General features: G+C 37.9%; 3 protein-coding genes across 8 annotated transcripts; all 3 read left to right on the top strand.

The window, feature by feature from the left end:
- The first annotated feature begins 1,419 nt into the window (after positions 1–1,419).
- LOC141401003 (uncharacterized) lies at positions 1,420–11,766 on the top strand. The gene is made up of 7 exons (XM_073980777.1): positions 1,420–1,558; positions 1,877–1,925; positions 1,995–2,265; positions 2,342–2,682; positions 2,747–3,119; positions 3,191–3,279; positions 11,292–11,766. Exons 1-3 carry the CDS (start codon positions 1,491–1,493, stop codon positions 2,193–2,195), a joined length of 318 nt encoding a protein of 105 aa, XP_073836878.1. The 5' UTR covers positions 1,420–1,490; the 3' UTR covers positions 2,196–2,265; positions 2,342–2,682; positions 2,747–3,119; positions 3,191–3,279; positions 11,292–11,766.
- A 22,549-nt stretch (positions 11,767–34,315) lies between these two features.
- Positions 34,316–46,278, top strand: ClpX (Caseinolytic protease chaperone subunit). 2 transcript variants are annotated; one of them, XM_073980763.1, is made up of 7 exons: positions 34,471–35,088; positions 40,538–41,076; positions 41,215–41,492; positions 41,557–41,833; positions 41,909–42,058; positions 42,129–42,350; positions 45,331–46,278. In XM_073980763.1, exons 1-7 carry the CDS (start codon positions 35,016–35,018, stop codon positions 45,520–45,522), a joined length of 1,731 nt encoding a protein of 576 aa, XP_073836864.1. In that variant the 5' UTR covers positions 34,471–35,015; the 3' UTR covers positions 45,523–46,278. The 2 variants fall into 2 exon arrangements, with proteins under 2 accessions (XP_073836855.1, XP_073836864.1); XM_073980754.1 differs by having other exon boundaries at positions 34,316–35,088; positions 40,538–41,492.
- Positions 46,279–53,336: 7,058 nt separating this feature from the next.
- LOC141400953 (uncharacterized) lies at positions 53,337–140,568 on the top strand. Of its 5 annotated transcripts, none has more exons than XM_073980668.1 (9): positions 53,337–53,518; positions 79,082–81,577; positions 81,647–81,783; positions 133,316–133,407; positions 133,476–133,709; positions 133,781–134,051; positions 134,121–134,570; positions 138,913–139,071; positions 140,394–140,568. In XM_073980668.1, exons 2-9 carry the CDS (start codon positions 79,501–79,503, stop codon positions 140,457–140,459), a joined length of 3,486 nt encoding a protein of 1,161 aa, XP_073836769.1. In that variant the 5' UTR covers positions 53,337–53,518; positions 79,082–79,500; the 3' UTR covers positions 140,460–140,568. The 5 variants fall into 5 exon arrangements, with proteins under 5 accessions (XP_073836769.1, XP_073836795.1, XP_073836780.1 ...); XM_073980694.1 differs by having other exon boundaries at positions 53,391–53,528; XM_073980679.1 differs by having other exon boundaries at positions 53,392–53,950.
- Positions 140,569–144,179: the final 3,611 nt, after the last annotated feature.

Raw genomic sequence — 144,179 nt, 5'->3', positions numbered from 1 at the left:
GTTTAAATAGCCACAAAGGGGCGTTACACTTCACTATATCTCACTCTAGCTTTTCCTTAGGAAATAGAAAAATTTAATCAAAAGAATTTACTGGCGTTAAAATTTCCTTACAATATCTATTTTATGGACAAACACAGACAACACAAAACATATAATATATAATTTGTCTTATTTTGTCTAATTTATAGTTTTCTTTTCTTGTTTAGAGGTTACTTATTTTTGGTCACAAGACCTACAATCGCATCTTTATGACACGTAGATCAATTTATATTAATTTTAGTTTTAGTTAATAATTTCTTTTTTGCTTCAAAATCAAATAATAATTTTTTTTTTTTGCTTTCTTCCAGTTACCGCTTGGACTTTTTTTCGAGGCAAATAAAATTCAATACATCTACAGGTTACCTTGCTGGGTTTATTTTATTGGGAGGCAAATGTGTGGCCACTTCTTGGCGTCATTACCAATCTGGATGCCATCCGCATATACCAACGTTTTAAAAGTAGCACGGAAGGTTCCACGTCTTCCCAACGGATAAATTTTGCACACTCCAAAACCACAACAAAATCTGCACTTATGATGGCTATAACCAAATAGATGCTACTCAACACAAAGGAATCCTGCTGACTGTGACTTATAAAGACTGGTGTCATCCAAAAAATATACTGGCCCCCTCAACTCTTCTGGAGGCCAGGAATGGTCGATAATTTGTGGAAACCCTAATATTAAAACATTTCATTAGACACCACTTTTGTTATTCACCAAAAACTTTACACTCACTTATTGTTTATGTTTCCTCCAATAAAGAAAACAACCAAAAGACGTTACACACTGTTATTTTATTTTCACAGTATTTTGGTATAAAGGAAAATAGCCTCTTTCGCCAAGGCGGTAATTGAACGACTATCATCCAGAAATTTCCCGTTTTCGTCTTTTATACCACTGGCAATTTCCCCCATTTTCCTAAATATTTCCAATATTTGCAAAAAAAATCATTCAATGGCGCTGTGGTAATCATCAAATGGCCGTTCGCCCAGTGTTGATGTTTTTGGTAACTCTACACTCGCTAACCAACTCTACAATTTCCTACCAGGTGGCAAAGCTACCCGTTTCCTTCTGCTCAGTCTAAAAAAGATTCGCACGATGCGCTGTTACATCCAATTAATTCTATTCAAAAGGAATTAACAAAAAATATTTCGTTGGTTGGCGGTAACTACTTTTCCTTGTGTAGTTACAAGAAAAATGGTAAGTTTTGTTTCTCATACGAAATTGTAATCTCTGTGACAAAAATATAATTGATAAAACATTGCAGGTAGCAAGCCGCCATACCAATTAATAAAACCGCCGCCATACCAATTAATAAAACCGCCGCCTCCATTCATCTTGTTCTCTTAACCCACGCAACAAAACTTCGGCCATTGCTAAGCAATTTTTCCGCAAGGGCCGATGTGCGTGTGGTTAACCCCAGCAACAAAACTTCGGCCATTGCTGAGTAATGTGGATTACGTGGGGAACTCCCACTCCCTGTGGAGTCTCAAAGCCGGGCCATATCTTTAATTTCGGGTAAGTGCATCATTGTTCGTACCATGTGATTATTTCCCCCCAAACGGTACATTGGTGGCGTCGCTGGGTAGTTGGAGTTCACAAACGCTTATTACGCTAACCGCTGCAGTTCGTATCAACGCCGACGGCGGCTGCGACTTTTCTTGCAGCACTATTCTCATATGGCAATATTACTAGTGATCACTTAATCACTGTAAAAACGCTGAATGGCATCTCTTTCATTCATCGTTGAAAAGGAAGAAGAAGAAGCATATTGACATAGTATTATTTTCATCCTCTTTGTGTTTACATTTTTTTATCAATCATTTTCTATTTCAGGCAAAATCACCTTCGCCCGCAAATTTATATGCACACTTTTGGATTGCTGGTAAGTAAACTTTTTACTTTATTATTTTTTGAAACAAATCCCTAAGTATTTTTCTTCTTTTTTTCACAGCTCATTATGTTTTGCCACCAACTACACACCTCCACGTTTGGGATAGCCTGTGTTCAATTTTTCGTAAACAGCTCCATTCACTTAAAGTTGAAAGAGAGGCAGAAACAATTAGAAAGCCACATCAGGCAAAGTAAAAACATGAATGCAATGCGAAAATGCCAGTATAAACGTTTAGTTGTTCATATTGGATTACCCATATAAACATTGTCTGCCGATCATCCAACTTAAAAACGTTTTGTTCTCTTGTCTCAAAATTCTGCAATATAAATCGGTAAGTACACCTGTGTGTTCTTTGTTTACTTTGGCTGAAATAAATCAACTATTTATTCTGTTTTCTTTTTCCACAGCTCATCCCTGCTTGGCCACCAAATACACCCCACTAGATTTGGCTCTGCCGGAACACAATTTGTTGTACAAAGTTTCATTCATAATGGTTTCGCCTGTCACTGATTGTGATTAGTTTAGTTTTAAATTCTGCAAACCATTTCAAGTGAGCGGAAAAACTGAAACATTGAGAGGGCATATACTCAGATGTGCGAAATGCCTAGGCGAAAGCAGGAGAAAGCAATTTTAGTTGTTCATCTTGCATTACACGGTTTATGTCTGCAGCTACCACAACTTGAAAATTTTTTTGTGCGACGAAAACGTAATTTTTTTTTTTGGAGAAGAAAATTTGCCAGCTTTGTTGGTAAGTGAACATCTGTGTTCCTTTAGTTATTTTTTTCTCATTTGTAAACCTTTCTTGTTTACAGGTAATGTATCCATTTACTCAGGTGAAGTGATATAAAGAAATGTGTGTTTTGCTAAGAACTGCGGCTATATGCCAATGTTTATTTTCTCGGTGTTGATCAGCTGACCATCCCATCATATTTTGGCTCACCTTGCCAATTAACAAATATTTTAGTGGAGCAGATTCTTGTTATAAACTATGGATACTGTCTTTTGAAACGGGCTTTGTATTTATACCATTCCTTTTGGAATTTGATTATTTGTGTTGCATGGAGTTTATTTTCTGCTCGCCGTACATCATTGCGGCGTACCAAACGACGTTTACTACTGGTTTTATTACCATATCAATTACCAGCGAGTGCACCCGAAAAAAAATCCTATTGAGAAAGTGTTTTTGTTAGTACTATTTGTTCGCATCTACGACTTTCATAAAAGTTTTATTAACATATGACTTCCTTTCTTTTTAGGAATCTATACCTTTTTGTGGTGTCGTTCTCTGCTGCAGTATATCTACAACTCTTTGACATTTGGATGGTGTGGACAAGTGATAATCCAGGTATGCTATATTATTTGACAACATTCCTCGAGTATGTTGAACTGCTGCATAATTCTATTGATCTATGCAGGGTTGTGAACGATTGTAGTATTTGTGTTTACTTTATTGAGTTTGTGACTACCTTATTAATGAGTCAGAAGGCCTTTCAGTTTGGTTTGTAAAACGCAATTTCTGGAATACGGACGTATTTTCGCGACATTTCCTAGCAAAAATGCCGCCTTAAGTTTTGTGTAGGCAAACTATTGGGACTAAAGTACTTTACTGTGAACACTGCGTCTAGATTTTACTAAACGTGCTGACGAAAGCTGGCAAATATAATCCTCCATAACGGGAAGAAGAAGAACGGTAGAGTTAGTACGTGAACATTTCTTGGGCCCTGGAAAGACATGAAATATTGTCGCTTCAACCTACTGAACAACAAAGCTCCTATTAGGTTTATTTATCATCTTGTTGACCATAAAAAAAACGAAAACTGCATGACCCACATATGCACCAACTGGGAATATGTTTGGACATTTTAAAGTTGCCGAACGCGAAAACATTGTGTATATATAAGGTGTATATTATAACACCTCACAATTTTACAAAATATTTAGTATGTCAACGGAAATATTGAATACTCAGGTGGATCAAATAATGTTCTTAGGAAAACAAGCAATTTTTTTGGAAATTTTTCTAACTGAAAAGGATTTAAATCAAAATGTGATTACAAAGCATCTAGAACTGTTGTAGGTTCTTGTTATTGTCCATTTTGTTTGAGACGCCTCCTTTACTGGAGATAAATTATGAATTTATAAATTTAATGGGCAGGTCCTCCCACTCTCGAAACAATGTTTGTACGAAAGAATAAATAAACGACAGCTGTTTGTTACCACCACCATGTGTATGGAATATACCATAAAAACTGTTCGGGGAATAAATATAAAGATTTCCAGTTAAATCAACCTATAGACTTTTATCATACTCTCAGACATAAGGTGATTCATGATTTTTTTAACATCGTTTTTAAGGCAACACTTACTAAAACATATGTGAAAATTTGCAACCTTTGAAGCATTCCTGGGAGTTTTTGTAGATGTTGACAATTGGGGTTTTATAAAAAGGTAATCTGATCATGACGATGGTATAGGTAAAGAAGAAAAACATTTTTATCCGTTGACATTACGGAAGAAGGATGATGTTATTGGGCATGGATTTGAGATTAAGGGGTCGATTATGGATACGTAGACCAGAATCATATTAGGGGTTAAATTAATTGTATGTTCCTGCTGGCCTGGTGACCATATTCGTAAGTATAAACAAATAACTGCATATAAATTGCATTGTATAAATATGTTGAAGTATTTGAGACCGAACTACTTTACACATTAAATCTGACTTCTTATTGATCCGATATACTATTTATGCTGGAATAAAAAAAGGAATTGTCTACCACCACATGTTTTAGAAAAAAAAAATTATCATGTCTAAAAATCTGCTCTATTGGTGGTAGACTCACATTCATTGTATTCTCGGGTGTTCATGTCACATATGAAATTGAAATTGTTTAAAGTATTTAAGGGCACTTCGTCTTCGTTAATGGTACCAGTCGAAACTATGATGTGGTTAGAAACTGACTTTTGTATCTCGCTGCAATGGTTTAAATTCCCTGAGTTGGCGATGGCACCGGTTCCAACCTGCGACTTTGATGGGAACCATGTATGTGGTGTAGATTTCGCTACACGGTCCTTGGCCGTAGCTTTGTTGGTAATTCATAATCACTTCTAATGTTTTGACTTTGCCTTAATAAGACTCCAGCTATCCCAACAAATACTACATTTTCAAGTCTTTTACATGACACCACTCTCGCCCTTTGGTTGTATCGCTTTGCACTTCGCTCATACGCCTCGTGTAGATTTTTAGATATTTTATCCCGAATAATTTCCAATCGATCTTTACGATTTATATCTTCTATTTTGTGGTCATACAAGGACTTCAATTGCCGGGCTAATTTATAGTCACTACCGTGTGAGTACATTTCATATCCAAACAGCGCGAAGAAAGGTGTCACACCAGTGGCTGTATGTACCGACGACCTCAACGCACATTCAATCTCCGTCAAGTATACATCCCATTCTCGATGGTCTTCCCCCAAGTATGCCCGGATTGCCGCCAAGACGGATTGGTTGACCCTTTCCGAGGCATTTGATTGGGGGGAATAGGGCGCTGTTTGGATATGGTTGATTTTATACAGTTCAACCATTTCTTTAAAACTTTTAGAGATAAATTGGGCCCCGTTGTCTGTATGCACAGTCTCAGGTACACCAAATTTCCTAAATATTTCTTCCACTAAGAATTGTATCACATTAGATGTTGTGGCCTCTTTCATTGCCTTTAGAAATACGAATTTAGAAAAGTGGTCGACAACTATGAAGATGTACGTGTTGCCGTTTTTGGACCTTGGGTACTTTCCTAAGAAATCCATATATAATTTCTGAAATGGTCTTTCTGTTATTACTTCACATCCTATGGTGGTTTGTGTGTTATGATTCACAGGCTTCGTTTCTTTGCATGTCTTACAATTTCGAACGTATTGCTTAACTTGAGATGCCATTTTTGGCCAATAATAAAATTTTTGAAGACGATGCAATGTTTTTGCTGTGCCACCATGGGCTGACGTTGCTTCATTGTGAGCCTTTTCTATTAGAAGATGTGTTAGACTTTCGGGTATCCATAATTTCCATATCATTTCATCCAATTCGATGTCCATTTCAGTCCTGGTTCTTTTGAAAATCAACCCATTTTCAATTTTTAAATCAGGCAATTTTGATTTGTTGCCCTCGATTTGACTTATAAGTTCCTTATATTCCTGACTTTCAAATTCCGTCGTTTCAAAATCAAAAAGGTCGTCTACAATTTCCTGCTCCTCAACAACTTCCAGGCGGGATAGCATGTCTGCCACCACATTATCCTTGCCCTTCCGATGTTCTATGTCTAAGTTATATCCCTGTAACTGCAGAGACCAGCGGGCTAATCTTCCACTCAAGTCCTTCACTCCCATTAGCCATTTGAGGCTGGCATGGTCCGTTATGACTGTAAATTTCATCATTTCGACGTATGGTCTGAATCTTTTCACAGCCATAACGGCCGCCAAGCACTCCTTTTCGGTTACACTATAATTTCTTTGGCAATTATTCAATTTTTGGGAGTAGAAGGCTATCGGGAATTCTTCTTCGTTGCGTCCCTTTTGAAATAAGACGGCCCCTATCCCGTACTCTGACGCGTCGCATTGGATATAAAATTGCTTCGAAAAGTCCGGATGTTTCAGGACTGGTGCTGTGGTTAACGCAACTTTGAGCTCTTCAAATGCTTCTATCGCTTTTGAGTTCATTGCAAATTTTGGCCCTTTCTTTAAAGTGTCCGTTAACGGAGCTGATATGCTGGCAAAATTTTTAATGAACCTGCGGTACCAGCCCGCGGTTCCCAGAAAGCTCCTCACCTCTCTCGGACTCTTTGGAATCCTAAGCTTTTTAATGGCCTCAACTTTTTCCGGGTCGGTCTTTAGAACCCCACCGCCAATAATAAAGCCTAAGTACTTCAGTTCCTTAAAACAAAACATACTCTTTTTTAAACCAATCGTCAGATTGGCCTGTCTTAGACAGTCCGCAACTTGCTCAAGGATTTTTAGGTGCGTCTCGAAATCTTCTGAAATGACGAGTAGATCGTCCAAATAAATAAAGACGTTAGTTTTAAGACGGGCCGGTATCACTTTGTCCATAAGACGACAGAGACGTTGCGCCGCGTTGCATAATCCAAATGGCATCATGCGAAATTGGTAGAGTGGACGTCCTGGCACTGTAAAGGCTGTGTAGGGCCTTGACGCCTCGTCCAACTCTATTTGCCAAAAGGCGTGTTTCAAATCCACACTACTAATAAAAACAGTTTGGTCTATCCTACTGAGGATGCCATCAATGTTTTGTAGTGGGTAAGCATCTTTTATGGTGACGGCATTCAGCTTCCGGGCGTCTAAACAAAATCTATTTTTGCCCGGTTTTCTAACGATTGTGGTTCTATTGTTCCACGCACTGTTGCTTTCCTCAATTACTTTCAAATCTAACATTTTGTCTATTTCCTCGTAAACTATTTCCTGTACTGCTGGAGAGATAGGATAATGTTTGTCTTTTATAGGGTTCGTTCCCTCTACCAATTGAATTGTGTGTTTTTCGATAGTTGTATGACCTAAACCAAGTTTCTCGAAGGATGGAAACGAATCTACGACTTTATTCAACCTTTCCCTTTGGTCGTCATTTAGACAGTGCATTTCTTTTTCATATTCCTTGTCATTTGCAAATTGTGCCTGAATCTTTTCCATATCGATTTCGCTTACTTTTATGACATCGGGAGCCAGTTGGAAGGCTTTCCAAAAGTCTACTCCCAGATATAAGGGCTGTTCCAGGTCGGGGCACAGATAGAAACATATTTCTTTTTCAATTTCTTTATACTTCACTTTCAACCTAATTTTTCCAAGGATTCTATGCAACTGACCTGAAGCTGTCCTCACGTTGGTGTAGTAAGACTCTGGTCCTAATTCCAATTCCTCCATTAACTCTCGACATCCTTTTCCCAATACTGAAACCGTAGCTCCTGAATCTAATAGTCCTTTCAATTCTTTTTCTGATATTTTTATTGTGGCGTAAGGTCTAGGATCTGTAGTTTCATTATATTTTCTAACAGATTCTAGTAACATTTTTCTGTTTAGCCTATTTTCTTTACTTCTCTGTCGAAGTTTCATTATCCTTTCAAGTTTTTTTGGATTATGGTGTCTTTTTGGGACTACAATCTCTTCTGTTCCTTCTTCGTTATGGCATTTCATGTCTATACTATTATCTCCATCCCCAAATATCCTTTTCTTGACAATATCATAATTTACTTCTCTGATCTGTAATGGAAGATAGTGACGTATGGACGAGTAGTTGGTGTTGTCTACTTTTGTTGCGGTTGATTTGACATGGCGGGTGTGTTCATCGAACAAGACCTCCCCGCCGAAATCATGTTCCTTTTCGAGTTTCCCGAGTGGCACTTTGGACACAAGGGTGCCGTTGTATTTGGATATCCACATCGGTAACAAAATAGATTACGCTGTGTAGACAGACAGTCGATAAATCGATGGCCAGGCTTACGACAATTCCAACAAATTTGGGCTGCGTTGATCTCTGATACATCATTTATCGGGTCTATCTCTTGGTGATTTCCCTCATAAATTCCATCGTCTATCTCATGCACTCTCATATTATAGTTTTGGGGTTGTGGCATGTTTCTGGTGTCCCTTTTGGCACACGTCTTTTCCGCCATAATACATTCTATTCGTAATTCCTCCATAGAAGAGATCATCATCGGATAAATCATCCGGAACATTTCTCCTTTGAGGTTTCTCTTCACTATGTGTATGAGCTCTCTATCTGATATAGGCTGTGAAAGCTTAGACCTTAATACATTGATGCACTGAAAGTAGCTATCAATACTCTCCCCTGGTTTAAATTTGCGGTCTACTATCTCACTCATTACGTCATAGTTTGAACGAGTTGTGCTATACCTAAGGTACAAGGCGTCTCTCAGCGATGTCCAATCCTTAACCACTCCAGTCTTAATTTGGAGCCAAAACCATTCGTAGGCCCCGCCTGCGAGTAATGTTTGAAACTCCGCGTATACTTCTTCCCATGATACATTATATTGGGTTTTCAGATATTCCAGCCTGAAAACAAAATCTTCCACTGACATGCCAGACACGCTACCATCAAACTTTAATTTGAACTTTTCTATTTTACTTGGTCTGTCACCATTGACACACGGTGTATTAGTCATTATATTTGGTGGTGGTGTATTGAAATTAAATGGGACATTGTTTTGTGCCGAACTTGTCGGATTTGTTGGGGGATTGCTAACTGATAGATTTTTCACTAGATTACCTAATTGGCCTATGGCTTCGTAAACCATCCTCATTTCTTCACTAATACATTCTTTTACCAGAGGCCTCAAATCTACTCGAACGTTCCCATTATTTTGATTTTGTGTGGGTGGCGGTAATTGATTTGATTGTTGGTTGTTAGCCATAACATTTGGAAGGGAGTTACCATTTCCATTTATGGAGTGTGACATATCAATGATGGCAGGGTCCATCGCTGCGGGTGGGTTGACCATTCTCCCCTTTCCAGTTTTCTTCCGGTATTTAGGCAGACTTTGGACTGATATTCTACTTGCATCAAATGATACAGTGCGATTTCTCTTGCTTCTGCGTATAGTTTCAGAGCAATTCTCTTCTGACATGGGCCTATTCTTTTGCCAAGTGAAATTAGCAATATCGATTTAGAAGCAATTCCAATCAAATTTACGTATGTATGTTAGAAAAAATAGATTTTTACAACCAATATCGTTGAACTTCAAATTACGTAGACAATACTAAACATAAATTTCAAGACTTCACAAACAATTTTATAACGAGGTCTTCCTTTAGGTGGGTATATTGAGGTGTGTGTTTTTCTTTTAATTAATTTCATTATTATTATTATTTTTTTGAAAAATGCCCTTTCGGTTATCATAGTCGGTCTGAACGGAAAACTAACACAAAAAAATTTGACATTAAACCCGAATTTTCGATTTTTGCTCTGTGGCAATTTTTCTTCAAACGTAAAAAAATAGATCTCACAGATAAGGATATGCAACTAGCACCAGACTAACACAAACAGTGATGAATATTGCACTTTCCCTGACATCGAAAATATAACTATTGCATGTACTTTAATTTTACACAAAACACATAAAGACTGGTCATTCACAATACATACTTTGTTACACACTAGACGAACAAGCTATTGTACTGACCTATTGTATGTGGAAATGACTATCCTAAATACCTAATCCTATCCTAAACTAATATTGCACGCAAACATGTTTTCAAAAGAAAACACGGACCAATATCAATCAGGTTGAAAGGTATTGCGATAACATTTTTTTTCTATTTTTTTCCTATGGTCTATGTTACTAAGTGCCTAGCTTTTATTGCACTTAAATTTTGGTTTTTTCTTTAGTTTTATTATTTTCCTTGGGCGCCATTCTGTTACAAAACCCTGTAGGCGGCACTAAATGGGACCTTCCGGCTTGCTCTGCGGTCTCTGGGTCAGGTTCTCAACCGTCCACCATTTAGCCCATCAGGGCGAACACAAATTTGAACTCTATCACAACACTAAACATTCTACCAACACAACAAGTACCGACTTAGATAAAGGAGTATTGATGGTATTACTCCTGCACTTGCCCACCCTTCCATGGTTTCCTAGGTTCCTCTAGAATTTCGTAGAAAACCCCACATACACACAACTCACCTCTTCACCTGTTAGGAAGCCCCTCGTTTACCAACAATTAAAACATATTAAATTTCAATTTTCACAAAATCAACACATAATTACATTTATTGATAATTTTTGAAAGTAAAAAAAGTTAAAGGTAAAATATATTCTTCGTCTTTTATCAAATTAAATTGGAGTATCTAACACCAGAATATGTAATTAAAAAATATGATAATAAAAAAGATAAATTTCTCTTAAGAGAATCCTAGAGTTGTAGGCTTTCTAAATTCAAAGCCAAATTCCTATTATAAACACCTACTATAAAGGAGCTCGCTTATATAGGTTTAAATAGCCACAAAGGGGCGTTACACTTCACTATATCTCACTCTAGCTTTTCCTTAGGAAATAGAAAAATTTAATCAAAAGAATTTACTGGCGTTAAAATTTCCTTACAATATCTATTTTATGGACAAACACAGACAACACAAAACATATAATATATAATTTGTCTTATTTTGTCTAATTTATAGTTTTCTTTTCTTGTTTAGAGGTTACTTATTTTTGGTCACAAGACCTACAATCGCATCTTTATGACACGTAGATCAATTTATATTAATTTTAGTTTTAGTTAATAATTTCTTTTTTGCTTCAAAATCAAATAATAATTTTTTTCTTTTTGCTTTCTTCCAGTTACCGCTTGGACTTTTTTTCGAGGCAAATAAAATTCAATACATCTACAGGTTACCTTGCTGGGTTTATTTTATTGGGAGGCAAATGTGTGGCCACTTCTTGGCGTCATTACCAATCTGGATGCCATCCGCATATACCAACGTTTTAAAAGTAGCACGGAAGGTTCCACGTCTTCCCAACGGATAAATTTTGCACACTCCAAAACCACAACAAAATCTGCACTTATGATGGCTATAACCAAATAGATGCTACTCAACACAAAGGAATCCTGCTGACTGTGACTTATAAAGACTGGTGTCATCCAAAAAATATACTGGCCCCCTCAACTCTTCTGGAGGCCAGGAATGGTCGATAATTTGTGGAAACCCTAATATTAAAACATTTCATTAGACACCACTTTTGTTATTCACCAAAAACTTTACACTCACTTATTGTTTATGTTTCCTCCAATAAAGAAAACAACCAAAAGACGTTACACACTGTTATTTTATTTTCACAGTATTTTGGTATAAAGGAAAATAGCCTCTTTCGCCAAGGCGGTAATTGAACGACTATCATCCAGAAATTTCCCGTTTTCGTCTTTTATACCACTGGCAATTTCCCCCATTTTCCTAAATATTTCCAATATTTGCAAAAAAAATCATTCAATGGCGCTGTGGTAATCATCAAATGGCCGTTCGCCCAGTGTTGATGTTTTTGGTAACTCTACACTCGCTAACCAACTCTACAATTTCCTACCAGGTGGCAAAGCTACCCGTTTCCTTCTGCTCAGTCTAAAAAAGATTCGCACGATGCGCTGTTACATCCAATTAATTCTATTCAAAAGGAATTAACAAAAAATATTTCGTTGGTTGGCGGTAACTACTTTTCCTTGTGTAGTTACAAGAAAAATGGTAAGTTTTGTTTCTCATACGAAATTGTAATCTCTGTGACAAAAATATAATTGATAAAACATTGCAGGTAGCAAGCCGCCATACCAATTAATAAAACCGCCGCCTCCATTCATCTTGTTCTCTTAACCCACGCAACAAATTAGGGATCTGTTTTTAGCACATTTAGGTCAACCTCTCCTTTTATTTGTTGTCCACAGAACAACTAGATGACCTCTTAGGGAAGAGCTTTTAATAACAAGTAATAAAGTCAAATTGTGTGCCCTTTTTTGAACATTTAAACTTACCGACGAAAATGTGGATTAGGTTTAAAACAAAAGTATTGCGGATGAGGTACTAGAAGCAATGAATCGACATAGTCCATCGCGCCTACCAGTCGTTTCAGTTGGTAACTACAAGGACTACAAGGATTAGCATCGGTATAAATATCCAAAGGATCTTCAAACAGATCATGAACTGCACTTCAACAAAAAAGTAGAACTTTTGTGGGGTAGTTACCCTAAGGAGAAGACCAATATGGGCCATTTTAGAAGCTAACTCAATTTAAACAGAATATTATCCATAATTTAGACCAAATTGTGTTTTTTTTTTGGACCAAACCGGTTGATTAGTTCGAGAGTTTGCGTACGCTACAGACAGACGGACATTGCTAAATCGACTCCAAATTGTCTGAAACGAATTTCGTCCAAACATACTTGGGGTCTATGAGGCACATTTTGCCCTTATGAATGTGTATATACCTTGGTCTAATGGCTGAGGGTATAAAACAGCGGAAGTCTATGGATGACTTCCGATACATCAGTTGATTTGTAAATCTCTTAAGCATCCAGGTCCACACTAGAGTGATTTCATGAAATTATGCGTCGCTAGATCGAGTTTCATAGTAGAGTAAAATCATGAAATTGCTGTAGTGAGGAACTCGAACTAGGGACGCATAATTTCATTTTGACCGGGACATAACGTCCATGTTGTGCATTTGAAACGCATAATGGATAGATTTTGCAACGTCAATAAAGTGTAACGTGAACCTCATGTTTAGTACCACCATAAAATGTGCACAGAACAACTAGATGACCTCTTAGGGAAGAGCTTTTAATAACAAGTAATAAAGTCAAATTGTGTGCCCTTTTTTGAACATTTAAACTTACCGACGAAAATGTGGATTAGGTTTAAAACAAAAGTATTGCGGAGGAGGTACTAGAAGCAATGAATCGACATAGTCCATCGCGCCTACCAGTCGTTTCAGTTGGTAACTACAAGGACTACAAGGATTAGCATCGGTATAAATATCCAAAGGATCTTCAAACAGATCATGAACTGCACTTCAACAAAAAAGTAGAACTTTTGTGGGGTAGTTACCCTAAGGAGAAGACCAATATGGGCCATTTTAGAAGCTAACTCAATTTAAACAGAATATTATCCATAATTTAGACCAAATTGTGTTTTTTTTTTGGACCAAACCGGTTGATTAGTTCGAGAGTTTGCGTACGCTACAGACAGACGGTCATTGCTAAATCGACTCCAAATTGTCTGAAACGAATTTCGTCCAAACATACTTGGGGTCTATGAGGCACATTTTGCCCTTATGAATGTGTATATACCTTGGTCTAATGGCTGAGGGTATAAAACAGCGGAAGTCTATGGATGACTTCCGATACATCAGTTGCTTTGTAAATCTCTTAAGCATCCAGGTCCACACTAGAGTGATTTCATGAAATTATGCGTCGCTAGATCGAGTTTCATAGTAGAGTAAAATCATGAAATTGCTGTAGTGAGGAACTCGAACTAGGGACGCATAATTTCATTTTGACCGGGACATAACGTCCATGTTGTGCATTTGAAACGCATAATGGATAGATTTTGCAACGTCAATAAAGTGTAACGTGAACCTCATGTTTAGTACCACCATAAAATGTGCATATATGTAAATAAGTTTGAAGTTTTAGATGTTTTATTTTTGTAAAAATAATACATACTTATATGTTGGTTTACTAGATAATATCGTCACAATAAATGCCCGCAGAACCTAAATTTTACAGGGGAAGCAAAAACGTTATAAAATTAAATATTAATCTTATGAAGGCGAGTATATGGGATGTTGTCGTTCATATACGAAGTGGAATAAACACAGCGATTATGAATCTTCACGTAGGGAGCTACTCACAAGTGAGTTGCAGTTCACTTTCACCTGCTCGAGCTATTATGATTGAGCAGGGAGGAGCACAAAAAGTGAACAAGGGTTGACAAGTCGGAAAATGGAAAATAATGGCGCGACTTGTGAACCCTTGAAATAATAATTTGTGTTGCCATACCGTCATTTTTTGCACAAATAACTTTGAGATTAATTAATTCTTATTTTTTGTATAAAAAATAAATAAATTTTCAAATTAATAAACATTTCTAGCAAGAAAAATGTCAGTTATTAACAATCCACTGTAAAAGAACATGGATATTGGTAAAAGAAAATACAACATTAAAACAACATGGCAACATCTGTAACAGCTGTTCTTTTGTTTTGGCAGATATGTGAAAATTGTTTATTTACCCTGAAGAATTCGTGAAATTTATTGGAAAATCGTAAAAAAGTGAACAAATGTCGTTTAAAAACGTCATTAAATGGCTACAATAAGTAAATGTTTAATGTTGCATTTTGGGTGATAACAGAAATGGCAAATTCTGAGGAATACCAAGGAAATGAAGTGGAAGTTGTGTTTAGCACCATCTCCCATTCTTTCCAAGACTGCGACCCCAAAAGATCCAAATCGTGTGCATTACTCTCTCTAGGAATAACAATTGCAGACATGGGTTGCTCCTGATTGGGTCCTTGTATAGTTGTGAGCCGCTTTATGCAGAATGTACCTTTTTGATCTGTCCATACCTGAAAACTCGATTTAGGCCTTCCTTCACTAATACATACCACGGGCAACGTTTTAGTTACAGTACTTGCTCGGGCATTACCGTGAGATAGGGATGGCTCTCACGGTAATGCCCGAGCAAGTACTGTAACTAAAACGTTGGGTGGGTTGGCCCGACACACTAGGTCCATCAAGAATGATCTTCACGTTCTAGAGAGGGAAGCCCAACCATACTGGATAGAATCCCTTGCTCAACAAGCATTTCAAGTAGTTTTGAATAGCTTTCACATAGTCGCAGGTTCTAATGTAAACAAATATAGTGTGAATAATGGGCCGATTCCGTACAGCGAGGCGAGTCGTGTCGCGTTGCGAAATGCAATTTTTCGATTCCGTATGGCAATATCGCCTGACGTCGTCAAATTTTGTCGCCGAAATGTTCATTTTCCGGCGACAACAAATTAGCTGTCGCCGTACATTTTTACTAACGAATAAAAATAAAATAAAAAAAAAATAAAAATAACTTGTTGTCGACGATTATTTTCTATCGCTGTACGTAGTGCATTTTTTAAATTTTGTCACAGAGACGATAGACGACGCGACATGACTCGCCTCGCTGTACGGAATCGGCCCATAAAGTCCATAACAAACCAGAGTAGTTTTTGCTCAACTATACTTGGGATATTGCAGTCGTCTAAATTCTTAGGCAAATATTGATAGCACCATGCACAGGACTCTGTGTCTTTTAATGGTGCGATGCCAAACCTAGTCATATAACTCCAGTGGATAGTTACATGCCATTCTTGGAACTGAAGGTAGACCCAATTTTGTACCAAATTCTGAAAGAATTCAGAGATTCAGACCGAATTCGTAAAGAACTCTGAAAAAATGTTAGCGGTCAATGTCCTAAGCTTTAAAAAACAAGAACATTCGTTTTATGCAACTATAAACATTATGGTAGAAATTTATAATAATGATATTTCTTTCTTTTTATAAGAATAAAAACAAAAACGCCCATTTGTTTTTAAATTTTTAAGTTGACCTCAAGCCAAATTAAAACCAAAGAAAATAGCGTCCAAAGGTCAACAATAACCTCACAACATAAAAAATCTCTTATTATTTTTTGTTACTTTCAACCTAAAATACAATTAATTATCATTACAGATACAAAATATTCGTATTTTTTAAAATAAATGTTCACACTTAAATTTTTTTGTTCAACTCACTTTGATTTCGGTAGTGAGAAATTTCAGCAGAAATTTGCCTCTTTTTCTCACTTTTTTTACATTTGTAATAGCTGATTTTTTCACGAACGTGAGTTTTGCTCACCCTCTTGTTTATAATAAGGGAACAGTGAGAACATAACATCACTCACGGCGATATGATGTTTATAATAGGGGAGGAGGCGAGAAAGAGAAAACTCACGGTGAGAGGCCGTTCATAATTGGGCTGAAATAGTGAATCCAAAACCGCTGAATTGCTTAGTTTTGAGACCCTCATTACAACAAAATCTGCAATATTATCCCATTTTGCGGAATGCCATTTCTTGAATAGGATCGTTGATTTTGAACGTAGAAGCTTGCAATTTTGCTAGAGCATCGATTTTAGCTTTATGTATCTGTTTACGTTTATGTCGGTTACGTCTTCGGGCATTTATGGTGACGATATATGTATGTATGTTGTAAAGAGATGCACAACATATGTTATATTTTAAATATATATTATAAAAATGTCCAACAACTTGTAGCTTTAAAAGAATACAATATTCTCACAAAGTTATGAATCATTAAGATCTCTCCTGATGTTCATAGTCATTAGGCTCTGATCGGGATCAATTTTTTTTTTCACAGGTGTGATCGTCACCCTGATCACAAATATATGTAACATTTATTGCGGAAGTCCATACTTCCCGAGATATGGGCCTCTGAAGTTCCGAAAATTCCTTTGTATGTAACTTCGCATTTTTGAACGGGTAATGGATACTATTGAAAAGCTTAAGAAATATCCATTTTATTATTCTGCCGGGGATTTCAGACTTTTTCTATGGACAGGTGCAAATCTAGGGAACGGGAACAAAAGTTTCTTTAAAATCACAAAATTTTCTTCATATAGCCGGCCTTCGGCCTGGGATTTAAGGCTTTTACCCATGGACAGCTGCAAATCTAGGGAACGGGAACAAAATTTCATTTAAAATCATACATTTCTGTCTATATATATTTATCAGGGTGACGAGACCTACCTGTGAAAAAAATTGGTTCCGATCCGAGCTGAATGAAAACTTTCAACTTAGCCCTTTATTCCAACTTTTACCCATTGTTTTGGTGTGGCTAGTGGTCGGAATCAGAACACCATGTTCACTGGGACTTCATTTCAACGTGACCGTGGATTTAGCGTTGGATATTTTCATATTCCTCAAATGATTATGTGTATGTTTTCGCACCAATTGTACAATATTGTTGGATATCGATGTCGGGGCGAATTGGAATCTTGAACACTGGTGGAAAGTGAATTATCTTTCTTTGATTTGTACATTGTTCTTCTTCTTGCGTTGGCTGGACTCAGTAACAATATAACATTCCTTTTATGGTATATTTCACGATTTCCTTTGGTGTCGTAGGGACGAATTTTCACAGGTCAATTTACATACATATTTTAACCAAAATTACGAAAATATGTTACTCTACAGCCGCAGAAACGTCCTCCATGAACCAAAAGACCACCAAAAACGAAAACTTTCACATATTCTCCCGAAATATAAAAAATATTTAATATTTGTTCCAAAAAATATACGTAAATGAAACGTAAACAAACAATATTTTGTTATTGTTGTCATTGATATACAATAACAACAACTTTCATATTGTTTAGAAAGCATGGTTGTATTTGGCAGCTCAAGGACGGTTTTTTCAAATGAGATTACCTTCTTATTCTGCCATGATATACATGTTTTAAACACATATTATTTTACTAGGCGTTTACACCAGACAATTTGTCTTCGAATACAACTCTGATTTACTAACACATACATACATTTGTCGGCTGTCTCCCAGTTGTCCATCATTTTTTCACAGACAGTCTGGTTAACAAATTTTTGAAATTTTTGTCAAAGACATAAATACAACAAGATAAGACATTTCTTTTGCTATCATTCTTCAGTGAATGGCTTTTGAATTTAACATAATGTTAGCTTCGTTCCCGTACTTTTTAATGGTAAAAATCGTAAAAGAGAGTACTGCAAAAAATTTGTTGTCACACACAAGTTTCTTGAAATAGTTCGGGAACGGAAAAATGGAAAATACGTCAAAAAAACTGGAACAAATGTCAAAGTCGGCGTATCAGCCAATCAGACGCCGGCAATCATGTTACTATTTTTTTACTCGCCCAAATTTGTCGTGTAAAAAGTTTTTAAAGAGAGCGTCATTCAGCGCCATTTTTGTTTAAAGAGAAGTGAAAATTTTACAACTTTTTTGTGTACGGGAACGCTTTTTCGAGTAAAATGTGTAAAAGTCGTAAAAATTGTAAAAACTTTTTAGTTCTGGAACACAGCTGTTATGTTACGATATGGTGATATAACATTTTTTTCTTTTATACATTTTTACGTATTTAACCGAATTTACCGATCCAATTGACATGGAATTATTCTTGAACATATCCTTGAATTCATAAATTTCGTTTCTGATACCATTACATGAAATGTTCCTCCTTGGTTGCGATTTTGAATTAACTGCAACCTGTTAAGGGTAATGTTTCTATACATAGTTTCGTAAACATTTTTTTGTTGCATGCATTTTGTCAGGTCTTTATTACTTTATGTCTTTGTTTTTGTGAAAAAGAAGTGAGATGATAATTCAAATGTGTTGAAAACAAAGGAATATGTACAAAAACAGTATATTTGAACGGAAAACGAAAAGAAATCAATGATTTTCATTCATAATTTTACCACTGTTTTTGCAGTTGTCTGGACGCCTACGTCACACAGGCAAGTTTTGGTTTTTGACAATCAATACATGAACTCAACTGTCCTGTCATGTGTAAACGCAGGGTTAACTGAAAACTTTGGACAATAAATATGCCTTAAACTACAACACACAGCTGATCGACATTTTGTTCCGTGTGCACGCGTTTTTTTCTGTGAAGAATAAATTAAATAATTTTTTCGTCAATTTATTGGTATTCGTGCTTACTGTTAAACTAATTTTTTGTAAGCACAATTGTGCTGTGAAGCTTTTAATCTTTACCACAGAGTTTTTTAATATTTTCAATAATTTTGTTTTAACGTCATACATAACCTCTGAGAGGCGTGTGTATTGTTGTGGCCATTAGTAATGGCCGATATAGACGGGACTGATGGCACAATGGTGCCGAATTCCCTCATAGTTTGTCGCGTAGACAGTGACAAACCGGAAGAGCAGATGAGAAAGACTGTTAGAAGGAAGCCGAGAGTGAAGAATGTGGAGACTGAAGGTGGAAATATGACAAACGCTTGTGAAAGCAGTGCTGCAGGAGGTGAGGCCATGGAGTTAGGGGAGCAGGAGAGCGGCAGTGTTAAAGGTATCAGAAGAGACAGAGAGCCTGGTGAAAACAATTTGCTAAATCAGAAGAAAAGAAAATTCAATGAAGAGATTGTTCTATATAATGATGATCATGCAGGTGAGATTCATGTCCTTGTGGACACGTCTGGCGCTGAGAATGTTAAAAATAAGAGGGTGAAAAATGGTCTTTATTTTATTGAAAAAATTAAAGGCTTGAAGTCAGATGAGTTTGAGAAGATCAAGAAGATTGTGGCGATAGGGGTCACCCTTTATAAAATCTCGTTTGATGATATTAAGTCTGCTAATGACTTTGTGTGCAACGAAGAGTTGAGGAAGAGGAAGTTGAGGGCATTCATCCCAAGAAACTTTATTGAGACGTTTGGTGTCATCAGGGACGTTCCTGTATGTTGGTCAGAAGAGGAGATTTTGAGAGATATTGTGTCGAGTAAGAAGGTGGCATCCGTCAAGCGTTTTTCCAAGAAAGATCCAAATAACCCGGACAATTATATTCCAATGGAAACAGTTAAAATTGGGTTTTATGGAACTGATCATCCCGATTGGGTGCTCCTTCATAAAGCGGTGTTAGTGGTTGACACTTACTATCCAGCGGTAAGGCAGTGCCATAAGTGTGGGAGGTTAGGCCACACTAGGCTTGGATGTAGATCACAGGAAAGATGTTTGCGATGTGGAAAAGAGGATGACACTTGCAAAGGTCAGTGTAATGAAAATAAATGCATTCTTTGTGGCAAGGTTGGACATATTTCGGTTGACAAAAAACTTTGTCCTAAATGGAAGAAGGAAATGGAAACCAACAAAATAATGACACAAAAAAAGATGTCGAAAATGGAAGTCATTATGGAATATGGAAAAAGGAACAGATTTGATCTGCTTGTTGATGACGAAACATTTCCCCAATTGCCATCAAACAACAAGGAGGGTAAAGCCAGAAATAACAACAAGGATGAAGTAGTTAATGCGATTATGACTCCTTACACCTTTAATTCGGTAGCTAAGCTCCCTAGGAAAAAGTACGTTCATCCCTCAGGAGTCAAAATGGCGGAAAGAATGTTTCAGCCGCCGTCTCCATCAGCTCCGGTCTTTCCGAGAGAAGACCAGCGGATTTCAGAGCTGGAAAGGATAACTTCTGAGCTTTTGAAGTTTGTTCATGACGTTTTTTCAATGAGTGGTAACACTACGGCTCTAGATGCCATTAATCACTTTTCTGCGAGGATTCAAAAATGTGGGGTAGCTCACAATAGCTCCCACTCTAACATAACTGTTCCCATTTACAATCATGACTCTTAGAATTCTTCAGTATAACATCCAGTCATTTCAATCAAATAAGCAATACATAGATTTTTTCTGCAACAATTATAACATTGACATTGCGGTTTTCTCCGAAATATTTACGGAGAACAATAAAAAACCAAATAAAATGATTAACTACAATTTAATCCAGAAATTTAGGGGTGATGGTTATGGAGGCGTAGCCATTGCCTTTAAAAAACATATACGCTTCTGCAAGGTTAAGTTTGACACAGAATATGATATCATCATTGCGAAAACCACCAATCAATCTCCCAATTTGCATATTGTCTCTGTTTATTTTCCTCCTTCCCTGCCAGCAGATGCCTTCACTGGAGAGATGGAGAGACTTCTTAACTTCTTGGAAGACAAGGGTGACGTTGTGTTGCTTGGCGATTTTAATGCTAGAAACGAGATTTGGGGTGATTCTGTGTCAACAAGGAAAGGCAAGGATTTGGAGAATCTGTTTCTGAGCTCGGATTTAAGGTGCATCAATAGTGGCAAAGTTACCTTCAAGAGGAATATTGACTCCGACGGATCGGTGTTAGATCTAGCATTTGTGAGTAGTGGTGTGTCTGCAGATTGGATGGTTACTGAGAACTATCTAGGTGGAAGTAGACATTTCCCGATTATTGTTCAGGTTCATAACTCCAGGATAAGCTCCAAAAAATTCCTGTCGAGGAACAAGTTATATGAATCTTTGGGAAAAGTTGAATTAGAACCTGATTTTGAAAGTATAGAAAGTACCCTTAGGCAAGAAATTGATTGTGCTACCCACGTGCTTAATCCCAATAGAACACCTAAATATTGGTGGAATAGTAATTTGCTCGCACTCTACAGAAGACAAGCAGCTGCTACTAAGAAAGCTAGAAGATATCCATCATACCGCAACTTGGAAAATGCCAGAATTGAAATTGAAAACTGGAAGAAAGAGGTAGAAAGGGCCAAGAGAGAAAGCTTTCTCTCAAAGATCGAAGAAGTTAATCGAATGCATAACACTAGGAAAACCTGGCAATTTATAAACAATGTTAGAGGAAGACAAAACCCAGTAAGTTCGCAATGGAATGAAGAAAACAACCAGCAGTATTTAGAACTCCTTAAAGAACAGGTTCCGGAAGGATTCAGCACTGATGAACTTGACTGGGAGGAAGACTATTACGACAACTTTGCTCCTTTTGAATTTGAGGAGTTTGAGAAGTGTTTAGAGAATAAAAGAGCGAACTCGGCAGGAGGGGCTGATGGAGTTACATACTCAATGATCAAAGCTCTACCAGAGATATCCAAACGAGCCGTACTTACAGCTATTAATAATGCAGTGGAGAATAATAACATCCGTGATAGTTGGAGAACTATCAAGATAGTTCCTTTACCCAAGCCAAATAAGGATCATGACCAAATATGCAACTTTAGACCTATCTCCTTGATTCCCGTGCTGTTAAAGTGCTGTAACTTGATGATAAAAGAGAGAATACAGAGGCTGTTGGATGAGTGTAATTCTCTTCCTGTAAGGTCCTATGCATACCGGAAAAATATGTCGACATCCACATGCATCAACGAACTATTGCATAGATTGGCTCTTCTGATAGAAAACGGATACAAGGTTCTGATCCTATCTTTAGATATCAGCAACGCGTATAATTGCGTAAGAAATGACATACTAGTTAACCAGCTCTGGCATATGGGGGTAGATTGTTTCTTCTGTCGGTGGATTAAAAACTTTCTCTCTGAAAGAGTGTTGACCATGGGAAATGCTAAGGTGACGGTTAAAGATGGCCTCCCCCAGGGGAGCTGCCTTTCTCCGCTTCTTTTTAACATTTATACAGCAGGGTTACACGCTATTGAAGATCATAGTACCTTGGTGTACCAATACGCAGATGACTTTGTCATCATGTCATTCCACAAAGACTTTGATTTGGCTGCACAAAATCTACGTCGTAAAACAGCAATTTTTAGGCGGCACTGTGCCGATCTCAACCTTTCTTTCAATCCCGCTAAATCGTTTACTATGTACTTTGCCAAAAACAGCATAAAGGAAATTAATCTTGTTGTTGATGGTCTAGCTGTCCCGCAAACACGAAAATTAAGATTTCTTGGGAGAATAATTACCAATTCCCTTACGGTTAAGGACCACTATGAGACGGTGGCGCCAGAAGCGCGTCATAGATCGAATATGCTTAAATGCCTAACTTCAATTAAAGGAGGTCTCCATCCAAAAACAGCCTTAAACATCTATAAGGGTGTGGTCAGGTCCAAGCTTGAATACGCCAGGACCTCAACGGCTAATTCTCCAAACTACATCAATAAAAGGATTGAGATCCTACAAAATGATCTACTCAGGAGATGTCTTGGTCTGACTAAGTCCACGCCAGTACATGTCATTTATGCTCTCGCTGGGGAAGTTCCTCCTTCGTTTAGAGCAAAATGGCTTACATCTAAAGAAATTATCAATATCAAATTAAATAACACTGCTCTGTATGACATCATTTCGGATAACCCAGTAGTTAAATCCAGCTACAGCTACATATACAATCAATTTAAGCAGATTTTTGACTCTATCTCGAACGTTCCTGATTATACACTACAAACAAGTCTTCAGCTAAAACTCAACCTGTTGCCAGATTCCAAACACAACATGGCTCTCGACGCTGTCAATGCAATAGTCAGAAGAGAATTATCGTACTATGCAAATATGAACTTTACTATCTTTGCCACTGATTCCTCTGTGTCTTCTAGCTCAACGGGATGTGGAGTTTTTAACTACTCACAAGATCACAGATTTTACTTCAGGATTGGTCATAAAGCGTCTTCGATGTTTGGGGAGCTTTGGGCCATACTTAAAGCACTGGAAATAGCTATTGAGGACGATTATAAAAGGGTTGTGATTTTCACTGATAGCCTTTTGGCATGCAAAGCGCTTATCAGACCGAACAGCGACAATTATACAGTTGGCCTTTTTCACAACTTATTGGCCAATTCTGGAATTGAAACGTGTCACATCGTATGGATACCCAGCCACTGTGGAATTGGGATCAATGAAGAAGCTGATTCCATTGCTAAGATGGCTTCGGTATATGGAGCACCACTAAATGTCAAGCTCACTCCTAATGAAGCTTTAAGAATGATCAAAGAACAAATACACGAGGAATGGAATGATGATTTCACCTTAAAATCTCAATCTAAAGGTCGAAGATTTGCGGCCATCGTTGACAACGTTTTTGAAAAACCTTGGTATCTGAATACAAATTTGAGTGCCAAAGACATTAAAATAATCAACCGTCTATTGACGGGTCACACTTTTGACAAAGACTACTTACATCGCATCGGTGTAATTCAGTCCCCTAACTGTGAGATATGTCATGTACCTGATACTGCACAGCACAGCATATTTGTGTGCAGTAAATTCGCTTCACTAAGATACAAATATAAGATATTCAATGAATTCAACAATATCGAACTGGTCTTAAAGTCCAAGTCAATTTCTCATTATAAATCGCTGGTCGATTTTATTAATGAGGCCGATATTAAAATTTAAAACACATTTACAATTGATCAAATGTTCGTTTGATCGTGATCTCAACTGGAACCTTCTGTGATATTAGAAGATACAAATTTTATTAATTATTATTGCATGAATTATACGCTATTGTTTTACCTATGAAAACCCTTTACTTATTATACTCTCTGCTCCCCTTCCCCGATTTTCCTGTTTCGTTTACTCCTATGCTCCACAGCTGTTCATCTATATCAACAACGTGCTGAATCGTCGTTTATATTCGTCATTAGTCTGCAGTGTTTATTGTTTGCTGTCGTTTTATATGTATCTACAACTAGTGTTTATCTCATTTGGATTGCTGAAACCTTCATTGTTTTGCTGATTACGTCTGCTGTCGATTTACGAATCAGTACTTGGGTTGCTGATTGTCGAACCAACCTGGCTATTGGTGTTTACACCGCTAAGTCTTTAAACAAAACCCAAAAAAAAAAACTACAACACAGCTTTATCAATTTTATTTGAAAAAGAAATAAAATTTTTTGTTTCCATATTTTCTTCCATTTCTTCTCATATGTATTTGCAGTTATGCAGCACGTAAGGAATTGCGGTGAACAAATCTTCATTATACATTATAAAAGGCGGTACACTTTTGGCCATCAATGATTTCATTTATCGGTCTAATCTCAAAAGATTTGGATTGAACTCTATTGGGAGTGTACTCATAATCGTAGAAATGAAGTACAGAAGTGAAGTATTGTTTTTGTTATTTATTAAAATTCAGAATTTGAGAGGTTTCATTTGAGTCTTTTTTTTAAGGCGTTTAAGGCGTTTTGCACATTGTTTTTTTTTCTTCTGTGCCCTCATATCCCTTTGTTTGTCTTTTCTTTTTAAATAGGAAGGCACCCTCTTTAGATGGTAATATAAAGAGTCCTTTGATACCTTAAATTTGCTGGCAATGTGCAAAATCGGTTTCCCAAATAGGTTTATGGATTCTTTCACTGCCATTTTTAAAACGTCGATGGTGAACTTCTTTGATTTTAATTTTGTCCTTCCAAAGCACTGGTCTATTTCCTCGTCTAGGTCTAAATCATTCTGTCTCTTCAAAGTTTTGTGCTGCTGCTGATATTTTCGACTAAGTAATCTTCGCGATGTTGTTGTACGTTGTCCAATAGCTCTGCAAGTGGGACATGGTAGTATTCTGCAGCAGCTTTAATATCCTGGCCATAACCCACGCATGCTTCAATTGCTCGCTCCATTTGAACGACTTGGTTGCTACCGTCGCCACCAGCATCAAAGGACCTCGATAAAAGCAGCAGGATCATTAGACAGGACCTCCTTGGGAAAAACACCATCATTAGGAAGGACCTCTCCGAAACCATCACCATCATTAGAAAGGAACTCTTCGGAAAAAACAGCATCATTAAAAAGGAACTCTTCGGAAAAAACAGCATCATTAGAAAGGAACTCTTCGGAAAAAACAGCATCATTAGAAAGGTCCTCTCCGAAACGATCACCATCATTAGGAAGGACCTCTCCGAAACCATCACCATCATTAGAAAGGTCCTCTCCGAAACGATCACCATCATTAGAAAGGTCCTCTTCGGAAAAAACAGCATCATTAGAAAGGTCCTCTCCGAAACGATCACCATCATTAGAAAGGTCCTCTTCGGAAAAAAACAGCATCATTAGAAAGGAACTCTTCGGAAAAAACAGCATCATTAGAAAGGTCCTCTCCGAAACGATCACCATCATTAGGAAGGACCTCTCCGAAACAATCACCATCATTAGGAAGGACCTCCTCCTCGGAAAAAACGGCATTATTAGAAAGGTCATCAACACCGGAATCGTTATAATCGTTGTAAATATACACTGCATGTGCATTTATTGTTAATGTCATTCCGCCAGCGCCAGCATGAAAAGTGATATTCTTATTTTTCCTGAAATTATAATAAAGTTGTACCAATGATATTTTTGAAAATTGTATAATAATTCTTATCTATTCTCTATTTTATTAAATAAAAATATTATTAAAATAACAAAATATATATATATATATATATATATATATATATTTATAATAATATATATAAATACGTCGAGCGTATACTTTTTGTAATTTGAAAAAAAAAAATACTTTGGCAGAACGTTATTGTTTGTATGTGTGTGTTTTGTATTTTAAAAACAAAAGCCCAACAAAACATGAAATACAAAGGAAGTTTTACGAGTGAAAACATAAGTTTCGGTTGTGTTTTAAATGTGATGTGATTTGAGACTCAACGTATTTGGGTAATACGGACGCTCAAAGAGCGTTGTTTTGGTAGGTTGGTGAAATATTTGTGTACGTCCCGTCGTTATTTAGGTTTAGCAGTTACAACAAAATAAATTTTTTATAAAAGGATTTGACAGTTGTTGTGATACAACTACGAACGACGGATAAAAGCAAGCCAAGTGTTATAAAACAAAAAATCTCTGTTTTTTCGAATCCGAAATCGTTGTACGGTATAAAGTCAATATTTAAAAAAATGACAAACAGGCAAATCATTAACTTCCGCTTGTCGTCGGGACGTGCCAGGGCGCCATATAACGACGAGGAAATTGAAATGTTGGCGCGGAAGGCCTTACTATCCCGGACCGCGTTTGAGGAGGAGAAAGTTTTTTTAAATGCTGTGACACCATCTCTTGAATACGTAGAGGGCACAATATACCCACAGTGCCAAATGGGATTCTTAGAATCCACAAAAACAAAACTTGCTGACTTCTTTCGGCATAAGTCAGCCGAAGAAGAGCTGTGCGTCCTCAGTTTTGATGCCATTAAGGTGTTACGTGACACTGTATCCACACAATACGGCTTCCTATTGTCTGGACTGGGAGGTGATTGGGAACTATTAATCGGCACTTTGACGCGAGACACATATACAGCGGAAGACATACAAAGATGTTTGCGAATTATATATGCCGCAGCGGACAGCATTGGTATTCGAATTGTACTAACTGTGTGCGATGGAGCTCATATTCACGTCCAATTACTTTCCCAATATGAACTTCCCACTGCGCCGTATAACATGGTGCGTGGACCTGGCGCATATTTTCTGCGGCATTATTCGTGTACTCAAGAATGTAAATATAACATATGAAGGTGAATTGATGAGTACACGACAACTCCCAGCACGTATAAACGCCATACAAACTAGTTATTCATACGAATCATTTAACATTCAAACATTCGCGGAGATTTTTAACGCAAATGTTCTTCGAAAACTGCGCCGTCGTGAACAACGACAACTACGTCTACGACGACAACAACAAGAGGAACAAGAAGAAGAGGAACAAGAAGTAGAGGAACAAGAAGAAGAGGGACAGCAACAAGAGGAACAACAACAAGATGAACAAGAAGAAGAACAAGAGGAAGAAGAAGAGGAAGAACAGGAGGAAGAAGAAGAGGACGCAACCCTGCGGCCTACTCGAAAATTAGTGGAAGCGATGATACTGTTCCTCCAAGTATTCGCTGAAGATGACCATTCTTCTTGGGAGGTGAGGAAGGCAAGAGTAAATATATTATACGGCTATTTAAACCTTTTCCAATGGCCAGGTAAAGATACACATTTAAAAAGCATACAAGGTTTAAGGGTTGTACTAAGAACGTATAACACCACAGTCATGAAGTTGACATGCCATGGTAATATTGAAAAATTCTTCAAGAGAATTCGGAACAGGTGCGAAGGAACCCCAACCATCCGGACATTAGAATATGCAAACACCAGATCTGATGCCATAATTGAATTCGCTGATATGAACAGTGAATTATTTTGTGAACAAAGATGAAAAGCAAAAATGGGATTCGGAATTTCGTGAACTAAGTTTTTATTTAATTGAATCCTAAGTTTGTTTTGATTTTCATCAAATTTGTAAAAATAATGAAACGGATGTATTTCGTTTTTGGAATGCAATATTTTATTTGAAACGTGTTGATGTTTCATATGTTTTTCCTATAATAACTAAATTTGTACGGAAGATAATGAGGAGTGGCCCATTCCTCAGCTAATGTTGTGCGTGTTTTCAGCCTAGTAAATCTTAATAAAACAAATTCCCTCAATAAGGATTCAATGGAGGGTGTACTTTATACCAAAGATTATTTGAAACTTTACAAAACAAATTGTTATGACACATTAATTAAAACCGACTTGTTGAAAATGATAAACTCAAGCTCTGTTCCTTTACGTGCAAGAATCTTCAATCTTCTGACACCATACAATTCATAGAGAGCAGTTCACAACTTTTGCTACTTTTGCCGGTTTTACCATTTTCAAAAGTAAAGGAACAGACCATTAAATATTTATTTACAAAATGAATCATGGTTTAATAAGAAAGGTTAGCCAAAGCTTTATGTCAATTTAAATTTTTTCATTCGAGTATGCCTAAAACTTCAAAACAATATAAACAAACTGTGTATGTGTGTGTGGTGTTTGAATAATATGCCAAACACTTTTAAAAACAATCGAATTCAATGATTTTTGAATTTATTTTTAGACCATTTGTATGGAAGAAATTGGTGAGATTTACATTGAAACAATCAGTTTATGATGTTCACAACTCGATTATGTGGAGAAAACTTAACTCTTCATTCATTTTTCGCGTTTTTTATAAAATGCTCAAAAATGCATTGTAAACAAACCCACTTGTTGATTTTATTTTGAAGTTTTAGGAATTCAAGAAAAACAAGGGTTCTATAGATTTTTTTCATTTAAATCTACCTCTTTACTTATACCATGAAATGAATGATTTAATAATATTTAAATATATATAGATATATCTAAATGTGCGTATTTTAATTTTATAAAATAAAAATCGTAATTTTGACGATTTTCCATAAAAATAATCTGGCAGGCCTGTTTACAATTTCATAAAATTATTACCGCTTTACATTAGGCGAGTTTACTTAGGCGATTTTTCTCGTTCCTTTTTAAGGCCATGTTTATATTATAGCCTTTTGCAGGTTAACCTCCTTATACTATAAACTTGCCTATTGCGTTTAGTCCAAATTTATATTGTCAGTTTAATGGCGAGAGAGGTGAGGCATATGGTGACCCTTTGCCTCTCAACATCTCTATCACCGACAATCTGATAATTGCCGCAAGAAAATTGCCTAATGTATACATATACATATAAATGGCATTTCTGTTCCGACTAGTTTTGTTTTCAAAACAATAACCCCCTGTTTTTGTAAAAAAATATTGTTCTCACACGAATTGTCAAATTTTGTAGATCGATTTACTCGCCTTAGCGCAAATGTGGAATGCTGATTTTTGAATGAGGAATTCTTTACTCTATTTAGAACGTGTCTACGAAGAATTAGGTCTGTATGTCATCTAGGGGCTGAGCTATGGATGCCCAAATTATTACGAATATATGGTGTGTTCCAGTACTGCAAGAATCTACTAATTTTTACTATTTTTTCCGATAACATAAAGGAAAAAATGTTATCGTAGTAAAAAATAGTAGCTTCTTGCAGGTTCTGGAACAAAGTAATAGACGAACGAACAAAAAATAGTTACAAAAACAGGGGGTAAGTCCCAATTTACTTTAGGCGAGTTTACTTGGTCCGTGTTTAGACACACAAACTTCTCGGGAAAATAAATTCAGTTTTTAGGCAATAGGGGTTAGGAAAGAGTATTGAGGAGCTCTTTCCTCTCCGCTCTCTCCCAAAAAACTCAATTTACTTTCCCGAGAAATTTGTGTGTCTAAACACAGACTTGCGGCAATTTTTCTCGTTCCCTTTTAAATTTGCCTCTTGCATTTATACAAAGCAATTCTGTTCCGACAACTTTTGTTTTCAAAACAATGAAAATAATGTCAAATACGAAAAATATAAAAGGAATTGCCTGAAAATTGCCGGTACGAGCAATTTTTTCCATTTCCATTCCCCATATGTGTCTCTCCTACAAACAGAGACTTGCCGCAAGTAAACTCGCCTTATGTAAATTGGGACTAAAAATAATGTCAAATACGAAAAATATAAAAGGAATTGCCGGTCCCTACAAATAGGGACTTGCCGCAAGTAAACTTGCCTACTTTAATATGGAACTCGATCTAAGAACGCCTAATTTCATTAAATTATTTAATTGAAATCTCTCTAGTATGGCCCGGAACTTATGTTACTCGAAAGCCACAGGTTGAAACTTTCATAGCTTGATGAAGGAGCTCCTTCATTGCAAAAATTTCATAAAATTATGCGTCCCTATATCGAGTTCCGTTGTTAAGTCCCGGTCCGCACTAGAATGAATTTCATTAAAAAATTTCATGAAATTATGCGTTCTTAGGTCGAATTCCCTACAACAGCAATGATATGATTTTACTCTACTATGGAATTCGATCTAGAGACGCATAATTTCATGCCAAAATTTCAGTGAAATTACTCTAGTGTGGCCTGGGACTAACTCTAAAGCTACACGCTGAAACTTTCATACGAAACTTTCCCATTTATTTGGCGTTTATAGATCGAGTTCCATACTAATGTGATTGACGAAATTACTGTATTGGTGAACTCGACCTAAGAACGCCAAAATATTGGGAAAGTTTCAGCGTGTCGCTTTAGAGTAAGTAACTCTTATGTTACACGCTAAAACTTTCGTACGAAACTTTACCATTATTTTGGCGTTCTTAGGTCGAGTTCCCCATTACAGTAATTTCATATGTAATTTTTCATTATGTTACACGCTAAAACTTTCATACGAAACTTTCCCATTATTTTGGCGTTCATATATCGAGTTCCATACAAAAGTAATTTTATGAAATTACCCAGTAGTCACACGCCCAAAATTTGGCGTTCACAGATCGAGTTCCATACTAAAGTAATTTTATGTAAATGCTGTATTGGGGAACTCGATCTATGAACGCCAAAATAATGGGAAAGTTTCGTATGAAAGTTTTGGCGTGTGGCTTTGGAGGAAGTTACTGTATTGGGAAACTCGACCTAAGAACGCCAAAATAATGGGAAAGTTTCGTATGAAAGTTTCAGCGTGTGGCTTTAGAGTAATTTCATGAACTTTTTCAATGAAATCGCTCTCTAGTTTGGACCGGGACGATGAAAATGTGTTTTTGCAGAACAGGGGCTCAATTCTGTTTCTATGAAAATGTGAAATGAAAACCTTTATAAAGGAAAAACTGTCAAATGAAAAAAAATATAAAGTCACGGTCCATACTAGAGTGATTTCATTGAAAAAATTGCATGACATTATGCGTCTCTAGATCGACTTCCATAGTAGAGTAAAATCATAAAATTGCTGTAGTGGGGAATTCGATTTAAGAACGCCCAATTTCATGAAATTTTTTAATGAGATTCATGATAGTGTGGACCGGGACAAATGAAATATTTTTCATGTCAAATTTTCATAAAACAAACGGTTGGACAGTTATCGATAATTGCAAAAAATCGTCATTCAAAACTGACAATATCTCTGTTCCTTTACGTGCAAGAATCTTCAAGTTTTACAACTTTTTACTCGAAAAGCGTTCCTTTACTTCAGACACCATACAATTAATATGGAAGCAGATTACAACTTTTGCCACTTTTGCCGGTTTTACCACTTTCAAAAGTAAAGGAACAGACCAAATGTGTACTGCCCTTTATGTACAGTACACTTTGTCAGTTTTGAATGACGATTTTTTGCAATTATCGATAACTGTCCAACCGTCCAGCAACCACAAAATATTTTGTGGTTGAATGATGAATGACAAAAATGAACGGCCACACTGGCAAGCACCAACAAAGCTGTCATTCAAAACTGACAATGTGTACCCAGCTTTAGAATTGAACATAATTCGAATTTTCATTCATGACTTTCAAATTTATGTAACCAAATTTAAAAATATTTTTTTTTTTTTTGCAATTAAAATAATTTATTGACACTTTTTATGTTTTGTCTACGAATACCAGTGACACTGTATTACTTGCAAAAACAAATTTCTTTGTGGTTGTTGTTACGTTTGTTGTACAACAACACTTGCCTCTACCTGTAAAATAATTGTACCATGGAGCCGTCCGAAGACGAACTTACAAGGCATAAAGCTGCCCAGCAAAAAAGTTTGGAAGTAGTGCAATGCAGAGTTATGATTTCAATACACTTTCGATGCAGTCCACACGGAGTTTTTTTTATTATTTTATTAATAGATGATAGATATACATTGTATGATGATTTACATTATTACATGTGAAATTCAATTGTATCTTACATATATTTTTGGCATAGCTTTTTAGCTGTTAGCCATATTGTGAATATACTATTAATTTTATACAATATTAGAATCAACAGTTTAAAAACTATATTCGTTAATTATAAGTTTCCTGTATTTAATACAAGCCATTATATATTTGTATAAAGATTCAAAATTTGTACCATTTAAAGCATCCAATACTTCATTTTCTTCCAATATATACACGGAGTTATGAAAAATGCACACCGCTCGATACATTTTAGAAGCACTCGCTTATAGATCCCTAGCCAAGCAAGCCAATTTTTTTATCCCTACAGTCGCAGTCTTTTTTTCTGAACACAAGAAAGAGTGTCTAAAATTATAAGAATTTGTTTAAAAAAATAAAGATATACAAACTAAAGATGCTGTAATTCACGAGACGCAAATTATTTTTGAAGTGGAGTTAGTTTTTTTGGAAATCTGAAGTAGAGTTGGAGGAAAAATGAAAAACCATTTAGATGATGCAATATCAGTTGCGGTGTCACAAAAAGCAGAGCAGAGGAAGTGAACTCAGTTATGATCAAATTTAATGGAGAGTTTTTATAATTTGTATTAGTGTAATAAATGCTCTGTTCCAGAACTTGCAAGAAGCTACTAATTTTTACTACGATAACAATTTTCCCTTTATGTTATCGAAGAAAATATTAAAAATTAGTAGATTCTTGCAGTTCTGGAACAGACCAAAAGTTAATATTCTTGTTTACAGGAATAAGCAATGTATTTTGGGATATTTGCAATGGCTTGCATATTATAGCATCTTTAGACTGCATTTAAATTCAATCCAAAACACTACATCAAAGGCTGTGATTTGGATCGAAAATGGAGTGCATCCTATCTGTGTGCCGTGGAAGCAAAATGGAGTGCATCTTAGCTGCGCGTTCTCTTGTAAAATTCATAGGTGAATTCATAGGAATAGATCTACTCCAGCGGCAATTGTTCTAGTGATTTAACTGCATCCGCGGATGCAAACTTTTTGCTGGGTGTGAACACATCCAACGTTTGAGTAAAGTTTGTGTCATCTGGTAGATGAATAAAAGACAAACTGCTGCCAAGCTTAAATTTTTCTTTATTCTTATTCTACCAGGAATGACAATGACTCAAACGTTGGATGTGTTTAGGGCTTAATGCTACGTTAATATTTACGAAATCCACTCGATTTCAACTGTCAAATACATTGCTTAAACGTCAAATGAAATCCAATTGATTTCAGATGAGTTTTTATTTGACGTATACGCAAAGGAATTGACAGTTGAAATCGAGTGGATTTCGTAAATGTAAACAAAGCATAAGGCCTGTTCGATAACTTTGCAAGTAAAAAGTATTTGCAAGTACTTGCAACAAGTTCGATCAGCTGGTTTGATGCATCCACCTTGTTAATTGTGCCATGGCCAATTTCATTTTTTCCTTATTTATGACTAACGATTTTTCTGTTCCAGTACTGCAAGAATCTACTAATTTTTTTACTATTTTTTTCGATAACATAAAGGAGAAATTTGGTCCGTTCCAGAACCTGCAAGAAACTACTACTTTTTACTACGATAACATTTTTTCTTTTCTGTTATCGAAAATAATAGTAAAAATTAGTAGATTCTTGCAGTACTGGAACAAACCAATTGTTATCGTAGTAAAAAATAGGCTCTGGAACAGAGCAGATATTTGTTAAATAATTCATCAAACATTGGCAATCCTGTAATTTGATTATTGACAAAGTTTTCCGGAGTTTTCAAAATTCATTTAAAATTCAAAATTTTGAGTAAATTTCTTCCAAAAAAATCATTGATTGACCACTGTTCTACAAACAGCGCTGCCACTTTCTTGACATTTTGGATTTGTCAAAAGCCACCGTAGCCACTGAACATACCCCACGTATACCAAACGTCAAATTCCTGTTGGACACAAAAACAAATCAATCGTCAGTCTTCGGTAAAAGAAAAACAACAGCAGAGCAGAAAAAACGAAAAGAAATATAATTAAAGCACATTAAAAACAGAAAAACAGAAAACAATCGGGAGGAAAATTGCGTCTTTATATTTATGAGGGCTAACCTGTGAAAAATAGGACGGTAAACTATTTTCAATCGAATTGGAAAAATAATCCAATTCCAAATTGTTGTGCGTAGTGTGTTGGTGATATGTTGTTGGTGAAGACAAAGAAGACGTGTTGAAAAATAAAAAGATCACAAAGAAAGGAATATAAAAAAAAAAAAACAAAATATTGATTATAAATACTATTCGAAAATTACAAAGTAATAAAGTCGTTTAGTGGATTATCTATCTTCCCGTTCGTCTACATTCAACAAACAAATATTATTCGGAGATAACAGCGTCACACATTATAAAACACCTACAAGAAAGCAGCTCAAAAAACTCCCGACAATTTTACAATTCCCACACAGCTTGATTATGAGTGTGGCCCGACACATAGTATTATTATCCCAGCTACCGAAAGCTGGTGTCCATCATTGTTGGTTAAGAGGTAAGTTGGGATTGATCACCACAAAAGGCAAAAGGGGTTTCATAATCATCTTCAAACATTGATAGTCGTTTTTCGTCTGTTTTTGATGTATGGATGGGTTAGTGAACTCTCGACATGACTAAGTTAAAAACCTGTCCTGCCAAAAACAAATTCCCACAAATAAGAAATGTTTGCATCAAAACAAAGTTGATTGATTTTTGTTAACTCGCATTTTGTTGTCTTTGTTCTAAAAATAATTTTATGCAAAAATATTCACAAAATACGACACCAGCAGCAAGTGCATTGAGCTTTTCGAAAAAAAAAATTAACAAAAAAATCCCAATCTTTATTGGTGTTTGTTGGGAGGCTTTATTTTCCATGTAAATCAGCTGATTTGTTTTTAATTTTCTTATGCTCCTTGCCCCAAGTAATGCAGAGTAGCTCGCTCCCCCTTCTTGCAATTTGTCTTTCCTTGGCGTTTATTATTTATTTGTGTTATCAAATCAAGGTCATTAAAATGCCTTTACGTAGAAACATTTATTTTTCTTCAATTAATTGCATTGTAGTATTTTGTTTGTATATTTTCCTGATTTTTCATTTATTTCGCTTTCTGCGCGCCTCTCTTTCGCATCCCTTACTCCCACTCTTCTATTACTGGGTGCATATTGTTTGTGCTCTGTTATTATTGTCTTCTCTAAGATGATAGGGTATGTTCAAAGTGAGTCTGTGTGTTGTTTGTCTTAACAAGATTTGACGTGTTTTCATTTGTCATTAGACTGGTTAGTTTATTTAGTTATCTTTAAATCATGATTAAAAATAAAAATGATTTCCTATAAATTAACCGGTTTCTAGGTCTAGAATAAACACGTTTTAAACTCTCCATCAATGCATTCGTAAATTCAATTTCCATATGCATTCTCCATTTGAGAGTTCAACCTTTCAATCTGTCTGTTGGTGGTCACTTTGACGTTGGTAGTGAAGACATCAGAAGTTCGCTAGCCGTAATGTATGGCCTTACTTGATTTTATTAAGTCAAGTTTGGGAATATATGAGTTTCAACATTTAACTATTTATGAGTTTCAGTGTCGTTATGCCGACCGACCCGTTCCCCCTTCACACGTGAATTACCTACACAACTAGTGACCATAACTTCCTCAACGATTTCCTCATTGTTTGATGAAGCAACATACATATGTATGTCGTATAACCTCGACGTCTGAAGACATTAAAAAGTGTCAACAAACAAAATTCATTGCATGGCGAGGGCATGATGATGTTGATGAGGGGGAAGTTAACGACCGGGTAAGGAATTTATAATGAGCATGCGTGCCATTTGAACACAACATTTTTCATTATGCATTTTCATTTTCCTCGGGATTTTCTCTTTGTAGGTAACTTATTTGTTGTTTCGTTTGTATGCATAAAGTAAACAAATACCTTTTTGGAACTTTTCTTATCTTTGCCATGCAAACAAAAACAGAAGTTAGAGATAGATATCTACACGAAATGGGCAGCTTGACAAATCTTGTTTGAATGGAGAAATGGATATTCTTTTGGCTACTAATACTTATGAGGGAATTGTACTGTAAACTCAAAAGTATAGCTGTGTTGAGTAGATAAAGCTGAAAGAAACCCGAAAGGTACTGTGTTGCTGTTGCCCTTAATTAGTACCTTAGACCGCAACACTCCAAAAAGGTTGGTTGTCTTATTGACATAAGCGGCTTACTATTTCAGAATCTAGGCTTGAATATTAAGCTTAAGACGCTGCGATTTATAAGCCATATAGTGGAATAGGAGTTTGACGTTTTCACCACAATCGAATATACGCTCTGGAATGCCTCAAGTCCCATTCGACCAGTGGTTATCAATTCGCCGGTAGCTGTATCAACCAAACATTTTCCCTGCTTTACTCCCTATTGTCCTTATACGTGCTGGTAGTGGGAAAAACTCAGTTTCCGATATTTGGCTTTATTGTCACATAGGGAGATGCTAAAGTATAACCACACACCGTGACAACACTTAATTTTTTTCCATCCATATATATCGCAGCTGGAAAATTCAATTCCAATTGGAGAAGGGTTGCTGCGACTAGACCAAATTCTTATTAAATGACAGAAGGTGTTAACATTGAAGAAGGTCGTCCTACAAAAGAAAATGTAGATGACTAGAAGTTCTTCCTATAAAATATGAGTCTCTCTATAGAATACCAAACCTTCAATAAACGTTCCTTCCATCGAAGACCACAAGATCATTATGTACATAGTAGACGTCTATAGGGAGAACAGTAGCCCTTCCTATAGATGAGCAAATGTTCTTCCTATAAATGAGGGAAAGTCTTCCTATATAAGATAATCTTTCAATGGGATATGCTTAAGTAGAACGGAACGTCTTCATATAGAGGAGCAGCATTCTGCTCTTTATAACTAACTCTTATAGAACATCAAACGTTCTTCCTATAGCTAAGGGAAGGTGTTCCTACAAAAGACTAGATTTTCCATCTTCACATCGAGGTGTATAATGTCCTCCTATAGAAGATCAAAAGTTCCTCCAATAAATGTAGAAAGGCTTTTCTACAGAAGACCAATCAGACCAATAAGTTTCCTCATAGAAGACCAGAATGTCTGACAGACAGGAATATCTACCATAAAAGAAGATATCTAGGGCTCCCATAGAATTCAGTAGGTCTTCTCATAGGATACTGATAGGACTTCCCATAGAAGACAAGTAGGCCTTACCATAGAAGCCCAATGGGGTTTCCTAAAAAAGACCAGTAGGTCTTCCCACAGAAGACCAGTAGGTTTTCCCACAGAAGACTAGCAGGATTTCTGACAAACTACCAGTAGACCTTGCGATAGAAGACCAGTAGGTCTTCCCATAAAAGTACGCCTTTCCACAGAAGTAGCACCATTTACATTGGAAGGTTCTATGGAAGCACCCTTTTCATTGAAAGGGACTATAGAAGCACACTTTTAATTGGAAAGGGTCTTTAGTAGCACAGTTCCATTGGAAAGCGTCTATAGGAGCACCATTTCCATTGGAAAGAGTCGATAGGAGCACCCTTCCATTAAAAGGGTCTATAGAAACACCCTTTCTATTGGAAGGGGTCTATAGAAGCATCCTTACCATTGGAAAGGGTTTATAGAAGCATCCTTACGATTGGAAAGGGTCTATAGAAGCATCCTTTTTATTGAAAGGGTTTATAGAAGCAGTCTTTTCATTTGAAAGGGTCTACAGAAGCACCCCTTACTGTGGAAAGGGTCAGAAGAAGCCTCTTTCATCTGGAAAGGGTTTATAGAAGCCCCCTTTCCTTTGGAAAGTGTTTATAGAAGCACACTTCCTTCTGGAAGGGTCTATAGAAGCACCCTTTCCTCTGGAAGGAACTATAGAAGCACCTTTTGCTGTGGAAAGGTTCTGGAAATGTTGAATTGAAGCATCCTTTCCTCTGGAAAGTGCCCATAGAAGCACTATTTCCTCTGGAAAGGTCCAAAGAAGGAACATTTTCTGTTGAAAAGAATGCAAAGAAGAACCCTTTCCTACTGAAAAGGGTCCAAAGAAGGAACATTTCCTGTTGAAAAGAGTGCAAAGAAGATCCCTATCCTACCGAAAAGGATGAAAAGAAGAATCCTTTCCTCTGGAAAGGGAACATAGAATAACCCTTTTCTGTGGAAAGTGCCCATAGAATCACCTTTTTCCTGTGGTAAAGGTCCATAGAAGCACCCTTTCCTCTGAATATGTTTTATAGAAGGGCCCTTTCATCTGGAAAGGTTCTATAGAAGCACCCTTTCCTCTGGAACGGGTCTATAGAATCACTCTTTCCTCTGGAAAGGGTCCAAAGAAGAAACCTTTTTTATTGAAAAGAGTGCAAAGGAGATGCCTTTCCTATTGAAAAGAGTGCAAAGAAGAACCCTTTCCTATTGAAAAAAGTCAAAGGAAGAATCCTTTCCTCTGGAAAGGGCACAAAGTCTATAAAAGCACCCTTTCCATTGGAAAGGGTCTATAAAAGCACCCTTTCCATTGGAAAGGGTCTATAAAAGCACCCTTTCCATTGGAAAGGGTCTATAAAAGCACCCTTTCCATTGGAAAGGGTCTATAAAAGCACCCTTTCCATTGGAAAGGGTCTATAAAAGCACCCTTTCCATTGGAAAGGGTCTATAAAAGCACCCTTTCCATTGGAAAGGGTCTATAAAAGCACCCTTTCCATTGGAAAGGGTCTATAAAAGCACCCTTTCCATTGGAAAGGGTCTATAAAAGCACCCTTTCCATTGGAAAGGGTCTATAAAAGCACCCTTTCCATTGGAAAGGGTCTATAAAAGCACCCTTTCCATTGGAAAGGGTCTATAAAAGCACCCTTTCCATTGGAAAGGGTCTATAAAAGCACCCTTTCATTGGAAAGGGTCTATAAAAGCACCCTTCCATTGGAAAGGGTCTACAAAAGCACCCTTTCCATTGGAAAGGGTCTACAAAAGCACCCTTTCCATTGGAAAGGTTCTATAAAAGCACCCTTTCCATTGGAAAGGTTCTATAAAAGCACCCTTTCCATTGGAAATGGTCTATAAAAGAAGAAGCCTTTCCATTGGATCTATAGAAGCACCATTTTCATGGGAAGGGTCTACGGAAGCACCCTTTCCATTGGAAAGGGTCTATGGAAGGACCCTTTCCGTTGGAAAGGTCTATAGAAGCACCCTTTCCGTTGGAAAGGTCTATAGAAGCACCCTTCCCATTGGAAAGGCCTATAGAAGCACCCTTTCCATTGGAAAGGATGTACAGAAGCACCCTTTCCATTGGAAATGGTCTATAAAAGCACCCTTTCCATTGGAAATGGTCTATAAAAGAAGAATCCTATCCATTGGATCTATAGAAGCACCCTTTTCATGGGAAGGGTCTACAGAAGCCACCCTTTCCATTGGAAAGGGTCTATGGAAGCACCCTTTCCGTTGGAAAGGTCTATAGAAGCACCCTTCCCATTGAAAAGGTCTATAGAAGCACCCTTTCCCCTGAAAAGAGTCGAAAGAAGAATCCTTTCCTCTGGGAAAGCGTACAAAGAAGAACCCTTCCCTGTGGAAAGTCTTCATAGAAGCACCACTTCCTGTGGTAAAGGTCCATAGAAGCACCTTTCCTCTGGAAAGGATCCAAAGAAGAATCCTTTCCTGTGGAAAGTGTACAAAAGAAGAACCCTGTGGAAAGCCTCCATAGATTCACCCTCTTCTGTGGTAAAGGTCCAAAAAAGCACCTTTCTTCTAGAACGGGTCCATAGAAGCATGTTTAGGGGTTTTCTAGGACGTTATGTTCGTATTGTAGAAAACACAAAGGCCTTCCCCTGCTATATCACCTTTCTAAAAATCAGTTCCTGCTCAAAATTAATTGGAAAATAGGTTTCCACTAGTATTGGGAACTTAGGGTTTTGACACCACTTCAAAATATCTCCATATTTTTATTGATCCAACATTTTTCTCCACTTCCATTATTGCAGGTGTTTATTGTCCCACACACAGTGCACAAATACGATGTTTATCAGAATTGGCGGCAGCACGTTGTCTTCACATCGCCACAAATCCGCGAATTGACATAACCTTAGCACATGCAGCCGGCGCTGGTAGTGGTGGCATTGGCACAGGTGCAGGTGGTACTGTAGGTGGTGGTAATTCTTCCTCATCCTCAGCTTCTGGTGGTGGTTCCAACAGTGGTTCCAGTTCCGGAGAACCCCCAAATGATAAGAATTTCCTACAATGTCCAAAATGTGGCAGTCCTTGCACCCAGGTGGAAACATTTGTCAGCTCTACACGTTTTGTCAAATGTGCCAAGTGTAATCATTTCTTTGTTGTACTCTCTGAAGTCGATACAAAACGCAACATCAAAGAGGAGACAAAAAATCAAAGAAAACCACCACCTCCACCGCAGAAAATTATGGAATATTTGGATAAACATGTTGTTGGTCAAGAATTCGCCAAGAAAGTCCTTTCGGTTGCCGTTTATAATCACTACAAACGTATTCATCACAATTTGCCACAGGTGAGTCCACAACAACAACAAATGTCACAAAACGGTGGCATGATGAATGATCCAATGGGTACGAGAACCGATTTGTTACACATTACTGGTATTGGTCATACAATTGCTTCATCGGGTACTGAATTACCACCCAAACAGGCAGGCCAAAGTTCAGCAGGTGGGCATGGACATCATAGCGGTCATGATTCGGGCTCGGAGATTTTGGATAAACAAAACTATGAAATCAAATTGGAGAAGAGTAACATCATAATGTTGGGACCCACCGGCTCGGGTAAGACACTGATAGCCCAAACCATAGCCAAATGTTTGGATGTACCGTTTGCCATCTGTGATTGTACCACATTGACACAGGCCGGTTATGTGGGCGAGGATATTGAGAGTGTTATATCAAAGCTGCTGCAGGATGCTAATTACAAGTAGGTCGTCTTAAAATTAAAAAATCTCAAAGGCTATTAAAAATATTTTCGTTTTTCGTTTTAGTGTGGAACGTGCTCAAACAGGTATTGTGTTTTTGGATGAAGTAGATAAAATTGGTGCCGTCCCTGGTATTCATCAATTGCGTGATGTTGGCGGTGAGGGTGTACAACAGGGCATGTTGAAAATGTTAGAGGGTACAATTGTCAATGTACCCGAACGCAATTCCCCACGCAAACTAAGAGGTGAAACCGTGCAGGTGGATACCACAAATATTCTATTTGTTGCCTCTGGAGCCTATACCGGTTTGGATCGTCTCATTGCCCGAAGGCTTAATGAAAAGGTCTGTTAGAAATATCTTACCTATTTTTTTTTTGTTTGCTAAACACATTGTTTTTGCTTTTCTTTTGTTTTAAAGTATTTGGGTTTTGGTGCTCCCACTTCGGGCTCTTCTGGTCGCCGTGCTGCCCAATCGGCAGCCAGTCCCATGGACGATGATCAAGAGGAACGTGATAGATGTTTGACAAAAGTACAAGCTCGTGATCTCGTGGAATTTGGTATGATACCGGTAAGTCGGGGAAATGAGGGCAGGTTATTTGTTTCATTTTCTAATTCTTTATTTTTTTACTTACCTTTAGGAATTCGTTGGCCGTTTTCCCGTTATTGTGCCGTTCCACAGCCTTAATGTTAATATGTTGGTTCGAATTTTAACTGAACCCAAAAATGCTTTAATCCCTCAATATAAGGCTTTAATTGGTTTGGATCATGTCGATTTAACATTTACAGAGAACTCAATTAAAGCCATTGCCGCCTTGGCTATGGAACGTCAAACCGGCGCCAGAGGTTTACGTTCAATAATGGTAAGATATTGACAAGAAAAATATGAAAGTTTTCATTTCGGAAAAGATTTTTAGATGTTTGTCTTGAATACAGATTTTTTTCTCCTTATTAGAACAACTTTAATACTTAAACAGGAAAACGTTACAGTCATCTATAGGATGACAGTGCGGCCTTCTTCTTGTCTTATATAAGAAGACCTGGTAGTTTTCTAAAGGAAGTACTGGTGGTCTTCTATAAGAAGATCTGGGGGTTTTTTATAAGATGACCTGGTGGTCTTCTATAAGAAGACCTGCTGGTCTCCTGTAAGAAGAACTGGTAGTTTTCCAAAGGAAGACCTGGTGGTCTGTTATAAAAAGAACTGGTGGTCTTCTATAAGAAGAACTGGTGGTCTCCTATTAGAAGACCTTATGTTTTTATATAAGAAGACCTAGCGGTATTCAATAAGAAGACCTATTAGTTTTTCCATAAGAAGACGTAGCGGTCTTCTATAAAAATATCTGGTGGTCTTCTATAAGAAGACCTGCTGGTTTTCAATGCGAAGACCTGGTGGTATAAAATAAGAACACTGCGTGGTCTTCTTTCCTCTAAAAAGGATCTATAGAAGCACCCTTACCCCTAAAAAGGATCTGCAGAATCACCCTTTCCTCTAAAAATGATCTAAAGAATCACCCTTTCCTTTAAAAAGGATCTAAAGAATCATCCTATCCTACAAAATGGATCTAAAGAATCACAATTTCCACTGCGTGCTCTTCTTTCCTCTAAAAAGGATCTAAAGAAGCAACCTTACCCCTAAAAAGGATATGAAGAATCACCCTTTCCTCTAAAAATGATCTAAAGAATCACCTTTTCCTTTAAAAAGGATCTACAGAATCTAAAGAATCACAATTTCCTCTAAAAAGATCTAAAAATCACACTTTGCTCTAAAAAGGATCTAAAGAAGCACCCTTTCTTCTAAAAAAGATCTATAGAAACACCCTTTCCTCTGGAAAGTGTCTTAAGAAGCAACATTTCCTCTGGAAAGGGTCTTAAGAAGCACCCTTTCCTCTTGAAATTGTCTTAAGAAGCAACCTTTCCTCTGGAAAAGGTCTTAAGAAGCACCCTTTCCTCTGGAAAGGGTCTTAAGAAGGACCCTGTCCTCTGGAAAGGGTCTTAAGAAGCACCATTTCCTCTAGAAAGGGTCTTAAGAAGCACCCTGTCCTCTGGAAAGGGTCATAAAAAGCACTCTTTCCTAAAATGCAACCTTTCCTCTGGAAAGGGTCTTAAGAAGCACCCAGTCCTCTGCAAAGGGTCCTAAGAAGCACCCTGCCCTCTGGAAAGAGTCTTAAGAAGTGCCCTGTCCTCTGCAAATGGTCCTAAGAAGCACCCTGTCCTCTGGAAAGGGTCTTAAGAAGCACCCTGTCCTCTGGAAAGGGTCTTAAGAAGCACTCTGTCCTCTGCAAAGGGTCCTAAGAAGCACACTGTCCTCTGGAAAGGGTCTTAAGAAGCACCCTGTTCTCTGGAAAGGGTCTTAAGAAGCACCCTTTCGTCTGGAAAGGGTCTTAAGAAGCTCTCCTTCCTCTGGAAATTGTCTTAAGAAGCACCCTTTCCCCTGGAAATGGTCTTAAGAAGCACCCTGTCCTCTTTTCCTCTTGAAAACGGTTTTAAGAAGCACCCTTTCGTCTGGAAAGGGTCTTAAGAAGCACCCTTTCCTCTGGAAAGGGTCTTAAGAAGCACCCTTTCCTCTTCAAATGGTTTTAAGAAGCACCCTTTCCTCTTCAAATGGTTTTAAGAAGCACCCTTTCCTCTTGAAATGGTTTTAAGAAGCACCCTTTCCTCTTGAAATGGTTTTAAGAAGCACCCTTTCCTCTTGAAATGGTTTTAAGAAGCACCCTTTCCTCTTGAAATGGTTTTAAGAAGCACCCTTTCCTCTTGAAATGGTTTTAAGAAGCACCCTTTCCTCTTGAAATGGTTTTAAGAAGCACCCTTTCCTCTTGAAATGGTTTTAAGAAGCACCCTTTCCTCAGGAAAGGGTCTTAAGAAGCGCCCATTTTTCTGGATAGGGTTTATAGAAGCTCCCTTTCCTCTGTATAGGGTTTATAGAAGCTCCCTTTCCTCTGGATAGGGTCTATAGTAGCACCCATTACTCTGGACAAGGTCCATAGGAGCACCCATTTCTCTGAAAAGGGTCTATAGAAGCACCGATTCTTCTGGACAAGGTCCATAGAAGCACCCATTCCTCTGTATAGGGCCTATAGAAGCACCCATTCGTCTGCATAGAAGCACCCATTCCTCTATAGAAGCACCCATTCGTCTGCATAGAAGCACCCATTCCTCTATAGAAGCACCCATTCCTCTGAATAGGATCTATAGAAGCACCCATTCCTCTGGATAGGGTTTATAGGATCGCCCATTTCTCTAGATATGGTCTATAGAAGTACCCATTGCTCTGGATAGGGCCTATAGAAGCACCCACTGCTCTGGATAGGGTCTATAGAAGCACCAATTCCCCTGGATAGGATCCTTCCTCTGGATAGGGTATATAGAAGCACCCATTTCTCTAGATAGGGTCTATAGAAGCATCCATTCCTCTGGACAGAGTATGTAGAAGCACCCATTCCTTTGGAAAGGGTCTATGGAAGCACCATTTCTTCGGGAAAGGTTCTATAGACGCACTCTTTCATCGGGGTAAGGTCTAAAGAAGGTCTTCTATGAGAAGATCTAGGGGTCATCTATAAGGAGAATAAGTTGTATTGTATAAAAAGACCTGGTGGTCTTCTTTAAGGGGATTCAAGAGAAATGTCGGGTTGCCATCGAACATCCGGTCCTTATGAACATAACGGACTCACCTGTGGTCTTCGAAAAATATAAGCAAAATGTTCATTGATATCCATTTCTGGTTTTCTAAAGTTGAAATTTTGTTCTTCTATGGAAAGAACTTCTGACCGCTCATAAGAAGTGTTTTTCGCAATTATAATCCTTAAGAGTATTTATGCCAATTATTTTTATTTTTTAATCTTTCAGGAACAACTTTTACTCGATCCCATGTTTGAAGTTCCCGGCTCTGATATTAAGACTGTACATATAACATCGGAATGTGTTAAGGGTCAATCGCCACCCATCTATATACGTAAGGATGAAAATGTCAGTAGTACTGAAAGTACCACAGACGACAGTGAAGATAGTGAAACGACAAAAGTGCGTGCAACACAATAATCGAATTCCGATGCGTTAAAATATTGGGCCACAGTTCCAAGCAACCAACCAATTAATTGTTAAAAGTTTTTTCTTCTTTCTTCCAAACCAATTCTCACACACCCAAATACACTTTTCTTTCCTACTTAGTAGAGAGTAGAGTTAAGTTTTCATTGTGCCGAAAACGACGATTTAAATAAATAAATATGCGCCTGTATTTATAAATTAAAAAAAAAAACAACATTTGTACTCCCCATAATCTTAAGAAGTTTCTGTTTTCTTTCTTTCTTGTTAAAAAAAACCGAAGGTCTCCTTTAAAAAATACACAAATTTTGCTTTATTCCTGATTTTGTTTGTTGTTAAGAAGAAGGAACAAAATCTCTCTCCAACATATTTTATGTCCCTACCTCCCTCTAACCAATCCCCTCCTTTACCTTGTTTTAGGAATTAGGAAAATATAAAAAAGAAAACTATATTTTAATGAGTTTAGGTAATACGAAAAATGAAAAAAAAAAAAACAAAAACAACTATTTGTAATTATACAATTTTGTTAGAACAAAAATATCAGTATAATGAAAAATAAGTTTTAAATAGATCCACAAAAAATTAAATAAAACTTAAAAAATAATAGCAATGTTCTTTTATATTACCATTTAATGATTAAAAAGCAAAATACATTGTATGCATACATTTATAAAATAATGTATCCTTTTTTTTAGTTATGTAATAAATAAATTTTTCGAAATAAAAAAAAAAAACAAAAATTAAAAAAAAAAACATATCGACATACATATAAGAAAATATTTAAAATATTAGCGATAGCTCATGATTTAGATAATTTTAATGTAGAATGGGGTACTGGGTAGAGTCATAAGACCCACAATAAGATATTCGAAATTGCTGGAGTAGCTTTTTAAGTCTTTGTCCACTTAGTGGACTCCACTAACGGTAAAAAATTACAAAAGCACAAAATTTTCAATTCAAACAAAATAGTATTAAATATATTTTCTACATTATCGAGAGTTGACAAGTCGGTTCATATGTTCATCTGAGGACCATTTTGTTATTTTATAAGAAGGCCGTTTCCTTCTTTCTGTTCTTCCCTAGAGGACTTATGGAAAATATTTCAGCATTTTGTATGAATAACTTCCGATCTTCTGTAGGTAAACCCTTGGGTTTTTAGAAAGGACGTTCTTCGCTAGGAAGATCGGTCTAGTCTCCTGTAGGCCTTGTTGTCATTTTAGGAAAACCTTTGGCTGCAGGATCTATGGGGGGGGGGGGGGGGGGGGCTGTAAGGGAGATACATTCTCAAGGATACCAAACAGCCTGTTGTCTTTTAACTGTCAGTCTAGGACACCGGCAGACCGATTTTTTTTCAGTCTCTTCAACATCTTCACATAGCCTGCAGTACTAAATGTTGTTGTCTTTCCACTTGCTTGTCACAGGTCTAATACTGTAGTGACCAGTAATGACCCCAACAGCGAATCTAACCTGTGATTTACGTAGTGAGGGAATGGACACAGTTGTACGCCATTGACTTCGATACCTTACAACCAGGTCCCCCCCCCCCCCAAATCTTTACGGTTTACGAAGAAGAAGCAAAACTGTGGCTTGACACAGTCCTCCACCCGAAGGTCAGAGGGCTGGGAGTCTCGTTTTGTCAGTGCTCTATTACCTAAGATAGACCCACAACTCTGAACAGTCTTAGATTTAATAGTGAATGATCCTAACGCCTTTAGATCAGCCCGGCTATCCACGTACACCGTGACTATCCTATCAGCAAAATCTGTCATTCTCATTATTTGTTCTAAATTTCTACCTTAATGTTCAGTTCTTCAAAATACACAAGGCAAGGGAGCTACTTGCCTTCTTTCATATTCGACCCGTCAGTGTTCTGCTTCCGGATCACCTTCAACACTTCTGTCACATCCGAATCAGGGAATGGACACAGTTGTACGCCATTGACTTCGATACCTTACAACCAGGTCCCCCCCCCCCCCCAAATCTTTACGGTTTACGAAGAAGAAGCAAAACTGTGGCTTGACACAGTCCTCCACCCGAAGGTCAGAGGGCTGGGAGTCTCGTTTTGTCAGTGCTCTATTACCTAAGATAGACCCACAACTCTGAACAGTCTTAGATTTAATAGTGAATGATCCTAACGCCTTTAGATCAGCCCGGCTATCCACGTACACCGTGACTATCCTTCGATACCTTACAACCAGGTCCCCCCCCCCAAATCTTTACGGTTTACGAAGAAGAAGCAAAACTGTGGCTTGACACAGTCCTCCACCCGAAGGTCAGAGGGCTGGGAGTCTCGTTTTGTCAGTGCTCTATTACCTAAGATAGACCCACAACTCTGAACAGTCTTAGATTTAATAGTGAATGATCCTAACGCCTTTAGATCAGCCCGGCTATCCACGTACACCGTGACTATCCTATCAGCAAAATCTGTCATTCTCATTATTTGTTCTAAATTTCTACCTTAATGTTCAGTTCTTCAAAATACACAAGGCAAGAGAGCTACTTGCCTTCTTTCATATTCGACCCGTCAGTGTTCTGCTTCCGGATCACCTTCAACACTTCTGTCACATCCCAATCAGGGGGTGGTGCCCATCTTGTGGCTGTAAAGGGTGAGTACATAAGCTGCCTTGCCTGCTTACCTTGCTTTCTTGCTTCATTTTTGACATAATAAAAATAAAAGAATAAAGAAGGCCGAGGAAATTTCGAACTGGGTTGCCCTTTTCTTTTTTATTCTTTTATCAGAAGTAAGCAAGGCTCTGCCTCATTGCCTTGCTTTCCTGCTTCATTTTTGACATAATAAAAATAAAAGAATAAAGAAGGCCGAGGAAATTTTGAACTGGGTTGCCCTTTTCTTTTTTATTCTTTTATCAGAAGTAAGCAAGGTAAGCAGGCAAGGCAGCTTATGTACTCACCCCTTAACTCTGTAAGGTATTTCGGTAGAAGAGCCATTTGCTGTCTGGATAAAGAAATCTATCAATATCTTATCCTGATAATGACTTTGACATCCGTGAAAATCGCTGCCCTGACATCCCGCCGGTCATTCACATTGTCAGAAGTTATGACCTTCTTCAGATGACTTTCCACCAGCAGCCAATGATCTTCACTGATTCTGCCCTCAGTATCGGGCTTATCAATGATTGCTACAAGAAGAACATCTGGGGCGATCATTCTCGCAGTTCTGGGTGGCTCATGTGGCTTCTCACCAGAAGATGTTTTGCCCTGGCTACCTTTGCAGGCCTTCCTAGGTTGGACTCCTTAACTGTCTAACGAGCGTCCGGCTCAGCTTCAACAACTCTGGCTTCAACAGTTCGACGTATTTTCGTTGTAAAGCCATTTATTGTCTGAATAAGGAAATCTTTATCCTGACAATGACTTTGACACCAGTGAGAATCGCTGCTCTGCTTGCCATCCTTCCTTCATACACATCGCCAAAAGTTATGACCATCCTCAGACGACGTACCACCAGCACCCGATGATCTTCATTGATTCTAACTTCAGTATCAGACTTATCAATAATTTCTACCAGAAGAAAATCTGGGGCAATCATTCTTGCAGTTCCGGGTGGCTCATGTGGCTTCTCACCAGAAGTTTTTTTGCGGTTTTTGCCCTGGACTATCTGTCTGGGGAGTGTCCACCTCGTCGTATGTCAGCATCCTCTTAGCACCTGTCTGTGGCTCCTCAGAAGACCGCACTCTCATCACACACGCCAGTTGTGAAGTTGTTGCCTTAGGGCTTCTAGCCTGTTTTGAGGTTGATGGACCGTCAGCCGTATCAGCCAACTGACATTCCGCCGCACCGTTCATCCTCAACTTGAGGGTATATCCTCTCGAAGTGAAGCTTCAACCTCATCTCCCGGAATTCTGTCTGCGAAACATTTTCTGGGGATTTGTCCACGAACTTAAAACATAGCACTGCTCTCTTAGGGACTTGCTTGTCCTTTCCCGGGCCTTACAACACCCTCATCCGTCAAAGTGTCCTGCCTAGGAAGGACAGGTCTGTTGTAATTCAATTCCCTGAGAGAGCTGCTCACTGATCGCCTGGGTTGGTGCTCCCTAGAGGGACTGAGAAGGATGCCTGTCTGTTCGATTGAAATTGGATGACTCTCACTCTCCGCACTCTCTTCACACACGCCTCTTGGGAAATGGTTGTATTCGGACCATCAGTCTGTTTTTAGGTTGATGGACCGTCAGTCGTATCAGCCACATAACTTTCCGCTGCACAATCCTTTCTCCTTCTACCGTCTCCGAACTTGTTTGTTGCCTCTTAGTTTGCAGACCATTGCAGCTCCTATTTCTCCTAGCAGCAACCAAAGGCAGAGCTGTTACACGAGCTGAGGCGTTATGTGACTGCTTCTTTTGCGTCTTCCCCTTCGACTTCGGAGCGAGAGACACCTTGGTGAAGTACAATTGTGTCGTTGGGTCCGAGGTAGTCATGCTGAATGACCGGAACCGGACTGCTTAAAACCACAGGTTTTACGGACTTGACTGGATCCGGTGTATCTTTATTTGTTGGGGTGTTTTTTATACCCTCAGCATTTATGCTAACGAGGGTATATACACTTTCATACGGGCAAAATGTGCCTCATCGAAATAATGGTTTTAGACCCCAAGTATGTTTGGACGAAATGTGTTTCAGACAATTTGGAGTCGATTTAGCAATGTCCGTCCGTCTGTCTGTCTGTCCGTCTGACTGGCTGGTGCGCACGATAACTCTCGAATGGATGAACCGATGAAAAGTTGGCTATCGCAATATTTTGTCCAAACTTAGTTTAAGTTCGAAGATGGGTCATATCGGTCCACTCCTTCCGGTACCTCCCCCACAAAAGTTCGAAAATGTTCGGAAAATTTGTGCGTACGATAACTCTTGAAGGGAATAACCGACTTGGTCCATACTTTGCACATCGTGATATTTCTACCAAACTTAGATGAGGTTCCAATATGGACTCAATCGGTCCACGCCTTCGGGTACCTCCCACACAAAATTTAGGAAAAGTTCAGTTTAGGTCCTGCTCTCAAATCGCTTTGATTTTTGTTGCAGCAACTTGTATTCACTGCCCCCATACGACGACCACACTTCCTGAGAAAATAGCCTAAAAGTTGCAAAGAGCCCTAAGACACCGTGTGTAGTGGTTGCAGCGCAAGATAACTCTCGAACGGATCTGCAGATTCGGTCCAAAATCTGCCCTTCGTAATATTTTGTACAAACATAGTTTAAATTCGAAGATAAGCCATATCGGCCCACTCCTTCAGATACCTCCCCCACAAAAGTTGAAAAATGTTCGGAAAAATTGTGCGCACGATAATTTTTGAAGGGAGTGACCGATGTAGTCCGTACTTTGCACATCCTAATATATCTACCAGATATAGATCACGTTCGAATATGGACTATATTTGTCTCCTCCTTCTGGTACCTCTCACACAAAATTTCAGATAAGTTCACTTTAAGTCCTGCTCTCGAATCACATTGATTTTTGTTGAAGCGATTTGCATTCGCTACCTCCATTACGACAGTAAAAGTTTTTTCAGGGGCAAGTCAATATATCTTGGGAAAACAGATCGAAAGGTGTAAAAAACCCCTATGTAACCATATGTGGCGGACGGAGAGCACGATAGCTCTCGAACTATTCAACCTATTTGGTCCAACATTTGGTCTTCGTCATGTTATATCCAAACTTAGTTTCATGGGGCAATACCGGTCCACAATTTCCGGTACTTCTCCCCAATATTTAAAAAATGTAACTAAAATACTAGTACGATATCACTTGAATGGGGCAACCAATTTGGTCCAAACTTTGGATCTTCTAATATTTTGTCAAAATTTAGTTTAACTTCTAAAAGGGCCCATATCGGTCCTTCCAAGGGTACCTCCACCACAAAAGTTCACCATTTGTGTCTTAGTGCAGTTAATTCCTAATCCACATTTTGTCGGCAAGTTCAAAAAGGGCCACAAAATTCTGAAGAGACCTTAAATACATTCGATCTGTCCGTAGGTGAAAGTTTCAATTCACATTGGCTGAGGGCATATATCTGTCGGCAAAGCCGACTGACACTTTTTTACTTGTTTATTTTTGTTTTAATTTTCGTATTATCCACAGAAGAATTTATAAATGGAGGATCTGAGGACGATAATGCAATAGCCCTCCACTACCATGATTAGGCGTCGGCAGCTAAGCATACTACTCGAACTACAACTCTCCTTCGCAGTTCATTATGTAGTTCTCATTATCTATCCGTCCATTGTAAAATTCATCACAGTTTCTCCACCACCGTGGAAGGAGTTGACCAATTTCCAACTTCAGTGGTAACTCTCAAGCCAGATATAAAAGGCAGTTGTACGCGATGATATGTTACTTCTAGGGATCTTTAAAAAATCCGTTTTGATCCAATACGTCATTTATTTGACAGATATTCAATGGAATAAATAAATTAAGGTTTTTTAAAGATGTTTGATGTAAACGCTGCTTTATATTTTTTCATCTTACGCCATGTTTACATTAGAGCATTTTGTCGCAATTAAATTGACTTTTGAAATCCAGTGGATCTACTAAATCAAGTTATATGTAAACGTACTATTACCATCTGTTTCATTTGATCTGAACTGTCAAAAAGTGTCACTTTTACCTATGACAGATGACGCAAAAATATTCACACCACAATTCAATGGCCTGCGGCTGTAGCAAATGATGTTAACTATTCCGAACAAGACACAAAAAAAGTACGATCGTACGACAGCAACAGCAACAACAATAACATGAACGCACTACACAATAGAATTATAAATAAAATCGACAACATCCACTTCCACTCTGTTTTGTGCAAATGATGTCGAAGAATGAAATGAAAATGTAAATGAACAGCAGCAACAACGAGGAACATGAACGAAAAAACAAACATACAAACTACCTCACTTGACTCGCGCCAAACACAAGTGGGAGAACAAGAAATCAACAACGGTAATGACAACAGCAGCAGCAGAAAACAGCAGCCACTCTAAAACAATAGCAGCAACAACAAGAACAACAACAAGAACTAAAATGATAACAAAAATAAATATGAATATCATGGTTTAATAAGAAAGGTTAGCCAAAGCTTTATGTCAATTTAAATTTTTTCATTCGAGTATGCCTAAAACTTCAAAACAATATAAACAAACTGTGTATGTGTGTGTGGTGTTTGAATAATATGCCAAACAATTTTAAAAACAATCGAATTCAATGATTTTTAAAATTGTTTTTAGACCATTTGTATGGAAGAAATTGGTGAGATTTGCATTGAAACAATCAGTTTATCATATTCACAAATCGATTATGTGAAGAAAACATAACTCTTCATTCATTTTTCGCGTTTTTTATAAAATGCTCAAAAAAGTTCGTTGTAAACAAACCCACTTGTTGCTTTTATTTTGAAGTTTTAGGAATTCAAGAAAAACAAGTGTTCTATAGATTTTTTTCATTTAAATCTACCTCTTTACTTATACCATGATGAATATGATTGGAGAGTTTAGAAAAAAAAGCACTCTGGGGTTCTTGAGTACCCATTCACTTTGCCTCTGTTACCTCCACATTTATTTTGTGTATGGATGAGAAACGACTATCTCAGAATATTTTTGACAAGACAAACAAATTTGTAGAGAGATGTCAAACCAAAATGTGATGTGATGATGCTGCCGATGATGGGCGTTAAGAGTGAGAGTAATTGAACAGAGAGATAGATAGATCAACGGATGTGGGAGATGTAAAATGTACCGTTGTTGGTGTCACGTCGCCGGACGCCAACATTCATACGCGTACGTTATGTCGTCGCCGTTATTGTCTGAATGCAAAAATTGATGTTGAGTTGCGGCGTAATGAGTTTTTTAAATTTAAAACAGATGTTTAGTTGTTCTAAACGCGTTGATCAGTACTTACGAGAAAGACGACGAAAGCGAATGAACGCAACGAATGAATGAATGGACGCGAATGCTTCGGGTCATACGGGAAAATATAAATCTAATAAATGTAATCAATTGTATGGATGGAATAGAAGAGAGCATCATCGTCATGTCATGGAAATGATAAATGTTGTTGTTGTTGTGAAAATAAAGAGGAGCACTGCAAAGATATGACAAATGTGGTCCATGATATCTATTGAAGTTTTAACTGAATTCAAAAGTCGTTGAATTATGAAAAAACGAAAGTTGTGATTGAAAGTGAATATTAAGATGTCAAAATTCTAATGAGAGATTTTGATAGTGAGAGTGATACAAGCAAAATTGATGATATTTCATGTTAGTGCATTTGCATATAACCGGATTTAATAAATCCATTGGGTTTCAAATAACAATTTCATTGTGTATACATAAATCCTCATAAAGAAGGTTAAACCGGCAAAAAGGTTTAACCTTGAATATGAACAAATTAGTTTGAAAAGTGATTTGTGTTGTGTTATAGGTATGGAATAAATAGGATCTTCTCGATTCTTTATATGCCGCTATTTTGCAGTAAGAAGATTTGTTTGGACAATCGGTTTGTGGTCTTTTATAAGAATACAAGTTTAAGGCCTCCTCGGCACAATCGGTTCGTTGTGAGTCGCGTCAAGCGTTAATAACAACAACCACATGAAAAAGGTGTAGTTGCTGTAACGCGACACTCAACGGACCGTATGTGCCGAAGCCATTAAACCGAAAACACATCCAACGTTTCAGTAAAGTTGGGCGTCAATTCAGATAAAAGAATAAAATAACTACAGCAACATAGAATCTTTTTTTCAGAAATGGCGCCCAACTTTACTGAAACGTTGGATGTGTATACGGCTTTAGTACTTCCTACTGGAATTCCTAAAAAATATACTACCGTTATGTTATCTATCAACCAATCAACATTTAAGTTCTCTTCCATTTAAACCCACGTTACACTGCCGACTAAAACAAGTATTTGGGGGCAAAGACGTCATTTATTTCACAAATATTTAAAGGAATCGTCAACTTAAAGGACGGATTTTTAATTAGAACCTGTTAGATGTAATTCCGAACCATTCAAAAACTGATTGGTAAGGGTTCAGAGTAGCTGAGAAAATTTTCCGGGATATCATCACAGCTGCAGCCGCTCGCAACATACCTGCTGGTCAAATAAATATCCGAAATTAGACAAAATTTTGCCATGGCTGCTTCTGATAAAATAATAAAAAAGAAAAGGGCAACCCAGTTCGTAATTTCCTCGGCCTTCTTTATTCTTTTATTTTTATTATGTCAAAAATGAAGCAGGAAAGCAAGGCAATTAGGCAGAGCAGCTTATGTACGCAGGCCCGAAGAACGCGAAGAGAGCTGAAGTTCGCGTCATATTTTATCGGGTAGAGTATCCAGAGTGACCGGACGAATTGCAGTGTGATACGCCGTATAAGAGCCTTCTTAGCCGAGTAGTTACCGCCACAATTTACAATGAGCAACGTTGAAAATACCGTGGAGCAGTGGGAAGCACGTCCGTCGTGCCCTCAGAAGGCCTGCGGTTCAATCCCTGACCAGAACATCAAAAGTTTTCGGCGGTTTCAAATCTCTTCAGCGTTAAAGGCCTACGTACATAAGCTGCCTTGCCTGCTTGCTTGCTTTTGATAAAAGAGTAAAAAAGAAAAGGGCAACCCAGTTCTTCATTATTCTTTTATTTTTATTATGCCAGAAATGAAGCAAGAAAGCAAGGCAAGCAGGCGAAGCTGCTTATGTACCCAGGCCTTAAGGTCTAGGTACATAATCTGCTTTGCCTGCTTGCCATGGCTGCTTCTAGCCTTTACCTAATTAACTGCGTGTTGCGTGTGCGTTCAAAAATACAAAAACAAAATACATGTATTTCAAATTGACAACAAAAACAAATACATGTATTTTGTTTTTGTTTTTTTTGAACGCACACGCAACACGCAGTTGATTAGGTAAAGGCTTCTAATAAAATAATAAAAAAGAAAAGGGCCACCCAGTTCGAAATTTTGCACTGCCTTCGTTATTATTTTATTTTTATTATGTCAAAAATGAAGCAGGAAAGCAAGGCAAGCAGGCGAGGTAGCTTATGCACCCAGAGTTTTACCGTGGCAAAGCCGAAGAGCGCGAAGAGTACCCAGAGTGCACTCAGAAGGCCTGCGGTTCAATCCCTGACCAGAACATCAAACATTTTCGGCAGTTTCAAATCCCCTCAGCGTTAGGTACATAACCTGCCTTGCCTGCTTTCCTTGCTGCTTCATTTCTGACATAATAAAAATAAAAGAATAAAGAAGGCCGAGGAAATTTCGAACTGGGTTGTTCTTTTCTTTTTTATTCTTTTATCAGAAGCAAGCAAGATAAGCAGGCGAGGCAGCTTATGTAACTAGGCCTTTAGTCCTTACTACAGGAATTCCTAAAAATTATACCATCGTTATGTTATCTATCAACTAAAAGCGCATTTACTTCAAACGGATTTTAATAAAATGTTACATTTAAGTTCTCTTCCATTTAAAAGGACGGATTTTTAATTAGAACCTGTTGGACGTAATTACGAACCATTGAAAAACTGATTGGTAAGGGTTCCGAGTAGCTGCGAAAAACTTCCGGGATATCGACACAGCTTCAGCCGCTCGCAACATACCTGCTGGTAAATAAATATCCGAAATTAGACAAAATTTTCCCAGCAGAGGCGACGGGACTAGCAATTGAGCGTGATGAGCTTCTTACTCTTGAAGTTAACAGCGTAGTCGGCGAGCATAAGCGGAAAAGTGGCTATGTCACCACAAGAAATGCACAATGGCTGTTACTTTAAATGACCTAAAGGCCTAGAACTTTAAAGGCCTAGGTACATAATCTGCCTTGCCGGCTTGCCATGGCTGCTTCTGATAAAATAATAAAAAGGAAAAGGGCAACCCAGTTCGAAATTTGCACTGCCTTCTTTATTCTTTTATTTTTATTATGTCAAAAATGAAGCAGGAAAGCAAGACAAGCAGGCGAGGTAGCTTATGTACCCAGGGTTTTACCGTAGTAAAGCCGAAGAGCGCAAAGAGAGCTGAAGTGCGCGTCATATTTTAACGGGTAGAGTACCCAGAGTGACAGGGCGAATTGCAGTGTGATACGCCGTATAAGAGCCTTCTTAGCCGAGTAGTTACCGTCACAATTTACAATGAGCAATGTTGAAACCACCGTGGAGCAGTGAGAAGCACGTCCGCCTTGCACTCAGAACGCCTGCGATTCAATCCCTCACCAGAACATCAACATTTTCGGCGGTTTCAAATCCCCTCAGTGTTAAGGCCTGGGTACATAAGCTGCCTCGCCTGGTAGCCTTGCTTTCCTGCTCCATTTCTGATATAACAAAAATAAAAGAATAAAGAACAAAAGGGCAACCTAGTTGGAAATTGGCTCGGCCTTCTTTATCCTTTTATTTTTTGTTATGTCAGAAATGGAGCAGGATAGCAAAGCAACCAGGCGAAGCAGCTTATGAACTCTCAGAAGTATTTGGAACGAAGGAAATAATAAAAAGAACAACGTAAGAGAAAGATTCATTGAACTATATCGCTCTCGGAACTATTTGGAACTATATTAAGGAATTAGTTCCTTTTGGGAAAAGGAACTGGAAAGATCGATCGCTTCAGGAACTAAATTGCCCAACTCTAATGAATTCGGGGTTGAGTATTTGCCAATTGTCCTAAACTCGTCGTTAGTCAAACATGTTCTACCATAATAGTCATGGTAGAACAAGAAAAGGTAGCAGCAATACCCAGCTGACTGAACTGGGTTGTAGTGTTAGTGTCAAATTCCATAGTCCCAATTTACATTAGGCGAGTTTACTTGCGGCAATTGTCAGTTTGTTGGAGAGATAGGTGAGGCATATGGTAACCCTTTTCCTCTCACCACCCTCTCTCACCAACAAACTGAGTCCCAATTTACATTGGGCGAGTTTACTTGCGGCAATTGTCATTTTGTAGGAGAGAGAGGTGAGGCATATGGTAACCCTTTGCCTCTCAGCACCCTCTCTCACCTACAAACTGACAATTGCCGCAAGTAAACTCGCCTAATGTAAATTGGGACTGACAATTGCCGCAAGTAAACTCGCCTAATGTAAATTGGGACTTACGACATTTTATGTATTTATTTCTATGTTCGATGTATATTAGGGATATATATTTTTGAAGAACAAATTTATTCATCAGAAAAACTATTTCCCATAAAGACGGCTTCATATCATTGACATGTAACCTCCTACAGGTCCGAACGACATGCCGCACACTAAAACACCGCTTATAGAGGCGGTACAATATTTGTTAATATGTGTGGTGTTTTGTTAAACTTGAAAATAATAAAACCCTAATAAACATGTGCTTTTTTGTTTTCAAAAGCAAACGATTGAAGCAGCTTCTCTTTTTTCAATGAATTACCAGCGACCCCAGACATTTTTGCAAGAATTCTACTTTCTGCGAGAAGTTATGCATTTAGTGGAATGATATGAAAACATTCAAATTGAAAATCTAACGAGTTTTCATTCATGTTTTCCAAAATATTCAACCAAATGTGAAAAATTATTAGTTTTTTAAATTCCAATAATTTATAGACATTTCCTTGTTTTGTTTACAAATACAACTGACAGTAACTTTACAAACAAAAACAAATTCCTTTGTGGTTGTTGTTCGAGTTGTATTTGTTGTAGTATTAACTTTACCTTGTATTTGTTCTACCATGCATAATAGTACGTTTATATATAACCGGATTTAACAAACCCACTGGGTTTCAAATGTCAATTCCATTGCGTATACCTCAAATAAATCCTCTTAAAGAAGGTTAACCCTGCAAAAGGCTATAATATAAACATGGCCTCACTTCTAAGCCTGATGAATGAATTGTACAGGACGATTTCCCTTCGGCCACCACTAGCAAAGATTCCTGGATCCCAGCAGAGGCGAATCATACAGAACGATTTCTATTCCGCTGCCAGTACCGAAGATTCCTGAGGCAATATTTCTCCAAATGATGAGAATTTGCTTCGCAGTTGCTAAAAAATTTGTCAAGGAATCAATTAAAATTGGTGGTGCGACCGAACAGTCATGGTATCTCTTGAGCACTCAAAGGCCTTCGATACCGTCAACCCTGCCAAGCTGTTTGAGGACATAGAGAAGAATTCCCTACATCCGTGTTTGAAACGTTGGCTGTGTGTGGACGACGGACGAGTTTGTAAAATTCAGAAATTATAAGTCAAAGACCCGTTCTTTTATCTAAGGAATATGAAATTAGATCTACTGACACACTGTTCACCACTTGAACTGCTGAAATGAGACCTTCTGAACATAATGGTCAAGGGTATCTTGATTCCAACCCCTAAACTACCCAAGATATTGGGTGTAGCATGTTTAAGTCGTCCGCGCAATTCACTGCTATTAGCGATAAGATCAGAAGTTGGAAGAGGGTCCTCAAGTCGCTTGCCGTCTGCACACGGTGGTGCTGACAAAGAAACCTTGTTAACCTCTTATAAAACAATAGGACGGTCTGTGATAAGCATGCGATGCCAGTGTGGTATGCAAATGTTAGCGCTACTCTGCGAAAAAAAAATATTCAAATTTGCCACAGTGATGCACTGAGGACTGTCATATGACACCAGAGAACCATCTTGATCAGAACGCTAAGATATTACCTGTACTTGCTTGAGTGTTATCACCATGAGCATCCCTGCCACAATCTTGGGGACAGGCTTCACTCACCCCGGCACGTCAGGAAAAGAGAATCTCTAGATCAACGGGCCTTTCCGCAGGTCTAAATAACATTCACACTGATGTAGTCTTTCCATTCATAGAAGAAGAAGTTTTGTATCCATATTGGTTTGGGAGCTCCTCTATCCAAGGGGAATATTGCTTGGTCACTGTAAGATTTTTTCTACTTTCATGCCATTATATCAGGAAGTGTGGACTTGCCCATATATCGTTGTAATCAGTACAACGAGAACTATCTTCGGTAAACATTTTAATGCACTTAGGCGAAAATGTTGAACTTTGTTCGTTTGTTCCTGCTTAATCTGGCTTGGTTCTATATCCAGTTCTAGGAATATGGCTGCTTTGCTGCCATCGCGTTACACATTTATACGCGGATCACACTCTCGCCACATAGCTTACCACAGACCGACCTATCGCTTTAAGTGGTCAACAGAGTTTCTTTATCTGCACCTCAAGTGCTGCCGACTTGAGGACCTCGTTTCTACATCTCAGTTGACGCAGATAGCTGTGACATACGACGTAACATGGAATTCTGCTACCATCGACCATGACATTTAACTCGGTTCTCACCTCTGCAGTTCATGTGGAGAACAGAGTGGTTGTAGATTTAGTGGCGAATATTTGCAGATTCCTCGCATAGAAAATGTGGCAGATCAGTCAAATAGGAGTTCACAAATGACATCAGGGAAGGTACCTGCCGCCAAAATCGAACAATCATTCGGATACGTTACGATCACAATGCCGTCTGGGGCGGAATACAGGACAGGTATAGGTTAAACAGTTCCAGAGATATCACTCCACCTTGGGGAACTCCCTTTTTTGCTCTACGGGGCTGGACTTTTTGTTCCTGAATTCCACGTACGACTGGCGTCTACACAAATAATTGATTAATCAATATTTCAAACTTGGCCGTAGGGTTGTCTAATCCATGTCCTCAAACAGGGTGGAGTGCTTGACAGTATCAAAGACTATTGATAAGTCCAGCGCCACTGTCACTGTTCTATCACTCAGCTTGCTCTGGTTGAGTCCTCGACAAATATGCTTATGAAATAATATGATCAGCAACTGGATAGCTATTTCTGACGCTGGGGAGGATTAAAGTCTCAAGGGTCTTTGCTACGGACGACAAAAGCGAAATCGGTCTGGACCATTTACCTTTGTTGACATCCTTGACTGGCTTCAGTAGCAGGACCACCCTGCCCATATTCCAAACTTCGGGAACGATGTGGTGACTGGTTGAGAAATTAAGTGGGATACTAGACTTCCGGCTCTTCCAGCTATTTCAGCAATACCATGGTGACATCATTAGGGCCCAATTTTTTGATGATTTAGCGTTCCTGATGAAATTTGCAACCTTATCCATTGTAAATAGTGGTGGTTCATCCTCTGCAGCAAGAGATCTAATGCGACGTAGTACTCCTTTCTTGGCCCTATCACTCCCGGGGTGCTCGACAAACAGTCGATTGAAATAACTTGCTCACCTCTTCGGGTTAGTCAACGTAACGTCGCCAAACGTGACGGATAATCCTATCTTCCCTCCTTCCAGGGTTCGAGAGTGACTTAACCGTTGCCCACAATTCATTTATACCGACTTCAATGTTTCAATTCTTCAGATGATTCCACCATTTGTTCCGTTTGTGCTCGCCGACCAGCCTGTTAACTTCCAAAGTTAGCTCCCTGACTCTGGGGTCATTGGGGTAGGCTCGGCGAAGCTCAACACTCTCATTTCCCGTCGCTTCTGATGGGAAGTTTGTTCTCATTTCGGATATTCGACCAGCAGCTATATGGTGAGCGACTGCAGCAGTCATGATGTCACGGAACAACCTTTCCGCTGCCCGAACATCAGAAGGATTGGGCAGATCTCTGAAGCGGTAATTGGTGAAGTCTCTGAACTAGACCAATTAGCTTTCCCATGATTGACGAAAGTGCAACGTTTACAGGTGATGAAATCGGGTGGTCTGCTGATAGAGACACAATTATAGGAAGATGGTCTGAGACAAGAGAAACGACAGATTGACAGTTGAAGTCATTTGTCAGACCAGGTGATAACCATTGTGTCGAGCGAACTCTGACACTCTCCGTTAAATTTGGTAGGGCCGTCCTCATTGACCGTGAAATAATGTAGAGCTATCAATCTGCTCAGCCATCACTATACCCCTCTGGTTATTTTCGAGGACCGAATGCCACAACTCATGATGAGCGTTAAAGTCCCGCAAGACCAGAAGGTTATGACCATCCAAAGCGGGCCAATGTTGGGCTTATAACCTGAAGAACAGCTATTTATCGGCGGAATGTATGCGTTCAACAACTATACAGGCAGTTCCACACCTGACTGCTACCCCCATACGTTCCATGTACTGGTCATTAGAGCCAATCTCAATCGAGATCATATAATCACTTTCTGAGTCGATTTATGCAGGTCCGTTCGTCTGTCTGTCCATGTATTTTTGTTCGCAACGTACAGGTCGCATTTTTTGTCCGATTTAGCTGAAAATTTGGGACTACCATTTTTAACCATAATAAGAACGCTATTGCTTTTGGTGAAAATCGGTTCAGATTTAACGTATTTGCTGCACCAAACACGCTATATACGTCCGATTTTGATGAAATTTTGAATGTGTTACTGAATTCGGTCTAGAAATACATGTGCCAAATTATATCGAAATCGGTTCAGATTTGGATATAGCTCCCATATATATATTCGCCCGATTTCACGTATTTGCTGCACCAAACACGCTATATACGCCCGATTTTGATGAAATTTGGAATATGTGACTGAATTCGATCTAGAAATAAATGCGCCAAATTATATCGAAATCGGTTCAGATTTGGATATAGCTCCCATATATATTTTCGGCCGATTTCACGTATTTGTTGCACCAAACATGCTATATACGTCCGATTTCAATGAAATTTGGAATGTGAGATTCAATTCGGTCTAGAAATAAGTGTGCCAAATTATATCGAAATCGGTTCAGATTTGGATATAGCTCCCATATATATTTTCGGCCGATTTCACGTATTTGTTGCACCAAACATGCTATATACGTCCGATTTCAATGAAATTTGGAATGTGAGATTCAATTCGGTCTAGAAATAAGTGTGCCAAATTATATCGAAATCGGTTTAGATTTGGATATAGCTCCCATATATATTTTCGGCCGATTTCGCGTATTTGCGGCACAAAACGCGCTATATACGTCCGATTTTGATGAAATTTGGAATGTTTGATTGAATACGGTCTAGAAATAAATGTGCCAAATTATATCGAAATCGATTAAGATTTGGATATAGCTCCCATATATATATTCGCCCGATTTCACGTATTTTCTGTACCAAACACGCTATAAACGTCCGATTTTAATGAAATTTGGATTGTTTGATTGAATGCGGTCTAGAAAAAAGTGTGCCAAATTATATCGAAATCGGTTTAGATTTGGATATAGCCCCCATATATATTTTCGGCCGATTTCGTGTATTTGCTGCACCAAACACGCTATATAAGTCCGATTTTAATGAAATTTGGAATGTGTGACTGAATTCGATCTGGAAATAAATGTGCCAAATTATATCGAAATCGGTTCAGATTTGGATATAGCTCCCATATATATTTTACATATTCACAATTGTGTAGGGTATCATATAGTCGGCCCCGCCCGGCTTTGATCCTTTCCTTACTGGTTTTTAAATAAGTTAGGAAAAAATATCACATTTTGGAAAGCTTCGACCAAATTGGCTGCTAAATTCGAAAGTTATCCTGCTCACCAGTCATTTTAGTTGGTGGCAGCAGGATTATTTAGAGTTGTTGGAGCTTTTGGGCCATTATCTCAGGAAAAAAAGTTATATTGTTCTTATGAGGACCACAAGGGCTACCTTCGGTATAGACCCGGTAAAGGCCGTATGGGTATTTGAGTACTCAATTCAAGAGTTATCTTGCTGATCAGTAATTTTCACTGGCCGTAGGGTTTTTGGAACTTTTGGCCGATTATCCACGAAAAAATGATTTTGTTGCTATCTGGATTACAAAGACTACCTTTGGTAAAAATTCCAAAACGATTCTGGAAGATCACTTAAAGAAAATTTTTTTAACTTTTGTAGGGCAGGTTTCAGTGGGAGTAGACCGTTTGGACATTCTAGAGAAAAATTTGGTATCATGGCCCTTAAAACATTTGCGGGATTTCCGATCAACATTAAAAAGAGTTCATTCACCTCCTTTTTTTGGAAGGGTAATGCCAAGTTTTACAATGTAAAACTCCCCCCAACAAAATGTGTCCACATTTAAAATACCTATCGAACGAATGGGGGATATTAAATCAATCACTAATGTTAAGTAATATTCAATATCCCCTCATTATTGTCGTTAAACAAAATTTATTTGAATAGCTCATATTAGGTGAAGCGTTCTTTCCTTTACGAAAGGTAAAAATAGAGAGCGAGAGAATGTTTTCCTTTGGTGGAATAACACAGAGACTGTTGATCGTTTCCTTTCAATCTTTAAATAGCTGAATACGCTGCCGCGAGTACCAGGAAAAGAAAATCTGTCAGAAAATGTGAAGAGAACATTTATTTATATTTTTAAATGGCTGAATTTCGGAGGAGCCCAAAAAGCATGTTTTCTTCCATTTGTGTGTGTGTTTTTTGCTAGGGGCTGGCACGGCACTCTATAGACCCGAAACATGCGTGAGTTTTTCAAATTGATCTCATAAAGCACGGAGAATTCATAACGTTAAGACGTTCAACTTTGGAAAGAAATTACACGGTAAAATATAAACGAAGGAAAATATTGAAGAAATACCCAAATTAAAGTGGGGAAAATCAATAGAAACATACACACACACACGCGGTGAAGAGATTGCCAAAAAAAGATGATGTGAATAAATAAATTATAATTGAAATAGAAAAAACATGAAATGAAAATATTAATTTTGAATAAAAATACAAATGTGGAATTGTTTTGTGATTTTTTGAATGAGAAGAGTAAAAAGAAATAAAAGAAAAATCTAAAAAAATGTAAAAATTAAAAAGTGGATTAAAAAATAAATCTGAAAATTTAAAAAAACAAAAAATTTTGTTTAATTTTAAAAATAAAAATATTTCATTTTTTCAAACTTTTTTTATCGGAAAAATGATAATAATTTATTTTTTTAAATTAAAAAATAAAATAATTTTTTTTTTAATTTACATACCGAAAATTTGCGACATTTTTCCCATCTTTAAAACTGAAAAGTTTGTAGAAGTGAATTGTTAAATAAAAAAGAAAACATTTTTGTTTTTTCGCTGTTGTTGTAATTTTCCATTGAAATGTGAAAAACGTAAAAAATTTAATAAAGTGCGAAAATTCGAGAGCTTATAAATAAAGTTTCCTCCTGTGTTTTCTGTGAAAAATCATTCCACCAAAACGAAAGAAAGAAAACAAACAAAACATCGTTCGGCGGTAATAAAATGAAAAATATTTCGAAATTGTATTGAAATGAAACAATATAAATTTTGAATTGAATGTGTTGTATTTACAATGTGCCAATTTTGTGAATGTGCAAAATGAATCCATAAAATTTTTTGAAAATGTGTGAAATAAAAAATATTTAAAAACAAATAAAAAAATATTTCGGGGAAAATTCCTGGAATGTGAAAGATAGGCATAATAAAGGAATATACAACTTAAAAGAAAAAGGATTGAAAAAAAACTGTATTATACCATGGTATCATATAATTAATATTCCAAGTGTTTTAAGCCACAATGGAAAATATTTCGCTACCTTCGTCTCGTCTATCATAGGAAGATCTTCTGGTTTATTGCACGAAAACGTCCATAAAAGGGACGTCTGTAAACGAATCTTCTGTTTCGTTATAAGAAGGCCTTCCGGTTTATTACAAAAAACACCTTTTAGTCTTCCATAAGGAAAGTTTCCATATACATACGAGGTCTGTGTGTTACTAACACTACGCATTAAAGTGTGGAAGGTTCGTTTGATTGAACCTTTTGCCTGGTACATGCTGTAGTAAATTTATTTTTCCGGATTAATCCCTTTTATGTGATGTGAAGGGATTTAAATGATGAATATAAAAAAATAGACCAGAAAAAAAATTTTGTACTTAAAAGAAAAAATCGAACCTGGATCTCCGACAACCAAGTGACAAGGTGAAAAGATGGCTTTTCCTATACAAAAGTTCACCGAAGATGACTTTTCCTACACAAAAGTTCACCGGAGATGACTTTTCCTATACAAAAGTTCATCGGAGATGACTTTTCCTATACAAAAGATCACCGGAGATGACTTTTCCTATACAAAAGTTCACCGGAGATGACTTTTCCTACACAAAAGTTCACCGGAGATGACTTTTCCAATACAAAAGTTCACCGGAGATGACTTTTCCTATACAAGAGATCACCGGAGATGACTTTTCCAATATAAAAGATCAGCGAAGATGACTTTTCCTACACAAAAGTTCACCGGAGATGACTTTTCCAATACAAAAGTTCACCGGAGATGACTTTTCCTATACAAAATTTCACTGGAGATGAATTTTTCTATACAAAAATTCACCGGAGATGACTTTTCCTATACAAAAGATCACCGGAGATGACTTTTCCTATACAAAAGATCACCGGAGATGACTTTTCCTACACAAAAGCTCACCGGAGATGACTTTTCAAATACAAAAGTTCACCGGAGATGACTTTTCCAATACAAAAGTTCACCGGAGATGACTTTTCCTATACAAAAGTTCACCGGAGATGACTTTTCCAATACAAAAGTTCACCGGAGATGACTTTTCCTATACAAAAGATCACCGGAGATGATTTTCCTACACAAAAGTTCACCGGAGATGACTTTTCCAATACAAAAGTTCACCGGAGATGAATTTTCCAATACAAAAGTTCCCCGGAGATGACCTGTCCTATACAAAAGTTCACCGGAGATGACTTTTCCAATACAAAAGTTCACCGGAGATGACTTTTCCTACACAAAAGTTCACCGGAGATGACTTTTCCTACACAAAAGTTCACCGGAGATGACTTTTCCAATACAAAAGTTCACCGGAGATGACTTTTCCAATACAAAAGTTCACCGGAGATGACTTTTCCAATACAAAAGTTCCCCGGAGATGACCTTTCCTATACAAAAGTTCACCGGAGATGACTTTTCCTATATAAAAGATCACCGGAGATGACTTTTCCTATACAAAAGTTCATCGGAGATGACTTTTCCAATACAAAAGTTCACCGGAGATGACTTTTCAAATACAAAAGTTCACCGGAGATGACTTTTCCTATACAAAAGTTCACCGAAGATGACTTTTCCTATACAAAAGTTCACCGGAGGTGACTTTTCCTATACAAAAGATCACCGGAGATGACTTTTCCTACACAAAAGTTCACCGGAGATGACTTTTCAAATACAAAAGTTCACCGGAGATGACTTTTCCAATACAAAAGTTCACCGGAGATGACTTTTCCAATACAAAAGTTCACCGGAGATGACTTTTCCAATACAAAAGTTCACCGGAGATGACTTTTCCTATACAAAAGATCACCGGAGATGACTTTTCCTACACAAAAGTTCACCGGAGATGACTTTTCCAATACAAAAGTTCACCGGAGATGACTTTTCCAATACAAAAGTTCCCCGGAGATGACTTTTCCAATACAAAAGCTCCCCGGAGATGACCTTTCCTATACAAAAGTTCACCGGAGATGACTTTTCCTATATAAAAGATCACCGGAGATGACTTTTCCTATACAAAAGTTCACCGGAGATGACTTTTCCAATACAAAAGTTCACCGGAGATGACTTTTCCTATACAAAAGTTCACCGGAGATGACTTTTCCAATACAAAAGTTCACCGGAGATGACTTTTCCTATACAAAAGATCACCGGAGATGACTTTTCCAATACAAAAGTTAACCGGAGATGACTTTTCCAATACAAAAGTTCCCCGGAGATGACCTTTCCTATACAAAAGTTCACCGGAGATGACTTTTCCTATATAAAAGATCACCGGAGATGACTTTTCCTATACAAAAGTTCACCGGAGATGACTTTTCCAATACAAAAGTTCACCGGAGATGACTTTTCCTATACAAAAGTTCACCGGAGATGACTTTTCCTATATAAAAGTTCACCGGAGATGACTTTTCCAATACAAAAGTTCACCGGAGATGACTTTTCCTATACAAAAGATCACCGGAGATGACTTTTCCAATACAAAAGTTAACCGGAGATGACTTTTCCAATACAAAAGTTCCCCGGAGATGACCTTTCCTATACAAAAGTTCACCGGAGATGACTTTTCCTATATAAAAGATCACCGGAGATGACTTTTCCTATACAAAAGTTCACCGGAGATGACTTTTCCAATACAAAAGTTCACCGGAGATGACTTTTCCTATACAAAAGATCACCGGAGATGACTTTTCCTACACAAAAGTTCACCGGAGATGACTTTTCCAATACAAAAGTTCACCGGAGATGATTTTTCCAATACAAAAGTTCACCGGAGATGACTTTTCCTATACAAAAGATCACCGGAGATGACTTTTCCAATACAAAAGTTCACCGGTGAACATTAAAAAATAGGATTTCTATAGGAAAAGTTTGGATAAAAACAACTAACATTCGGGTATGTTCTGAGTCACACTTTACCTCTCACTTTACGCCTCAACCTTTTTGTTTACCCCATTTCCTTCTATTTATTTCGATTTTCTTGAGGCTTAGATTCATTAGGGCATTTAAAATGAAGACTACACCCTAGTCCGTCCATTAATTACACGAACAATAAGTGTAAATGGGGTGAACAAAATGCTTAAGGCGTGAAGTGAGAGGTGAAGTGTGTCTCAGAACATACCCGATTAACTCGTATATACAACTTTGGAATGATTTACGTATAAATGGTAGTTACCAAGCTTATCCTCCGTCTAACCGCTAAAATAATAACATCATAATATGCCTGATGATCGGCCTTAAGCACACGTGAGACGTAGCATAATGGTTGGATGGGTGGGACTTGTGGTAGTTACCAAGCTTATCCTTCGTCTAACCACTAAAATAATATGCAGGATGATCGGCCTTAACCACACGCAAAACGTAGCATAATGATTGGGTGGGTGGGACTTTGGTAGACTTCTTTGTCAATGTACCTCTTAGGTCATTATAGCTCAACTCGAACGAGAATTAATAAATCTGCTTTGCAAAAAAGATTCGATCGATTCGCAGATTTTATTTTACATTCCTTCTTCAACTGAAGACTTTTCATATCCAATTCTTCACTCGAATAGATAAGTGTCTAAAGACACTTCCAATTAGAATTTCTTTGACACTACCTAAACAACGCCACTTAGGAGTCACTGTGCTCTTGAAGCAACTTTAAATGAAAGGTGCTTACACCTGGGAAGTTTTTGCGGATTCTGCATCTACAATGTTCATAGATGAGAAAAATCAAAAAAGGGAGGGATTTTTAAATCACTCGAGGGATTTATAAATAAATCGCAGTAAAAGTTCACATTTTTAGTTTTTTTAGGTTTTCGCGATTTTGCTTGGAAACCGCAAGTGCTATCGAAATATGACTAAAGAAAATGTTGTAGCAGTGCAAATTCTGTACAAGATTGACCTGCATAATATTTTCGTAGATTATACCGTTTTTGAGATATAGATATTCAGATCAATCATTCAGATTTTTTTCTCAGGTCTTCAGGATTTTGCTTGAAAAGCGCAAGTCCTATCGGAATGGGACTAAAGATGTGAAAAATTCTCTACAAGATTGTTTTTCGTATATTTTTCCTAGGTTGCACCATTTTAGAGATATATACATTTAAGTTGGGAGATTGTAGTCATGACACTGTTTTATAAGGAGACGATACACTCAGTGCATTGTCCCAAGAGCACGATTGAGCTCAAACTTTGGCAATCTTAATTTTTAACAAAACTAAACATGTTAGGAGGGTGCCGCATAAAAAAATCCGACATCGATTTTTTTAAAACCACTCTAATGTGTATGTAACATACACAAGAAAACGAGATAGACCCATAGTTCCTTTTAGGCATATACATATAATCACTTTCTGAGTCGATTTATGCATGTCCGTCCTTCCGTTCGCAATGTACAGGTCGCATTTATTGTCCGATTCAGGTAAAGATTGAGGAATATCAGTTTCTTTAGCCATAGGAAGAACGCTATTGCTAAAATCGGTTCAGATTTGAATATAGCTCCATATATATGTGGGATTGGTTACCTCTCTAGTTCCAAATAAAACAATTTAATGATTGTCTTGGAGACAAAGTTTAAATTTATTAATTATTGGTTCATAAAATTAAATAAAGTTCAAAATATTTACAGCGTTAACAAAATAAAATTATTAATTATTTATTAAACAAGTAAAAAAGTGTCAGTCGGCTTTGCCGACAGATATATACCCTCAGCCAATGTGAAGTGAAACTTTCACCTACGGACAGATCGAATGTATTTAAGGTCTCTTCAGAATATTGTGGCCCTTTTTGGACATTTGAACTTGCCGACAAAAATGTGGGTTAGGACGTAAATGCACTAAAACACAAATGTTGGGGAGGTACCATTAGGGAGGACCGATATGGGTCATTTTAGAAGTTAAGCTAAATTTGGACAAAAGTTTGCACCAAATTGGTTGCCCCATTCAAGTGATATCGTCCTAGCATTTTAGTGATATTTTTAAATATTGGGGAGAAGTACAGGAAATTGTGGAACGGTATTGCCCCATGAAACTAAGTTTGGATATAATAAGACGAAGACCAAATGTTGGACCAAACCGGTTGAACAGGTCGAGAGTTGTCGTGCTCTCCGACCGCCACATATGGTGACATAGGGGCTTTTTACACATTTCGGGCTGTTTTCCCAAGAAATATGGACTTGCCCCTGAAAAAACTTTTACGAATGTAATGGAGGTAGCGTATGCAAATCGCTTCAACAAAAATCAATTTGATTCGAGAGCAGGTCTTAAAGTGAACTTAACCGAAATTTTGTGTGGGAGGTACCCGAAGGAGTGGACAAATATAGTCCATATTCGAACCTGATCTATATCTGGTAGATATATTAGGATGTGCAAAGTATGGATTACATCGGTCGCTCCCTTCAAGAGTTATCGTTCGCACAATTTTTCCGAAAATTTTTGAATTTTTGTGGGGCAGGTACATGAAGGAGTGGACCGATATGGCTTATCTTCGAACTTAAACTAAGTTTGGACAAAATATTACGAAGGCCAAATTTTGGACCGAATCGGTAGATCCGTTCAAGAGTTATCTTGCACTCAAACCACTTCATACGGTGTCATAGGGGTTTTTGCACCATTCAGGCTATTTTCTCAGGAATTATGGACTTGCCCCTGATGACAGTTGTACTGTCGTATAGAGGACAGTAAATACAAGTTGCTACAACAAAAACCAAAACGATTCGAGAGCAGGTCCTAAAGTGAACTTTTCCAAAATTTTGTGTGGGAGGTAGCCGAAGGGAGGTAGGCCCTATGAAAGTGTATATACCCTCGTTAGCATAAATGCTGAGGGTATAAAAACTTAAAAGTTCACAAATCTTCTTATTTAGTAAAACCTAAAATTCACAAATTCATTTTAAAGCTTTAATAGATACTTCTAAACTTCTAATAACTTCAAGAACACTTCTTCCCGTTATGACTTCTACTCAGCGACTGTGTCCGTTCGTCCATCGTCAGCACTCATTTGAGTTTTTGTGACGTTCGCTTTCCTCTTGTTGTGTGTTATGTCGTCTTCGTATATGGTTGTTATTGTCTACTGTAACGCAGGCGCACACACATAAGCGGCTGCGTAACCCCGTTCGTACAAATATTTTCGGCCGATTCCACGTATTTGCTGCACCAAACTCGCTATACCTATAATATAATTGTTCCACAAACATCCCATACGGGACAAGGGAGACCAAACTCGCTATATATATCCGATTTTGATGAAATTTGGAATGTGTAACTGAATTCGGTCTAGAAATAAATATGCCAAATTTTATCGATATCGGTTCAGATTTGGATATAGCTCCCATATATATTTTCGGCCGATTTCACGTATTTGCTGCACCAAATGAAATGTGAAATTTGGAATGTGTGACTGAATTCGGTCTAGAAATAAATGTGTCAAATTATATCGAAATTAGTTCAGATTTGGATATAGCTCCCATATATATTTTCGGCCGATTTCAGGTATTTGTTGCACCAAACACGCTATATAAGTCCGATTTCGATGTAATTTGGAATGTGTTACTGAATTCGGTCTAGAAATAAGTGTGCCAAATTATATCGAAATCGATTCAGATGTGGATATAGCTCCCATATATATTTTTGCAGATTTCATGTATTTTCTGTACCAAACACGGTATATATTTCCGATATCAATGATATTTAGAATGTGTGACTGAATTAGGTCTGGTAATAAATGTCCCAAATTATATCGAAATCGGTTAAGATGTGGATATAGCTCCGATTTATATTTTACATATTCACAGTGGTGTAGGGTATCATATAGTCGGCCCCGCCCGACTTTGATCCTTTTCTCCTTTACTGGTGTATTTACATTCGGTGAAATAAATTCCCGCACCGACAAGGATTTCTAAGGGCCTTTGGATATTTTTTATTTATTTTTTGTTTAATTTTCTGAACATAAATATTAGGTCTGTACGATAACCCAATAATTTTTAAAAATTCGTACAAATTTTTACTGAATACTGTTCGATAACAAAATTGTCCACCAAGAGAGAGCGAGTTGAGAGAGATTTTTTGACAGTTCTGTGACTGAGAACTTGCAAATTTTTGCTGGGAAAATTTGTCCCGTAAAAATTTGTAAGTTCAGCCAGCTGACTTTTAATCAGCTGTTCAATGTAAACAAAATGAAATGTTAACATTTTTGACCAAGAAAATTTCACAATTTCACTTTTTTTGATTTTAAAGCGTTGAGGAAAGGAATACTGCTTTAAATTCAATTTCAACATGTACAAAAACAATTTTCAATATTTGATAAATCGTTCATTCGTAAGTTTTACTATTAAAAAATCAACAATTTTGCCATGCGAATACACATTTTTTGTCCTTGTTTTCAATTTTAAGATATAGTGTTACAGCAGAAGTTTTTTGTTGGAACAATTCAGCGATGCATCTACCTTTATTATTGCATAATGTCAAAAACAGTAAAAACACAGCTTTTGACAGATTAGGACATAAAAAGAAAAAAAATTTAATCAGTTGTTAGCTGTGGCCTACCTTTACTTTATTCTACCATGCTGAGAACTAGCAAATTTTTGCTGGGAAAATTTGTCCCGTAAAAATTTGTAAGTTCAGCCAGCTGACTTTTAATCAGCTGTTCAATGTAAACAATTTGAAATGTTAACATTTTTAACCATGAAAATTTCACAATTTCACTTTTTTTGATGTTAAAGCGTTGGGGAAAGGATTACTGGGACTGGATTCTTGTTCTATGAAAAATTTAAATGAAAAATATTTTCATTATAATTTTTTTCATTTGACAGTTTTTTCCTTTATAAAAGTTTTCATTTCACATTTTCATAGAAACAGAATTGAGCCCCTGTACTGTGTAAAATTTACAAAAACAATTTTCATATATTTTCGGAAACAGCTGACTTTCTTGCAAGTTTTTGCAAAATGTTGTTCGATAACTTTTTTGCAATTTCTCTTGCTTGAGAGAGTAAAATTCACTGAGAGAGGTTGCTGCAACTTACTGAGCAATTATTGCTGCTAATATCGCACACACCTATTATTTATTTATTTATTTATTTATTTATTTTAAAATAAATTATCGCGATTTGTTCAAAATTCTGTATTAGACTTATGGATAATGGTCCGATATTGAAAATTATATTCAATTTCAAAAAGAAATAGTTTATTTAAGAACGAGTTTCGGTTTGCAATGAAAGAAATATAAGAAATGACTGTTATGAAAAATTTGTATGCAGTCGGTGCGGGAACTTTTGTAACGGTAATATTTTTCAATGATCTACACGGCTATGTGGTGGTCTTTTGGATATTTTCAAAAATTGCAAAAAAGTTGTGGCTCTAGTGTACATACGCCATCGATAGCATCAAGTCTGAGGACATAAAAATGAATTTTCATAATCTACCGCATGTTGGGCGCCAGTTTGATAAAGTAAACATTCCATTGGTCCTCTATGCACAGAAAAAAAATTGTAGCCATTTGATAAAGAAATTCAAAGATTCAACCAAAAATTTATCGATTTTCCGGCAATAAAAAAAATTGTCATATTGACAAAATTCGATAAAATTTTTTGATCACAAAGTAAAAATGCATGTTGATAAAATAAAATTGTAATATTTTGTTTTTTTCAAAATAGTCTGGCTTAATCCCATTGTTGTTGTTTTAATATTTTAAAACAACTATTTTATTAGTGGAAAAGATTTGGCATTGTTCGCCAAGGGGTAAGGCAGGGAATACTATAGTTTCGATCCACGCCACTGGATCTCATCAGTTCCCTTGTTTCTTGTTTGTGGATATTCTCCACCGAAGTTATTTTTTAATAACTTCAACAAGAAACTTTTTATACCCAAACATCAATCGTCAGCTCGAAGTATAAAGGTAAGCAAAGAAAAAAGTTCAATGAGAAGTTTTTCCTTGGCAACCTCATACAACTCCGACGAAAGTGTCTGCGAAACAATTCAAACCTCTTCCACTTGTATGTGTCGTCGAATTTTGACGAATGCACACACAAAATTTGGTTGGTCTGCTTTACAGCAAAAACAACACACGTCGTGCCAGTGTCTTCAATTTGAAGCATTGTGGCGTTTTTTTATTGGGATAGCGTTTGCAATTTTGTTTTTTTTCAAAATAGTCTGGCTTAATCCCATTGTTGTTGTTTTAATATTTTAAAACAACTATTTTATTAGTGGAAAAGATTTGGCATTGTTCGCCAAGGGGTAAGGCAGGGAATACTATAGTTTCGATCCACGCCACTGGATCTCATCAGTTCCCTTGTTTCTTGTTTGTGGATATTCTCCACCGAAGTTATTTTTTAATAACTTCAACAAGAAACTTTTTATACCCAAACATCAATCGTCAGCTCGAAGTATAAAGGTAAGCAAAGAAAAAAGTTCAATGAGAAGTTTTTCCTTGGCAACCTCATACAACTCCGACGAAAGTGTCTGCGAAACAATTCAAACCTTTTCCACTTGTATGTGTCGTCGAATTTTGACGAATGCACACACAAAATTTGGTTGGTCTGCTTTACAGCAAAAACAACACACGTCGTGCCAGTGTCTTCAATTTGAAGCATTGTGGCGTTTTTTTTTTTTTTTATTGGGATAGCGTTTGCAATTTTGTTTTTTTCAAAATAGTCTGGCTTAATCCCATTGTTGTTGTTTTAATATTTTAAAACAACTATTTTATTAGTGGAAAAGATTTGGCATTGTTCGCCAAGGGGTAAGGCAGGGAATACTATAGTTTCGATCCACGCCACTGGATCTCATCAGTTCCCTTGTTTCTTGTTTGTGGATATTCTCCACCGAAGTTATTTTTTAATAACTTCAACAAGAAACTTTTTATACCCAAACATCAATCGTCAGCTCGAAGTATAAAGGTAAGCAAAGAAAAAAGTTCAATGAGAAGTTTTTCCTTGGCAACCTCATACAACTCCGACGAAAGTGTCTGCGAAACAATTCAAACCTCTTCCACTTGTATGTGTCGTCGAATTTTGACGAATGTAATATTGATTAAAATATTTATCGATTTTTTTATTTTGAACTGATAAAACATTTCACATATTGACAAAAATATTTATCAAAATATTTCACATTTTGCTTGATAAAAACAAAATATTTTCTTGATTAAAAAAATTGTTGAATGCATTTTTTCCAATCAATAAAAAAAAAAAAAAAAAAAATACAAACCCAAACGCCACAGAAAAAGATACATACACACATTTATAAATGGTCGTGGTTATTTATTTGGAATGCCAAGTACAAAAGCAACACCAGACGCATAGGTACATAAAAAATAACAGATGAAAGAAAGAAAAACGGAATGGAATAATTAATAACAGAAGTACATAATTATTTAGTGCCACACATTAATTTTAATAAAAGAAACAAAAAAAATCACTTTTAAATATAAAATACAGGGATCATTATTGAACGTTGTGAAATAAAACACATTCTTCTGCCACCTTGAAAATCATCAGCGGAAAATGGGTATCTGTAATGTGAGAAATAGTACATCCATATATACACAGTCTTACATAAGTATACGTACGCCCCATAAATCTCGGGTTTTAGAAAAAGTAATGATATTTATGGAATTCCAAGTACACAGGTTTATTTCGTCTCACTAATAAACAATATTTAATACAACAAAAGTATATTCCATAAAATAAATAACGGTAAATTTTACAAAAACCAAAAAATGATACTTACAAAAGTATACATACGCCCCAAGGAAATATGAGTATTATCGTACAATTTATGGAATTAGCAGCAAAATTTATACATTTTATTGTTTTGGCGAATGTGTCTGGGTGTCCGAGATATATTTTAGAGAAAAAAAAATTATTTTTGGGTGTTAAGTGCCGTTGTTTTATGCCAAACTTCTTGTATAGCTCGTTAAAGCGGACCCTTGCTGATTTCTTTCCGTTTTAGGTATTTGAGTATACAAAAGCCACAATATTAGTGTCAGATTATAGATTTTGAGATCCTAGAAAGCTTTTTAGTTGACCTTGTGCGTAACACACCTTCCTGGGTGTCGATAAATTCACATTTTTCCTGGGATATCTCAGGAAGTTATTAGATTCCTCGGAATTCTTGGCTCAAATTACATACAGAAGACCTTGAATTGTGTTTTAATATGGCGTTATATAATCCTTGGACACCAATTGAATCAGAAATGTACAATTATCCGATACTTTCCGACCCTATATTGACGGTAATGGTTATAATACGAAAACTACGTTGTTCACAGTGTAAATTTCATGCTTTTTGGTAGTGATTATATTTTGATGCTTTGGGAGCAGGTTTTTAACAGAATATTTCACATTTCTGATTCAATTGGTGTCCAAGGATTATATAACACCATATTAAAACACAATTCAAGGTCTTCTGTATGTAATTTGAGCCAAGAATTCCGAGGAAACTATTAACTTCCTGAGATATCCTAGGAAAAATGTGAATTTATCGACACCCAGGAAGGTGTGTTATGCACAAGGTCAACTAAAAAGCTTTCTAGGATCTCAAAATCTATTATCTGACACTAATATTGTGGCTTTTGTATACTCAAATACCTAAAACGGAAAGAAATCAGCAAGGGTCCGCTTTAACGAGCTATACAAGAAGTTTGGCATAAAATAACGGCACTTAACACCCAAAAATTATTTTTTTTTTCTCTAAAATATATCTCGGACACCCAGACACATTCGCCAAAACAATAAAATGTATACATTTTGCTGCTAATTCCATAAATTGTACGATAATACTCATATTTCCTTGGGGCGTATGTATACTTTTGTAAGTATCATTTTTTGGTTTTTGTAAAATTTACCGTTATTTATTTTATGGAATATACTTTTGTTGTATTAAATATTGTTCATTAGTGAGACGAAATAAACCTGTGTACTTGGAATTTCATAAATATCATTACTTTTTCTAAAACCCGAGATTTATGGGGCGTACGTATACTTATGTAAGACTGTGTATATTTCAAATACATAAAATGCTTTGATGTTATTACCAATATCACATGCGGTTGCTTCTTTGTCCAATAAAATATTCTTATTATCCTTTTTCATATTCGTGAATTCAATTATAAAATGTATTGGGCATTTAATTTACTTGAAAGGCACCTTTACTTTAAGAAAACACACAAACATTGATTTGTTTCTGCACTACCGATCCACACAGAACGACTGATTTAAAGAGACTGCCAAAAATGCCAAACTGACGGTTAAAAAATGTTATCTGCCTTTCATAACCACAAACAGAACAAAACATGAGAACTCGTACCGTTTTTTTTTCTTTCCCTCTTCGTTTGTTAGGTTCATAAAAATCAGAAACAAAAACAGTAACAAACTTACATACAAGCCTTCACCCGAGCACAAATAAATAAACAAGCCAAATGCCACACAAACGTTCCATCCCTTCATTCCATGACCATGCTTTGAAATATACATAGCAACAATACTCACATCTCAAGAAAAAAACACATCACATTGTTGTAGCGCTCTCTTTATGCCCTAATGTTGTTGTTTCTCTCGCTCTTGAGAGCGAAAACATGCGACAAACGTTGAAAACCATTTTAACTACAGAAATTTATTAATAACCATAAACAAATTTCAATAAATTATTTGTTTGAAATCGTTTATTGATCGCTTTCTAGTAACATTTTCATGTTTGATAAACATTTTCCCTATATATTCGTAATATTTTATCGCCATTCGACAAAAATATGGTGATAAAGCTTTTAATCAAAATTTTCAGGGTGGATTTTTTTTCTGTGTGGGTATATCCATTAGTCTTCTGTAATAAGACCTATTGGTCTTCTGTATAATGGTCTTCTATGAGGTCAGAAAACTTCTTCTGTGTGAATTTCACAAAAAAGACTAGTGGGTCGGCTAAAAAATCTTTTATGGTGAGTGTCTTTGATGCTATTCTATGTAGAACCGGAAGAAATATTGCACATCTAAGTGATGTTACTCATCATTTACAGAGTAGAGGATAGAGTTGTTAGGAAAGGAACTGGTTGGGTGGTAAGAGCGATTATCTTAGACAACATTAAGGAATACTTTTTAATAATGTTATCTTTTATTGTTTATATCGAAAAATCTAGAAAGACAATCTTGGGAAATCCATGGACAGCTTCCACATGTAGGTGGCGATCACTTGATCAATAATATTCCACAAATAGGTGGCGTTACTAACCGCATGTGGTCAATCTACTGGGTAATGTTCAAAAAGTTTAGTTTAAGTCCATCGAATCTTGGATTCTCGTTGCCCGGAAATAAATACTGAATGTTGTAACCATCTTATGTTTGATATCCAAACGGCAATTTTCATTTCGAATCTGATGTGGCTTTGGAAAGATGGACGGTTTACGTCCAAAACCCTGGGTTCAGAACTATTATTTCGATGAGGCACATTTTTGATCGTTTTGAAGGGGTATATTAGCCTCGATAGCCTATAGGCTGAGGGTATATAACTCTTTCAAAAATGTTGCCAGTAATATGTAGAAAGAAGAGCAATTTTAAGACATTGGAATATATAGATTTGGCTTCTTCTTACAGTTCGTCTCAAAATGTTTTCATTACTCTCTTTGCTGTATTTGTCTAGACAGAGTTTTTCTCTGAGAAACTATCTGGGATTTTTTGGAATTTGAGTGGGTTTTTGTAAATATTTTAGAGCATTTTTTGAAGGACTATCACTCCGATAACCATGACATGAAATTATAATGAAATTTTATAAAACTTGGCGATTTTGGGGCTGCCAGCAATAGCTCTATTTATATTGTTCGGAATTAATTTCAAAAATTCAAAATTTTTAAGACATTTTGTTGCAAAAAAAAATATAATTCATACGTTTCTATGCCTTCTATGCCGGCAAAACACATTTCCCCAAAAATTAAAATATAAACTGAAAGTGAATTAATTTCCCTCGTTTTTTGCACTGCTCATCAAACCCCCGCCCCTTTAAAACATTTACAATGATGCCAAATAAATTCTATACAACAACCAACGTTCAGTGCTCTTTTGATGAAAACCAGAAGCAAAAAATCGAAAGAAAAAAAAACATTCTCGGTGTGTGTGTGCTAAATTAAAATGCTGAAATAGGAATTTTCATTTTAATTTTTCTTGTGTTTTTTTTGAAAACTTTTTCTTAAAAATAGATTTTCGCTAAACGGAACGCGAATAGGAACAAAAATTAAAAACACAAACAGACACCAAAAAGCAAGCAACTACGTCAAAATAAACGAATACCAAAAAGCAACAAAAACAACAACAAAAAATACGCGAAAAATTTACGCCAGCCAGCATACGACGAAGCGCAGAAGCTAAGGAACCACGAAATGTTAGTGATTTGAATTTGAATTGAAAAAAAAAACGAAAACAGAAAAGTGAAATAAAAAAGTTGGTGAAAATGTGAAAAGTCAACAAATAAAGGAAGTTTGAAAGAGCCAAAAAACAACAACAAGTGAAACAAATAAAACGGCATAAAAGACGACCTAAATTTTGCAAGAAATTAAAATTAAATAAAAGCGGCAATAACAACAACAACAATTAAAAGAAACAACAGAAACGCCTTAAGATGCAGTCATCAACGGCATCAGTGGCCGCCTCCTCCACATCCTCGGTCACTTCATCGAAATCAACAGCCAGCAGTAAATCAGCCAGCCTTCACAGTAGCGGTGGTGGCACAAAATTAATGCAACCCAGCAAAACAAGTGGCCTGAAGGGCGGAAAGTCTACCCCAACTGTCACCACCATACCCATAATGTTGAACAATGGTTCCACCATAACGGGTGGCGGTGGCAGTGTCGGAGGTGGGGTTAGGGATTTACAAACCTCTTTGGAAATTGAAGAGATTTCCAAGAAAATTTCAGAACATGCCGATGCTTTGTATCGCACCTGGAAAAGTCATGGCATTGCCCCCACCGAAATTTTGGATATTTACACAGCAGAGGCAGCAGCAGCCACAGGCTCCATAACGGAGGATGTTAAGAGCACCGAGGGTCTACACAAGCTGGTAAATTCTTTTGTTATCAAAGATAAGGAGCAGAGAGGTGTTAAGGGTGGCACTAAAACGGTTGTAAAGACGACAACACCCAAGACGGAGGGGAAATTAAATAGCACACAGCCTAAACGGCAACGTTCTCCCTCACCCACTTCCAAGCAATCGATAAATAATAGTTCCTCCTCCTCCACCTCTTCCTCTGCAGCCGCCGGCAACATAAAGGGAACTACTGTCGCCATAAATAGTTTGGCTGACAGCTTGGGCATTAAGAAATCAACAGCTGTCAGCAATTCTTCCCCCACATCTCCGGGGAGCAATACAACAAAAATAAACACAACTCCCTCTCCCTCCGCCAGCAAATTAAGTGGCTCGGGATTTTTATTAAACAACAAGGTGAGCAGCAGACTGGCTGATCTGGAGGCAGAATTGGAATTAAGCAAACCCAACTCCAATACTCCAAATATCACCACCACAACAAAATTTAAAAGCCCCAACAAACCAGGAGAATCTCCCTCTAAACTTAGCAGCCCCTCCAAAACATTGGATTTGAATTTTGACATCAGTTTGGATTTGAATTTGGATATACCAGCCCTGACATTGCAGCAAAGTGAAAATTTACAAAAAATCAAGGAATTGCTGCAGCAGGAGACCAGCTCTGGCGGGGCTATGAAAAGTAATAGCAAAATTCCCTCGGTTATAATTGAAAAATCCAATTCAGGAGCTGGAACAGCGACAAAACAGTTAAAGGTAAAGAAATCCTCCACTACGGAAAATAATAAAAAGTTAACACCCTCCAGCTCCACACTGGGCGCCACTTTGCTACTTGCTGAAGAGCCCCAAGTCGATGTGGCCACAAAAATCCACAAGAAGTCGCCCACAAATGCCACGGAAATCACACCCCTTACCAATAAGAAAGTTTCCACGAAAACAAAAGCAATTAATCGTCAACCACATCCGGTCGAGGAGGTTGTCAATCAGCTACTAAATACCTTAGAGAAACCGCTCTCGGAATCATTAACAGCAACAACATCGGTGGCAGATAAATCGATAAGAAAATCCGATAAAAACAAAGATACTGGCAACAGTAACAACAGCAGCGGCACAAACAGCCTCAGCGTAACAACAACGAATAAAAAACGTGCATCCTCTCCAACCCCCAAGAGCACTAACGCCATCAGCTCCTCTTCCGCCTCTTCCCCCACATCTCTCACAAATGGCATGTTAGAGCCACAATTATCGAATACCCAAATTTCGGAACCTCTAACATCGACAGATCTAACGCAAAAAACAGCTGAACCATTACAAAAAATTCAAACGGAATCGAAGGCAAGCGATCAACTAGACGCCAATGCCAATAGCAGTGGCCAAAGCAATACCGTTATAAAATTACAAAAAAGTGGCAGTAAATCGACAAAAACTTCAGCAAAATCCAATAAAACAAAAGATTCCTCGTCCGCCTCTTCCTCCTCAGCAGTAATAAATAAATCCACAAAATCAGCCACCAGCGAAGAAGAAAATTCCGATACCGTAGACTCCACCAAATCTACAACACCTCCAGCCAGCAGCAGCAGCAACATGAATGGCAGTAGCATTTTAACACCCACAAAATTGAAATCTACACGACCCCTAACCAATGGCCAAGAAAAAGCCGGTAAGTTGGCAACAAATCACTCTCACATCTCCAACTGAATGAGAATTATTTACGTTTTAATATTTCCAGTTCGCAGTCCCTTTCTAACGCGTGGTTCGGTGGCCGAACGTGTTCTTATGTTTGAAAAATGCCCTGATGTGCGTAATTCATTTTTGAACATCAAACGTCCAGATCCCGCAGATGCTCCACCCAAATCTTTACTTAAGGTAAGTCAAAGAAATTTTGTCAGGGAAGTGAGGAATTTGTTTCGAATTTTCATAGAAAAATCCATAGATTGTGTGTTATCTAACCGATATCTACATTTTTTTTCGCATTGAACGATCGAGGGTTTTTTTCGTTTCGTTTTGGGTACTTTTTTATTTGTGGTATGTCTTGCCTACTCTTCTTCTTCCTGTTCATGTGTATTGTCGAATTTTGTTGCAAATAAATATACAAAAGCTATAGAGAGAAAAATGTTGAAAGAGAGAGAGGCAGAGTGTGAGTAGATGTGAGGACTGGCGCCAGTGTTGCCGTTTGGTTGGGTCGTATTCAATGGTCCAATCTTTGGTATATTTTTGGAATAAGTTCGAATTTTGGAGGTCTACAGAAGATCTTTAGTAGTGCTCATATCTATTGGAGGCTTTAAGGAGGTCTTCTAGCCTTTAAAGACCTTTAGGGGGTCTTCTGGCTGTAGAAGGCCTCCTAAAGCGGCCCATACACTATTAAATTTTGATGTCAATATTTGTAGTAGTATGTGCAAATTTTTCAAAATATGAGAATGTGTGTGTGAATTTATTGATTGAGGAAAATCTAAATAGTTTTGATTTTCAAAATGAAACTCAGTCAATCCAATGAATATGGTTTATTTTCAAAATTGTTAAAAAGCAATTGAAAAAAAAAGAATTTTGTATTTGTGAAGAAATAAAAAAATATTAAGTTCATTAATTTTTAGAGGAAAATTTAAAGATCTCGGTTGCAGATTGAAAGCTGATTGAGTGCATTGCTACATACTTATTAAGCACATATGTACGTACAGAAGGAGTTCATCGGCTGGACAAGCCAATTTGATAGTGTATGGACCGCTTAAGGAAGAATTTCCATCTCAGAATTCTTTTGAAGGTCTTCAAACTTGCTATAGCTACATATATAAGTGGTACAAAAGGAGTGAAGACAACACCAAATGCCATCACAATAATGGTTCAGCCATAACGTGGCTTGTGGCAGGTATAGATTTGCGAACCTCTTTAGAAATTGAAGAGATTTCCAAGCAAATTTCATAGCATACCGATGCCCTGCATCGCACTTTGAAAAGTCATGGCAATGTCCCCACAGTAATTTTGGATATTTACACAACTGAGGCGGCAGTAGACACGGGCTCCACATCGGAAGATGTTAAGAGCATCGAGGGTTTACACAGATTAGCGAAACCTTTTGCTATCAAAGCAGCAAAAAGGTGGTAAGGAGGACTATAGAAGACATTTAGGAGGTTTCTATCTATTGAAGACCTTGAGGAGGTATTTTATCCACAGAGGAGCTAAGGTGGTCTTCTCTCAGTAGAATACCTTTAGGAGATATTCTATCTATAAAAACAGTTTAGGGTCATCTAGCTACTGATGACCTTTAGGAGGTCTTCCATCCATTAAAGACCCTTAGGAAGTCTTCTAGATATTTAATACATTTAAGAGGTCTTACATCTATTGAAGACCATTAGGTGAAAGGACCATAGAAGACCAACCAAAAGCCTTCTATATATAGAAGATCTTCTATTTATAAAAAGTTTTACTATAGAAAACCTCCAGGATGTATTTTATCCATGACAGACCTTTAAGATGCTTCTATTTAGGAAATTTTATAGCTTACGAAGGCTATCTGTCTATAGAAAACCCTTTGACGGTCTTCCTCCCTCTATGGAAGACCTTTATGATGTCCATTTAAGAGTTACTATAGGCAACCAGACAGACAGACGGGGCTACATTGACTTCAAGTTGTTTGAAACCGATTTCGTCCAAACATACAAGGCGTCCAAAACCACCGTAAACTTTCCAAACATTCGAAATAAACAATAAGGCTTAGCAGCATTATGCGTCCATACTAACGCCATATATTTGTGACTTAAATATTACTTTATCAAACTGGCGCCCAATATGGGATAGACTGTTAAAATTTATTCTTATGACCTCAGTCAAAAATAATAAAATGTGCCTTATCGATTCGATTTAAACCTGTCCGTTTGCCTATTTGGCTCGGGAGCATGACTAATTTCGAACCAGATTAACCGATTTAGTTCGAATGCATTTCGAAAATGGACTTCCACATAAAATGTCAAAATGTTTGACAAAAGTAAAGTTTAAGGACATGTCTAGAATAAAAGCCTAGTTAAAATTATCGAGCGAGAAGATTTTGGTATTGCGAAATTTACCTTGCCGGGTTTGGGAATAAATACTACCCTTGCCTCTTGCTAGGCTATGGGAGTATACGCAAATTTTAAGCAAGCGTTAAACATTCCAATTCCGACCAGCTTGGACGAACTGTAGTCCACTTCCCTATATCTTTTTGTATTGCTTTCTGAACAAAGTCCAATCGGTTTTGGATTTGTTTCTGACGGTTCTCGTGTTCGCAGTGCCTTGATATTTTAAACCTAATATACATACTTGTGGTCAAAGAAGTATTGTTCCTCAGAGACCATTATCAGGTCGTTAGTATTCAAATAATGTAAAAGAGATTAGCCTCCTTTGTTAGTGTTAATACTACCCCAGGAAATGATTCTCCCCACCAGCTGTAGAAATTCCAACGATGACAAATATACTGACGCTCGGTATATATTCCCATTCCCTTGCTTTAGTACTGTGGCGTCCGACGTTGATAACTGTGGAGAGAAAAATAAGCATACCTTTTTGTGGTATATAATAGAGATCCTCCGTCGAGTTCCCGTATTTGTGTAAAAAGTTGATAATTTATATGGTTCAATCCGGAGACCTTGTTCTTTATTTTGTGTATCAGGGTTTGAGTTTCCGTTTCACTCCGAAGAAGGTTTATTTGAGCGATCTCAGTCATAGATCCTATAACAATCGGCCTTCTTGGGAGTCTCTGATTGACTCTTCTCACTTTTGTGTGTTGCTTGGAGGTTTGGCCTCCTGACTATTCTCACCGATACTTGCCCTGCCAATTTTGAAATGAACTGTGTTTAGGACGTAGTACGTAATGCCCTCTGTCAAACTGGCTAGTGAGAGTTTGTCAAGTCCCACCACAAGAATAGTGTCACCCTCTTTCTCCTCCCTGTGTCTCCAAAGTCTCATTTTGTTTTCCAAAGATCTCGAGCATGTGTTCCGTCACGAGTTTGCAGCCATACTCCTTGACGTATGCCACACAAACCAATAGCAAATCCACTATTGAACATTTCTGTCGATTTTTAAACTTCTACAATTTTGGTCATGGTAGAATAAGAAAAGGTAGCAGCAATACACAGCTGACTGAACTGGGTTGTAACGTTAGTGTCAAATTTCATATGACATTTTATACATTTATTTCTATTTCGATGTACATTAGGAACATATATTTTTTGAGAAAAAAAAAATGTGTGCGAATGAAACACGCCCAAACTCTTGTGTGCTTTTCAAATTTGTTTTTTGTTTTGGAGCAAAAGCAAAGGTAAAATTATTTCGAAAACTAAAGTTCGGGCGTGTTTCATTCGCACACATTCTTCTTTCGACATACAGAAACTGTCTGTAATTCATTAAAAAATAACAAATAAATACTGTTGGTAGCGAAAATAAATCCTAAAACGGCAACACTGTCGAATGAAGAATAAAATTGATATGTTTTGTTAATAGCCAAGAAAACAACAAGTTGTTGCAAGTGAAGGTATAATGGCCAAAAATCGAAAAAAAACTGCAATAACAAATGGCGAAAAAACGAAAAAGAAAAACGTCACAAAGTTTTGTTTCGAACGTGGTGCTACACTCGTGGAAAAAAACAGAACTACATAGTTATTGAATGGAATAAATTCATAGAAACACTGTGCGTTGATTTGATTTTTGTTTGCATCCTTTCATCTATTCGAAGATAGCAATAGGTACAGTATGCGAAATTCATATTCGAACACCCTTCGAAAATGAGTAAAATCGTTATTTATAGCAGATAGAAGCAAGTGCATTAGTTTATTGGATAGAGAATAATAAGGAATACACTCATACCTCTTTATGCGGCATAGATACGTTCCCAAAATGTCGGCCGTAAAGCGAAACGCCGTAAACCGAGGAAATACATTTCATACAAATCCATATTAACAGTAAGAGATCGCTTCCGATTTATTGTAAAAATAAGGTTTGAATTCACAATTTTTAATGGCATCTTTGATAGAATAATTTTTCCACACCTCTTTCATTGAAGATTTGTCATCACTTTTGTTTATAACTTGCTGTAAAGTTCTTCGTAAGTAATATGCTTTAAAATTTGCAATGACTCCTTGATCCATAGGTTGAATAAGAGAAACGCATATTTCGGATAAGTTAGCAGGATGTCCATTAGGAGTAATGCCTTGTGACTTAAATTTTTTTCTGCAAATAGGCTTTCACTTCTGGACAAAAATTATTTTTGAACCAATCCTCAAAAAGATATTTAGTCACCCAAACCTTCTTGTTAGACTTCCATATAACATGTAACTGCTTTTTGTCCAATCCTTTAAAAGCTCTCGGGTTTTCGGACATATAAACCAACAATGGTTTAAGTTTGAAGTCTCCAGAAGCATTACCACCGAGCAACGATGCGAGTCTTTCCTTGGACACCTTGTAACCAGATGCAGATTTTTCATCTCTTGAAATAAAAGTTCGTTCCGGAATTCGCTTCCAGTACAACCCTGTCTCGTCAACATTAAAAACCTGTTCGGGACAATATCCTCCATTACGTATAATCTCTTTCAAAACGTTTGGATAATTTTTTGCTGAGTGTATGTATGTTTTTTTATGTTTACAATTCATAGCAAAACGGTAAATTAACGATTTCTTCTGGCCGTATAACGAGACACAAAGCGCCGTAAAGCGAAGGTGTTCCATAATTTAAACAGGCCGTTATAGTGAAATGCCGTTAAAAGAGGGGCCGTATAAAGAAGAAAATATATATTAACTAGTTCCAACATTTAAGGGTAGATGGGGGTCTGAGGCGAGACAAAATTCATATTCGAACACCTTAAGGTCCTACATTTTTGCTTTTTTGAAAGATTTTTCTAGGTAAAGTGCTACTTTTTTGCACTTGAATATCCTTTCTTAGGCCTTTGATGTTCAGAAACCTAAAATTTAGTAAAGTTAAATTGGATGTTTTTAAAAATTGAATTAATTAAAAAATGTTGTACATTTTCTCTAAAACTAAGCAACATTCTTGAAGAAATGAACAGTAATGGCAAATTTTGAATGAATATTGCTAAAACTAGCTACTCCTACTTGTTCTATGACAAAATACGTGGTTCTTAGTAACAACAAATGTGGCCAGCTCATAAAAATGTAAGCCTGCGTAACCTTATGGTAGGGCATTTCTAATTTTCACGTGTGTAAATGAACACGTATACTTCACTAAGTGTTTTAAAATTCATTTTAATTTTAGATTACATTTACAAATTCGATTTACAACAACAAAATTGGATAATGGCTACGAAAAAATAGTTTTTGAAGGTGGTAATATTGGCAGAGTAGAACTGAATTTTTAAGTAATTAATAAAATGGGATCATATTTTCCAAAAAGTCCCCAATAATGACGTTTTTATTTGAAAAGTAGATCATTTGTTACAGAAAATTAAAAAATAGGCATTAGTGTTTCATATGTATGAAAAAATTGCAAAAAAATATCTTGGATCACGGACAGAGCGAATAAGTTTTGTTTAGTTTTCGACATTTAAATCCAGGATTTGCCAAGTGATTTTCCATAATTATTGCAGTGATGTGAATTTCGGAGTTCTTCTAAAATATTCAAAACTTATTTAGACTACATAAATGTCCTACCATAAGCTGAGACAGGCTTAAATTCTCATGAGCTGGCAGCATTTATTTTTAACTAGGCCCACGTATTTTGTCATAGAAGTACTAGGATTACCTATTTTTAGCAATATCCATCAAAAATTTGCCACTACTCTTGATTTCTTGAACATTACTGTCTAGTTTTGTGGAAAATGTACAACATTTTTAATTAATTCAATTTTTAAAAAATTTCCAACGTTAGCTTTGGTAAATTTTATGTTTCTGAACATCAGAGGCCTCCGCAAGTATATTAAAGTACAAAAAATCTCATTTTACCTAGAAAAATCCTCCAAAAACAGCAAAAAATGTAGTGCCTTAAGGTGTTCGTATATGAATTTTGCCTCGACTCTGAAAGCCATCTACCTTAAATGATGGAACCAGTTAATATATATTTTTGTTTCATGTAAAATATTCTTAAATATTCTCTATCCAATAAATTAATACACTTTTTTCTCCCATATCTGGTAAATAACGACTTTACTCATTTTTGAAGGGTGTTCGAATATGAGTTTTTAATACAGTATGTCTGGTTACTTTCCCAGCAAGAATTGTCCAGCAAGAACTTTCTCAGAGAGTAAGGAGTTTTTATTCTCTTTTCCTACAAAATTGTAAAAAGTAAACAGACCCCTTCCCAGCAAAAACCAGCAAGCAATCAGCTGACTTGCCAAAACAGAACAATGACCAAAAAAAGTATTTTTTCACTTTGCAACTTTGTTCTCCAAAAAAACAATACCATTAGGCTTGCTATTTCCATTCTTTTTAATTTTCACAAACATAAATCAACGAAAAATTAAAAACAGATATTTGATTGTTTTCAAGAAGAAGAGTTGCTAGAAGAAACGTGCCCAGCAACAATTTGCACACTCTCAGTAAAAGGACTGTCAAAATCATTGGTGTCCAAAATAAATGAGAGAGAATTGCGCTTGGGCTAGTTCGGCATCGGAAACTCGTCGATTCTCAGCGTTACAGTAACTAGTTCCACTTCTGACCCCTCACAGTGCAATCAACTGTAAACTTTAACATGGGGATGTCATAGGAGGTAACCAATTGACACTCTATGCATTACCTGTAGGTGGTATTGTACTAGTTCCAGGTTTACAGTCAAATACCAGTTTATTTATAAAAAAAAGTGGTGGGAAATAGTCACAACTGACGCTTCGTCGTTTACTTGGGGATATATAGGTGTCAATTAGTTCCCTTCGCATTACTTATGGGTCAATTGTGAACTAGTACCACTTACCTCTAGTTTATGACTATTTAAATTGCGACAATTGGAATTGCTAGCGGGTAGTGAGAAGAAGAGGGCGATTTGCATATTTCCTTCGTATTCCTTTTTTATACCAGAACAATATGAATAATGCTTCATTTATATTAAAGTTCTGAAGAAAATGTAAATGTGAATTATTTATACAACTCGTCGTTTAAGTTAAGTTAATTACGTCGCAACTGACGCCCCCTCGTTTACTTGGGGATAAAAAGGTGACAATTGGTTCCCTTCGCATTACTTAGGGGCCAATATTTGTATTAGTACTGATTAGAACTAGTTCTGGGCTACTTAAATTGCGACAATTGGAATTTTCGTCGCAAGCGGGAACGGCTAACATAGCTCTCATTTGAATTCGTTATTCTCTGTTGTTACGACAACGTGCAGGCGTGGACATCCCTAGTTAACAGACGACTTCCAGCAACAATTGGTACAAATTGTTACAAATTTAGGCTAACCAGACAGACTTAAGCTTTGTTCCAGAACTAAAAAGTTTTTACAATTTTTACGAGTTTTGCACATTTTACCCGAAACCCCGTTCCCGTACACAAAAAAGTTGTAAAATGTTCACTTCTCTTAAAACAAAAATGGCGCTGAATTACGCTTCCTTTAAAAACTTTTTATTCGACAAATTTGAGCGTGTAAAAATAGTAACGTGGTTGCCGGCGTCTGATTGGCTGGTACGCTGACTTTGACATTTGTTACAGTTTTTTTACGTATTCTCCATTTTTCCGTTCCCGAACTATTTCAAAAAACTTTTGTGTCAGAACAATTATTTTACAGTTACCTCTTTTACGAGATTTATTATTAAAAAGTACGGGAACGAAGCTTTAACACGTTCGCGGACGCAAAAAAAAAAAACTCAGAGAGGTGCAAAAAATGACACCCAATTTTTTGCGAAATTAGTTTTTCTGTATTTATTAATTAATTATTAATATTATTATAATTTTTTATTTGCTATGTTATGGATATATATGAAATTAGTCGGATTATGTACATTAATTACAAAAACATGCGTTTGTATACATATAAATGACTAAAGATTGCATTTTATGATCGCGGTATTTATGATACATAGATGACACCACCATCTAACATGAATTCAAGATGATTGGAAAATCCACATTTATGTGAACTTTAATTTTAGTGTTGACAGCACTTTACAATTTCATATAGGCATCATGATGTAAGAAGTAAAGTCCTAGGTACATAAGCTGCCTCGCCTTGCTTGCTTCTGATAAAAGAATAAAAAAGAAAAGGTCAACATATTTGGAAAATTGGCTCGGCCTTCTTTATTATTTTATCAGAAGCAAGAAAGGCAAGGTGTGGTTTCCTTGCCTTACTTTATTTTTTGACATAATAAATATATAAGAATAAAGAAGGCCGAGACAATTTCGAACTAGGTTGCCCTTTTCTTCTTTATTCATTTATTTTTATTATGCCAGAAATGAAGCAAGGCAAGGAAGCCAAGCACTGAGGCCTTAAGGTATGAATTACAACAACTAACAATTTTACAATAACAACATACTTTTATGACATTGGTGCTCAATTATTTTATGAATTAGTCTCTCAGAGAGTGTCTCTCTTTTGCTAAACAACGGCTGATGGAAATGAAGATATAGTATGTTGTTGTTGTACATCCGATAACGTATATGGGCGAGCATAGCTGTTTTGTGAGAACCAAATTGTCAATGACAATATTTCAGAAAAATTACAGGAAATATATAGAAATATTTCAAATTTAATGTTAATTGATTTCGATTTTACTCCAGACTTAATTTGATACGTTCTATACTTTATATCTTTCTTATGGAACACTGTATAAAACAGATTAGAATATATTAAACTTGGATTATTCTGGGTAGATCCTAACAAATTCCGATATTTTGCTTTATAAAAATGATAGTCACTTACACCTTGTATTATTACACCTTGATAGGCATGTTAGGTTGGTTTCCGGATTGTCGTTTATTTGAATAGTTTGAGTTCGAAAGAATTTTCATTGAACTATACAGATGAAACGCCACCTGGTTGTGGCACATGTGTTATGTGTTCACAAAGACACTCGCCATTGCACTTCACGGTCTAATATCTTTATAATTACTTACGATATATAATTCCAATAAGTAGGTGGAATGTGAATTTTTCGGAGTGACTCTCATCTGGATCACGTAATATATGTAGATATCATCCTTGAATTGGGTCTCAGCTGATACCTAAACTACTTTGGTATTAATATAATTACGGGAAAGTTAAAAGTTAAGTTTTGGAAGGGTAGTTCTATGCGTATGTGAGGAAATTTGCTATCCCTAAATACACTCAGCCTATGACAATACAAAGAGTGGTAGATAAATGTCCTACTTACCATACCATTTGAGTTTGTATTTAATGTTACCAAAGTAGGAAAGTAGGAAAACTAATAAAAAATTCACAATCTATCCTACTTTGGGCGCCAGTTTGCTGAAGTGAAAAGGTCAAAAAAAATCAGAAAGCAAAACACCCTCAGCCTATGTCATACGAACATGTCCCAAATTTAAAAAAAAATAACATATTCGTTGGTGACAAAAGAAGGGCACTTAAATAGTGGATCTTGAGCGATACAATCCACACCGTCTACACAAATTAAATGCATAAATTTAAAGAACACCACTTGGGTAGGTAGAGTTTTAGGAAATTTTGGTCCATTATCGAAGGAAGTTTGAGAATGAAATTTTAGCATTGTAATAGAGGTAACAAAGACCAACTGCATTAAAAAGCTGGACATAGTACTTTCATGCGGGAAATTTCGGTGTCCATATTCCGGATAGTAATGGCTTCCCAATGATGAAAACTATACCGTTGTCGTCATGACAACAAGGACTGTCCTCAATTAAAATGTCTTGCAACTTTTCTGGTGGAGGTACCTGACATCACGGACCGACATAGTTCACCTTAGAACTTTATCTAAATTTGGGTGTCATTCCTTTCGATAGTTATCGTGTCCACAAGCCATTTTATTTGGTTGATATTTAGAGTTTTGTCAATAAGCATGGGCTTGCCCACGAAGAACATGACATCGCCGTAAACAGGATCACAAGGACAAACTTCGATAACAATTTTAAAACTATCTTGGATCAGCCTTTGAACTGCACATAAGCCAAATTTTTTAACTTTTGTTGGGGATATACTCGAAGGAGTTAAATTGTTCACCGTGAGAATTTTTAAAAACCATAAGGACTACTTTCGGTGAAATTTTCAAAATGACCATCAAACAGCCGTTAAACTGCAATTTTGGTCTTTTCTGCGGAGTGGTATAGATATATAGATATAAATAATCGCGCACATCAGTGATTTTAGTTGTTGCCCGCAGGGCATTATGGGAGGAAGCATGGAGATGTTCACAAAAAATTATATAAATTGGTCTATTACAGAACATTTGCCGAACTAAGAAATGATTTCGATTCCTCTCTGTTTGTTGCTTTGCTGTTTGGAATACCGCGTCTTTGCATCTCTTCTTCCACTTGTTTGCTCCATCGAAGACTTGGCCTGCCAGCTCTCAGTTTACCGCCATGTGACCCGTATTTATACGCCTTTTTATTGTCTTATGACATGGCCTAGCCAAAGTAATCGTTGTATCTCGATACGTTTAACTATACTGATATCGTTGTATAGCAGATACCGCTCGTGGTTTATACGACGTCGATTGACCCGTTAATATTTCCAAGAATTTTTCTCTCAACACACACCAAGCACTCCCTCATCTGCTTGCGCAAGTACCCAGGCTTCAGGACCATACATTAGCACGGGTAGTATCAGTTGTGAAGCGTTGTTTTTGTTTGACGTGATGTGGCTTTGTTTTTAAACTGTTTACTTAAACCAAAAGTAGCATCTGTTGGCCAATGCAATTCTTCGTTTTATTTCACAACTGGTGTTGTTTGTTGTGTTTATGGCAGTGCCGAGTTAGACGAAGTTCCTTACTACCGCAAAATTATAGGAACCAACATCCACATTTGGTCCGAGGTCTATGGACGCATTGCACGTCGACACCAACAGCATTGTCTTTTCGGAGAGGTTCTTTCCTGGTAAGCCCTCGGCTCCTGGGGCCTTATTATACCTTCCACCATAGTATGGAGGTTGTATTAAGTTTGTTTTTCCGTTTGTAATGCATTGAAATAATCATTTCCGACCCTATAAAGTATATATATTCTTGATCAGGATAAAATTCTGAGTCGATCTGTGCATGTCCGTTCGTCTGTGGTAACCACGCTGCAATTTTAGAAAAACGCATCTTTTGTTCGCAGGTAGGTGAAGTCCGATGATGGGCTATATCGGTCCACGTTTTGGTATAGCCCCCATATAACGGTACCACCCGATTTCAGGTATTTTGACGTTTTTAGTCATATTTTCAAACCGAATTAGCTTTAATTTGACATTTAGGGTTTCTATTGATCAACAAACGTATATCCCAAAAATTATGGGCATAGGTCCATGTTTTGGAATAGCCCCCATATAACGGTACCTCCCGATTTTCGGTATTTTGAGGATTTTAGCTGCAATTTTTAACCGAACTAGCTGTAATTTGACATTTGAGGTTCTCAGTACCATTGAAAGTCTTCAACGTAGGTTCATGTTTTGGTATAGCCCATAAATAACGGTACCTCCCGGTTTTCTGTATTTTGAGAATTTTTGCTACAATTTTTAACCGAACTAGTTGTAATTTGACATTTGGGGTTCTCAGTAGCCATGAAACTGCTACACCAAAAATCGTCAACATAGGTCCATGTTTTGGTATAGCCCCCATACAAAGGTACCTCCCGATTTTCGGTATTTTGAGAATTTTACCTACAATTTTACACCGAACTAGCTGTAATATGACGTTTGAGGTTCTCAGTGTTCACGAAACTTTTCCACCAAAAAATCGCGAACATAGGTCCATGTTTCCGTATAGCCCCCATATAGCGGTAGCTCCCGATTTTCGGTATTTTAGGTAAAATTTTTAACCGAACTAGCTGTAATTTGACATTTAAGATTCTCAGTAGTCACGAAACATCTCCATCAAAAATCGTCAACATAGGTCTATGTTTTGGTATAGCCCCCATATAATGGTACCTTCCGATTTTCGGTGTTATGAGGATTTTTGCTATTTTAACCCAACTACGTGCAATTTGACATTTGAGGTTTTCAGTGGTCACGAAACTTCTCCACCAAAAATCGTCAATATAGATCAATGTTTTGGTATAGCCCCCATAGAAGGGTACCTCCCGCTTTTCGGTATTTTGAGAGTCTTAGTTACATTGTTGGACGGAACAACTCGTAATTTGACTTTTGAGGTTCCCTGAAGTAATAAAACGTTTCCACCAAAAATTTTAGAGGTAGGTAGACATTTTGATATAGCCCCGTAGGTGGTACCTTTCATCTTGGTGAACACATTTTTTAGATTAGATTAGATAATTTAGGCATTTGGGGTATCCATGGTCGAAAAATGTTTCCACCTAAAATTGTGAAAGGAACTAATTATTCAATTTTAATTAAGATTATTTTATGGTGGAGGGTATAAAAAGTTCGGCCCGGCCGAACTTAACGTTTTTTACTTGTTATTCTTCAATCTGTTTAAAGCTGTCTGTACCTCATCTTGGATGGTCGGTATACACTCAATATCATATTCTTGTATTAGATGTGCGGTATATTCGTCGTCTTCGCTAGTATTGGATATCAATAGTTTGGAAAATGGTCTTTCCACAGCCACAGGAGTACACTAACTGTATCTGTTACCACATTTGCTGATAGTCTCTGCAGGAGTATGTGCCTTTACTAAAACCATAAGATTGACGTTTTACTATTTGGTAGAATTTTCCTCTTCCCGCTTTTCCATTTCTCTCTTTTTCCTGCGAAAAATACGTTTTTCTTCTTTACTTTTCTCCCGATACCTCACCCGCGCGCTACTGATTGTAGAGTAGCCCTATACTCGTATGTCGCATTATTCTCTTCGCTAGCAGCACGGCAATCTTGGTCATCCAAGAAGGGATTTTGAGGCTGTTTGCATTGTGTGCGCTGGGCGAGGGGTGCTTTCGTTATCTGTTGTGGTTACAGCTTAGCGATGTCCGTATTGTGTCTGTTCGTAATTTTTTTGCTACGTTTGGTGATCCGAGTCGATTTTTACTCATTGAACACGGTGTGCCTTAACCATGTTTAAATGGAAGGTGCTTACACCTGGGAAGTTTTTGCAGATTCTGAAACTACAATGCTCATAGATGAGAAATATCAAGAAACAAAAAAATCGCCGGAGGGATTTTCAAATAAATCGCGATTTAAGTTCACATTTTTAGGGGTTCTTTAGGTTTTCACGATTTTGCTTGAAAACCGCGTGTCCTACGTAAATGGGCATAAAGAAAATGTTGTAGCTGTGAAAATTCTCCACAAGATTGACCTTTATGATATTTTGGTAGGTTTTACCGTTTTTGAGATATAGAAGTTCAAATTGAGACAATGCACTGGCTCTATCGCCTCCTTATAAGCCAATATCATGCTCAGTGCGCCTTAACTAACTTTTGATGAAAACCGCTTACACATGGGAAGATTTCGCGCTTTCTGAAACAGCAATGTTCATAGATAAGAAAAATTAAAAAAGCAGAAAAAATCGCCGGAGGGATTTTTAAATAAATCGCGATCAAGCTTCACAATTTTAGGGGTTTTTAGGTTTTTTACGATTTTGCTTGGAAACCGCACGTCGTATCGAAATAAGACTAAAGAAAATGTTGTAGCTGTGAAAATTCTCTACAAGACTGATCTTTAGGTTTTTTCGTAGGTTTTACCATTTTTGAGATATAGAGGTTCAGTTAAAATTTTTAGGTTTTTATCTTAAGTCTTCCAGATTTTGCTTGGAAATCGCAAGACCGATCAAAATGTGACTAAAGAAAATGTTGAAGCTGTGAAAATTCTCTAAAAGATCGGATGATTTATGTTTTCCTAGGTTGTACCACTTTCATGATATATAAGTTTAATTTGGGAAATTGCAGTAATGACATTGTTTTATAAGGAGGCGATACAGTCAGTGCATTGTCTCAATTTGAACTTCTATATTTCAAAAACGGTAAAACCTACGAAAATATTGTGAAGGTCAATCTTATGGATAATTTTCACAGCTACAACGCTTTCTTTAGACCCATTTACATAGGACTGGCGGTTTCCAAGCAAAATCGTGAAAACCTAAAGAACCCCTAAAAATGCGAACTTAAATCGCGATTTATTTGAAAATCCCTCCGGCGATTTTTTTGTTTCTTGATATTTCTCATCTATGAGCATTGTAGTTTCAGAATCTGAAAAAACTTCCCAGGTGTAAGCACCTTCCATTTAAAATTAGTTAACATGATCAATTAGATTTTTTGTTGCTTTTGATCTATTGACAGCCAGATGCCCTTAAGAATATCGAGATGCTTAAATCTGGTGCTGCTAACTACCTTGTTGTCTGATGCTGCTAAGTCTAACAGCCTCAAAGATATTCTTCCAATTTTGGAATTAAAATCGCATAATTTTAATGTCATCTGCAGGGTCAACGGTCATATGTTATTTTCTAAGCGCTCATAAAATATATCTTTGGTCTGCTAGTCACTGTCTTCGATAGGGGCGCAAATAAGACTGATATTGAAAAATTTAGCTTTTATTTGAATTGCCGTAAGTCTTTCATACACCGGAGTGTAGTTGGAAGCCAGATGTTTTAACCTCCGATTAACTATAAATCCACAATCAAAGTTAGTCACTCCTTCCGATAGTTATAGTGCCCTCCAGCCATTTTAGTTGCTCATCATAAATATGTTTAGAGCTTTTGGACCACTTTGTCAGAAAGAAATTGTGTCGATGTAATCAGGACCATACATATGTATGTTACCACAGCATACCCGAAGGGACAGGGAAGACTTATCTGATATCAATGATTCATAATGGTTCAATTATGTGGGACCTACTTGTTATTGCCGAGTCCGAACGGCGTGTCTTCCTACACAATTTTTAGAGAAAGTTTTCATGGCTGAAATACTCAGGAAATGTAAGCCAGCATTACACTTAGAGGCTTTGCCACCGCCGAAAATTTTAATGTTCTCGTCAGGGATTGAACCGCATACTTTCTGAGTACAAGGCGTATGTGCTTACAACTGCACAACAGTGGTTACCTCAAGGACCATAAGGTGAAAATTGCAAACCGAGTCTCCAATTGCTCTTAAACTCTTTATGAGTGAGAGAGGTAACCAAAGGAGGTTTCCGACAAAGACCTTCTTGGAGGTTGCTGTACATTTGGACGGAAGCTTCGGCCAAATCTGATACTTAATTCGTGGTTATCAGAACTTTTGAGCCATTATCTTAAGAAATATTGCCAACGAAATTCCAAAACTTTCTGAAAGATGTACTTGCATAAGTTATCTGGTACATATCTTCTTGAAACTTATTGGTGTCATAAACATTCACAAAAAATGTAGAATATTCAAATGTTGAAAATAAACGTAACATTTTTACAATTTATCCCACGTTGGGCGCCAGCTTGCTACAGTAATGACCAATATAATACCAATATTACTTACTTACTTAGCTGGCCCATTACAGAACGTTTGTTCTATAGGCCGAACTAAGAAGAGATCTCCATTCCTCTCTGTTTGTTGCTTCGCACTCTGGAATACTATTCCTTGCCCTGCCAATTCTGCGTGCACCGCAAAGCGGTCCGTAATTATGATATGGCCTAGCCAACGCAATCGCTGCATCTCGATACGTTTAACAATATTGATGTCGTTGTATAGCAGATACAGCTCGTGGTTCATGCGACGTCGATATTCACCGTCAACTCAGATTGGTCCGTAGATCTTTCGAAGAATTTTTCTCTCAAACACACCAAGCACTGCCATGTCTGCTTGCGCAAGTACCCAGGCTTCGGAGCCATACATCAGCACGGGTAGTATCAGTGTTTTGTAGAGCGTTATTTTTGTTTGACGAGATGTGGCTTTGTTTTTAAACTGCTTACTTAAACCAAAGTAGCATCTGTTGGCCAATACAATTCTTCTTTTTATTTCACAACTGATGTCGTTTGTTGTGTTTACGGAGGTGCCGAGGTAGACGACGACCTCAATATTATAGGAACCAACTTCCACAGTCGGTCCGAGCTCAATGGACGCATTGCGCGTCGACACCATCAACTTGGTCTTCTCACCGTTTACCGCCAGACCCACTTTAGCAGATTCTCCTTCGACCTTTATAAAGATATCAGTTACTTCTTTTACTAATCGGCCCATGATGTCTATATCATCAGCATAAGCAAGTAACATGTGGTTATTGGTGTAGATTGTGCCACTTCTTTTGGCGTTTGCCTCTCGTATAACCTTTTCTAGCAGGATGTTGAAGAGGTCACACGAAAGGCTGTCTCCTTGTCTGAAACCTCTTTTGGTACCAAACTCTTCGGAGAGGTTCTTTCCTATTTTAACTGAGGACCTCGTGTCAGTTAAAGTCATTTTACAAAACCGGATGAGCTTTGCGGGGACACCAAATTCAGACATGGCTTGGAATACCTTTGAACGCAGCGGGCTGTCGAAGGCTGCTTTATAATCGACAAAAAGGTGGTAGGTGTCGATCTGCATCTCTTGGGTTTTCTCCAGGATTTGCCGCATGGTAAATATCTGGTCAATGGTGGACTTGCCAGGTCTAAAGCCGCATTGGTATGGTCCAATTATCTCGTTGACCATGGGCTTTAGTCGTTCGCACAATATCCCTGACACGATCTTGTAGGCAATAGGGAGTAGACTTATGCCCCTATAGTTGGAGCATACAGTCTTATCTCCCTTCTTGTGGACTGGGCACAGGATACTCAGGTTCCAATAGTCGGGTACTCGTTCTTCCTGCCGGATGGTGCTAACTAGCTGATGAATACACCTTATCAGCGTGTCGCCTCCGGTTTTGAACAGCTCGGCTGGTAAGCCATCGGCCCCTGCTGCCTTATTATTCTTCAGCCGATTTATTGCTGTCTTTACCTCATCTTGGCTGGGCGGTATACATTCAATACCATCTTCTGGGACTGTGGTATCTTCGTCGTCTTCGCTGCTATTGAATACCAGCAGATTGGAGAAATGTTCCTTCCATATCCTGAGCACGCTATCTGTATCTGTTACCAGATTACCTTGCTGGTCTCTACAGGAGGATGTGCCTGTACCAAAGCCTTCTGTTTGATGTTTCACTCTTTGGTAGAATTTTCGGACTTCATACTGTCTCCTGTACATATCGATTTGTTCACACTCCCGCTTTTCCATCTCTCTCTTTTTCCTGCGGAAAAGACGTTTCTCCTCTCTCCTTTTCTCCCTGTATCTCTCTCGTGCGCTACGCGTTGCTACGTATTGTAAAGTAGCTCTATATGCCGCATTTTTCTCTTCGGTGGCAGCACGACACTCCTGATCATACCATGGATTCCTTGGTGGAGGTCTCTGGTATCCAAGTATGGATTTTGCGGCTGTTTGCATGGAGTAGGCAATGCTTTGCCATTGCGCTGATGTGTTATCGGGATGAGGAGTGCTTTGATTAAGCAATTGGGCTAGTTGAGTGGAATATGCTGTGGCTATCTGTTGTGATTGCAGCTTATCGATGTCTAACTTTCGTGTTGTGTCTGTTTATATTTTGTTTGCTACGTTTAAGCGGGTGCGTACCTTTGCTGCAACAAGGTAGTGGTCCGAATCAATGTTTGCGCCTCGGAACGATCGTACATCCAACACGCTCGATGAATGTCTTCCATCTATCACAACATGATCAATTTTGTTTCTTGTTTTCTGATCTGGAGACAGCCAGGTGCCCTTATGAATATCGAGATGATTAAATCTGGTACTGCTAACTACCATGTTTTTTGCAGCTGCAAAGTCTATCAGCCTTATACCATTGTCAGATGTTTCACTGTGGAGACTGAATTTCCCGACTGTTGGGCCAAAGATATTCTCCTTTCCAATTTTGGCATTAAAATCGCCTAGAATGATTTTAATGTCATGGGCATGACAACGGTCATATGTTTCTTCTAAGCGCTCGTAAAATATATCTTTGGTCTTTTCGTCCTTTTCTTCAGTGGGAGCATGAGCGCAAATAAAGCTGATGTTGAAGAATTTAGCTTTTATTCGAAGTGCAGCAAGTCTTTCATTCACTGGGGTGAAGCTGGATACCAGATGTTTTAGTCTCCGACTAACTACGAATCCGCAACCAAACTCATGCTTTACGTCATGGCAGCTATAATACAGTGCGTCACCTTTAGGTGTTGTTGTGACGCCTTTCCCAATCCATCGTATTTCCTGTATGGCAGTAATATGGGTCTTGTACTTTTCAAGTACGTCTGCCAATGCGAAGACTGCACCTTCTCTACAAAGAGTGCCAACATTCCAGGTGCAGATTCGCAGATCATGGTCCTTAAAACGTTTGCGGGGTTCGTCAACTTTAGAGGGGTTTGTTTTTCTTTTCTTTCGTTTTTTCATAGTAGGCTGTTTTTTCTAGGGGAGGGTTAATAACCCGACGCCCAAACCCAAGTTTTTAACGTTCTTACGGGTGAACGCGCGGCACATGTTAGCTCCCTGCCTTTAACGGGTGTTAAAGGCAGTTCCCCAGGTGACACCACGGGGAGGTCTGTGTCCACTTGAGATGAAAGAGGGACCAAGATAAATCCTGTGCTTTGACATGTTAAAACCGGTCAGGACCGTTGCTTGGTATCTTCCATCCCCTACGTCACCCAATATTACAAATAATACCAATATTATTCTATGAAATTGTATTAGGAGATCCAAAAAGCTTCTGTGAGATGTCATAATAGCTTTCTATGGAATGATTTACTGGTTTGCTATGGAAGACTACCAAATGATCCTATACGAAAAGACCACCTAATGATCATCTAATGATCTGCTATAAGAAGACATATTTGTATTCTATAAGAATAAAAATTGATCTTCTATGAGAAGAACCATTTTTTCTATAAGAAAACCCATTGGTCTTATTTGAGAATACCCATTAATCTTCTATGAAAAGGCTTGTAGTCTTCTAAGAGAAGTTCCATTTGGTTTCTATGAGAAGATCTATTAGTCTTCTAGGAAAATAGCTATTAGTATTCAATAACAAGACCTTTTGGTTTTCTATGAAAACACCTAATGTTCTTCCAAGTAAAATTGTCTTCTACGAAAATACGGAAGCGTCGTCTATGAAATATTCGAACGAACATTTTTCCTTGGGTGTAATGCTCAGCTTTTATGAGAGATGTTGATTGATTTTCTAAGGTTGTTTAGAAAAATGCAAGAGGGCATTACAACAAATTACAAAAGGGTTGAATAGTTTAATAATACAAAACAACTATTACAACAAAATACAAAGCAAAATGCTTAGAAATTATAAATTAAGCGCAAACATTTAGGTAATGTATTGTATAATGATTTATGGTTGCTAAATCATTTATTAAACAAAAATAGGTGCAACAATAACAAAAACAACTTAACATGTTTTTGGCAAAACAAAAAACTGTCTCTTAATTTGATTTTGCTAAAAAACAATTTTTGTTTTTGCAATTAATTTGACATTATACAAACAATTTGTTGACTGGGTTAATATTAACCAGTAGTAGTGCTCTCTTAGTAGTCCCCAAGTATGCATCACGACAATGTCATTTAATTAATTCCGCTGTGTCAAAGTACCAGTAAGCCGCCGGTACTCAGTAGGTCTTTATTAGTCAGCCACTATGACAACAAATTATAGCCTCTCATGGTGGATGGCCAGCCAGCCAGCCATCCATCCACTTATTAGCTGGCTGGATGGGAAGACAGCGAAGTTGACTGAGATGTGATGTGACCTAATCACAAGGCTTTGTGGCTACATCATCATCATTGCCGTTTTTAGGTCATGACTGCATTGGGAAACAATGTGTGGCTTTGGTTTTTGTGCCATAGCTATGGTTTCGTCATTTCAAGGCTATAATTAAAGTGAGGTCTGGTGGCACGATTCTGGGATGGAATTTTTAATGTGTGTGATTTTCCTTTTTTTTTAATTTTTGAGTGGAATTTAATTAACATTGAATTTGAAACAATAATAACAACAACATTATAAAACATTGATTAGATTTTCCTTCAGCAGTGACAGCATCATAATTTTCTTCCTGATTTGAATTTGCAATGTTTTATACCCGTCCTCACCCTTACCACGGCGCTCTTGAAGCAAACTTAAATGGAAGGTGCTTACACCTGGGAAGCTTTTGCGGATTTTGAAAGTACAATGTTTATAGATGAGAAAAATCAAAAAAAATCGCCAGAGTGCTTTTTAAATAAATCGCGATTTAAGTTGAAATTTTTAAGGGTTCTTTTTGTTTTCACGATTTTGCTTGGAAACCGCAAGTCCTATCAAAATGGGAATAAAGCAACTGTTGTAGCTATGAACATTTTCTACAAGATTGATCTTTATGGTGTTGTCGTCGGTTTTACCGTTTTTGAGATATAGAAGTTCAAATTGGGACAATTCAAATTCAATTCAATTCTGTGTCGCCCCCTTATAAAACAATGTTATGACTGCAAATTCCCAACTTAAACTTATATATGAAAAAAATGGTACAACCTAGGAAAAGTTACATAAGCCAGTCTTGTAGAGAATTTCCACAGCTTTAAGATTTTCTCAGGTTCCATATCGATAAGACTTGCCGCATTCAAGCAAAATCGCGAAACTCTAACAAAAAAACCTAAAAATGTAACCTGAGCTTCTTTATCTCAAAAATGGTATAACCTGGGAACAAATCATAAAGGTCATTCCTCTAGAGAATTTTCACAGCTACAATATTTTCTTTAGCACCATTTCGATAGGACTTGCGGTTTCCAAGCCAAATCGTGAAAACCTAAAAACACCTAAAAATGTGAATTTTGACCGCGATTTATTTAAACAAGTAAAAAAGTATCAGTTGGCTTTGCCGACAGAGATATACCCTCAGCCTGTGTATATTGAAACAATTTTTTCCCAAAATACGTGTGTATTTAGGGGGTTGAACCGACAAAAATTTTGATTAGGATTAAAGATCAAAAGTTTTGCGAAGGAGAACTAAATGGAATGGATCCACATTGACCGTTATGGAAGTGGATCTCCAGCCACAACATATGGTGCCATAGGGGGTTTTTACACTCTTCGGGCTGTTTGCTCAAGAAGTATGGACTTGCCCCTAAAAAAAAAACTTTTACCATCGTAATTGAAGCAGCGAATACAAGTTGCTTCAACAAAAATCAAAGTGATTCGATATTAGGTCTTAAAGTGAACTTATCCGAAATTTTGTGTGGGAGGTACCGGATGGAGTGGACCAATATAGTCCATATTTGAACCTGATCTATATCTGGTAGATATATAAGAATGTGTAAAGTATAGACCAATTCGGCCACTCCCATCAAGAGTTACCGTACGAACAATTTTTCCGAACATTTGTGGAGGAGGTACCTGAAGGAATGGACCGATATGGCTTATCTTCAAACTTAAACTATGTTTGGACAAAATATTACTAAGGCCATATGTTGGACCGAATCGGTAGATTCGTTCGAGAGTTATCTTGCGCTCCAACCACCTCGCACGGTGTCATGGGGGTTGTTTGCAACTTTCATGCTATTTTCTCAGGAAGTATGGACTTGCCCCTGATGAAACTTGTACCGTCGTATGGAGGGCAGTGAATACAAGTTGCTAAAACAAAAATCAAAGCGATTCCAGAGATGGCCCTAATCTGAACTTTTCCGAAATTTTGTGTGGGAGGTACCCGAAGGAGTGGTAGAAAGTTTACGCTATACAAAGTATGGACCAAATCGGTCACTCCCTTAAAGAGTTATCGTGCGCACAAACTTTCCGAACATTTTCGAACTTTTGTGGGGGAGGTACCGGAAGGAGTGGATCGATGTAGCTCATCTTCGAACTTAAACTAAGTTTGGGCAAAATATTACGAAAGCCAAAATTTGAACCGAATCGGTTCATCCGTTCGAGAGTTATCGTGCGCTCCAGCCAGCAGGGCAGACAGACAGACGGACGGACATGGCTAGATCGACTCAAAATTGTCTGAAACACATTTTGTCCAAACATACTTGGGGTCTAAAACCATTATTTCGATGAGGCACATTTTCATCGTATCAAAGTGTATATACCCTCCTTAGCCTAAAGGCTGAGGGTATAAAAAGCTGCTTTGTTGTAGCAATTCTTCAATGCATCTACCTAGGTAATTGTGCCATGGTCAGGGTAAAATTAAATGCGGTCTTAATGCAAATTAACGATGCCGTCTATCTAGGGTATTACATTTCCAACGGTGACAAAAATGTAAGAACGGCTTTAAATTCGGCCGCGCCGAACTTGTTATACCCTCCACCATGAGTGGTATTTAAGTAAAATGGAACAATTCGTTTGTTTTCGTTTATGAAGAAAACATAATACTAAATTTCAGCAATTTTGTTAAAACATTGCCGCTACCCTTCAAAATACCGAAATTTGGGAGGTACCGTTGTATGGGGGCTACATTAAAACGTCGATCTATACCGACAATTTTCTGGCGTAAAGTTTTAAGATTCAAAGAAGACCAAATTTCCAATATATCAGTAAGACAATGTGGTTAAAACCTAAAAAATATCGTAAACCAAGAGGTACGCTTCTATGAGGGATATAGGAAGACGTGAACCTATACTGATAATTCTTTTCTGGAACATTTTTTAACCCCATGAAAGAGTAAATAACAAATTTCAGTCATTTCGGTGGAATAGTGATGTCACATCCTTCACAATTATGAAAATCCGGAGGTAGCGTTCTATTGGGGCTATATCGAAACGTGGACATATACCGACAAAATTCAGTCGGAAAGGGTTTTACTTCCAACGTAGACTGAATACTGTTGTGGCCACAACCGTCAAAATACCGAAAATAGGGAGGTACTGTTCTATGGGGGCTATGTGAAGGCGTAGTCCTATACCGACAAATTTCATATGGAAATTTGTATACCTTAAATGAGGACTAAATATCAAATTTCAGCACTTTCGGAGGATTAGTGAGGCCACAACCATCAAAATACCCCAAAACGGGAGGTACCGTTCTTTGGGGGCTATATGAAGGCGTGGTCGTCCCATACCAACAAATTTCTGGGGGAAAATTTTATACCCCCAACGAAAGCTAAGTACCAAATGTGAGTCATTTTGGTGTGATAATGAAGCTAAAACCTTTAAAATACCGAAAATCGGGTGGTACCGTTCTATGGGGGCTGTATTAAGGCGTAGACCTGTACCAAACAATTTCTGTGGGAAAGTTTTATACCCCCAACGAAGACTAAATATTTCAGCCATTTCAATGGATTATTGGGGCCATAACCTTCATAATACCGAAAATCTGGAGGTACCGTTCTATGGGGACTATATGAAGGCGTGGACCTATACCGACAAATTTAAAGTGGAGAGTTGAATACCCCTAACGAAGACTAAATACCAAATTTCAGCCAATTAAAACTTTTTTAAAAGTAATGTCTTAAGACTCATTGTTGCACTCATTGATATGAGACAAGTCTCCTTTCACCCTTGGGGGTTGTGGAACCGAAGGTAGTCCTTGTGGTTCTGTTTACATCTATATTATTTATTAGCCGATTCGTATCCACATAACCACCAAATTGTCGCGGTGGGAGTGGCTTCTCTTTTATTATTTTTTTTTTTTTTGATTGTTTAAGTCTGGAGTATTCATGGGCCAGTTAACTCATAAACTTAAGTCAAGTTCGCACTTCGTTCATTCTTTCAGGTTCCTTCATCCCCGACCATGTTGAAATTATTACAGCGAGTAGTTCAGTTGGTCGCAGTATAAGTTGTAACTTGGGGAAGCCAATAATTTCCAAGTTATGGCCTCCAAATTTTGTCCCAATATTTAGGCCCACTCTTCTATACACATCCCGCACAAAAATACAGATAAGATCAGGATTTTCAATCAAGTCTCTATTACAAATTTCCTCGATAATGCCCGAAAAATCTGAAAACTCCTACAAAATTGTGGTTTTTAAGTCTTTTGTCTGTTGACCTATAAATACTCGCACCTGTAGTGCGACAAAAATTGGTAAAATTAAAAGGTTTATAATTTCGGTAATTAACGATATTTTTCGGTAAGTTAGCAACGAATAAAAAGTAGTCGTAAAGTTCTACCGATAGCAAGAGTGTTGTCAACTTTTTTTTTTAACTTTTCATTCATAATTTTGCGTTTTAATTTTAACGATTTTTGTTGGTAACTGAAAAAAATGAGTTAGAGAATCGCACTACAGTTCGGCTATAAGTATTTTCTTCTGGTCGTCTAGAAATACCGCTTCACTCTTGTCTATAAAGATCTAGTGGCATGCAATAAAATTCCCTCAGGTGGTCTATAAAACCTCCCTTTTACTGATCTACCAGTGATTCCCTCTGATAGCCTTTAATAATCTCTTTTGGTCGCCGTTAAACACGTTCTTCTGTTCGCCTAAAAAAACTTTGCTCTGACTGCCTATTAAGATCCATAAAGATACCCTCTGGTCGCCTGTAAATACTTCCCTTTGGTCGCCAATAAAGACTTCCATCACGTCGCCAATAAAAATTCCTTTTTTGATCGCCAATAAAAACTTACTTCGGGTCACCAATTAAAATTCCTCTTTTGGCTGCATATCAAGATTACCTTCGCTCGACTATAAAGACTCTCTCCTGCCGAACGACTTACTTCGGGTCACCTATAAAAACTCCCTCCTAGCGCCTAAAAAGATTTCCCTTTGGTTGCCTATAAATACTTCCTTTTGGTCGCCAATAAGGACTTTCTTCAGATCGCCAATAAAGACTCTCTTTTGGTCGCATAAAAAGACTCCTCTTTGGTCGCATATAAAGATTCCCTTAGTTCGACAATAAAGACACCCTAATATCGCCTAATAAGTGTTCCTTCTGGTCGCCGATGAAGACATCCTTCTGGTCGCCTATAAAGACTTCCTTTTGGTCACCTATAAACACTTCCTTCTGGTCGCCAATAATGACTCCCTTTTGGTCGCCTAAACAGACTCCTCTTTGACGCTTAAAAAAGCTCCATTCTGGTCGGATAAGAAGACTCGCTTTTGGTCACCTATAAAGACTCCTTTTTGGTCGCATGTAAAAATGTCCATTTGCTCTAATATAATGACTACCTCCATGCGAATGACTCACTTCTGTTCGTTTATAAAGACTGCTATTTGGTTGCATATAAAGACCCCCACTCCTGGTGCCTAAAAGAGTCCCTTTTGTTCGCCTGAAAATACTCATTTATTGTCGCATATAACGATTCTTGACGCCTAAAAAGACACCCTTATGATCGCCTATAAAGACTCCCTTGTGCTCACATATAAGTACTAATATTTTGGTCGCATATAAAGATTCCCTTTGATGGGCAATGACGACTCTCTTCCCTCGGCAATAAAGACTCCCTCCTGGCGTCTATACAGACTCTCTTTTCGTCACCTGTAAAGAGTCCCTTTTAGTCGCATACAAAGATTTTATTCTCTCGACTTTAAAGATTCCCTCTTGGCGCCTATAATGACTTGCTTCTGGCCGCTTATAAAGAATGCTTTCTAGTTGTCTATAAAGACTCCCTTTAGGTCGCCTATAAAGCCTCCCTTTTTGTCGCCTATAAATACTCGTCTTTCCCTTCGCTCGGCTATAAAGCTTCCCTTCGCTCCATATAAAGATCCCCTAGCGCCTTTAAATATTTCCTTTTCGGTAGCAAATAAAGATGTCATTTTCACGGCAATAAAGACTCCCTTTTGGTCTCCAATAAAGACTCGGCAATAAAGACTCCCTTCTGGTCGCCTATGAAGACTCCCTTTCAGTCACCTATAAAGACTCCTTTTTTGATCGCATGTAATGCGAATGACTCACTTCTGGTCGTCTATAAAGACTCCTATTTGGTTGCATATAAAGACCCCCACTCCTGGTGCCTAAAATGACTCCTTTTTGGTCGCCTTAATAGACTCCTTTTTTGTCGCATATAAAGACTCCCTCGTGGCTCCTAAGAAGACTGCCTTTTGATCGCCTATAAAGACTACATATTTGGTCTCATATAAAGATTCTCTTCGCTTGGCAATAATGACTTCCTTCGGCGCAAAAAAAGAAACCCTTCTGGTCGTCTATGAAGACTTTGTTCTGACCAGATATTAAGAGCTAAAAATAGTCTCCTGGTTGGCTCTCCCTTCTGGTCACCTACAAAGACTCCTTTTTGCTCGCCTATTTCGCATATTTTCTTCGCATATAAAGATTCCCTTCGCTCGTCCTTGCGCCTATAAAGATTTTCTTATGGCCGCCTATGAAAACTCCCTTTTGAACACCTATAAATTTTTCCTTCAGGTCGACTATAAAGACTCCTTCCTAGTCGCATATAAAGATTCCCTTCACTCTGCAATAAATTCTGGTCCCCTATAAAGCCTCCCTTTTGGTCGCCTATAAATACTCGTCTTTCGTCTATAAGGACGCTCATCGGGTCGTCTATAAAGATTCCCTTCTTCTCGTCTATAAGGACTCTCATCTTCTCGTCTATAAATACTCCCTTCTGGTCGCTCATATAGACTCCCTTCTGCTGACCTATAAAGATTCTTGGTTGGTTACTGGACATTCATGGGGTAGTTACTATTTCTTTAATTTTATTTTATTGCCCCTACTCAATTACTTATTTCCAAATACAGATTCTCCTTCTTTTTCTTCTTCTACCCTGCTTTTCATAATATGATTTGTTTACACACTTTGTGATTACTTAAATGTCTAAACAAATCATCAATTAAAGTACTCTCGAACATGGAAGACCGAACGACCCACACCCATCAATCTACTTAAAATAAGTTGTAAATTATTGAATAACCTAAACCAACATTTATGGTTTCATACATTCCGGAAAAATATATATTCTGTTGATTTTTATTTTGCTTAAAGATTCTGACGTGATATTGAAAAAAATGAAAATATTTGCCAATACTCTGCTGAAATAAAAAAAAAAAAACAAAAGTATTTCATGTTATTATTTACAAACAATTTTGTGAAATAACCCCGAGGCTATGCCTGCAATTTGAATAACAAACAAGTGAAACTTAAGAATTCCCCGGAAGGTAATACACATTTTTCATGATGTGTATCCATCTATCTCTTCCTTCTACCATAGACGAATTTGCGTGGGCATTTTTTAGTTCTTTTGAATATACATTTGAATACTCAGAGAGATGTGTTAAGCCAAAAAATGTAAATTGTTAAATATCAGAAAAGTTAGTGTAAAATATTTATTAGTTGTTCATTGGAAACTATAACCCTGCACACCTAATATTGCTTAATTAACTTTAAAACCAGTAGCTTAATCGTGGGGCTGTGTAAGGCCTTTCCTTTTCTAATGCAAAAATTTTTCAATCATTCATCTCAAAAATTTAAAGTAAAACAAAAAATTATCTTAGCTCTCAAGTATATTGCTAATTCTCTACTACACTCATTCAACTGTACAGGCTGTCTGGCCGTGCCGTGTCTAGAATTGCGTATAACAACGTTTAAATATTTATCCATAATTTTATGCAAATTTTATATGAATTTGTCATGGGACATAACGACAACCACTGCTATCTGTGACAAATAAATATAAAATTACTTAATTCATGAATTTTAGAATCACAAATCAACTGCTGCTACCCACACGGCTTTGATGCACCTGTGATTGAGAGAAACAAGCAAAGGAGACAAGAGTCAAGACAGAATGACAATTATGGCAAATTTTGATATTCTACAATATGGAAGATATAATATTTGAACAATTTTCCATTTAGGCAGTGACTTATTAAATGTCACTAACAGATTTTCAGAATAATTTTGCATCATTTTAAGAATATCTCTCTTTATTGCCTGGATTATAAAGACTCCCTTGTGTTCGTCTATAGAGACTCCTTCTGGTCATCTATAAACACATAATTCTGTTAGGACTCCCTCTGGCCGTCTATAAATACTCTCTTCTGGTTGTCTATAAAGAATCAGTTCTGGTAGTCTGTACGGACTACCTTCTGGTCGTCTCCCTTCTAGTCATCTATAAAGATTCACTTCTGGTCGTATATAAAGACTCCTTTCTGGTCGTCTATAAAGAACCTCTTCTGGTCGTCTATAAAGACTCGCTTTTGGTAGTCTATAAAGACTCCCTTTTAGTCGTCTATAAAGACTCCCTTCTGGTCGTCCATAAAGACTCCCTTCTGGTCGTCTATAAAGACTCCTTTCTGGTCGTCTATAAAGAACCTCTTCTGGTCGTATATAAAGACTCGCTTTTGATAGTCTATAAAGACCCCCTTTTAGTCATCTATAAAGATTCACTTCTGGTCGTTTATAAAGACTCCTTCTGGTCGTCTATTAAGACTCCCTTCTGGTCGTCTGTAAAGACTCCCTTCTGGTCGTTTATAAAGACTCCTTCTGGTCGACTATAAAGACTCCCTTCCGGTCGTCTGTAAAGACTCCCTTTCCGGTCGATGTAAAGACTCTATTCTTGTCGTCTATAAAGACTCACTTCTGGTCGTCTATAAAGACTCCCTTCTGGTCATCTATAAAGACTCCCTTCTGGTCATCTTAATGACTCCCTTCTGGTCGTCTATAAAGACTCCCTTCTGATCGTCTATAAAGACTCTCTTCTGCTCGTCTATAAAGACTCCCTTCTGCTCATCTATAAAGACTCCTTTCATCTCGTCTATAAAGACTCCCTTCAGCTCGTCTATAAAGACTCCCTTCAGCTCGTCTATAAAGACTTCCTTCTGCTCGTCTATAAAGACTCCCTTCAGCTTGACTATAAAAACTCCCTTCAGCTCGTATATAAAGAATCCCTTCTGGTCGATTTGAAGACTCCATTTCTGGTTGTCTATAAAGACTACCTTCTCTTCTGGTTGTCTGTAAAGAACCCCACGGGTAGTCTAAAAAGACTCCCTTCTGGTCATCTATAAAGACTCCCCCCTTCTGGTCATCTATAAAGACTCCCCGCTTCTGGTCGTCTGTAAAGACTCCCTTGTGGTAGTCTATAAAGACTCTCTTGTGGTCGTCTATAAAGACTCCCTTCTGGTCGTCTATAAAGACTCCCCCCCTTCTGGTCGTCTATAGAGACTCCCTTGTGGTCGTCTATAGAGACCCCTTCTGGTCATCTATAAAGACTCCCTTCTGGTCATCTTAAAGACTCCCTTCTGCTCGTCTATAAAGTCTCCCTTTTGATCGTCTATAAAGACTCCCTTCAGCTCGTCTATAAAGACTCCCTTCAACTATAAATACTCCCTTCTGCTCGTCTATAAAGATTCCCTTCTGCTCGTCTATAAAGACTCCCTTCTGCTCGTCTATAAAAACTCTCTTCTGCTCGTCTATAAAGACTTCATTTTGCGTCTATAAAGACTCCCTTCAGCTCGTCTATAAAGACTCCCTTCAGCTCGTCTATAAAGATTCCCTTCAGCTCGTCTGTAAAGACTTCCTTCTGTTCGTCTATAAAGACTCCCTACTGCTTGTCTGTAAAGACACCCTACTGCTAGTCTATAATGACTCCCTTCTGCTCGTCTATAAAGTGTCCCTTTTACTCCTCAATAAAGTCTGCCTTTTGCTCGTCTATATAGACCACTCCAGCTCGTCTATAAAGACTCCGTTATGCTCGTCTATAAAGTCTTCCTTTTACTCGTCTATAAAGACTCCCTTCTGCTAGTCTATAAAGACTCCCTTCTACTCGTCTATAAAATCTCCCTTCTGCTCGTCTATAAAATCTCCCTTCTGCTCGTCTATAAAGACTCCCTTCTGCTCGTCTATAAAGACCCCCTTCTGCTAGTCTGTAAAGACTCCCTTCTACTCGTCTATAAAGTCTCCCTTCTGCTCGTCTATAAGACTCCCTTCCTGCTCGTCTATAAAGACTCCCTTCTGCTCGTCTATAAAGACTCCCTTCAGCTCGTCTATAAAGACTTCATTCAGCTCGTCTATAAAGACTCCCTTCAGCTCGTCTATAAAGACTCCCTTCAGCTCGTCTATAAAGATTCCCTTCAGCTCGTCTGTAAAGACTTCCTTCTGTTCGTCTATAAAGACTCCCTACTGCTTGTCTGTAAAGACACCCTACTGCTAGTCTATAATGACTCCCTTCTGCTCGTCTATAAAGTGTCCCTTTTACTCCTCAATAAAGTCTGCCTTTTGCTCGTCTGTATAGACCACTCCAGCTCGTCTATAAAGACTCCGTTATGCTCGTCTATAAAGTCTTCCTTTTACTCGTCTATAAAGACTCCCTTCTGCTAGTCTGTAAAGACTCCCTTCTACTCGTCTATAAAGTCTCCCTTCTGCTCGTCTATAAAATCTCCCTTCTGCTCGTCTATAAAGACTCCCTTCTGCTCGTCTATAAAGACCCCCTTCTGCTAGTCTGTAAAGACTCCCTTCTACTCGTCTATAAAGTCTCCCTTCTGCTCGTCTATAAGACTCCCTTCTGCTCGTCTATAAAGACTCCCTTCTGCTCGTCTATAAAGACTCCCTTCTGCTCGTCTATAAAGACTCCCTTCTGCTGGTCTAGAAAGGCTCCTTTCTGCTCGTCTATAAAGATTCCCTTCAGCTCGTCTGTAAAGACTTCCTTCTGTTCGTCTATAAAGACTCCCTACTGCTTGTCTGTAAAGACACCCTACTGCTTGTCTATAATGACTCCCTTCTGCTCGTCTATAAAGTGTCCCTTTTACTCCTCAATAAAGTCTGCCTTTTGCTCGTCTATATAGACCACTCCAGCTCGTCTATAAAGACTCCGTTATGCTCGTCTATAAAGTCTTCCTTTTACTCGTCTATAAAGACTCCCTTCTGCTAGTCTGTAAAGACTCCCTTCTACTCGTCTATAAAGTCTCCCTTCTGCTCGTCTATAAAATCTCCCTTCTGCTCGTCTATAAAGACTCCCTTCTGCTCGTCTATAAAGACCCCCTTCTGCTAGTCTGTAAAGACTCCCTTCTACTCGTCTATAAAGTCTCCCTTCTGCTCGTCTATAAGACTCCCTTCCTGCTCGTCTATAAAGACTCCCTTCCTGCTCGTCTATAAAGACTCCCTTCTGCTCGTCTATAAAGACTCCCTTCTGCTCGTCTATAAAGACTCCCTTCTGCTCGTCTATAAAGACTCCCTTCTGCTGGTCTAGAAAGGCTCCTTTCTGCTCGTCTATAAAGACTTCCTTTTGATCGTGTATAAATACTGTAAAGACACCCTACTGCTCGTCTATAATGACTCCCTTCTGCTCGTCTATAAAGAGTCCCTTTTACTCGTCTATAAAGACTCCCTTCTGCTAGTCTGTAAAGACTCCCTTCTACTTGTCTATAAAGTCTCCCTTCTGCTCGTCTATAAAATCTCCCTTCTGCTCTTCTAAAACACTTCTAAGACTTCTCTTGTAATCTATGAAGATAACGTTCTCCAATTTTGTTTTTGACAAATGTCTTCTATTCCGAATACCTCCTCCCAATATGGCTTAGCCCCAATCTAGCTTAACGACTTTTGTCAAATTTCTTAACAATAACGCCCACAATACAGGTAGTTGACGAATCTGAATCTGGGTAAAATTAATGACAACAACATCATTAGCACTTGAACAGAATTGTAGTTCGTGATTATGGTCGTGTCGTGTTTTTTACCGCAAACTTTTTTGTTTCAATAATCTGTTTTTTTTGGGTATGAATTGTTTTGTATGTTTTTTTTTCTGTTAATTCTATTTCGAAAATGCCAGAGTAATAAAAACAAAAACAAGAAAACAGCAAGCACTACAAAAAGCAACAACAACACTATTTTAAAAAAACCCCCACACATAGTGTCAGCTGCGTCATCACTGACAGGCAGACAGACAGACAGTTAAGGCGTCGTCGTTGTCGAATTCACTTAAAATAGATGAAGACGACGACGATTTTAAATGCTGTTTATTAACGTGGGGAAGGACGTATGACGGAGGAATGGATGCGGGTGGGGATAGGAGGTGGCAAGAGCCAATGAAATTTTAAAGAATCTCACTGTGAGGTGCTGAAATATAGCAAAATACATAGGTCAGATAAACACACACAAACACATGATGATCCATCCATCCATTCATTGGTTATGGTTGTTGTTGTTGGTTCTGTCCTTCTGTCGGTTTGTTGGTTGGTTGTTCGGTTATTATGCCTGTCCATCTGTCTGTTTGTTTTATCGTATTTACTTAGTAGGTGAATGAAATAATCAGTCAGGGTCAAGATATGAAATAAACATTTGTAGAATCTTGCTTATTCATCTGTCCGTCCATCTGTCCGTTTATTCTTTTTCACGGGCATCCACGCCATACCTTATGGCCGGAATGAGATTCGAATATTAACAACTAATCCACCGGCCACAAAAACAATTAATTAATTTACGAGAAATTATACATCGAATTGTTATCGTTGTTGTTGTTTTGAAATTTTCATGTTCTTTATGACAATTCAGTGGCCCTGATATGTGTCATAGGTCAGTTTCATTAACTGAATCTTTGGTGCCGGGAAAAAGATGAGCAGACAATGACAAGTCTTTTGGCATTTGAAATGTGAAATAATTCAAATGATAAATTAGTTCATTTGTTGTTTCTGCTGTGGTTGTTGTTTTGCCATTTGATTGAAATTGCACATTTGCTGAGAATTCTTGAAATTTTATTTAATTAATTGCAATTAAAAATCTGTATTTTAAAATTAAACAAATTAAGAGAGAATTAAGACTACAGGGGACTAGCTGAAAACGGTATTCATAGACGAGCTGAAAGGAGTCTTTACAGACGAGCTGAGTACAGTCTTTGTAGATGAGACGAAGGGAGTCTTTATAGACGAGCTGAAGGGAGTCTTTATAGGCGAGCCGAAGGGAGTCTTTATATCACCAGAGGATTGTCTTTATAGACGACCAGATGGAAGTGTTTATATGCGCCTAGGAGGTAGTATTTATACAGGATCAAAATATAGTCTTTGTAGACAACCAGATGGAAAGAGAGTCTTTATAGAAGAGAGTCTTTATAGACGACCAGGAGTGAGTCCTAATAGACGACCAAGAGGAAGTCTTTACAAACGAGCAGAAGGGAATCTTTATAGACCAACAGAAGGGAGTCTCTATAGGCGACCAAAAGGTAGTATTTATATACAACCAGAGGGGAGTCTTTAACAACGGCCAGAAGAGAGTCTTTATAAATGAGCATGAGGAAGACTTTATTGACGAGTAGAAGGCAAACTTAATAGACGAGCAGCAGGAAGACTTTAAAGACGAGCAGAAGGGAGTCTTTACAGACGAGCAGAAGGGAGTCTTTATAGATGGACACAAGGGAGTCTTTATTAAAAGGAAACTATATAGACGAGCAGAAGGAAGACTTTAAAGACGAGCAGAAAGGAGTCTTTATAGACGAGCAGGAGGGAGTCTTTATAGACGAGCAGAAGGGCGTCTTTTTAGATGAGCAGAAGGGAGACTTTATAGATAAGCAGAAGGGAGTCTTTATAGACTAGCAGAAGGGAGACTTTATAGACGAGTAGAAGGGAGTCTTTATAGACGAGCAGAAAGGAGTCTTTATAGACGAACAGAAGGGCGTCTTTATAGACGAGCAGAAGGGCGTCTTTATAGATGAGCAGAAGGGAGACTTTATAGACGAACAGAACGGAGTCTTCATAGACAAACAGAAAGAAGTTTTTATAGACGAGAAGATTGGAGTATTTATAGACGAGCAGAAGGGAGTATGTATAGACGAGCAGAAGGGAGACTTTATAGACGAGCAGAAAGGAATCTTTTCAGACGAGAAGAAGGTACTCTTTATAAACGAGCAGAAGGGAGTCTTTGTAGACGAGCAGAAGGGAGTCTTTATAGACAAGCAGAAGGGAGTCTTTATAGACGAGCAGAAAGGAGTCTTTATAGACGAGCGGAAGGGAGTCTTTATAGACGAGCAGAAGGGAGTCTTTATAGACGAGCAGAAGGGGGTCTTTATAGACGAGCAGAAGGTGTCTTTATATACGAGAAGAAAGGAGTCTTTATAGAGGAGCAGAAGGTAGTCTTTATAGACAACCAGATGAAGAAGAGAGATTTTATAGACGAGCAGAAGGGAGTCTTAATAGAGAAGCAGAAGGTAGTCTTTATGGACGAGCAGAATGGAGTCTTTATAGATGAGCAGAAGGGAAACTTTATAGATGAGCAGAAGGAAGACTTTATAGACGAGCAGAAAGGAGTCTTTATAGACGAGCAGAACGGCATCTTTATAGATGAGCAGAAAGGACACTTTATAGGCGAGTAGTAGGGAGACTTTATAGACGGGCAGAAAGGAGTCTTTATAGACGAACAGAAGGGCGTATTTATAGACGAGCAAAAGGGCGTCCTTATAGATGAGCAGAAGGGAGACATAATATAGACGAACAGAACGTAGTCTTTATAGACAAACAGAAGGGAGTTTTTATAGACGAGCAGAAGGAAGTTTTTATAGACGAGAAGATGGGAGTATTTATAGACGTGCAGAAGGGAGTCTGTATAGACTAGCAGAAGGGAGACTTTATAGACGAGCAGAAAGGAATATTTTCAAACGAGAAGAAGGGAGGACTCTTTATAAACGAGCAGAAGGGAGTCTTTGTAGACGAGCTGAAGGGAGTCTTTATAGACAAGCAGTAGGAAGTTTTTATAGACGAGCAGAAGGAAGTTTTTATAGACGAGAAGATTGTAGTCTTTATAGACGAGCAGAAGGTAGTCTTTATAGAGAGAAGATTGGAGTTTTTATAGATGATAGGAAGATACGAGTCTTTATAGGCGAGCAGAAGGGAGTCTTTATAGACGGGCAGAAAGGAGTCTTCATAGACGAGCAGAAGGGAGTCTTTATAGACGAGCAGAAGGGAGTCTTCATAGACGAGCAGAAGGGAGTCTTTATAGACCAGCAGAAGGCAGTCTTTATATACAACCAGATGACAGTCTTTAATAACGACCAGAAGAGAGTCTTAATAGACGAGCAGTAGGGAGTTTTTATTGATGAGCAGAAGGGAGACTTTATAGACGAGCAGAAGGGGGTCTTTATAGACTAGCAGAAGGGAGTCTTTATAGACGAGCAGAAGGGGGTTTTTATAGACGGGCAGAAAGGAGTCTTTATAGACGAGCAGAAGGGAGTCTTTATAGGCGAGGAAAAGGACGTCTTTATAGACGAGCAGAAGGGAGTCTTTATAGACGAGCAGAAGGGGGTCTTTATAGACGAGCAGAAGGGGGTCTTTATAGACGGGCAGAAAGGAGTCTTTATAGACGGGCAGAAAGGAGTCTTTATAGACGAGAAGATGGGTGTATTTATAGACGAGCATAAGGGGGTCTTTATAGACGGGCAGAAAGGAGTCTTTATAGACGGGCAGAAAGGAGTCTTTATAGACAAGCAGAAGGGGTCTTTACAGACGGGCATAAAGGAGTCTTTATAGACGGGCAGAAAGGAGTCTTTATAGACGGGCAGAAAGGACAGAAAGGAGTCTTTATAGACGGGCAGAAAGGAGTCTTTATAGACGAGAAGATGGGTGTATTTATAGACGAGCATAAGGGGGTCTTTATAGACGGGCAGAAAGGAGTCTTTATAGACGGGCAGAAAGGAGTCTTTATAGACAAGCAGAAGGGGTCTTTACAGACGGGCATAAAGGAGTCTTTATAGACGGGCAGAAAGGAGTCTTTATAGACGGGCAGAAAGGGGTCTTTATAGACGAGAAGATGGGTGTATTTATAGACGAGCATAAGGGGGTCTTTATAGACGGGCAGAAAGGAGTCTTTATAGACGGGGAGAAAGGAGTCTTTATAGACAAGCAGAAGGGGTCTTTACAGACGGGCATAAAGGAGTCTTTATAGACGGGCAGAAAGGAGTCTTTATAGACGGGCAGAAAGGAGTCTTTATAGACGAGAAGATGGGTGTATTTATAGACGAGCATAAGGGGGTCTTTATAGACGGGCAGAAAGGAGTCTTTATAGACGGGCAGAAAGGAGTCTTTATAGACAAGCAGAAGGGGTCTTTACAGACGGGCATAAAGGAGTCTTTATAGACGGGCAGAAAGGAGTCTTTATAGACGGGCAGAAAGGGGTCTTTATAGACGAGAAGATGGGTGTATTTATAGACGAGCATAAGGGGGTCTTTATAGACGGGCAGAAAGGAGTCTTTATAGACGGGGAGAAAGGAGTCTTTATAGACAAGCAGAAGGGGTCTTTACAGACGGGCATAAAGGAGTCTTTATAGACGGGCAGAAAGGAGTCTTTATAGACGGGCAGAAAGGAGTCTTTATAGACGAGAAGATGGGTGTATTTATAGACGAGCATAAGGGGGTCTTTATAGACGGGCAGAAAGGAGTCTTTATAGATAAGCAGAAGGGGTCTTTACAGACGGGCATAAAGGAGTCTTTATAGACGGGCAGAAAGGAGTCTTTATAGACGAGAAGATGGGTGTATTTATAGACGAGCATAAGGGGATCTTTATAGACGGGCAGAAAGGAGTCTTTATAGACGGGCAGAAAGGAGTCTTTATAGACAAGCAGAAGGGGTCTTTACAGACGGGCATAAAGGAGTCTTTATAGACGGGCAGAAAGGAGTCTTTATAGACGGGCAGAAAGGAGTCTTTATAGACGAGAAGATGGGTGTATTTATAGACGAGCATAAGGGGGTCTTTATAGACGGGCAGAAAGGAGTCTTTATAGACAAGCAGAAGGGGTCTTTACAGACGGGCATAAAGGAGTCTTTATAGACGGGCAGAAAGGAGTCTTTATAGACGAGAAGATGGGTGTATTTATAGACGAGCATAAGGGGGTCTTTATAGACGGGCAGAAAGGAGTCTTTATAGACAAGCAGAAGGGGTCTTTACAGACGGGCATAAAGGAGTCTTTATAGACGGGCAGAAAGGAGTCTTTATAGACGGGCAGAAAGGAGTCTTTATAGACGAGAAGATGGGTGTATTTATAGACGAGCATAAGGGGGTCTTTATAGACGGGCAGAAAGGAGTCTTTATAGACAAGCAGAAGGGGTCTTTACAGACGGGCATAAAGGAGTCTTTATAGACGGGCAGAAAGGAGTCTTTATAGACGGGCAGAAAGGGGTCTTTATAGACGAGAAGATGGGTGTATTTATAGACGAGCATAAGGGGGACTTTATAGACGGGCAGAAAGGAGTCTTTATAGACGGGCAGAAAGGAGTCTTTATAGACAAGCAGAAGGGGTCTTTACAGACGGGCATAAAGGAGTTTTTATAGACGGGCAGAAAGGAGTCTTTATAGACGGGCAGAAAGGAGTCTTTATAGACGAGAAGATGGGTGTATTTATAGACGAGCATAAGGGGGTCTTTATAGACGGGCAGAAAGGAGTCTTTATAGATAAGCAGAAGGGGTCTTTACAGACGGGCATAAAGGAGTCTTTATAGACGGGCAGAAAGGAGTCTTTATAGACGAGAAGATGGGTGTATTTATAGACGAGCATAAGGGGATCTTTATAGACGGGCAGAAAGGAGTCTTTATAGACGGGCAGAAAGGAGTCTTTATAGACAAGCAGAAGGGGTCTTTACAGACGGGCATAAAGGAGTCTTTATAGACGGGCAGAAAGGAGTCTTTATAGACGGGCAGAAAGGAGTCTTTATAGACGAGAAGATGGGTGTATTTATAGACGAGCATAAGGGGGTCTTTATAGACGGGCAGAAAGGAGTCTTTATAGACAAGCAGAAGGGGTCTTTACAGACGGGCATAAAGGAGTCTTTATAGACGGGCAGAAAGGAGTCTTTATAGACGAGAAGATGGGTGTATTTATAGACGAGCATAAGGGGGTCTTTATAGACGGGCAGAAAGGAGTCTTTATAGACAAGCAGAAGGGGTCTTTACAGACGGGCATAAAGGAGTCTTTATAGACGGGCAGAAAGGAGTCTTTATAGACGGGCAGAAAGGAGTCTTTATAGACGAGAAGATGGGTGTATTTATAGACGAGCATAAGGGGGTCTTTATAGACGGGCAGAAAGGAGTCTTTATAGACAAGCAGAAGGGGTCTTTACAGACGGGCATAAAGGAGTCTTTATAGACGGGCAGAAAGGAGTCTTTATAGACGGGCAGAAAGGAGTCTTTATAGACGAGAAGATGGGTGTATTTATAGACGAGCATAAGGGGGTCTTTATAGACGGGCAGAAAGGAGTCTTTATAGACAAGCAGAAGGGGTCTTTACAGACGGGCATAAAGGAGTCTTTATAGACGGGCAGAAAGGAGTCTTTATAGACGAGAAGATGGGTGTATTTATAGACGAGCATAAGGGGGTCTTTATAGACGGGCAGAAAGGAGTCTTTATAGACGAGAAGATGGGTGTATTTATAGACGAGCATAAGGGGGTCTTTATAGACGGGCAGAAAGGAGTCTTTATAGACAAGCAGAAGGGGTCTTTACAGACGGGCATAAAGGAGTCTTTATAGACGGGCAGAAAGGAGTCTTTATAGACGGGCAGAAAGGAGTCTTTATAGACGAGAAGATGGGTGTATTTATAGACGAGCATAAGGGGGTCTTTATAGACGGGCAGAAAGGAGTCTTTATAGACAGGCAGAAGGGGTCTTTACAGACGGGCATAAAGGAGTCTTTATAGACGGGCAGAAAGGAGTCTTTATAGACGGGCAGAAAGGGGTCTTTATAGACGAGAAGATGGGTGTATTTATAGACGAGCATAAGGGGGTCTTTATAGACGGGCAGAAAGGAGTCTTTATAGACGGGCAGAAAGGAGTCTTTATAGACAAGCAGAAGGGGTCTTTACAGACGGGCATAAAGGAGTCTTTATAGACGGGCAGAAAGGAGTCTTTATAGACGGGCAGAAAGGGCAGAAAGGAGTCTTTATAGACGGGCAGAAAGGAGTCTTTATAGACGAGAAGATGGGTGTATTTATAGACGAGCATAAGGGGATCTTTATAGACGGGCAGAAAGGAGTCTTTATAGACGGGCAGAATGGAGTCTTTATAGACAAGCAGAAGGGGTCTTTACAGACGGGCATAAAGGAGTCTTTATAGACGGGCAGAAAGGAGTCTTTATAGACGGGCAGAAAGGAGTCTTTATAGACGGACAGAAAGGAGTCTTCATAGGCGAGCAAAAGGGAGTCGTTATAGACGAGCAGGAGGGAGTCTTTTTAGATGAACAGGGAGGGAGATTTTATAGAAGAGCATAAGGGAGTCTTTATAGACGACCACAAGAGATTTTTTATAAACGACCCGATGGGAGTCTTTATAGACGTCCCGGGGGTGTGTTTTTAGATGAAGAGGAGGGAGATTTTATAGAAGAACATAAGGGAGTCTTTATAGACGACCAGAAGAGAGTCTTTTAGACGACTAAAAGGAAGTTTTTATAGACGATCAAAAGGGAGTCTTTATGGACTAGCAGAGAGGGGACTTTATAGACTAGCAGACGATCAGAAGGGAGATTTTATAGAAGAGCTGAAGGGAGTCTTTATAGACTACCACAAGCAACTCCTTTTTGACGACAGAGGGGAGTCTATGTAGATGACCAGAAGGGATTATTTTTTGACGGCCAGAAGGCAGTCTTTATAAGCGACCAGAAGGGAGTCTTTATGGAAGACGAGAAGGGAGTCTTTATTGACAACCGGGGAGTGTCTTTATAAAATCAAAAATAATATTGAGAAGATCTCATCATGAAATTAAAATCGTATGTATAAAATTGCAACATTTGTTGGTTTTTGTATAGTGTGCCATATGCGCACACTTCCTCATTTGCTTGTCGAGTTGCATGCAGAGATGGTCTGTATGACGACATTTCAGGTTTTCGACGGTCAGAAAGGTGTAAACGTCGAAAACGTCATATACCCGTAGAAAACGTATAAAAAGTAGTACACGTCATAAACCTCAAAATATGTGTGTTACCATCATATTTTTCACTTAATATTATTTTTGCAAAACTGTCTGTGTTATTGAAGGGCCTCCGTACCTTTTTTGAAAATAACAGCATATTTTTATTAATATTTTAATATGGCTGAAAAACAGGAAATGTAAGCCAACATTACACTGAGGCGATATGATGGATGTCCCATACCGCTGAGCTAAAAATAGAATCGGGCTGTACTCTTTGATATGGCAGAAGTGTACCCTTACCCCTCCTGGAATGTTAGTGGAATGTATTTTTTTATAAAACTATTGTAATTTCAATAATCTTTTGAACGAATGTCAAACATTTGACAAAACTTTTGTGTGGCGCCCAACTTAAATTTTTCGTAAAGTGATGCAGTGCCACAGTGGTGATATGGTAATCCCCGCCCGGCTTGCACACTGAATGTCAGGGTCTGATTCCCAGGATAGGAAGCTTCACATTTTCAGCGGTGGCAAGGCCCCTCAACGTAATGTAGGCAATATTTTCAGAGTATTTCCTTTCATATAAAATTTGTCTCCCAGTGGTGTCGTCAGACACGGTCTGTGGACTCGGCAATAAGATGGCTAAAAATAGAATCGATCTGAACTCTTTTATTTGACAGAAATATCTCATTGTCCCTTTCCGGACGTTTGCTGAACGTTTTTTCTCTTTTTTTTTTGTAAATTATGTATATGGCGCCCAACGTGGGTTTGCATAAATATATTATTGTGTGCGACTGTGTTGCACACAGAATGCCGGGGTTGGGAATCTAACAGACAGACAACATAACATTTTTAGCGGTGCCAAAAAACCTCTCAGCGCAATGTAGTGACATTTCTTGAGTATTTCATCAATGTACAGCTTCTCTGCAAGTGTCGTCGTTAAACACACCGTTCATATTCGGCAATAAACTTGAGCTCCCATATTATTTAGCGAGGGAAAAATAATTAAACTAAAATCTAGAAAAGGATATTTTTCTCTGCATATTCTAACTATATCCTCCTTTAGCGTAATTATTTCGAACAGAATTTAGGTCAACCTTCTTAGCGCTTTTGGACTTTCGAACAAAAGTCTTCATAAAATCCATTCCAAGTCAACTGATTTTCCAAAACTCAAACAAATCACTTTTGATTTCCTATCAACTCTCAAAAATAATATTTAATTTGTTTATTATTTGTGAATTTATTCTATACTATCGCCCCCAGACGACCCCCTCTAATGTTCTTCTTGTGAAAAATCATACGTAAATGAATTAATTTGTAGATAAACAAATTTGCCTCACTTAATTTCGCAAGTGAAATTTGGCAATTACTAATTTGGGATGAAACAATCGAAATTTCGGTATACACAAACAACACACACACACATACAAAAAGAGATGTGATGTCGAAGAGGTGCGTGAGCGACCCCCACGTGTTGTTCGACACTTAATAAAGAAAAAAAAAAAAAACATTACCGTTTCAAAAAAAAAATTTCAGTTCATAGAAATAACTCAATAAGTAGACGAGTGGAAATACAAAGAACGTCGAACAATAGTCGCTTCTATAGAAATGTGTGGTACTTTGTGAAAATCAATGTTTCTCTTTGTTTTATTGCTGTTGTTGTTGTTGTCAAATTAAAAATTAATTGAATTCTTTGCAAAGTATGAAAACTATTTGTCATTGTTCCTCCTTTGTGCATTTTACTGTTGTGACCTATATCTATGATAATTAAAATATTGACATTAAAATACGACATTGGAACTATTGAGGATAGAGGAATTGAATGAATGACAAAAGGGGCATTGTATATAATTTTGAAATTATTTGATGATAAATTTTACAATTATTTTCTGTAGATTTTTCTTGTATTTGTTTTCTTTTGGAAAAATACCAATACCCAAAACATCCGAAAGTTTATTGACATTTCAATTAGCAGCTACACACACAAAGAGCAACATTCATATGCTCAGAGTTTGTGAAAAATAAATATTAATATTTTATCGTAAACACGTTGAAATTAATCTTTTTAATTCAATATCATTTCCGAAGAGTTGATTGATTTCAAAACAACAATGCGAAAATGAAAATTACTGCTGCACACACACTCAAATTATTAGCGATTTTTTAAATTAGGCACGTTAAAAAAACCCACATCGGGCGCCATTTGTGAAGAAATTCAAAACTATTGTAATTTGTTTCACCCATCTTCGATCCTCTTCAATATTCCAAAGGAGTGTAGTTAACCCCTGCTGATAAAAACTTACTATCAAATGCGAATGGAAATAGAGGATTTCATGAGTCAGAAGTGCAGGAAACCAAGCTCAACAACAACTGCAGAATACAGGCCCTCAATAAAGAAATAAATAAAAAGTTATCTAACCATAAAAATGAAATATGGCGTAAAAACTTCGAGGAATTGGATCCTGGCACAAAACGACTGTGGAACACGAAGCGTAAACTATCAAACCCCAGACGTACCGACAGAAATTGGAGTTGATTTACGCGGGTACCTGCCAGATGGCCTCACCCCACGGCGAGGTCTCAACACAGAGCTGGTTACAAGCGACCAGCTAACGCCCCTTACATCGTAGTGAGGTACCAATTGCGTTCCGGTGTTTGGCCCCGTTCACCACCTTGTTTTAGTGCGGAGCACCATCTAAAACTACTGTCTTTTTATGGCGCAGATAGTCGGTAGAGAACACTACCCCATTCGAGTTCTTCGAACTCTTCCCGCGATTTTGCGCAAAGGGCCGCACCAACTACCGGTCCCAGTCCGAGACTGCATTCCCGAAGGAGAGTGCTACAAAGAGCAGGGGGCTTGCCGGTACCCGTGGTCCCAGAATTAAGTCTCTGGTACGACTTCGTAACCATGGAGACTACTACCAGATGGTCCCCAAACGGAACCGGGACTGGTGGCCCGGAGATATAACGACAGTATAAAAATAACATTCGGGGAAAATACACCAAAAACTACAGCGGCCTTCTGCAGACAATTCGTCGAGCACCTGTCGACACCTAACCGCGACAGAAGAAGAACACGCCGAGCTCCCCGTGCCCTTAGACCAAATTGGTCCGGATGGTCTGGCTAGGAAGATGCTGAAATACATTGGACAAAATTTCGCAAATTACCTTGCTTGCACTTTCAATCTATGTCTCAGCACCTTCTAGGTCCCAGACATGTGGAAACTCGGAAAAATAGTTCCAGTACAAAAGCTAGGCAAACCTGCACACCGCCCCATCACTCTTCTATCGCCAGTCGTGAAAATACTCGAGTCTATTATCCTACCGTGTCACTGAACACTTCCACCTTGCTGATCATCAGCACGGATCACTGCAACAGCTCTAAGTGAAGTCACGACAAGGATAACAGATGGACTGAATAGCAAGAGACCACATAAAAGAACAATACTAGCGGCTCTGGACCTGTCAAAAGCCTTTGACACGGTTAACCATGCCACTCTCCTGAGAGACGTGATGGAAACACCACTTCCTAACTACCTCAAGAGATGGCTGGTTAACTACATATATAACACAAATCCCCAACAAGGAAGAACAAACAGGTAGTACCACAAAGGTGGTGTAGTATCCCCGCTACGCTTCAATTTTTATGTTTCTAAGGCTCCCAACCCACCCGATAACGTCCGCCTAATATCGTACGCTGATGACTGCACGGTAAGTCCCTATTTACATTGGGCGAGTTTACTTGCGGCAATTGTCATTTTGTAGGAGAGACAGGTGAGGCATATGGTAACCCTTTGCCTCTCAGCACCCTCTCTCACCTAGAAACTGACAATTGCCGCAAGTAAACTCGCCTAATGTAAATTGGGACTAATTTCCACTGGCAGGAACATTTAAGACATAGAGGCTCACATAAATACATAGATTTCTTCTTCGAAGACCATAACCTGGACAGAAGAAATTGAAAATCCATATACGCGGACAGGTCATCCCAAAGCTCAAGAACCGCAAAATATTGGCAGTAACATTTGACAATATGTACCTCTTTTGTAAACATGCTGATATCGTGGCTGGGAACGTGGGGAAAAGGAACAGAATTCTTAAAGCACTTTCAGGCATCACATGGGGGGAAAGACAAAGAGTCCATCCTCACCACCTACAAAGCCGTAGGTCGTCCTATCCTGGGCCATGCAGCTCCCATATTGTCACCAGGGATCAGTGATACGCAATGGAGGAACCTCCAAACGGTCCAAAATACGGCCCTGCGCATCGCCACATAGTGCCATTCCAAGGCCCCCGAATACCACCTACATCATGAACCTATGATTCTCCCGGTGATACCACACTTCACCCTTTTAACAAGACAACACACAATAAAATGCAATGAACTGGACCACCCTAATCATGAGTGCTGCACCAGACCCCCATCCGAAGGACACGTTCCAATTAGACACGATTTTCGTAAGGAGCTCCCAAACATTCCCCCATAATCCATCGAAAATACACCTAAAACTGCAGCTAACTCTACAGCGGCCTTCTGCAGACAATTCGTCGAGCACCCGTCGACACCTAACCGCGACAGAAGAAAAAGAACACGCCGAGCTTCCCGTGTCCTAAGACCAAGTACGGACCCAGCCACCATCACAACGGAAAATGTGCTTACAAGCATAAAAGCGGCCAAGAGCTCCACAGCAATTGGTGCGGATGGTCTGGCTACGAAGATTCTGAAGATGCACCTTCAAGCTATTTCTAAGCAACTTCGAATTCCCAGACATCCAAAGCGCCCTCAAACAGGCACACACAATGGCTGTTGAGGACCATATCTCCTCATACTCAAGCAGTGTCGTGCTCGGTAGGAGCCCCCCCCCTTAAACGAGGATGAGAGGGTCCTGCCTATGGAGACCAGATCAATACTATCCCAACTTCGGTCTGGCATCTCTAGGTACCCTAACAGTTACCTCTCCCTCCTGAATCATGAGTTAGCAGACACATGTCCAAAATGTGGCCAATCTCCGCACATCACACGACACCTCTTCACGTGTCCTGCACATCCGACTGACCTCACGCCGGAGTCACTTTGGATACATCCAGTCGAAGCGGCCCGCTTTCTGGGACTGGATGTGGATGTTTAGATGTCCACTTATTAATTTCAAAATTTCTTCTGGTTTTTTTCTCTGCTTCTTTTACTACCGATACAATATTTACCGGTAGGGGTTACAAAAACAACAACTGCAGCTTACAAAGTTGTGATGGTTACAAGAATGGTTTAGTTAACCTATTGCTCCAGCCTGTTCAATACAGACCTATCTCGCTTGAGCCTGGCTGTAATGGCCCGTACATGTAATGACTGACGATACCAACGGCCAATCTGTTCACCACAAGGACTGCAGAGGTGAGCACTGAGTTGAATGTGTTGATCGATGGTAGCAGAATTCCGATGGAAAAGTATCCAAACCTTTCAGAATGCCGCCCTGAGAACTGCAATTGGGTGCCTTGTCATATCCTCAGTGGAACATATACATGGGGACACAAAGTTGGCTGGATTGCACGATAACTCTTGAATGGATCAACTCAAAATTTGGGCCCCGTAATATTTTGTTCAAACTTAGGTTATATTTGAGGATTGGCATGGATCAGGTTCGATTATAGACGATATTGGTCTACTAATCTGGGTACTCGCCACACAAAATTTCGGACACGACGTTACAAGTTTCTTCAGGGGCAAGTCTATTCTTCCCGAGAAAATGTTAAAAAAACGGCCACCATGTGTGGCGGCTGGTGAGCACTACAAGTTTCAAAAGAGAATATCGTAATATTTCGGTGACTCTTAGATATAGTTCGAAGATTGTGTTTATCGGTCCACTTCTTCCGTTAGTTTCCTCATAAAAGTTCAAAAGAAAATCCACGTTTTGTGGTCTAAGGTTGGCTTTGAAATTTATTTAAAAAATCCACGTTTTGTGGTCTAAGGTTGGCTTTGAAATTTATTTAAAAAATCCACGTTTTGTGGTCTAAGGTTGGCTTTGAAATTTATTTAAAAAATCCACGTTTTGTGGTCTAAGGTTGGCTTTGAAATTTATTTAAAAAATCCACGTTTTGTGGTCTAAGGTTGGCTTTGAAATTTATTTAAAAAATCCACGTTTTGTGGTCTAAGGTTGGCTTTGAAATTTATTTAAAAAATCCACGTTTTGTGGTCTAAGGTTGGCTTTGAAATTTATTTAAAAAATCCACGTTTTGTGGTCTAAGGTTGGCTTTGAAATTTATTTAAAAAATCCACGTTTTGTGGTCTAAGGTTGGCTTTGAAATTTATTTAAAAAATCCACGTTTTGTGGTCTAAGGTTGGCTTTGAAATTTATTTAAAAAATCCACGTTTTGTGGTCTAAGGTTGGCTTTGAAATTTATTTAAAAAATCCACGTTTTGTGGTCTAAGGTTGGCTTTGAAATTTATTTAAAAAATCCACGTTTTGTGGTCTAAGGTTGGCTTTGAAATTTATTTAAAAAATCCACGTTTTGTGGTCTAAGGTTGGCTTTGAAATTTATTTAAAAAATCCACGTTTTGTGGTCTAAGGTTGGCTTTGAAATTTATTTAAAAAATCCACGTTTTGTGGTCTAAGGTTGGCTTTGAAATTTATTTAAAAAATCCACGTTTTGTGGTCTAAGGTTGGCTTTGAAATTTATTTAAAAAATCCACGTTTTGTGGTCTAAGGTTGGCTTTGAAATTTATTTAAAAAATCCACGTTTTGTGGTCTAAGGTTGGCTTTGAAATTTATTTAAAAAATCCACGTTTTGTGGTCTAAGGTTGGCTTTGAAATTTATTTAAAAAATCCACGTTTTGTGGTCTAAGGTTGGCTTTGAAATTTATTTAAAAAATCCACGTTTTGTGGTCTAAGGTTGGCTTTGAAATTTATTTAAAAAATCCACGTTTTGTGGTCTAAGGTTGGCTTTGAAATTTATTTAAAAAATCCACGTTTTGTGGTCTAAGGTTGGCTTTGAAATTTATTTAAAAAATCCACGTTTTGTGGTCTAAGGTTGGCTTTGAAATTTATTTAAAAAATCCACGTTTTGTGGTCTAAGGTTGGCTTTGAAATTTATTTAAAAAATCCACGTTTTGTGGTCTAAGGTTGGCTTTGAAATTTATTTAAAAAATCCACGTTTTGTGGTCTAAGGTTGGCTTTGAAATTTATTTAAAAAATCCACGTTTTGTGGTCTAAGGTTGGCTTTGAAATTTATTTAAAAAATCCACGTTTTGTGGTCTAAGGTTGGCTTTGAAATTTATTTAAAAAATCCACGTTTTGTGGTCTAAGGTTGGCTTTGAAATTTATTTAAAAAATCCACGTTTTGTGGTCTAAGGTTGGCTTTGAAATTTATTTAAAAAATCCACGTTTTGTGGTCTAAGGTTGGCTTTGAAATTTATTTAAAAAATCCACGTTTTGTGGTCTAAGGTTGGCTTTGAAATTTATTTAAAAAATCCACGTTTTGTGGTCTAAGGTTGGCTTTGAAATTTATTTAAAAAATCCACGTTTTGTGGTCTAAGGTTGGCTTTGAAATTTATTTAAAAAATCCACGTTTTGTGGTCTAAGGTTGGCTTTGAAATTTATTTAAAAAATCCACGTTTTGTGGTCTAAGGTTGGCTTTGAAATTTATTTAAAAAATCCACGTTTTGTGGTCTAAGGTTGGCTTTGAAATTTATTTAAAAAATCCACGTTTTGTGGTCTAAGGTTGGCCGTAAAATTTCTTTAAAAAATCCACGTTTTGTGGTCTAAGGTTGGCCGTAAAATTTCTTTAAATAATCCACGTTTTGTGGTCTAAGGTTGGCAGTAAAATTTCTTTAAATAATCCACGTTTTGTGGTCTAAAGATGCCCTTAAAATTTTCTTTAAAAAATCCACGTTGTGTGGTCTAATGTTGGCCTTAAAAAATTCTTTAAACATCCACGTTTTGAGGTCTAAATTTGGCCTGAAAAATTTCTTTAAAAAATCCACGTTTTGTGGTCTAAGGTTGGCTTTGAAATTTATTTAAAAAATCCACGTTTTGTGGTCTAAGGTTGGCTTTGAAATTTATTTAAAAAATCCACGTTTTGTGGTCTAAGGTTGGCTTTGAAATTTATTTAAAAAATCCACGTTTTGTGGTCTAAGGTTGGCTTTGAAATTTATTTAAAAAATCCACGTTTTGTGGTCTAAGGTTGGCTTTGAAATTTATTTAAAAAATCCACGTTTTGTGGTCTAAGGTTGGCTTTGAAATTTATTTAAAAAATCCACGTTTGTGGTCTAAGGTTGGCTTTGAAATTTATTTAAAAAATCCACGTTTTGTGGTCTAAGGTTGGCTTTGAAATTTATTTAAAAAATCCACGTTTTGTGGTCTAAGGTTGGCTTTGAAATTTATTTAAAAAATCCACGTTTTGTGGTCTAAGGTTGGCTTTGAAATTTATTTAAAAAATCCACGTTTTGTGGTCTAAGGTTGGCTTTGAAATTTATTTAAAAAATCCACGTTTTGTGGTCTAAGGTTGGCTTTGAAATTTATTTAAAAAATCCACGTTTTGTGGTCTAAGGTTGGCCGTAAAATTTCTTTAAAAAATCCACGTTTTGTGGTCTAAGGTTGGCCGTAAAATTTCTTTAAATAATCCACGTTTTGTGGTCTAAGGTTGGCAGTAAAATTTCTTTAAATAATCCACGTTTTGTGGTCTAAAGATGCCCTTAAAATTTTCTTTAAAAAATCCACGTTGTGTGGTCTAATGTTGGCCTTAAAAAATTCTTTAAACATCCACGTTTTGAGGTCTAAATTTGGCCTGAAAAATTTCTTTAAAAAATCGACGTTTTGTGGTCTAAGGTTGGCTTTGAAATTTATTTAAAAAATCCACGTTTTGTGGTCTAAGGTTGGCTTTGAAATTTATTTAAAAAATCCACGTTTTGTGGTCTAAGGTTGGCTTTGAAATTTATTTAAAAAATCCACGTTTTGTGGTCTAAGGTTGGCTTTGAAATTTATTTAAAAAATCCACGTTTTGTGGTCTAAGGTTGGCTTTGAAATTTATTTAAAAAATCCACGTTTTGTGGTCTAAGGTTGGCTTTGAAATTTATTTAAAAAATCCACGTTTTGTGGTCTAAGGTTGGCTTTGAAATTTATTTAAAAAATCCACGTTTTGTGGTCTAAGGTTGGCTTTGAAATTTATTTAAAAAATCCACGTTTTGTGGTCTAAGGTTGGCTTTGAAATTTATTTAAAAAATCCACGTTTTGTGGTCTAAGGTTGGCTTTGAAATTTATTTAAAAAATCCACGTTTTGTGGTCTAAGGTTGGCTTTGAAATTTATTTAAAAAATCCACGTTTTGTGGTCTAAGGTTGGCTTTGAAATTTATTTAAAAAATCCACGTTTTGTGGTCTAAGGTTGGCTTTGAAATTTATTTAAAAAATCCACGTTTTGTGGTCTAAGGTTGGCTTTGAAATTTATTTAAAAAATCCACGTTTTGTGGTCTAAGGTTGGCTTTGAAATTTATTTAAAAAATCCACGTTTTGTGGTCTAAGGTTGGCTTTGAAATTTATTTAAAAAATCCACGTTTTGTGGTCTAAGGTTGGCTTTGAAATTTATTTAAAAAATCCACGTTTTGTGGTCTAAGGTTGGCTTTGAAATTTATTTAAAAAATCCACGTTTTGTGGTCTAAGGTTGGCTTTGAAATTTATTTAAAAAATCCACGTTTTGTGGTCTAAGGTTGGCTTTGAAATTTATTTAAAAAATCCACGTTTTGTGGTCTAAGGTTGGCCGTAAAATTTCTTTAAAAAATCCACGTTTTGTGGTCTAAGGTTGGCCGTAAAATTTCTTTAAATAATCCACGTTTTGTGGTCTAAGGTTGGCAGTAAAATTTCTTTAAATAATCCACGTTTTGTGGTCTAAAGATGCCCTTAAAATTTTCTTTAAAAAATCCACGTTGTGTGGTCTAATGTTGGCCTTAAAAAATTCTTTAAACATCCACGTTTTGAGGTCTAAATTTGGCCTGAAAAATTTCTTTAAAAAATCGACGTTTTGTGGTCTAAGGTTGGCCTTACAAATTTCTTTGAAAAATCGACGTTTTGTGATCTAAGGTTGGCTTTCAAAATTTCTTTGAAAATCCACGTTTTGTGGCCTAAGGATGCCCTTAAAAACTTCTTTAAAAAAACCACGATTTGCGGTCTAATGGTGTAATGGTCTAAGGTTGGCCCTAACAATTTCTTTAAAAAATCCACGTTTTGTGGTCTAAGGATGTCCCTAAATATTTCCTTGAAAAATCCACATGCCTATCAAAATTTCTGGGTGCCACCGAGGTGCGATGGTATGTACGCCCGCCTTGCACGCAGAAGATCGGGGTTCAATTCCCCGGCCAGGCAACATCAAACATTTTTCAACGGTGGAAAAATACCCCTCAGTAATGTTGGCGACATTTCCTGAGCATTTCAGCCTTGAAAAACTTCTCCACAAGTGGTGTCTTAAGACACGCCGTTCGGACTCGGCGATAAACAGTAGGCCCCATATCATTGAGCTAAATATGAATCGGGGTGCACTCATTGATATAAGAGAAGTCTCCCTTGTCCCGTATGGGATGTTGTGGAACAATGTTTTGTTGTTTTTATTTGTCTTACAACGTAGACCTTCAGCATTTAGGCATTTTAAACTAACTAAAACTTCGGGACCCACGTTGGGCGCCATTTACGTTGTTTAACGCAGTTTTCTTCCTTCTTCCTAACCAGAGTTATAAATATCCAAGATATTTATAATGTCACTCAAAGGATTTTGGCAAAGCGCAAATTCCAATGGTGTAGAGTTGCTAACTACAACTTCCGGACCCACGTTGGGCGCCATTTATATTATTAAGGGCAGTTTTCTTCCTTGTATCTTTCAATCAATTTTAAATAATCGAGATACTCAGAAAATCTGCATAGCATTTTACACAATTTCCAATTGCTAATTAAAATGCGGGAACAACGTTGGGCGCCATTTCTTTGCCTAAAATATTAATCTCAGTAATAACTTCTAATTAGAGGTTTAAATAGTCGAGATATCCTGAAAATCTGCCTGCCATTTTACTCGTCTACCAGGGTGCCACCGTGTTGCAATGGTATGCATACCCGCCTTACACGCTGAAGGTCGTGGGTTCGATTCCCAGGCCATGCAACATCAAACATTTTTCAACGGTGGCAAAATACCGACATTTCCTGAGTATTTCAGCCATGTAAAACTTTTCTGCAAGTGGTATCTTAGGACACGCCGTTCGGACTCGGCGATAAACTGTAGGTACCATATCATTGAGCTAATATGAATCGGGGTGCACTCATTGATATAAGAGAAGTCTCCATTGTCCATTCCGGAATGTTTGTGGAACAATTATTATTATTACCAGGGAGGACCATCACACCCTTCTCCTCCCCGGAACGGTAATTTGTTAATATTTTTTGCATTTTTTTAATCCCAAAAGTTGAAATTATGCTCATTGGGTCTCCCGGTGAAGTGAGGTAAATTTTTGCACGATCACAATTAAAGAATGTTAAAATGAGAACTTTCGTTATTAGATCCAAGGCCCACGTTGGGCGCCACATATATTGTTTAAAGTAATTATTTTCCTGATAACATTTAATTAGAGTAGCTCATTCATGCTCTTCGTTTCAAAATCAAAATTTTTCTCCGGAAGACAATTAGTTTGTGTCGTAGGCTGGGCTTTTACGTGTAGACATTTCGGGGATTTCAAGATTCCTTATGAAAATTTTAGAAAAATTCCGTTAAAACATCATTAAATATTTTTCTTTATTTCTTTTAGGCCAAATTACATGCCACACCCCCGCCACCACCAGCAGATCACACTGCACTACAAAGGGAGATACGATCGACAAAAAGCGTTTATATACCCAGGTAATTTATTGGCAATTGCAATACCATGTTTATGAAAGAAACTCAAAATTCTCTTTTTCTTCCCACAGATTCTATTTTCCGCATGGCAAACCCCAGCCCACAATTGCCTTGGAACGAACCTTGCGTGGAATTTTATCAGCGTTCGATACATTTCCCAATAATCAGGTGACACGCGATGAACTGCCACGTATTTTAAAGATTTGCGGATTGCCATTCTATTGGCGTATGCCGGTTATGGTGTTCTGTCAGCAGGGTAATTCGGGTTTGGTTGAGCGACAGCGATTTGTGGAATTTTGGAAACAGTAAGATATACAACTTTCGAACGATTTGAGTAACAAATTGCATTAATCGCTGTTTATTTTTATTCCCTCAGAATGAGTGTCTATTGTCATGATGAGGCCTCACGGTTTGTCTACATTTTATCCCGTGGCCAGCGTATGCGTTCCTATATCTTACCCGAAGATTTGGCACCCTTGGTGCAAGATGTGGTAGATACACATCCGGGTTTGGCATTCTTAAAAGAGGCCACTGAATTCCATTCCAGATATGTGCATACGGTCATAGCACGGATATTCTATAATGTAAATCGTAGCTGGTCGGGTAGAATTACAATTTCTGAATTGAAGAAATCGGATTTATTGGAGGTGGGTTCAAAACGAGTACCCTTTAAAAAAGAATTACTGATAAAAATGTTTTTTTTTTTTAAATTGCAGGTCATTGGCCTCCTGGAGGAAGAGGATGACATCAATCAAATCATGGCCTATTTCAGTTATGAACATTTCTATGTTATCTATTGTAAATTCTGGGAATTGGATAAAGATCATGATCTGCTCATCAATCAGGATGATTTGGCAAGACACAGTGACCATGCCCTTTCGACACGTATTGTGGAGCGTATCTTTTCGGGTTGTGTTACACGCAGTGATAACAAAAAGAATCCCGACGATGAACCGAAAATGTCCTATTCCGATTTTGTTTGGTTCCTGCTGTCCGAGGAGGATAAACGTACACCCACCGCCATTGAGTATTGGTTCCGTTGCATGGACATTGATGGTGATGGCGTAATTTCAATGTATGAATTGGAATATTTCTATGAGGAGCAACAGCAGCGCATGGAATCGATTGGTATTGAATCGCTGCCATTTGAGGATTGTTTGTGTCAGGTGAGGAAAAAGGGGAGAAGATTTAAATTGACATTTAACTTTCAATTGTCACTTGGTTTTTCCAATTTAGAAGTCATCGGTCACTTGTTGTTGTTGTTCTTGTAACAGTGTTTATTATTATGTTTGTATCTTGGTTATTCTGTTCAATCTGGCCCTGGGTCTATCTCCAGTTCCAGGAAAGTGGCTGCTTCGATGGGATTAAACCATAGATCCACTGGAGTTAGATGAGTAGGTATGGCGGGGCAGCTGAAAAGCTGTTTTGTGCTGCATACTGGGCAGATGTCCTGCACGGCGTGGTCGATTTCCGCCCAATAAGAATTTAGGTGACTACAATATCTTGAGCGTAGTTGAGCCAAAATTATACTCTGGTTTCTCATGGCAGCTGACGCTCCTCAGCTGCGATAGATGGGGGATGTACTCCGAGGACTTTATTCACACTATATTTGCTTATTGCCTTAGCAACTGCATCCGTGTGAATACTATTTAAACCTTCTTGATATGCCTGTTGATCTAGGGGTTCTGTTCTATATTGTTGGACCTCCATCTCTAGAGCATGAATATGATGATTGGGATGGCTCTCACGGTAACACCCAAGCAAGTACTGCAACGAAAGCATCTTATTGTGTTGCTTAACTGGAAGAATCTTTGCCTCCTCATGTAGATGGTCCACTGAAAACTTGAGGAGGCACTCTGTTGCTGTTCTCAGGTCGGCATTCTGACAAGCTTGAATCATTTTCCAATGCGTATCACATAAATTCGGGGACCAAACTGGCGCCGCATAGCTTATCACAGACCCACAAATCGCGTTATATGTTGTGAACAAGGTTTCTTTATCTGCACCCCAAGTGCTGCCGGCTAGGTACTTTAGGACCTTGTTCCTACTTTTCAGTTTGTCACAGATATCAGTGGCCTGTTCGCACGACTTGAAAGTAGTGTCGAATGTGCCCCTAAAATGTTGGGAAAGTTTGTGGTCGGAATTCTGCTACCGTCGACCACGACATTCAATTCTCTTCAAAACTGCGCTGTCCATGTGGTGATCAGTGTGGCTGTAGATTTTGTGGCGGAAATATGCATATTCCTCGCGTGGAAAAAGGTGTTAAAAAAAACATGGTTCCACAACATCCCATACGGACAAGGGAGACTTCTCTCATACCAATGAGTGCACCCCGATTCATATTTAGCTCAATGATATGGGACCTACTGTTTATCGCCGAGTCCGAACGGCGTGTCCTAAGACACCACTTGTAGAGAGTTTTTTCAAGACTGAAATACTCAGGAAATGTCGCCAACATTACTGAAGGGTATTTTGCCACCGTTGAAAATTGTTTGGTGTTGCCTGGCCGGGGAATCGAACCATCGACCTTCTGCATGCAAGGCGGGCGTGCGTACCATTGCACCACGGTGGCACCCGGAAAAAGGTGGTAAGATCGGTTAAATAGGAGTTCAGTCTCTCACAGATGTCATCAGGGAAAGTACCTGACGCCAGGATCGTACAATCATCCGCATACGTTACGATCTCAATGCCGTCTGGAAGGGGCGGAATACAGGAGAGGTTGAGGTTAAACAGTTACGAAGATTAGTTGGCTATGCAACGTTTCAAGCTTGGCCAGAGGGTTGTCTGAATGTCCTCAAACAGCGTGGAGTGCCTGACTGTATCAAAGGCGTTAGAAAATTCAAGCGCCTCTTTGACAAATATATGTGGAGATGGCGAGCAGCGCTGTTATCGTGCTGTGCTGCTTACGGAATCCATGCAGATGATCGGCAACTTGATAGCTACTCCCGATACTGGGGAGTACTAATGCCTCAAGGGTTTTTGCTACGGGCGACAAAAGCGAAATCGGCCTGTACGATTCACTTTTGTTGGCATCCTTGCCTGGCTTCCGTAGCGGCACCACTCTGCCCATTTTCCAGACTTTCGGCACAATGGGGGTGGCTAGCGACAGGTTGAGAACTTTAGTGAGATACTCCACACAGCATTACCATGGAGATTCCATCAGGGCCCAACGCTTTGGGTGATGTAGTGTTCCTGATGGCATTCGCAACATCATCCATTGTAAACTGTGGTGGTTCATCCTCGACTGAAAGAGATCTGATGCGACGTAATACTCTCCTCTTCGCCCTGTCACTTTCGGGGTACTCGACAAATTGGCGATTGAAATAAGTTGCGCACCTCTTCGGGTCAGTCAACGTAACGTCGTCAAACGTGACTGAGGTCCTATCTTCCATCCTTCCAGGGTTCGAGAGTGACTTAACCGTTTCCCACAATTCTTTTATTCCGGCTCCAATGTTGTAACTCTTCAGATTATTTAACCATTTGTTCCGCTTATGCTCGCCGACCAGCCTGTTAACTTCCAGTGTCATCTCCCTGACTCTTGGGTCATTGGGGTTGGCTCGACCAAGCTCATCACGCTCATTTGCTAATCCCGTCGCCTCTGCTGGGAAGTTTGGTCTTACTTTCGTTATTCGAGGGATATGGCGAGCGGCTGCAGCAGTGATGATTTCTCGGAACGTCCTTTCTGCTAACCGTACATCAGAAGAATTGGGCAGTTCTCTGAAGCGGTGATTGGTGAACTCTCTGAAACTCGGCCAATCAGCTTTCCCATGATGGACGAACGTGCGGCGTTCAGAGGTGATGAAATCTGGTGGTCTGCTAATGGAGACAATTATATGGAGATGGTCTGATCCGAGGAAATGACGGCTTGCCAGGTAACGTCATTTGTCAGACCAGTTTTGGCGAACTGTGACACTCCCTTCTAATTCTGGTAGGGGCGTCCTCATTGACCGTGCAAACATAGAGCTATCAATCTGCTCAGCCAGCGCTATACCCCTCTGGTCGTTTCCGAGGGCCGAATATCACATCTCATGATGCATATTAAAGTCCCCCACGACCAGACGATTATGAATTTCCAAAAGCGGTCTAATGTCAGGCTCGTAATCTGAGATACAACTATTTCTCGGCGGGATGTATACGTTCAGCAACTCTATCTCGGCAGTTCCACACCCGACTGTTACCCCCATACATTCCTTGTACGGGTCATTAGAGACAGGCTCAAGCCAGATATGTCTGTATTGGACAGACTGGTGCAATAGGATTGCTAATCCCCCACCTCCACTTCTGGTGCGATCCTTCCTTAACACGTTGTAACCATCACAACGTTGTAAGCTAGAGTTGTTGTTGACCTTGATATTCCTGCGATTCATGAAATCTACTATTTCCTTGATTTTACCTCGGAGTCCATTGCAATTAAATTGCAAAAAGGATGCATTTTCCGGGATTGGGACAACAACGGCTGGTGTTAAAGGCTGCATGTGCGGTTGTTGTCGAGGGGACTGCGGGGCAGACTCATAATCAGACGACGAGGAAGTTTCGTAATCCGATGACGACTCACTGGGAACTGTATTCACACAGCATGCAGCAACATAGTTCCTGTCGTAGTCCCTCAAGTGGACAAGTGCACCAATTCCTGACATTTATTGCATCTCACAGAAGGCTGGATGTGGGTGAAGATGCGGATGTGACAAACCGAACACAAATATATATTGATCCTCTGTTTTCCTCCGTCCCGGCACAGACCAAAAGATTTCGGAGCAGGCATTCCGGGATATGCTGCTCCCAACACAGAAAAACGAAACAAATACAAACATATGTACACTGAGGTGGCAGCCAGTGGCCGGATCGATGATGTTGTGTAGTTCTGGGTCAATCCGGTACGAAAGAACCCGCTGCCGTGGGATTGCGAAAATCGGGTGGTACCGTTTTATGGGGGATATATCAGAACGTGGACCGATATAACCCATTTGCAATATCAAACATCCTAGGAGTAATAGAAACTTCTATACCAAATCACAAAGCTCTAACTTAAAGATTGCGAGGTGTATCTTGATTTCAACAGACGGACGGACAGACGGACATGGTTGCATCGACTTAAAATTTTAACCTGATCAAGAATAAACATACTTTATAGGATCTCCAATGAATATTTCGATGTGTTACAAACGGAATGACAAATTTAATTATACCCTCCAATTGGTTATTAAAACCGGGGAATTACGTTGTGCGCCATGTATATTCTTAAATGTTTCTCAGTAATGACTTTTAATCGGAGCTGTAAATAGTCGAGATAACCTGAAAATCCACCACCCATTCTATTAGTCTACCAGGAGGAAGATAAGATGTTCCTACTTCCCAGAACGGTTAAATTTTTTCTTGTATTTCTTACTCGAAAAAGTTGAAATTTTGTTAATATGACCTCTCGGTATTCAATTTCTCACCATCACGATCTTTTTTGCTTGTTTAATCATGTCTTCTCTAATTACTTTATTATAAATTCCTCCTTTCCAGATGTTGGATATGATTAAGCCCAAGAGACGGGATGCCATAACATTGGGTGATTTGAAAAATTGCAAAATGACTCATGTGTTCTTTGATACCTTCTTCAATTTGGAGAAATATTTGGATCATGAACAGCGCGATCCATTTGCCTCGCAAAGAGATGAATATGTAAGTATATAAAAAATATATACATAATTAATTTTTATATAGAACTATAAAAGAAAACGTTCTTCCTTCCATCCTTTATTTATTTATTATTATTTTATTATTATTATTTTTTATTATTGTTATTATTATTATTACTATTATTATTATTATCATTGTTGGGGGCACTCACCAACTCTTCCAAAGTTGACCACCACGGATCCACAATCCCTGGCCAACTCGTTTTGCCAGCAACCAATTCCCGTTCACGAGAGATTCAAACCTTCCGTCTCTGGCTGGAGCAAATTAACATTGGCAAAGCACACGATTCACGTTTGCTCGGTTGGCGGGGTAAGGAAAACACAAGAGATCCAAATGATTGCTTACCCATAAGACAACGAACAAAATGCCCGTCGTGTAAAGACTCCAACTCGAGTAAGACACAGGTTTATCCAATGATTATTTCCAACCTTGTTACTTGCTCACCGGGCAATTAGTATTATCTCCAAATACAAAAACACTTGACTTCTTCAATGGGATTATATTTATTTACGACTTTCGGTCGGGTAATTTAGTTTCAAATATTAAATGTTACTATTCTCGACTTCTAAATATTATTTAAGTTGATTAAATGCCAACAACCCTTTCTTAGGGCAATTTACTTCTGATGTTCTAATTCTAATGACATCGTTATTTGCGGAGCAAGTTTAATCTTTTCCCTTACTTTATTACTCTTTCTCTCTATTATGTTGTTTCTACAACAATATGCATGTACTATTAATACTAAAATAACAAGAGAGAAAGAGAATAAAAATGGGTGATAATGAGGAACAACGTTTATGTGGGATATGTTCAGTCTACGCAACAGTGATGCCACTGCAGCGTTTAACTCATAAACAATCATTATTATTGTTATTATTATTATTATTATTGTTATTATTATTATTATTATTATTATTATTATTATTATTATTATTATTATTATTATTATTATTATTATTATTATTATTATTATTGTTATTATTATTATTATTATTATTATTGTTATTATTATTTTTATTATTATTTTTATTATTATTATTATTATTATCATTATTATTATTATTATTATTATTATTATTTTATTATTATTATTTTTATTATTATTTTATTATTATTATTTTATTATTATTATTATTATTATTATTATTATTATTTTATTATTATTATTATTATTATTATTATTATTATTATTATTATTATTATTATTATTATTTTTGTTTTTTTTTTTTTTAATTTTGCCTGTTTCGGCGAGTATAATTTTAATATTAATTTTATTGTAATTAATTTCTCGTTCTTATTTTTAGACTTCCGATTGGGATCGTTTTGCCGCCCAGGAATATGAACTATTAATAACCGAGGAGAATGAATAGAAAATAAACCGAGGATTATTTTCTTTCTCAACACAACAAACACACACAAGGAAGCTTATTAACTAATTTATATACATATATTTATTATTATATATTATTAAAACAAAAACAACTACTTTTTATACCTTTTTAAATGAAAGAACAACAACACAAACTACAAGAACAAAAAAAACTCAATTATAATTATATGTAATTTATTCTTTTCTTTCCTTTTCTTTATAGTTTAAATTAAAAAAAATACTTACCTTTTATTATTCATAGAATTTATAGTTCAAAACTCTCTCTCTATAAAGTTACCAAAAAACAAACAAACCAACCCACAAAATTATACTTACAACGAACAAAAATTGTATTTAATTTTTTTTTAAATTATTTTTCATAAAATTAAATATTTTTTATTTAATTTTTACTGAATTGTCTACTAAAAACCATTTTTTTTATTTTTTTTTTGTCACGAACAAAATCTGTATTTAATTTTAAAAGTAATTTTTTATAAACCTATTATTTTTTAATTTGTGCCTTACAATTTTATTTCATTTTTTAGGGAATTGTCAACTAAACAAATTTATTTTTTTGTTGCGAACAAAATTTGTAATTAATTAAAAAATTATATAAAATTATTATTTTTATTTTTTTTTTATTTTATTTAATTATTATTAAGTTGTCTATTTTATTTTTTTTTTTTTGCTTAATTAATTATTATTATGTTGACTATTTAATTTTTTAATTTTTGTTAATTTTTCCTGCCTTTGTTTAATACTTTTAATTTTAATGTTAATATTTTTAAAATTATAAACCTAAAATCCCCATTAAAAATTCCCCTAATGTTAAAAAAATCAATTTTATAAATATTGATATAATGAAAATGATTTCCTCCTATTGCTAATGTAAAAAAAAAAACATATCAAACCAAAGATTTTATTAAACAAATGTTAATAAAAAAACTTAAAATTAAAAATATTTAGTATTTAATAAAGAAAAAATATAAAAAACTGTAATAAAAAATATGTTTGAGATTTTGAAAATAATACGTTAAAAAAGTACTTTAAAGAAGTAACAAGTAAAAAAGAAATCAGTAGAGTTTGCCGACAGAGATATACCCTCAGCCTGTGCGAATTGAAATTGAATTGAATCACATTTTTCCCAAAAAAAACAACATGTATTTAGGGGGTCTTCAGAATTTTGGGCGTATGAACATGCAGACAAAGATATGGATTAGGATAAGATTTCAAAAGTTTTGCGGGGAGGTACCTAAAGGAATGGACCGACATAGTCTATTTTGGAAGTGTGTCTTATTTTGCGAGTCATTTCTCTCGATAGCACCATTATATCAGGAAACATGGGCTAGCCAACGAAAAACATCATATCGCTGCAAACAGGGTTACTAAAAGTACCTTCGGTAAATTTCCACAGGATTCTCGCCCACACCCTTAACCGCACTTAAACAAAAATGTTAACCATTTGTGTGTGTGATACCCTAGGGAATTGGCCGATTGAGCCCACTTTTGAGCCTAAACTAAGTTTGGATAAAATATTTCGAGATTCAACGTTTGGACCAAATCGATTGCTCCGTTTATGAGATATTGCGCTTACCATTTTAGCGAATACTTTCGAACCTTAATGGGGAGGTACCGGAAGTAGTGGACCTATAAGCACCATCTTCAAATTTCATATAATATTCGAAGAAATATTACGGTATGCAAAGTGTGAACAAACGCAGTATTCGGTTCGGGAGTTGTTATGCGCACTAGCCACACACATGCTGGCCGTAGGGGGTTTTTACAGTTTTCAGCTCATTTTCCCAAGAAGTATACATTTGCCACTTACAAAACTTGTACATTCGTAATAGGAACCTGAAAAATCAAAACGATTCGAGAGAAGGTCCTAACCTGCACTTTTCCGAAATTTTGTGTAGGAGTTGCCCGAAGGAGTGGACCCATAGAGACCATATTGGAACATGATCTATGTCTGGTTGAAATATTACGATGTCCAAAGTATGGACCAAATCGGTTACTACCTTTAAGAGTTATCGTGCGCACATTTTTTCCGAACATTTACGAACTTTTGTGGGGGTGGTACCCAAATGAGTGGACCGATAAGGCCCATCTTAGAACTTGAATCAACTTTGGGCAAAATATTAGGATAGCCAAATTTTGGATCGAATCGGTTTATCCGTTTGCGAGTTACCGCGCGCTCCATCCACAACACATGGTGCCAAAGCGAGTTTTTATAACTTTCAGACCATTTTCTCAGGAAATATGGGCTTGCCCCTGAAAAAACTTGCACCGTCGTAATGGGGGCAACGAATACAAGTTGTTACAACAAAAATCGAAGCGATTCGGGAGCAGGTCCAAAGCTGAACTTTTCCGAAATTTTGTGTGGGGGTTGCCCGAAGGAGTGAACTGATAGAGTCTATATGTATTGGAATATCATTTACGTCTGGTAGAAATTTCACGATGTGTAAAGTATGGACCAAATCGGTTACTACCTTTAACAGTTATCGGGCGCACAATTTTTCCGAACATTTTCGAACTTTTGTGGGGGAGGTACCTGAAGGAGTGGACCGATATGACCCATCATCGAACTTAAACTAAGATTGGACAAACTATTAGGAAAGCCAACTGTTGGACAAAATCGGTTCATCCGTTCGTGAGTTGTCGTGCGCACCACCCAAACAGACAGACGGACGGACATTGCTAAATCGACTCCAAATTGTCTGAAACGGATTTCGTCCAAGCATACTTGGGGTCTAAACCCATTATTTCGATGAGCCACGTTTTGCCCGTATGAAAGTGTATATACCCTCGTTAGTATAAATGCTGAGGGTATAAAAACGGCATTAAGTTCGGGCATTTCGATTCGCTAATTTGGCTAAAACACTTAAAATTCCCAAAAATCAGCAGGAACCGTTACAGATAAGGTTATATCCAAAGGTGGAACTTTACCGATAATTCTCAACCGGAATATTTTTAATCCCTAAGGAAGACTAAATACCAAATTTCAGCTTTTTCTGTTGAATAATGTGGCTAAACCTTCACAATACCGAATGCCAGGAGCGTTCTATAGTGGCTATTTGAAAACGTGGACCTGTACCGACAATACTCTAGAGACATGGTTGGAGATGTACCAAGGAAGACAGAGATATACCCTCCGCCTGTGAAATAATGTAAAGAAGCACACCCAGTATAGGTTGTTTTTCCAAATTCGGGAACTATCCCAAAAAATGTTTAAAATTTATACGCGAACACGTCTGAACCTGTTCTTAAGCCTATTGGTTTGAACTTTTGTGGGGAGGAGGTACCGGCAGAAGTGGACCGATGTATATTGGACAAAATCGCGAACTCACTTTAAGAGCTTTAGTTGGTGGACATCGGGGTTTACAGTTAAAGACTACTTATTTCAGCCAGTATGGACTTACCGGAAAAATTATACTGTGAGGACTACCTGCTGTAAAAAGTTCAAAACTATCCTGGGCATGTCCCAGGAACAAGTCGGGTTCTCGCTTCGAGAGATATCGTGTGCACTATTTTAGCGAGCATTTTTGAACTTTTGTTGTTGTTGTTGTAACTGTTTTTATTATTGTATGTTTGTGTGTTTGTTCTTCTGCTCAATCTGGCTCTGGGTCCATCTCCAGTTCTAGGAAAGTGGCTGCTTCGATGGGATGTAACCACAGATCGACTGGAGTTAGAGGAGTAAGTTTGGCAGGGCAGTTGAAAAGGT

Source organism: Musca autumnalis, unplaced genomic scaffold, assembly GCF_047663935.1.
Source record: "Musca autumnalis isolate F117 unplaced genomic scaffold, ASM4766393v1 scaffold_1, whole genome shotgun sequence".
NCBI classification, from domain to species: domain Eukaryota; kingdom Metazoa; phylum Arthropoda; class Insecta; order Diptera; family Muscidae; genus Musca; species Musca autumnalis.
Note: the sequence above shows the minus strand (reverse complement) of the source record. Positions and strands in the feature narration are given on the sequence as shown.

What these genes read in the sequence shown, in the direction of transcription:
- LOC141401003 (XM_073980777.1), top strand. Translation starts at nt 1,491, where the DNA reads ATGTGGATTACGTGGGGAACTCCCACTCCCTGTGGAGTCTCAAAGCCG. An exon ending in GGCCATATCTTTAATTTCGG is followed by an intron (nt 1,559 to 1,876) that starts GTAAGTGCATCA and finishes TTTCTATTTCAG; the next exon opens with GCAAAATCACCTTCGCCCGC. An exon ending in TGCACACTTTTGGATTGCTG is followed by an intron (nt 1,926 to 1,994) that starts GTAAGTAAACTT and finishes TTTTTTTCACAG; the next exon opens with CTCATTATGTTTTGCCACCA.
- ClpX (XM_073980754.1), top strand. Translation starts at nt 35,016, where the DNA reads ATGAGTGTGGCCCGACACATAGTATTATTATCCCAGCTACCGAAAGCT. An exon ending in TGGAATTTGGTATGATACCG is followed by an intron (nt 42,059 to 42,128) that starts GTAAGTCGGGGA and finishes ACTTACCTTTAG; the next exon opens with GAATTCGTTGGCCGTTTTCC. An exon ending in GAGGTTTACGTTCAATAATG is followed by an intron (nt 42,351 to 45,330) that starts GTAAGATATTGA and finishes TTAATCTTTCAG; the next exon opens with GAACAACTTTTACTCGATCC.
- LOC141400953 (XM_073980668.1), top strand. Translation starts at nt 79,501, where the DNA reads ATGCAGTCATCAACGGCATCAGTGGCCGCCTCCTCCACATCCTCGGTC. An exon ending in CAATGGCCAAGAAAAAGCCG is followed by an intron (nt 81,578 to 81,646) that starts GTAAGTTGGCAA and finishes TAATATTTCCAG; the next exon opens with TTCGCAGTCCCTTTCTAACG. An exon ending in AAAAGCGTTTATATACCCAG is followed by an intron (nt 133,408 to 133,475) that starts GTAATTTATTGG and finishes TTCTTCCCACAG; the next exon opens with ATTCTATTTTCCGCATGGCA.